This window comes from Schistocerca americana, chromosome 11 (genome assembly GCF_021461395.2).
Source record: "Schistocerca americana isolate TAMUIC-IGC-003095 chromosome 11, iqSchAmer2.1, whole genome shotgun sequence".
Classification (NCBI taxonomy): Eukaryota; Metazoa; Arthropoda; class Insecta; order Orthoptera; family Acrididae; genus Schistocerca; species Schistocerca americana.
In genome coordinates, this window is record NC_060129.1 from 170,173,444 (window position 1) to 170,317,622 (window position 144,179).

At 42.9% G+C, this 144,179-nt stretch overlaps 2 protein-coding genes and 1 long non-coding RNA gene across 3 annotated transcripts; all 3 read right to left on the reverse strand.

The window, feature by feature from the left end:
• Nucleotides 1-20,539: 20,539 nt before the first annotated feature.
• Nucleotides 20,540-34,371, reverse strand: LOC124553870 (poly [ADP-ribose] polymerase tankyrase-1-like). The gene is made up of 3 exons (XM_047127870.1): nucleotides 33,657-34,371; nucleotides 26,680-26,823; nucleotides 20,540-21,056 (listed from the first exon to the last, which is right to left on the reverse strand). The coding sequence occupies exons 1-3, from the start codon at nucleotides 34,049-34,051 to the stop codon at nucleotides 20,579-20,581; spliced, it is 1,017 nt and encodes a 338-aa protein (XP_046983826.1). The 5' UTR covers nucleotides 34,052-34,371; the 3' UTR covers nucleotides 20,540-20,578.
• Nucleotides 34,372-38,276: 3,905 nt separating this feature from the next.
• Nucleotides 38,277-40,309, reverse strand: LOC124553200. Its single transcript, XR_006968015.1, has 3 exons — nucleotides 40,278-40,309; nucleotides 38,437-38,606; nucleotides 38,277-38,321 (listed from the first exon to the last, which is right to left on the reverse strand). It is a non-coding gene; the product is annotated as an uncharacterized LOC124553200 (long non-coding RNA).
• A 30,781-nt stretch (nucleotides 40,310-71,090) lies between these two features.
• LOC124553476 (ankyrin-2-like) lies at nucleotides 71,091-94,917 on the reverse strand. Its single transcript, XM_047127333.1, has 3 exons — nucleotides 94,352-94,917; nucleotides 87,716-87,856; nucleotides 71,091-71,595 (listed from the first exon to the last, which is right to left on the reverse strand). Exons 1-3 carry the CDS (start codon nucleotides 94,915-94,917, stop codon nucleotides 71,091-71,093), a joined length of 1,212 nt encoding a protein of 403 aa, XP_046983289.1.
• Nucleotides 94,918-144,179: the final 49,262 nt, after the last annotated feature.

Here is a 144,179-nt window from a genome sequence, read left to right on the forward strand (position 1 = left end):
TTGACAGATGTGAAAATTACCGAACTATCAGTTTAATAAGTCACGGCTACAAAATACTAACGCGAATTCCTTACAGACAAATGGAAAAACTAATAGAAGCTGACCTTGGGGAAGATCAGTTTGGATTCCGTAGAAATATTGGAACACGTGAGGCAATACTGACCCTACGGCTTATCTTAGAAGCTAGATTAAGGAAAGGCAAACCTACAATTCTAGCATTTGTAGACTTAGAGAGAGCTTTTGACAATGTTGACTGGAATACTCTCTTTCAAATTCTGAAGATGGCAGGGGTAAAATACAGGGAGCGAAAGGCTATTTACATTTCACCAGAAAGCAGATGGCAGTTATATGAGTCGAGGGACACGAAAGGGAAGCAGTGGTTGGGAAGGGAGTGAGAAGGGGTTGTAGGCTCTCCCCGATGCTATTCAATCTGTATATTGAGCAAGCAGTAAAGGAAACAAAAGAAAAGTTCCGAGTAGGTATTAAAACCCATGGAGAAGAAATAAAAACTTTGAGGTTCGCCGATGACATCGTAATTCTGTCAGAGACAGCAAAGGACCTGCAAGAGCAGTTGAACGGAATGGATAGTGTCTTGAAGGGAGGGTATAAGATGAACATCAACAAAAGCAAAACGAGGATAATGGAATGTAGTCAAAGTAAGTCAGGCGATGTTGAGGGTAATTAGATTACATCTACATCTACATCTACATTGATACTCCGCAAGCCACCCAACGGTGTGTGGCGGAGGGCACTTTACGTGCCACTGTCATTACCTCCCTTTCCTGTTCCAGTCGCGTATGGTTCGCGGGAAGAACGACTGTCTGAAAGCCTCCGTGCGCGCTCTAATCTAAGATTAGGAAATGAGACACTTAAAGGAGTTTTGCTGTTTGGGGAGCAAAATAACTGATGAGGTCGAAGTAGAGAGGATATAAAATGTAGACTGGCAATGGGAAGGAAAGCGTTTCTTAACAAGAGAAATTTGTTCCCATCGAGTATTGATTTAAATGTCAGGAAGTCGTTTTTGAAAGTATTTGTATGGAGTGTAGCCATGTATGGAAGTGAAGCATGGACGATAAATAGTTTAGACAAGAAGAGAATAGAAGCTTTCGATATGTGGTACTACAGAAGAATGCTGAATATTAGATGGGTAGAGCACATAACTAATGAGGAGGTGTTGAATAGGATTGGGGAGAAGAGAAGTTTGTGGCACAACTTGACTAGAAGAAGGGATCAGTTGGTAGGACATGTTCTGAGGCATCAGGGGATCACAAATTTAGCATTGGAGGGCAACGTGGAGCGTAAAAATCGTAGAGGGAGACCAAGAGACGAATACACGAAGCAGATTCAGAAGGATGTAGGTTGCAGTAAGTACTGGGAGATTAAAGAGCTTGCACAGGATAGAGTAGCATGGAGAGCTGCATCAAACCAGTCTCAGGACTGAAGACCACAACAACAACAACAACAACATGTTAATGGTAGTAGTGGTAGCTTTATTCATCCGTAGATCTCTTTTTACAAGGATATTTTAAATGTCAGAGTATTTACAGGTTTAGACCAATTTAAAATAAGCTAATTTGGATACACATACATTTGCAGGCTTTTACTAGAGACAATCATTAGATTTACTTGTGGTGTACAATACTTCTTCTACAAATAACTTATTAAATAATGTAATGCCACGCTATTCACTCGGATCTCACTATCAGTCACTGGACACACTATACACACATTGTTTCATAACACTTAACTCATTACACACACACACAAACACTGGTGATATCTGGGCCATTTTCTGTACCACATCTTCCAATTTGCTACCATGAAAAATTGAGTCAGCGTCCCTCTATAATGAGGGAGATCTTGAGTTCAGAAAGAGGAAGAGGTGTTAGTATTGTTCTATACATAGCTGGGGCGTAAGTTTTTCTAGAAGAGGAAAAAAGAAGGAAAAAACACAGTGTGAAGGTGTTATGTGAAATGTTGGGTGTTATATAATCATTTATTATTTATTATACAAATTTTTATAATCATTTTTACTGTTATTTATTTGTATAACATTGTTTTTACCAAACCCCAACTCTGTTCTATCTAAGTACTCCTTTGATGTATAAAATTTATTACGTAACAGGTACTTTTTAGCTGCCTATTTAAGTAAGTGTATTTTTGCAATTTCTTTAATCTCTTTTGGTATTTTATTGTAGAGTGTGTTATTCCTTGGTAGAAAATGCTGTATTGGGTTTTATGTCTATTTTTTCTTGGTAAACGTAAGTTGAGTCTAGCTCTCATTCGATGGTCGTGACAAAGCTGTTTGTGGAGTGTTATTTTTGACGTGTGCAACTGCTTGGTAAATGTATTAACATGGAGCAGCTAAAATCCCCAGTGTTTTGAACAGATCTTTACAATGAGCTCGACTACTATTTTTGGTTATTATTCTTATGGCTCTTTTCTGGAGTTTAAAAATTGTGTTCATATTTTGTGCACTTGTTCACCATAAAACAATGCCATAGCTAGGAACTGAGGGTACATATGAATAGCATGTAACTAAAAGACACTGCTTGTTACACACTGATGATAGGATTCTAAGGGCATAAAACATGCTGATGACATTCTGTTTGTAAGTACCTTTGTGTGTTCACACCACTTCGACTGAGAATCAATATTCATTCCTAGAAATTTTGCAGTTGTTACACTGTCTTTAGAGGTGCCACCTACATTTAATTTAACATTGTAATTTTCCCTCTTCAAACTGAAATTCATAGCCTTAGTTTTATTTATGTTCAATGTCACTTTTTTTCAACTTGTGCTTCAATAATTCCTGAACGTACTGTTGACTCTCCTTTACAAACAGGTGCAAGTAGCTGATTTTAAAACTTATTTTGCATTAATGCTTTTATTGTCTGCTCCACATAAGTTTATAGCACTTTCAGTATCAGCTACCTGTAAATTTTTATCACAGTGGTCACTACTAAAATCTATTTTGTTCAATACTTGTGTATTTATCAGTATCGAAAGATTTGTTTTCGATTGGCTGATCGTTGTAATGAAAAGTTTGCCACTTGTGGTTAGTAAGTATTACCTGTTCTTGTAAGATTGGCCTCTGGGGTAAGTAACTAACTTTTTTAATTATTTCATTTCCGCTCAGCATCTTACTACTGCTAGGTCCTAGCTCCCTACCAGTTCAGTGGTGGCGGAGAGTGGATCTAATTGACTGGCAGTGTTCTGATCCTGTGTATTGGTAGGGAGGAGTGTTTTATTTTGGCGAAGTGTGCTTGTAATTGGTGGATTCAGCCATGTGCCAGCGATCAGTCTCCGGCATATCATACCTAACTGAAAATCAATTGCATTATGCAGAAGTCTGCATGGTGCATCGGACCATCAGATCAACATTACTCCTGGTATCATTGGTGAGGTGGGTGATGCCTGCGCCTTATATGGTAGCTTGCTGTCTGGTATCCAAACGAGTATAGAACTTTTACAAAGTGGTGCGGATTTGCTGTCGTAGCGTTTTAGGATTAAGGACTGTATAAATTATTTGACTCACTGTATTCAGGACCGATCAAGCTCCTCTTCTTGAGGAGCTGCTTGGTACAATCATTCATTTACAGCTTGATGACAGTTTGTTAAGTTGGCAAGATGCTTGATACTTAAGGAGTGGGAGATGGGGGAAGTGTCCTAAGAGAGAGGGTCCTCTGGCTGAACCAGCTGCTGGAGGTGAGGGGGTTGGAACTTCAAATAGGAATAGCAAAGACGAGTGGAAATTGTGTAACAAACTACTTAATAAAGCTTTTGCCAATAACGCAGAGCATTGACAATTTATCAATTGATACAGTCGATCAGATTATAAATCTTTTATGGTCAACCATTCGTTTTCAAGATCAAGCTGAAGTTTTGCCAGTTGGTCATTCTATCATTTTACAGGGTATTTACCTGTTGACTGGTGCTAAATTAGAGGTGAGGCTATTCATAAGAGCAAGTAGTTGGTTGACTGCTGAGAATCTTGGTAGAGGATAACTGACCAAGTGCAATTAGGAATGAGTTAGTCTGACAACACTTCTATCATGATCAGAATTACAGTGTACTACTCGCTCGCTATACTGAGGATGTTAAGACAGCTATGTTGGCTCTTTTTCTTAGCGTTATCGAGCTGGAAGCTGTAAACAATATTTCGGAAGATATACGTTGGGAAGATCGGCCGTATCTTCTCTTCACTAATAAGCCTGAAAACTTTCCTGAGCTGGATAGATTGGTAGCGAGTATAGGACACATTCGATTTAGTGAGGAACGCTGTGGATTCCTGGAATGTAGACCAGAAAACTTTACACTACAAGCCACATGTTACGACTGCAAACCTAAGCATGTGTCCGCTGGTAAAGCATGTTTTTGGTGCAATCATTCGGCTCATTCAGTGCGGGATTGTCTTTCATCCCAAGAAAGTGTAAAATGGTGCTAACGGCACTGGGTGATGGTTCATTGTAGGAAGTGCTGGGGACAGGATAATGGTCAACTCCTCCAGTGTGGGCCTGGAGAACACCAGATGATATAACTATCATACACAGTATGCGAACGGAACAACATATGGTGCTTGTGTTCTCGGCACACATCGGTGAAGTTACCCCTTCTAACATGGTGTGTTGCATGGGGAGTTTCCTATTATATTTTGTGAGGCACAGAGAAAGAGAGCATAGAATACCCCACCAAAGCACACACATCAAAAAAAAGTTTTGCATCACCCCAGTTCCCAGAACTCCTGAATACAGACGTTCGCTATGGACATTGTATCACAGACACAGTGCCTTTGACTGTTCGGAGATGTCACTAAACCCGCCCAAAAACGTAAACAACCATGCATGAGCAGCACCTATTAGAGGGAGGGGTTCCGACAACTGATCAGTTCCAGTCTTTGCACCAGGAAAGAGGTACACGGCTCATGTTGTCTGTAGTTCAACCATGCCTAGAGCGTCAATACCGTGGTTCGATCGCGTCCGCATTGTTACTTTGTGCCAGGAAGGGCTCTCAACAACGGAAGTGTCCCAAGCATCTCTGAGTGAACCAAAGCAATGTTGTTCGGACATGGAGGAGATACAGAGAGATAGAAAATGTTGATGACATGCCTCGCTCAGGCCGCCCAAGGGCTATTACTGCAGTGCATGACCGCTACCTACAGAATATGTCTCGGAGAAACTCTGACAGCAACGCCACCGTGTTGAATAATGCTTTTCATGCAGCCACAGGACATCGTGTTATGACTCCAACTATGCGCAATAGGCTTCATGATGTGCACCCGACGTCCATGGCGAGGTCCATCTTTGCAACCACATCACCATGCAGTGCGGTACAGATGGGCCCAACAACATGCCGAATGAACTGCTCAGGATTGGCATCACATTCTCTTCACCGATGAGTGTTGCGTATGCCTTCAGCGGTGGTCGTGGAAGGTGCCGTAATGGCTGTATGATATGTGAATGCCAACCTCCAACTGATAGTGCAACCATAGTGGCAGCATATTGGCGAGGCATTAGTTTTCATGAATGACAATTCGCACCCCCATCGTGCACATCTTGCAAATGACTTCCTTCAGGATAACGACATCGCTCGACCAGAATGGCCAGCATGTTCTCCAGACAGGAACCCTATCGGAGATGCGTGGGATTGATTGAAAAGGGCTGTTTATGGATGATTGACCCACCAACCACTCTGAGGGATCCACGCCGAATCGCCGTTGAGGAGTGGGACAATCTGGACCAACAGTGCCTTGATGAACTTGTGGATAGTATGCCACAACGAATACAGCCATGCATCAATGCAAGAGGACGTGCTACTGGGTATTAGAGGTACTGGTGTGTACAGCAATCTGGACCACCACCTCTGAAGCTCTCATTGTATGGTGGTACAACATACAGTGTGTGGGTTTGATGAGCAATAAAAAAGGCGCGACAGATGTTTATGTTGATCTCTATTCTAATTTTCTGTGCAGGTTCCGGAACTCTCGGAACCAAGGTGATGCAAAACTTTTTTGATGTGTGTATTTACATAAGTTACTTTCATTCTCTGTATTAGTGTTTTAGGCGATTGAAGTCTTCGAGCACCTCAGAATGAGTAAAATATCAACGAGAACCTCAGTACTGAAGGTAATGTATGAATGCATTATTTCTCAGGATGGCAACATCAAAGTCATTCATGAAAGTCATTAACAGATCACAAGCGGAAAAGTGTAGTGAATGATCCTGCTTATTTCCAACTTGATAAGTAGAGCACAACAGATATAGATGAATTTATACTAACTGATTCCACATGTAAAATTACATCAGAAAGTAGTAGTAATGAACCAGATGAAGAATCATGTAATATGTAAAGTTACATCAGAAAGTAGTTGTGAAGAACCAGATGAAGAAGCGTGTAAAGTGCCTTTGGCTGACAAATATTGTTTTGGCGAAAAACAGTGCTACACGTGATCAAGTGAAGCATCTCGTATACGTGGCCACAATGTAGACATGAATCATAAACGCTTGAGTCAACTGACATATTACTGATTGGGCATTGCTCATTACTGAAGATTTAATACAAATAATACTCACCTATACAAACGTCAAGACACATGTCATTGCAAACAAATAGATTTCCTAGACCAGCATTAATCAAACCCCTGCATACAAAAGAATGGTGAGAATTTCTAGATCTGCTTTGTTTATCTGAACTCTGGGCTAATTAAAATGTTCGACTTTTTGATAGTGGTGGATCTGGTCGTGATGTGTTTCGTGCTTCCTATGTCCACCAAAGCAACGTTTGTTATTATCAGAGCTGCCTTCTTATAACTCGATCTATGACAGTCCCTCCGAAATATATACTAAACTACACTGAAGCACCAAAGAAACTGGTATAGGTGTGCATATTCAAATACAGAGATATGTAACAGGCAGAATATGGCGCTGTGATCGGCAACATCTATATAAGACAACAAGTGTCTGGCGCAGTTGTTATATCAGTTACTGATGCTGCAATGGCAGATTATCAAGAGTTAAGTGAGTTTGAAGGTGGTGTTATAGTCGGTGCACGAGTGATGCTACACAGCATCTCCGAGCTAGTGAAGAAGGGGGGGGGGGGGGGGTTTCCTGTACGACCATTACATGTGTGTGCTCTGAATATCAGGAATCCAGTAAAACATAAAATATCTGACAAAACTGCGGCCAGAAGAAGATCCTGAATGAACAGAACCAACAACAAGAGTATCATCCAGTGTGACAGAAGAACAACCCTTTTGCAAATTCCTGCAGATTTCAATGCTGGACCATCAATAAGTATCATCGGTCTTGTCTTTCAGAAATGAAGGATCACTCGTGTATCCTTGATGACTATTCGACACAAAGCTTTATGTCTCGCCTGGACAAAACTAAAATAAATTTTCAAAGGCAGAAGGCCCAAAGCTTTATCCAGAAAAAAAAACTTAAATGAGGCTGAAAGCCGAAACAGTGCAAGACTTCACAAGTAAGAAATTTTCAATTTTAAAACGGCTGAAGGCCCATTGTTTAAAGCCCAACTAAAATCATACAAATTCAAACTATCGGCTATGAGCCATTAAAGTACACAATCAAACACCAGTAAGAAAAGGCAGAGCAGCCAGTGGCACTCAGAAGTTTCCGGGAGTTGGTGTGCACTTGAAATATTAACGTTCACTTAGGGTAGACAGGTAGTTGGCCCAACTATATCCAATCTGCTGGCAATCCAACCAAGAGACAGTCAACGGGCCACCGATAAGACGACTTGTTTTCCACCCAAACCGTACACAAGGAACTCCAAAGCCAAAACGTAAAAGGCATAGCTGCCCACGACCAAGTATGCATAAGCTGTCAAAATTACACACACGTGTTGGACAGCAACAACATGGCGAGGAAAGAACTCTACCTGAATTTTATGTCAGCAGTCAGGGCAGGTAACTGGTATGCTAACAGCCAGAAGGCAGAAAATTCCGCTGATGCCCTTGGACTTCAAATAACCAAAATACAGTTAAACTCTGCTGGATGGTGGCCAAACTTTCGCCAACTTGAACAATCGCTGTTGCTCACAGGAATACCCCCCAACAGCGAACCATGAAAATCAAGTGCCCAATGCCAACAGACTGGCTTCAGTAAGTAAATCACCACTCAACTTTGATGTCCTGGGTCGGTAAGCCGTGAACCCTGTAGCAATCTGAACAGCTCCCACACACTCTGGCACTGTGTAGAGACCGCCAGTGGGTCTGGCCCAGTGTGCTGTGCAGAGATTTCCTGGCTGATCCACACTAACCGACCGACTGCCGCACACCGGCTAGCCGGGAACTATAAGCATCAGACCAGTAAAAGATGCGAATATTAATACACACTGCTGCTGCCACACATAGAAAGAGGACAAACCGTGGCATAACCGCAATAACTGTGGGAAACCAAACGCGGAGTAATGGTTAAGGTTTAAATCAACTCATAAGCCGGGGCCAGCATGGCTCAATCCTGTCTGATCACCTGCATCGGTTCATGCCCATTGTGCATTCCGACGGACTTGGGGAATTCCAGCAGAACACTGCAGCACCCCACACATCCAGAATTGCTACAGAGTGGCCCCAGGAACTCTCTTCTGAGTTTAAACACTTCTGCTGGCCACCAAACTCCCCAGACATGAGCATTATTGATCATATCTGGGATGTCTTGCAGCATGCTGTTCAGAATAGATCTCCACCCCCCTCATACTCTTACAGATTTATGGACAGCCCTGTAGGATTCATGGTGTCAATTCCTCCAGCAGTATTTCAGATATTAGTCGAATCCTTGCCACATCGCGTTGCGGTATTTCTACGTGCCCGCGGGGGCCCTACGCGATATTAGGCAGGTGTACCAGTTTTTTTCCGTATTCAGTGTAGAAATGCAGTCACCAAGCTCTGAAGGAGCTAAATTTTATTTATTGCGTCCAAAATTTACTGAATAACTTTGAAGCAGTTTTTTCAGTGTTGTTTCTGACGTAGCACTTTGGCTACCACGTTTCAAGTTTGAGACTGAATAATTCCTGAAAATTATTTATCTGAACTTGACATTAATTTGAAACGAAAATATCGCTGGCATTTGAAAAGTTCACCAATATGGTATATTAACACTCAGTTTTGACTGAAGTAGTCTGTAAACACTTTGTTGGTTTTTCGACTGTGAGGCATGTGTGGACGGTTGATAAGTGCGCCGTAGTTTGCGAACGGCTAAAGACACTTACGGCCGCAGTCAGCTGTTTGTAGGCTGCTGCCTTGGAGTGTGGCAGCAGTGGAGATATCGGCGCGCACACGAGACACCTCAGGCACCGCCGGTTTCGCCTACAGGGATCTGCTATCAAGGAAACTTCCAGCTTACCCAAGCCGGGGCTGTGCACAGTCCAAACAAGAACATGGGAGGAGGGGCTTGCTAGTTATTAGAAGCTGAAATGTTGTCGTTCGGGGTTGTAAATAAATCCACTCAGTGCATCTGCGGGTGTGCCTCACCTGGGATGTGGAGGTGCTCCTGCCTCCATATCTTAGGGTGCAGTGTGCGGTAGGCTACAAGATGTGGCATTTGCGCCGCCAGGGGATTCTGAGGCCATGCTCGTTTCTCATGAGTGCCTGGTGGAAGTGGTGAAGACTGCTCGCCTCACTTGTGGTGTGCAAGTAGAGCTCACAATTGGGAAAATCCTACCGGAAGTCGATTGGGGTTCTTTGATTTGCAACCAAGTGGGGGGTACCAACAAAAGACTTTGTCGATATTGTGATGGTCAATAACTGCAGATTTCTGGACCTGTGTTATGTGGTGGAGAATTATGGAACTCCTCTTGATAGGTCTGGGGTGCACTAGACAATGGAAGCAGCTACTCAGATAGCAGAGTACGTGTAGAGTGGACATGGGGTTTTTGTAGGCTAGAGGGCTGACTGAGCTTCTCTGAGGAGGAACACTCAGTAGTCAATATGCACATAGCGAAATTGGATTGCGTACAAAGTCAAGACAGAATGAGATTTTCACTCTGCAGTGGAATGTGCACTGATATGAAACTTCTTGACAGATGAAAACTGTGTGCCGGACCGAGACACGAGCTCAGGACCTTTGCCCTACACAGGCAAGTGCTCTACCATCTGAGCTAAGCAAGCACGACTCATGACCCGTCCTCACAGCTTCAATTCTGCCAGTACCTCGTCTTCTACCTTCCAAACTTCAGAGAAGCTCTCCTACGAAGCTTGCAGAACTAGCACTCTTAGAAGAAGGGATATTGTGGAGACATGGCTTTGCCACAACGTGGGGGATGTTTCCAGATTGAAATTTCCACTCAGCAGTGGAGCGTAGATGGGAGACAAAGTGCTGGCGGAAGTATAGCTGTGAGGAGGGATCGTGAGTCGTGCTTGGGTAGCTCAATTCGTAGAACACAAGCTCGCAAAAGGCAAAGATCCCATTCTGTAGGGACTCCCCTACAGATATTTATTGGGGGTGTCAGTTGGCCATTAACAGCCACTGAAGCCGAAATACCCGTAAACAGATTTGAGAGCACACACCGTGTGTCAACAGTGAGACCAACGCCCTCCAGAATCCGAAGCAGAAAGTCGTGATTGACACATTCAAATCCCTTATCGAAGTCTACAAAAGGAAACGCACAAGGGACGGCAGCAACCAAAACCATCTCACGGCACTCGACTATAGGGGTAAGAATGGTACGACCAGGTATGCAGCTTTATGTTTTGCAACAATCGTCTCCATCAGAGCCTCAAGGAAGCCGACTTTCAATGATTTTGTTTGTGTTGTTTTTGAAGCCCCTACTTCGGTTGCTAGCATCCCAGCTGACAGGTTGGATGCTTTCCAGCAGGACTACAGTTGTTGGTGCCTAAGCGGATGGCGTGATGGTTCTACTTCACAATCCTGCTGTAATCGATGATTTTTATCAGAGTTCGGTTGCAAAGCTTAAATACAAGCTTCTTCCCTTATGAGGTTTTGATGACGCGGTTGTTCCGTGGGCTACTGCGGTTGATCAGCATATGTCTCTTGGTATCATCATTGATCGTTGTCGACTCAAAATGGCGGCGCTCAACTCGAAGTCTGTTCCGGAAAAAATTCAGGTAGTGATACTAGAGCATGAAAGGTGTTCTCTTACTCTGTTCCAGAAAGTCTGAATACTGGATACTTATGTCTTATACAAAGCTTATTACGTGACTCAAGTTTATCCACTTCCCTCGATGGTGGCGAAGAAACTACAAAAATCAAAAATTGTCTGGTCATTTCTTATGGAAAAGACTTATATTTTGCTTACGGTATGACGTGATTACGAAGCCCGGAGGGGTGGGGGCTGAACTTGACTGATATACGAAGGAAGACGCAGATGCTATATGTGCGCTGGACTATTTTGACGATGACGCAAGAAATTCACACATTCATCTCATTTATTTTTCTGTATCCGTCCTGCTAGTCTTGAACCCCCTATTGATGTTGGTCGCATAAATTGTAAATTAAAACACATTCGTGACTTACATCTTGCAGTGAGCTATTTAGGGGCTGACATCTTATGGACACCTATCCTCACCATGAAATTCCTAAAGACTCGTTGGGAAACAGTCCCTTGCCCGAACCTCGTTGAACGAGAATTGCCACAAACAACCTAGACGACAGTTTGGTTCAATATCAGTCTTCCGATTTTGCCGATGCGCGTAGCGTCCTCGTGGTGCAAGGTAGTAAATAACTTGATTCCAACGAACGAGCGGCTTTTCCGTATTGGGCTTCATGACATGGATTTATGTAGTCGTTGTATGTCTAAAGATGCAATACGACATCGCTTTACTTGTGGAGGTCATATGGCAAACTGGTCTTGCAGAAGGACACAATTGGCCTTCCTTAATCGATCTTCTGAGATTGCATACACTACGAACACCATATTGCGCCCAGATTCTTCTTTCTTTCCACGGTCGAAAACCCATTACCGTTATGTGGTTGCTGGGACACTTCGTTCATTATGTTGTAGAAGGCGAGGGAGGAGATCATGTGAACTTCATGCAGTACATGGTCACTGCCTATTGGGCGTGCTTGCGAATGCCTCGATATCGAGACCACTTGGCCAACATGTTAAATCTTGTTTTCCGCCGGCAAGGTGTTGGTTAATTTAATGTTACTGATGATTAGTGCTTCTCTTTGTTATGTATGTTCCCATCTGATTTGCATCGTATCGATGAAGTATAGATACACATGAGTGTATACAATCCTTGCAATCAAATTGGGATATTTCTTGCTTTGCTTTCGTTTTACTTCTATTTTTAGATTATATTACAAACTATAAAAATGTTTAAAAAACACAAAATAAAATTAAAAAATACTAAAAGACCGTACAAAAATAATTGTTGATAGATATCATGTGAGCTTGGTGGTGGTTTGTCGGCTACGTTCTCGTTTTTTTTTTCCTTTTCTCCTTTTATTTATTATTTTGTTATCATAATTAATTTGTTCTCCCATTCGCAGCTTATATTACATGGCGATTTGAGTATGGTCTACTGAAGCGTCGTGATAGTACCATTCTGATAATAAAAAAAATATTGTAAAGCACTTTCCTGCGAAAGGCAAAGGTCCCGAGTTCGTGTCTCAGTCCGGCACACATTTTTAACCTGCCAGGAAGTTTCATTTCAGGCAACTAACAGGCAACACTACGCAGTTTTCGGGCAAAAATATTTGTGTAGGTATTTCTACATTATTTCGCGTTACATTCCTTGTAGCACAAGCAGAGAAAGGTTAAGTCAGCCCGCTTTGACAATTTTCGATATGAACAATATTATCAGTGATCAATATTATCAGTGATTAATGTTATCACAGGGCTGTCGGCCTGCAAGTTGATGTCAGACTCTCAGTTAACTAGTTTGTCGGCATCTACAAAGCATGAGGCACTTAATTTGTTATGATGATTCACTGGAGGTGAGGTCCATCTGAGCAGTAATTCGCATACAACAGAATATAGCAACCTGTTTTATAGCATTGCCGCAGTAGTGGCAATCCTTATCAGGTAGACGTGATGACAGCCTTCAAACGAGTTTTAAAAGTGTGTTGCAATGACCTTAAGAGCACAGCATTCCGTAGAGGGAAGGATTCTTCGGACGATCATGGAAATTAAATGGGACATTTTCGAAGAAAGACAACCTTTCTAATGAAACGCTACTCAGTAAACATAGAAAACTAGCACTCAAGGTAAGAGGTGGAATGATGCTGCAGGTTGCTTTCTTTATCAATGCACAGACCTTCGGACTGATGTATGGGAAATTATACCTCATATGAATGTACTGAAGAAAATCTTTTTCCTTGGCCCAATCTTCTAAGGAATTAATCAATAATATCACAGAGTCCTGTCTCCTATTTACTGTACGCTGTGCAGGTGGGATTCTGAACATTTCTACATCAACATCCATAGTCTGCAAACCACTTAAGTGAATGGCAGAGCACACTCCACATACTTTGCCACAGTAGCGACTCTGCCTGTTCCATTCGCGTATGGATCACAGGAAGAATAACTTTCCAGTTACCTCCGGTAATTAGTCTGCTCTTATCTCTTCTGACCCTTACACAGTGATTTGATCAAATACATCTGGTGCCTTTTATAACTACACTTAACATGACATCTTAGTTGCAGTTTCTGTGGGTACAACATACTTGAGGAATCTTCAGATATATATTGTACATTGTTTACAATCTCCTTTGTACACGGCATTTTCTCAGCAGCCTACAAAAGAACCAAAGCCTGCCAGCTGCTTTACCGACAACTTAACCCATGCGATTGTTATGTTTGCAGCCGTGCAAACTATTACCGTCAAATACATGAGTTTGCTGATTCTAGTTTTGGCTTAGCGATATAGAAATCGCGGAATACTGGTTTTGTATTTTCTGAAAACCACAGTTTCATATATCTGATGATTCGAAGCAAGTTGCCAATCCTTGCACTTTTTTACTGTTAGATCATGGCAGGCCATTAAAATACACGGTGAGTCACTAACTATTGCCACCAAGAATAACTCCGAAAGTATGATAGGAGCTGAAAAGTTTGTGGGACAAAAGTTGCATGGGATAACAGTAGCAAGAATATGACGTCGGTTTTTTGTTGCTAGGTGGTATCGCTTCAGAGATATGAAGGTAAACTTTGCTTTTTTTCAAATGGGATGATATACTTTGGTACCTATTTTCTGATAGCGGTGATTGAGACGAATCCAATTAAGTGTAACAGTAAGGTCTTTGAAGGTCACAAAGGTGGCATGAAGTCCATCTACAGAAGTTGTTCCAAGTGATGACCATTGGTATCAGTGCAGTGCTGCAATCTTCTTATCATGGATTGAGTGGCATTGCTTATCACTTCGGCACTTATCGAAGCACATGTTCTCTCGTATATCGTGCAAATAGTAACTAGTCGTCGAATACGGCGTATCAATCTAACGTGCCGTTGACGTGACGTGACGCTTCAGAGATATGAAGGTCAACTTTGCTTTTTTTCAAATGGGATGATATACTTTGGTACCTATTTTCTGATAGCGGTGATTGAGACGAATCCAATTATGTGTAACAGTAAGGTCTTTGAAGGTCAGCGAAGGTCACAAAGGTGGCATGAAGTCCATCTACAGAAGTTGTTCCAAGTGATGACCATTGGTATCAGTGCAGTGCTGCAATCTTCTTATCATGGATTGAGTGGCATTCCTTATCACTTCGGCACTTATCGAAGCACATGTTCTCTCGTATATCGTGCAAATAGTAACTAGTCGTCGAATACGGCGTATCAATCTAACGTGCCGTTGACGTGTAAACACCATTCGACAGTTTCGCAATACAACACTAACAGGAACAGTGCGACTTGTATCGTCGAATCAAACGAATGTGAATGATGTATTCCTTCCAAGAACAAGTCGATATGCTTCTCATTTACGGAGAATGCCAACGAAATTAACTGACAGCTAGAGACTTATACACTGAAAGATATCCTCAAAGAAATTTCAATGTACTCACCCTACACGTCGTACATTTCAATATGTGTAAGATAAATTGATAACAACTGGATCTTTAACACATCGGAAACATATCCGCCAAAGGAAACTTACTAATGAGGAAATGGATGTTGGTACTCATGCCACTGTGGTTGGAGATCCTTGTGTTAGTTCGCGTCAAATCGCAAGGGAATCTTGTATGAGAGTTCGAGTTCTGCATCGCCATAAATATCATCCTTATCAGTCTCCACCCAGAATTAACTGGTATGGATTGTAAATGTATCATTAAATTCTCCCGATGGGCTCAACTTCACATTCAGAGGGCTGACACACTTAGTAATTTGATTTTATTTACTGAAGAGGCCACATTCACTAACCATAGAAATGTTAATTTGCGTAACATGCATTATTGGGCAACTGAAAATGAGTGAATGATGTATTCCTTCCAAGAACAAGTCGATATACTTCTCATTTACGGAGAATGCCAACGAAATTAATTGAGAGCTAGAGACTTATACACTGAAAGATACCCTCAACGTACTCACCCTACACTCACGGCAAGTTGCACACCACAAACCATGGTCAGTGAACGTATGGTGTGGGATTTTGGAGGACAGAATTATAGGCCCCTGTTTCATCGAAGCAAATCTCAATGGTAGGAAGTACACCACATTACTGCAAGAAACAGGTCTGTTATGGGAAGAAATACCTTTGTGAACAAGGAACAGAATGTGATATCAACACAATGGGTCTCTGGCACATTTTTCGCTGATGGCTAGAAATTGGTTGCAGAGACATTTCCCAAATCGTTGGATTGGACGCGGAGGAGATGTGTCGTGGCTGGCTCGTTCACCACACTTGATGCCTCTGGATCTTTTCTTGTGGCGATTCGTAAAAGGCATTGTTTATAAAGACGATCCAACTACACCTGAAGATATGCGAGAGACAATTGTCAGATTATGTGCGCTTCGATAAGTGCCAATGAAATAAGGAATACCACTCAATCCACGATAAGAAGATTGCAGCACTACATTGATACCAATAGTGATCACTTCGAACACATTCTGTAAATGAACGTTCATGCCACCTTTGTGACCTTCGTTGACCTTCAAAGACCTTACATTTACATGTTATTGTATTCGTCTCGATAGCCAGTATCAGAAAATAAGTACCAAACTGTAGCATCCCATTAAAAAAAAACCAAGTTGACCTTCATATCTCTGAAGCGACCGCACCTAACAACAAAGTACGAACGTCATATTCTGGCTCCCGTTTTCCCATGCAACTTTTGTCCCACAAACTTTTCAGCTCCAATCATATTTTCGGAGTTATTCTCTGTGGAAATAGTTAGTGACTCATCCTGTAGAACATGAACATCGAGGATTATAATGCACTTTGCTGAAGAAAAGCTGAAGTTACTTCTATTTATGCCGATTACTCTCCATGCAAGGGAAAAAACCCTTCTAAGAAACCATTCATCGGATGCAAATTTCAGTTGGGGTCCCATAAAGTCATACTTTACCTGACAAGCGTTTTTTAAGGTACCTACTCAGATACTTTCCGGAACTCAAGATATGCTGGACACACGTATCTCACTTGATTAAATGCTTTCAGGCTGTAAATCGAAGAAAATGGAGATGCATTACAAGTGATCAGCGTTTGCGAAATCTGTGCCGGTTGGCATTTACTAGGTTATTCTTTTGTAGATACTCGTTCAGTGAATATATTACGCCACTGCAAAGTCATGTTTGCTGTCCTAGCGACACAGTAGCTATACGTTGCATGCACAAAATGGTGGTAATCTGCATCAGAACGACTTTGAACCATCTTTCAAGCTCCTCATTTCCTATGCATCATGTATGCCTCTTCATGTTTTATATTTTTTTTCTGCATCAGGAAGTAAACTAAACTGGTTACAGCAGATGTTTGCACCACGTGTGACAGTGTTTGCTTGAAGGAAGGTGTTTACCACTGTGTCAGTATGACGGAGAAATGGGGGAAATTTCTGTTTCTTCTTAGCAGTAACTCTGAACTGAAATATGTTTATAATATCCTGTAATATGCTAATGTACTTCACACTATCAAGTAAGTGATTTTTTCTTTCAACTCAGCAATAAAATCTATTTTTTTTTTCGTGTGGCACTGGGTCTACATTCAGCAGTGCCCTGTGGTTTCCCACTCCACTGCCATTGTTTTCATAATTTTTAGATGTTTAACACGTACTGCAAAAATGTCATTTGTTTTCTAGCATAAATAAAATTGTCTTTGAACACATTCTAAAATACTGGAGAAGCTACACAGCTTCTTAAACTGAGAATTTTTGACTTAGTCTGTCTTAGAATAATGCAGTGACCAGCAATATATGGTACTCATTTATAAAATATTAGCTCCAAACACTGGAGGTTAATCGAAAAGTTACTATCAAGGTTTGAACCTGTGAATGATGACTCCCTAAGAGAATGACAGTATGGTTCCATCGAGGTACTGAAATGTGGAAGGCTCTTTTTCTAGAGCTGTTGTTACTTTCATCGACATGAGATAGCTTGACTTTTAGAAAAATTCAGAAGAATTATTCCATTTTATTGTTTAATGGAAGTCTGAGTAACTGTATAACTTGCATCAATGGAGATATGAACAACTCAGTTATTCATATTTACAGCAACATAATTAGAATTGCTAACATCATTTATGGGCCAATGTCTAGAATTCTACTTTGTGTAGATTTGTTATTTTAATTACCACCTCAACTATACCATTCTGCTGGATGTATTTCACAGTTCGTGTTTAGTGTTGTGCAATATGTCTCACTGTGTCGCATTGATGGTTGACAATCTGTCTTGTGCCTGAAGGGCAATTACATTTATTTGACTATTGAAGTCTGATGCCGAAAAGTAGGCATAATAATATGAAGATTATATTAACGTTCTTTTTGCCTGTGCTGTGTACCATTTGTGACTGTGTTATGACGTCTGGTGGCTGCTTCAACCTCTTTTGCCACAAGCAAAATACATACTTGTTTCATGGATTAGCACTTGGTTTTTGAGAAGGAGGAGGAGGAGATTAGTGTTTAACGTCCCGTTGACAACGAGGTCATTAGAGACGGAGCGCAAGCTCGGGTGAGGGAAGGATATGGAAGGAAATCGGCCGTGCCCTGTCAAAGGAACCATCCCGGCATTTGCCTGAAGCGATTTAGGGAAATCACGGAAAACCTAAATCAGGATGGCCGGAGACGGAATTGAACCGTCGTCCTCCCGAATGCGAGTCCAGTGTGCTAACCACTGCGCCACCTCGCTCGGTCTTGGTTTTTGAATCTCTGTTGGGCTATATTACATTCTCGTTATATCACGGCTTGTAAGATACACTTGCTGCTTGCTGGTTGTCAGTGGAAATAACCTGTTTGATAATGGAGATTGATCACCATAATTATTAATCATTCTGACAAATTGCCAAGTATCCATTTTTCGAACTATCAAGAACACAATTGCCTTTCATTCATTGGGAGTGGTGTACAGTTTACGAGCTGTGTGACTTGCTAAGTGTACTGACGGGATTCGCCAGTTCTCATTTCCAGTTACCACAAGCCGTAGCTCAGCAGACTAACAGCCGAGGTTCGGCTTGTTGTGTTGCAGCCTCTGCAGGTGCTCTGCAGACATGGGGCTGGGCTGAAAAAAATTCACTGAAGTTGGACAGAATGGTGGGAAGGTGGAACATTTGCTGCTGCACCCTGTGATGTGGCTGTGATGACCCATGTTACCTGACACGTGGTAACATGTCTTGTAACTGCAGCATCACAGCTGTGTGGAAATGTTTGGAGGTTGTTATACCATTCTTAATAATTGACAATAGACTGATAATATGACTTCTCATGATCAGCAAATAATGTGGTGTGTATATTGGTACCAGCGGCTGAATGTAATTTAACACAGTAGTAGCTACTGAACTATGGTTACTGCAGACACGTGTGTAAATTTACTCTGAGATCAGGGCGAAAGTGGTATGAATATTTTTATAAAATGTCAGACTGTAACTACAGTTGCCCGTTTTTGCACTATCTGCACAGCAAGCAGAGAGGTTAATTTATTCTTAGATCTGAACTGAAATTGCATTTTGATTACAGACCATACAAAGCAAAAATTTGTCCATGGATAAATTTACAGTGGTTTTAGATAGTACCAAACATGCTTCTATCAAGCATTTTTCAGTAATTGGAAACAATATGACATCAAAAGTATCCGGACACCCCCCCCCCCCCAAAAACATACATTTTTATATTAGGTGCATTGTGCTGCCGCCTACTGCCAGGTACTCCATACCAGCGACCTAGGCAGTCATTAGACATCGTGAGAGAGCAGAATGGGGTGGTCTGCGGATCTTATGGACTTTGCAGGTGGTTGGGTGTCACTTGTCTCATACATCAGTTTGCGAAATTTCCACACTCCTAAACATCCCTAGGTCCACTTTCTCAGATGTGATAGTGAAGTGGAAACGTGAAGAGACACGTACAGCATAAAAGCGTACAGGCTGACCGCGTCTGTTGACTGACAGAGGCTGCCGACAGTTGAAGAGGGTCTAATGTGTAATACGCAGACATCTATCCAGACCATCACACAGGAATTCCAAACTGCATCAGGATTCACTGCAAGTACTATGACAGTTAGGCGGGAGTTGGTTGAGCGGCTGCTCATAAGCCATACATCACGCCGTTAAATGACAAACGACGCCTCGCTTGGTGTAAGAAGCGTAAAAAATGGACGATTTAACAGTGAAAAAACGTTGTGTGGAGTGACGATCATGGTACACAATGTGGCGATCCAATGGCAGGGTGTGGGTGTGGCGAATGCCCGGTGAACGTCATATGCCAGCGTGTGTAGTGCCAACAGTAAAATTCGGAGGCGGTGGTGTTGTGGTGTGGTCGTGTTTTTCATAAAGGGGGAGGGGTGGGCACTATCACAGCACAGTGCTACATTGATGGTTTAAGCACCTTCTCGCTTCTCACCGTTGAAAAGCAATTTGGGGATGCCAATTGCATCTTACAAAGCGATTGAGCACCTGCTAGTAATGCACGGCCTGTGGCGAAGTGGTTACACGACAATGACGTCCCTGTAGTGGAATGGCGACTTCGTGCCAGGCCTCACTGACACAGATCAATATCTCTCCTCAGTGCAGCAATCTGTCAAAAATGGGCTGCCATTCCCCAAGAAACCTTCCAGCACCTAATTAAACTTATGCCTGGGAGAGTGGAAGCTATCATCAAGGCTAAGGGTGGGCCAACACAATATTGAATTCCACTATTACCGCTAGAGGACTTCACGAACATGTATGTCATTTTCAGTCTTGTCTCCAGATACTTCTGATCACATAATGTGTTGCAGATACCTAGTGTGTATTGTTAATGGAACATTTCTCTATTTTTACCTAGTTTTCAAGAATGGAAGCTCGAGTCTTTTTTACTTTTCATTATACCTCTGCTTTTATCGTTGTGGTATCCATCTGGTGTTACTACAGGAGTTTTACTCACAGTGTAAGAATGGGTACAAAGACAGGTTTCTTCGTATGCTTTTTTCTGAAAACAACGAAAAGTACTGTAAAAAGATTTATTTATTTTAGTCCACAGGTTGATCATAGCACGTCTATCACCTGCTGCTGGTTGTACTGTCTGGCGATGTCCAGCGGGGTTCTCCCATTGTTGTCTATGGCCCCCCTGTCAGCCCCTGCCTCCAGCAGCGCCGTCGCTGCTTCTGTCTCGTCATTGAATGCTGCAGAGTGCAACGGCGTCCACCCGTCCACATCCCTGGCGTTTGGGTCGGCAGAGGACGCCGACAGCAGCCTGACGACAGCTGGGCGGCCGCCCCATGCAGCCAAGTGCAGCGGCGTCTGCTGGAACTTGTCCCTCGCCCCCACGTCCGCACCTGCCGCCAGCAGACGCCTCACCATCTCCTCGTATCCCCTGCCAGCTGCCCAATGCATGGGGGTCCACTCATTCATGTCCCTCGCCCCCACGTTCACTCCAGCCGCCAGCAGGGCCTGCAATTCCTCCATTGAGCCCTGAATAGCTGCCTGGATCAGCCTCCTTCCCTTCTCCTCTCCAGATAATGTCCTGCAAAAAACCACAGATGTTCTAACAATTTCTTCCAAACACACACACACACAAAAGAACGTGAAGTCTTGTGGCTGTAATGTGTCTGAAGGCAACAGTGAAACCTGCAGGATATGACAGTGAATTAATGACACATGCACTTGTCTGGTTTATCGTGATAAATTTGGCTCCAAGTAAATCTTGACTTCCTGAGCACACAGTAGAACTCTAGCCACTGATGTGTGTCCTCAGAAATGCACCATATCTTTTGCATTTAACAGCCTCACTGCAGTGAGCATAGCGCCAAAATTCTGATACTAAAATCGGTGTTAATCAGTAAAATGTAGCGAACTATTTTTAAGCTAGGGACAATTTAGAACAGTTTCATGTTATTATCCTGCCAAATGTGATATCATTCCTGGTTAATCCAAAATCCATCAATCAATTAAGTACTCACTTTCTTCCTCTATAAATGTCACATGCACATGGAGTTGCTAATGTCACCCTTCCGACTGAAAATCAATTTCATATTTTAAGAATGGATTTTAGAATTCTGATAACTGTGGGAAACGATTCTTGATCTTTTCTATGGAAAGGTGAGACAGGAAAATGTGAATTATGAACGACTGTACAGTGGCCAACAGGCTGTAAGTTCTTTTGACCCCCATGCTACTTTTCAAGGCGTGGTCTCGTTAGAGACATGGCGCCTTCGCCTGTCTTTGGTGTGTGCACTGGTTGACAAGGACTCACAATTACACAGTAAAGACTAGCAACGGTGCTAGTTAGTTTTGAGATGCACGGAGCAGTAACAGAGGTCAGTGTCACATCTACAGATTCAAACAATACTAAAAATGTGAGTGAAAGTCTGAGCTGTGGAATCAGGCACTTTTGCACAGAGCAGTCGACATGGTTCAGGTCCAGGTATTTTTCTATCTACTGCTGTTGCAACCTAAACCACATGCGGATTGATATGACCAGTGGTGTTGTAACTAACAAGTACAGTCACCATTGTTGTGCATTTTTCGGAATGTTCCACTGCCACAAACCTCCTGCTCCCGCGTAACAAGTATTCTGGATGGCCCACATACTGGAAGTGTAAGTTCTGACAATTATGTGCGCTCTTATATGCCTCAACGTTTAGGCTGTTAAAGGATAGGGAACTCTGCACTCCGAATCTGATTTTGAAGCACCCATAAACGTATTCTATGATGGGAGGAGTTTCTGCTTTGCCTGCCTGTGTATGCTTATAGGGCCAGCAGGGGTGTCAACCCATAGCAGTATGTCCGAGGTGCGAACACAGGGCAGCCTCCTCCCACATTCAGGTGAGCAGTGACAGGACACAGCTCACCAGACACTTTTGTGAGTGGCATTCCTGGCATCGAATGACCTTACCACAGAGGTAACACCAGTTCCCATCAAAACACTGACGAGCTTGGCTAACACCTCGATGGATGACCACCTGTGTCTGCCTCGCATTGTTGGCAGGCATGGCGCACTCTCCTGATACATGTGGATCACTGTGATATAATTTTGCAGGTACATTCACTGATAAACAAGGTGTCATCAAAACGTCATGGGAATTTTTCTCTTTCTTGAAGAACCTTTATTTATTCGTCAACATCAGCTTTATTCTCTTCAGAGTAATCTCCGTCAGATATAGCACTCCTGTGCCACCACCTCCTTTTAGAAGCTTGGAAGCACTTCTGGAACTCACTTTTCGTTATTGTTATCAGCTCCTTTGGCGGTCCTTTTTTTCTCGCAGCAGTGTTGGCAAAACGACGTAATCTCATGGTTCTCTTCAGCGTCGGAAATAGAAGTCGCAGAGGTCCACGTCCGAAGAATAGGTTGGCCACGTGAACACAATGGCTTTGTTTCTTGCCAAAACCTCACGAACAAGCATTGTGGTGTGATGCGATATCCACGAACGGTTTTGTTACAATTCTGGTCGTTTCTTTTTCGGATATCCTCATGCAAACGGCGCGTTACTTCCAGGTAGTATACCTTAGTGAGCGGACGACCGTAAGACAGGAACTCATGCCGCACTATCCCACTGTAATAGAAGAAAACAGTGAGATAAACCTTCACACATGATCGAACTTGTCGAACCTTTTCGGTCTTCGTTCTTCAGGCAGTTACCATTAGGACGACTGGGCATTAGTTTTGACGTCATATCCATACACTCATTTTTCGTCACATGTTGTAAACTTCTTTAGAAGTTCTGGACAGTTGTCCACTTCATTCAGTAGTTTCTGGGTGAAGTCTACGTGGCGTCGGTTTTCGTCGAAGTTCCATAATCTTGGAACAAACATTGCTGCTACACATTTCATGCCCAAATCGTCTGAAAAATTGCTTGGAATGAGCCAAAGGACATGGCAAATTCATGAGCAACCTCTCTGATGGTGATTCGACAATTTTCGAAAACTGTTACCTATACTTCTTAGACATTACCGTCAGTAACTGATATGCTACCGCTTTCAGAGCGGTCAACGTCTTCAACATCTCGACCCTCTTTGAAACTCCTGTCTTACTTATAGTAGATTCGCCAAAGACCACGATCAAAATGTATAACGCGTTCCTGCACGTTATTCCATCTTTCAAACAAAATTTATTGCAAATTCTTTGATCCATCTTTTTCGACGACAAAAATTCGCCGAAAACTTAAAAAACATGTAACCTTTTCGAACGTCAACAGTAAACTAAATATTCAAAACAACTGGAAGTGCAAACACACATCGGATACATGTGTACAGCATGATAAAAAAATTTCAAAATCGAATGTATAAAGAACGCGAAAATAAAATTTTCGACTAATTTTTGAACACATCTGGTGCATGGGTACAGTCTTCAAAATGTGTTGAGAATTGAGTTAGTAATAAAGACGTAACCGGGAGCGGTTGATTTTTGCGTATGCCAGTATTTATAACATCTATCCTGAACTATGTGTCGTACAATGATATGATTTTTCAACCACGGTTTCTGTTATGCATGGATACAGTGTACAAAATGCGTTAAGAACAGCGTTTGTAGTGACGAATTAATAAAGGAAAACGTCTTGCCTGAAACGGCAGTTTTACTGCATGAGGAGCGAAAATTTTGAAAGCAAAAAACATTTTTGCCTTCCTGAAATGTATTTTCATTTGCGGATACGGACTACCATCAGCTGTAGAATGGAATGACGAAAGTGAAAATTTGTGCCACACCGCGACTTGAACCCGGATTTCCCCACATATAACGAGTGGTCGCTTCACCTTTTTTCCTTCTTCTTCTTCTTCTACCATCTCGTGTTGTTCGTTCTTTTTCTTCCATGTGGACGTCCCACATCGCTTGTTCAAGTTCATCATTGATCCATTTACTCAGTTTTATTTATTACAGAGGGCAGCTAACCCTATGACCGAACACGCTCGGCTACTGTGCCGGCATGCCATTAGGCTCTCTGAGCACGACTAATGGCCAGGCACGAAGTTCCATATGCCACCCACCATGTGCCTACAAACTGTACATACATTATGTATATTCCCATACAGGGGAGACATTTTATTTGAAAGTCGTTTGCCTGGTGCCGAGGAATAAATACGATATTGCAATGATGGCTTTATTCCGAATTACAATGTCTTATTCTCCCAGACATGAATGCATGTCCCAAGGTACATTGCATTGTAATTTGGAATAACACTGAAATATCCTTCGATTATTTCGTAGGGGTCAGTTGCGAGTCACTAAGTGCTCTGTCTCAAATACTGGTTGAATACAAGTTGGGTATATGCATACATGGCGATGTACTTACATTACTGGCCATTAAAATTGCTACACCACGAAGATGATGTGCTACAGGCGCGAAATTTAACCGACCGGAAGAAGATGCTGTGATATGCAAATGCTTAGCTTTTCAGAGCATTCACACAAGGTTGGCGCCGGTGGCGACACCTACAACGTGCTGACATGAGGAAAGTTTCCAACCGATTTCTCATACACGAACAGCAGTTGACAGGTGTTGCCTGGTGAAACGTTGTTGTGATGCCTCGTGTAAGGAGGAGAACTGTGTACCATCACATTTCCGACTTTGATAAAGGTGGGATTGTAGCCTATCGCGATTGCGGTTTATCATATCGTGACATTGCTGCTCGCGTTGGTCGAGATCCAATGACTTTTAGCAGAATATGGAATCGGTGGTTTCAGGAGGATAATACAGAACGTCGTGCTGGATCCCAACGGCCTCGCATCACTAGCAGTCGAGATGACAGGCATGTTATCCGCATGGCTGTAACGGATCCTGCAGCCACGTCTCGATCCCTGAGTCAACAGGTGACGTTTGCAAGACAACAACCATCTGCACGAACAGTTCGATGACGTTAGCAGCAGCACGGACTATCAGCTCGGAGACCGTGGCTGCGGTTACCCTTGACGCTGCATCACAGACAGGAGCGCCTGCGATGCTGTACTGGACGACGAACCTGGGTCCACGAATGGCAAAACGTCATTTTTTCGGATGAATCCAGGTTCTGTTTACAGCATCGTGATGGTTGCATCCGTGTTTGGCGACATCACGGTGAACGCACAATGGTATGGGGTGCCATTGGTTACATGTCACAGTCACCTCTTGTTCGCATTGGCGGCACTTTGAACAGTGAACGTTACATTTCACATGTGTTACAACCCGTGGCTCTACCCTTCATTCGATTCCTGTGAAACCCTACATTTCAGTAGGATAATCCATGACCGCATGTTGCAGGTCCTGTATGGGCCTTTCTGGATACAGAAAATGTTCGACTGCTGCCCTGGCCAGCGCATTCTCCAGATCTCTCACCAACTGAAAACGTCTGGTCAATGGTGGCCGAGCAACTGGCTCGTCACAATACGCCATTCACTACTCTTGATGAACTGTGGTATCGTGCATGGGCAGCTGTACCTGAACACGCCATCCAAGCTCTGTTTGACTCAATGTTCAGGCATATCAAGGCCGTTATTGTGGCCAGAGGTGGTTGTTCTGGGTACTGATTTCTCAGGATCTATGCACCCAAATTGCGTGAAAATGTAATCACATGTCAGTTCTAGTATAATATATTTGTCCAATGAATACCCGTTTACTATCTGAATTTGGTGTAGCAATTTTAATGGCGAGTAGTGTAGTTTGCTAGAACATTTCTGACGCAGCTCTGACGAGCATGGTGCTCGTGAATGACCATTACTTATGCTTGGCTGCCATTTCACAGTGTGCATTTCGCACGCGCTTGTCTGTGCTTAATGATGCCATAACGCTTCAGAGAATGGACATAAATCACCGTAATTCAGTTGCTCGGCTGTGCGCCCTACTCCGTGCCGAATGACTACAGTGAATTTCTTCTTGGTGAAGCAATTTTAATGGCCAGTGGTGTATATAACTTTCTCATCCTCACCCCTTCGAAATTTAGATGTATGTTACTTCCGCACTGTTTCATTCCAGACAGTTACATGTGCTTGAAATCACTCCAGTACTTTAGAATGTGATGTTGAACAAACATACACATTTAAAATACATACAAGTATAAGATGAAGACAGGAGACACGGTAAAGTGACATTCTGTTTCATAACTATAAAACTTGGTGAAATCCCAAATAACGTGTGTTGTGAATGTGGAAGAGAGACACGTGTAGTGATGCAACTCACCTCAGGAGAGTGATGGCAACGCTGTCAGGTGGGGGAGTGTCGTGGGTAGACATGGTGGTCGGTGCAGCTGCGTCGCGACTCCAGCTGTGGTCACTGAGTGGCTGAGTGGAGGGGGTCGTCCGGCTGTCTGCAGTAGCTGGCGAGCTGCACACAGAGACACTGCATGGCAAAGTGTGTTCACATGGAGGCCAGAGGACAGCTTACAGTGGACAGTATTCCTGAGGGTCTGTCCACACACTGACAACAGAACACACGCTGCCAAAGAAAGTAGCGGATTCGCTAACATGAACAACCAGCCACACACACACGCACACAGAGAGAGAGAGAGAGAGAAGAGCCAAAGAAACTGGTGCACTTGCCTAATATAGTATAGGGCCCTGGCGAGCATACAGAAGTGCCCCATCATATGTGGGATGGACTCGACTAATGTATGAAGTAGTTTTGGAGGGAACTGACACCATGAATCCTGCAGGGATGTCCATAAATTCCTAAGAGTACGAGGGGGTGGAGATCTCTTCTCAACAGCACTTTGCAAGGCAACCCAGATATGCTCAGTAATGTTCATGTCTGGGAAGATTGATGGCCATTAGAAGTGTACCCCTGGAGCCACTCTATAGCAGTGCTGGATGTGTGGGGTGTACATTGTCCTGCTGGAATTGCTCAAGTGCGTCGGAATGCACAATGGACATGAATGGATGCAGATGATCAGACAGGATGTTTACGTATGTGTCACCTGTTAGTCGTATCTAGACGTATCAGGGGTCCCGTATCACTCCAACTACACACCATTACAGAGCCTCCACCAACTTGAAACACATCTCTGTTGACAATTAACATACTTTGAACGCGAAATGGCAGTTGGTGCAACATGCATGAGATATACCATTCTGGAAATCATTAGGAAATTCAGTATTCTGGGATGTACAGTGTCAAGAGTGTGCCCTGGATGCCAAATTTCAGGTATTGCCTCTCACCAGGGACTATGCAGTGGCTGACAACCTTCACTTAATGACCAAAAGCAGCAACAGTTCAGTAGATTTGTCAGTGCTAACAGACAAGGAACATAGCTTGAAATAGCTGCAGAAACCAGTGTTGGATTTACGACGAACGGATCCAACAGGACAGTGTGGTGACGTGAGACATTTCAAAATCTTAACATGGGTCTGAAACAGCAACTGTGAAAATCTGGACAGGTTGAAAAAAATCAGCCAACCAGTTCCAAAACAAAGGTTTATTAGCCTTTTACCTGGGTTCCCATATTTCTAAAAATATCTTCCATCGTGTGATGTAACAGGACTCATTCCTTCTGAAAAGGATATTTTTAGAAACATGGAAACCTAGGTCAAGGGCTAATGCACCTGGTTGGCTGATTTTTTCAACCTCTTTAAATCTGGCATTAATGGGCTGTGGCAGCAGACGACCAACACGGGTGCCTTTGATAACTGCACGTCAGCTGAAGGGTCTCTCCTGGGCTCGTTACCACATCAGTTGGACTCCAGACGACTGGAAAACCGTGCCCCAGTCAGATGAGTTCTGATTTCAGTTGGTAAGAGCTCATAGTAAAGTTTGAGTGTGGCGCAGGCCTCATGGAGCTATGGAGCCAAGTTCTCAACAAGTCACTGCAAGCTGGTGGTGGCTTCATAATGGTGTGGGCGGTTTTTACATGGAACAGACTGGCCTTTCTGGTCCAACTAAACATTGACTGTAAATGGTCGTGTTCAGCTACTGGGACTTCATGGTGCCAATCAATGATATGATGTTATTGGATCATAACTGTTCTCGACTAGTTTGAAGAACACCCTGGATAACTTGAGCAAATTATTTGGCCACCCAGACCACTCAACATGAATCCCCTTTCTCCTAGCATCTTCGGTTCTCCAATTTAATACTTGCTTAGAAGTCAACCATTTTGTTAGTTAAATACTACACCAGTGCTACTTTTTACACACGAAGTAGCTATACTTTGAATAGATGAAGTTTTTGATATCTCACGTTCCTAGCCTCTGATGTTCTCGAAAGAACCTAAATGTATAACGTGATTCGAAGGAAGCGTTTTTAATAGTCAAATAGCACAACAATTAACTATATTTGTGGAAAATGTTAGGACTTGAAGGGATTAAGCTTTTGACACTTTATTTACATAGCTAGTAGCATTTATTAATGAAATATTTCAGTTTCCCATGAAATGATTAATTAAGTTTTTCTTAACTGTCCTGATTTTTTTCATTAAGTAATTACATCTTTTTTTTGCAAACCGGCACGTAACGGTGGTATATTTGATACCCCAATTGTCTATCTTTGTCAGATTATTCAGGGCCAAACTAGGCTATGAAAATTCAGAATAAAGTTTTCCCCAGTTCTCTTAAAAGTTTACTTAATTATCCTGATTGTCATAGGAAACGAACAATTTCTTCGCTAAACCAGACCCCATTTGCCCATTTCCCACTCTTCATTAGAATATAAAAATTAATACAAAACTCATTGTATAAGTTGTAGGGACTATTGTTCTTGTTAGAATAAAATCTTCGATAAGTCATTGAAAATAGTAGTAAAAAGACTGCATAATTCAGTAGAAAAAGTATATTTTTTTGTAAATAATCACGAATTTATGATTGCATACAGAAATTGATTAAAAATGTGATTTTGGCCAGAAAGGAGAAGACAGTACAAGAAAATGTCTGGAAACTGAATTGTGTGTGTGTGTGTGTGTGTGTGTGTGTGTGTGTGTAATAATTATATACCTGTGGTTAGTAATTTAAATTTACTGCTGTGTTTAGGATAACACATTATGAAATATATGACAGTAATTTATTATCTCAGTGCAATCCAGAAACATAGTTGGAATTATTTCAGAAAGGAGCAGAGCAAAGTTAGTGTCTTCACAGAAATTTGTGCGTAATGTGTTGACAAATGAAAACAACTGTGGTAGGAGTGAAACTAGACATGAAATTTACGAATGCAGCCAATGATCGAGGAGATGTAGTCAAATGAGTATTATGTTCAATGTATTGTAATTACCAGATTCGACAGTTTTCTTGTGGTTGCGTGTTAATGTGTGTTCTGGTTATTTAATCTAGCAAACTCGTCTACGAATTTACCACTGACATAAAATAAAGGTCTTTGTAGACATACAGGTGATGTGAATGAAAAACTATCTTTGAAGTTGATGTTTTGATAAGAAAACATGCAATTACCATATACTATAGAGCAACGTGTGGCAATGAAGAAGATAATGGGTGGGAATTAGAACATTATCCGGTTTAGGTTATCAAGAGCATTTACGAAATATACATTTGAGTACTGCAGATAGAATTACGTTTAAATATATGTATTATCATAGGATATCTTGAAAAGACCGTTGGTGATACGTATTTTGTTTCGAATATTCGTTTTCGTGTTACATTACAATGAACAGGAGAGATAAGCTTTTAGTGGTTTGCGAGACAAGATACAACTATATGAGAAATGAGTCAGACAATGCAGACAACATTATCTCGAAGGCAGGAATTCTAGTTTATCAGGCAGTCAGTTACGAGCTGTGTAAACATTTAAATATAGCTGAAAATTAAAGGAAAGTTGTGAGTAATACTACACACTAGACATGTAAGGAGGACTTTTACTGTATTTACCTGAGGACAGTTCTATCTGGAGATCATATCAACTTTGAGGATGTTACAGACTGATCAGTAACTGCAGTGGATGGACTAGTGAACTCCTGGTAGAATGAAGCACTGGAATTCACTAGACAGCATTTAGTATCGCTATGGATAGCTATATGCAAGACAACCAAGATGATATTTGACAGTGGCTCTTCTAGGAAGCAAGTACAGCGCCCTTGTCCAAGAAATACCTCCCTGCTTGAGTTATAGAAAGGAGTGGACTAAAGTCCTGTACATATCATGAGAATCAACTGACAAGAAAGGTGGAAGGGCCAGCACCATATGGAACCACCCTAAGTTGCTCTGCTCTTGTGCAGTCTGGCTCGTTGTCTTGTCAGGTGTTGTATGCGGAATAACCAGCTAACCCATCCTGCCCATGTACTTATGAGACTTTCTGTAATAGATGTCTTCCATACCTGCTCTGATGGAGAACCAAAATCTTATTTTTGAAGACCAGTATACTCCATAAAAATTCCAATTCCCCTGCACTGTTTGGAGAGAATAAGTTGATCCTATTATGGAGATTGTACACATGTACCTAGAAAGAGAAAAGGTATACATAGCACATCAAATAGTAGTGCTAATGTGGGAATTGCAATTACTGTGACCTTTGGCCTTACGACAACTAACGTTTGCATAGGTCAACATTTAGAGAATGACAGCACAAGAAATGAGAAATTTTAAATACGTGGCTACCATCCTTCAACCACACAGCAGCATACTGCAGCGTTCTTGGTGCAGGTATTGAACGAGAGACCGATATATTCCCTTTATGCAGAGCTCACTGCTAGTAACAGAAAAGAAAGCAAACAATAAATGCTGCTCTGCATAAACATCTTTACAGTGGCCTCAACAGCACAAGCACATACAATAAAGCCCGCTTTCTGCTTTTTTTTCTGAGCAGCACATCACTGTGTCCACCACTAGAATGGCTGCTGTTTTCTTCATAGGCAGTGAACCTTTTGTTCGGAGGATTGATGTCAGAACCAAATTAAGAGCTTTTTCGCTTAAGCAGTTTAACAGAACTAATAACATCAAATAAACTCAGTTTGTGAAGCTACGAAATCTTGTCTCTTCCATGAATTTTGTTAGCATGTCTGTGCGCTAGTAGACATAGTTCAATTTAGAGATTCCATGTACCTCTCATGACAAGTCAATGACAACTTTATGAGCTATCAGAAAATGCTGTATTTTACAGCACAGACGAATCTACGGAAACTCAGAGGCAAAGATTGTTGGCTTGGGAATATACAGAACGATTCTAATTAAAGTCAAACTTTCAAACCGCTGTAGAAATAACACGACTGGTCAGAATGATGTAAAATTGTAACAGAATATTATTGGAGAAGGAGGAAAACGTATGGCAGAAGAAAAATAAATAGTTACAAAATGTAGCAAGAGATGGCGCTGTAAGCATCATAATTTAATAGTGGTCAACTGCAAATGACAGGTGAATCATACAACAATGCCTGAGGTGTACATTTGACGATAAACAGACTGCACTAATCAGTCTGCATGGGTGTACAGGTGTAATACTGTTATTCACCGTGGCCATGTCGTGTCATATCATATCGGACGGAAAAAATCGGTTTTCAACCATCATGAGGCCAAAAACCGCATAAAAAGTATCAATCACATAGGTTTTTAATAATCCTGCGGACAATAGCGCATGAAAAGCATCAATCACATTGGTTTTGTCCTGATGCCAAAAACCGCATAAAAAGCATTAATCAAAATCATATCGGATTATTAAGTTCCGTGTGACTGGCGCAACACATGTTCAATATGCTGTCCACCGTTTCCTGCAACATGTTGAAACCGAGAAACAGCATGTTCCACAACTGATAGAAGTGTTTCCAGGGTTACATTCAGAATGTGTTGTGCAATGCGTACCTTCAATGCAGCTAAGTTTGCAATCGGAACACTGAACACAAGATCTTTCAGGTAACCCCACAGCCAGAAGTCACACGGATTAATATCAGGTGATCGGGATGGCCAGGCTGTAGGGAAATGGCGACTGATAATTCTAGCATTTCCGAAATGGCGCTTCAGCAGCTGCTTAAATTTATTTGCAGTGTGTGGAGGTGCTCCATCTTGCATAAAAATGATCTCCATCCACACATCCACGCTCTTGCAGAGCTGGAATGACGTGGTAGCGCGAAAGACGCTCATAATGCTTACCAGTATGGTACAGGTAGCAGGAATCGAAACACCTGCCTCTTCGAAAGAATATTGACCTATGATAAATTATGCCGTAAACCCACACCGCACAGTGACATTTTCAGGGTGAAGTAGTGGTACTGGTTGATTGTGTGTGTGGATTTTCCGTTGCCGATATTCGACAATTCTGTGTATTGACATATCCTGTCAGATGGAAGTATGCTTCGTCTGTCCACAGCCAATCATTGTCCACTTCCATGCCTCAAGATATTCTAAAGCCAAGGTCTCGTACTGGCAGGTCAACAGGAAGCAACTCGTGCACATGGGTAATTTTTAATGCCTTGCAAAGAAGGATGTTTCATAGGATTTTATGCACCATGCTCATGGGTATGTCCAATGTTTGCACACCACCACTCGTCTCCTCCCGCATTGTGGTGACCACTGCTTCTACTGACGTCGAATCAGTTCGTTTCCTCCTCCTCCTCCTACCAGGTTGCACACCAAAAGATCCCGTCCTTTAGAATTTCCGAATAATTTTCTACAGACCCATGGCAGTCTTTTTTTCAAACCCTTCAATGTCCATAACTTCTGCAGAGTGACGTGTGCACAGTCACCATTTGTGTAATACAGCTTTACAAGCAGAGCGTGATCCCGCATTGAGACAGTCAAGGCGAACATCGTAGACACGAAAGGAGGAAAAGATGTATACTTGGCATGTTTATGCCAACTTCAGTGGGTCGTGTGCATGACAAGTGTTTTCATTGACATATTCAAATGGCTCTGAGCACTATGGGACTTAACCTCTGAGGTCATCAGTCCCCTAGAACTTAGAACTACTTAAACCTAACTAACCTAGGGATATCACAAACGTCCATGCTCGAGGCAGGATTCGAACCTGCTACCGTAGCAGTCGCGTGGTTCCGGACTGAAGCGCCTAGGACCGCTCAGCCACTGTGGCCGGCACTGGCGTATTCCCACACATAAAGCGCTATCTATTGATCAATTTTCACAATATTTTTTTTGTGCCACACGCTATCCCCCTTGTCCTATAATATTCTGTTGCAATTTGACGTTATTTCTACAGCGTTTTGAAAGTTTATAATCACCTGGTATATGTAGAATTCGACAACATGTACAAGTGAGTTGTGTCACACTTACCTGGCTTTTGATGGTGGAACAGACAGCTGGCGGCTCACTTCCACCTGATCTTCACGCTGGCTGTGCAGGGTCTGTCCCATCACGTGGAGCAGGTGAGCCTTTATGAAGTCAACCACGGCCTGCCTCAGGCTGTTAGAGGAGCGCCTGACTTCGAGGACGGCTGTGGCCGCCGCACTCCCCCCAGACACTCGTGCAGCTACCAGCTGCTCACACTCTGCCTTCAGGGCAGACAGTCCATATCTTTCAGCAGCGGCCAGCAGCTGCGGGGCCATGCTGTGCAGCTGGGGGGCCTGGAGTGTGTACATGTAGGCTAGCAGGTGGCGCAGCACTGGAGCCTCCACATCTGAGATGGCAACGTGGCCGCTGCTGGCCTCCAGCGTGTTGTTGCGCAACATGGCGGCGAACACAGTGCTCCTGGCAATCAGGACGGCCCTGTGCGCCACCAGATGTGTGTCGCCTGCCACCAGCGTTACCACTGCGCTGTCCCCAGCGTCCAGAAGGGCGGCCAGATCCACAGCTGCGGTCTCCTTAACCCTCTGAACTGGTTCCACTGTCAACGATTCGAAAGCATAGTGTCACTAGAGTCACTATGCAGCCCTTTGCCTCTATACAAAAGTCATGGGGTAGAGGCATGGTCATATACAGTTAACGATAGTGTCTCAAACGCAAGGTATAAAAGAACAGTGCATTAACGTACACTATGTGATCCAAAGTATCGAGACAGCCCCAAAAACATACATTTATCGTACTAGGTGCATTGTGCTGCTACCTACTGGCAGATCCTCCATATCAGTGACCTCAGCAATCATTAGACATCGTGAGAGCAGACTGGGACACGCTGCGGAACTCATAGACTTCGAATGTGGTCGGGTGATTGGGTGTCACTTGTGTTATACGACTGTATGCAAGATTTACACACTCCTAAACGTCCCTAGGTCCACTGTTTCCTACGTGATAGTGAACTGGAAACGTGAAGGGACACATACAGCACAAAAGCGTACAGGTCGGCCTCGTCTGTTGACTGACAGAGACTGCTGGCAGTTGAAGGGGCAGCCATCTATCCATACCATCACATGGGAATTCCAGACTGCATCAGGATCCACTGCAGTACTATGAGAGCTAGGGAAGAGGTGGGAAAATTTTGATTCCATGGTCGAGCGGCTGTTCATAAGCCACACATCACGCCGGTAACTGCCAAACGACGTCTCGCTTGGTGTAAGGAGCGTAAACATTGGACGATTGAACAGTGGAAAAACGTTGTGTGGAGTGATGAATCACAGTACACAACGTGGCGAACCGATGGCAGGGTGTGGGTACGGCGAATGGGTGGTGAACGCCATCTGCCAGCAGTGTAGTGCCAACAGCAAACTTCGGAAGCAGTGCTGTTATAGTGTAGTGCTGTTTTCCATGGAGGGGGCTTGCACCCCTTGTGGCTTTGCGTGGCAATAACGCAGCACAGGTCTACACTGATGTTTTAAGCACTTTCTTGCTTCCTCTGTTAAAGGGCAGTTCAGGGATGGCGATTGCAATTGCATCTTTCAACACCATCTAGCACCTGTTCATAACCCACAGCCTATGGCGGAGTGATTGCACGACAGTAACATCCCTATAATGGACTGGCCTTCACAGAGTCCTGACTTGAAACCTATAGAAACACCTTTGGGATGTTTTGGAACGTCGACTTCGTGCCAGGTCTCACTGACCGACATCAATGCCTCTCCTCAGTGCAGCACTTCGTGATGAATGGGTAGCCATTCCCCAAGAAATCTTCCAGCACCTGATTGTACGTATGCCTTCGAGAGTGGAAGCTGTCATCAAGGCTAAGGGTGGAACTATGCCACATTGAATTCCAGCATTACGAATGGAGAGCGCCACGAACTTGTAAATCATTTTCAGCCAAATGTCTGGATAGTTTCGGTCCATAGTGTAGCTGTCATTTGTACTCAGGTCTTTTATGTTTAAAGGTGATTATGGCTGCACATCCAGAATTAACAGGCTTTGAAGGCGAAATGGAAGTTGGAGCTAGACACATTTCAGAAACCGTTATGGGATTCAATATTCCTAGATCCACAGTGTGAAGACTGTACCAAGAATACTACAGTTTCGGCATTACCTCTCACCAAGTTAATCGCAGTGGCTGACGGCCTTCACGTAACGACCAAGACCGTTGGTGTAGAGTTGTTAGTGCTATAAGACGAGCAACACTACGTAAATAACAGCAGAAATCTGTGTGGGACATATGACGAAAATCCCTTAGGACGGTGCAGCTAAATTTGGCGTTAATGGGCTATGGCAGCAGACGACAGACATGAGTGTCTTTGCTAACAGCACAACATCGATTGAAGCACCTCTCCTGCGCTCCTGACCATATCCATTGGACACTAGACCTATGGAAAACTGTAGCCTGGTCAGATCAGTCCAGATTTCAGTTGATAAGAGCCGATGATAGATTTCGAATGTGGTGCAGATCCCATGAAGTCAGAGACCCAAGTTGTCAAGAGGGCACAGTAAAAGCTGGTGGCCTGACATGAGTCCCACCAAACATTTATTGGAGGTAATCGAGAGGGCAGCTTGTGCACAAAATGCTGCATCAACAATACTTCCACAATTACTGTTGGCGATAGAGGCCGTATGGCCCAATTTTTCTGCAAAGTACTTCCAACAACTTGTTGAGTACTTTACATGTCGAACTGTGTCACTACGCGGTGCAAAAGAAGGTCTGATATTTATATTAGGGGTATCCCATGACTTTTGTCTTCTATGTGTATATCCTAAAATTGATGATACAAAAAACAGTAAATTTTTAACATCAGTGGTTTCAGAATGTTGTGTGAGAAAAGTGCGAGCTGTGTTTTACATGATCGGTGTTTCTGAAATCCGTGCTAGAAGACATGGAGGAGGTCAGTCGTTCACATTAGAGATATCTCACTAAGTTCATGCTCTTAACATTATCTAAGGTTCTACAACAAATGGTTATTAAGGATATTGGAGGTAGTTTTGTACATCACTTCTAGTAGCTTCTCGTAGGCTGGTGTGACTGGGATGGTTCCCTAATCCGATGGAACTAGTGACCTCTGCTGTCTTGTCCCGTCCCCTAAATCAACCAAGCAACCAACCAACAACGAGGCGTTCCTTTCCATCCGTTGTTGCAGTTCTCTAAGGGGTTACTGTTATTCATCACACGTGTCAAATGCCAGTGGTTAATGGACTCAGCCCTTTTGCATTTGCCTCCTCTTGACATGGGACACAGGACTTTTCTGAACATGTGAGTCTGTCTCACCGGCTCGTTTTCGGTGTCAGTGGAAAACGTCTCGACCTTGTTGTTAGGAGGATGGGTATAATGTTCCTGCAGCTTCCAATCACTTAACAGTAGTCAGAGCGAATTCCATCTGCTTACAAACGTTAACTACCTCATCACGTGCTCAAGAACCACGTTAAGTTACGTTTACGTAATAGTAAAAAAGGATACACTAAAATAAGCCTTTTGATTCTTTTTTAATTTCTCAATCAGTGCAGCTGACACTACCGCTAATTCCCAGTAAGAACTGAAGCAATCAGAGCGCAAAACGAGATTTATGTTAACGCCGCAGAAACACCTGGGATAACCTTTCCTGATTTTATTTAAAATTTTTGAGATTTTGATCGCTGTCAACCTCAAAAATAACGTTAATTTGCGATAAATGTAGACAGCATACATTCTTGTTGAAGGGGAGAGCTGAGTGCAACACGGTCTATTAGTTACAGTTTTTTCCAGAGTAACTACGTCACAAACGCCGAATTTTTTCGAAATTTATTGTGCAAAACATTCGTAGCTTCCGAAAATTCACAAAAATGTACGTTTATACAGATTGATTTACATTTAAATTCGGGATTAGCGATTCTTTGAACGAGGACACCACTGCCAGAAAGGTATAAAGTACAAATGTTGGTTTCAGCTGATGCTGCAGCACAAAATACGTTTCACGCGGCATGCAACATAACAAAATACATGCTATATCACGACACAAGCAGAAGTTATGGTACAATCAACAAGAAAAAGGTGAAGTTTCTGGACCTAAGTTTTAAAGGCAAGTTTATCTGACATATCTCACTTAAAAGATATCAAGGAAAAACCGGAAGTAGGATTATATATGCAAATATCAGTAAATAACCATCCGAGTTAATCGAATTTAGCAGTTTTGTGTCACCTTTTGTTCTAGCGTTTCTAAGGTGAACATTACAGCGTCAGTGTATCTCACAAAATCGATGCAAGACATTGAGCACAAGACAACATTTCTTCTACTTGAGATGCCTAATGATGCGTTACGTTACTGAAACATTTCGTGAAAATAGAACTGATGCTTTCCTCAGCCAGGCTACGGTGTCACTGTAAGGATCTATAGAACATATATACGACAGATAAATAAATAGCATTCCAAATAGCAAACTATAATACCAAAAGCAAAAGTTATGAATGTTGGTGATTATGAGTACTGTGGCAGTAGACTCACATGATAACACTGTGACTCAAAGCAGTTCTTAATCACTAAATAAGACTACCACAATGAGATAAACTGGCATCAGATGAAGTTCTTGAACCATGAAACGTGTTCGGGAATAATGGAAAAAAATACTCACCTCCCTTGTCGGTTCTTAAACGATTGTCTGCGACTTCAGAATCAGATCCTGCAAATGGAATTGGTGGATACCTTAGTGAAATAACTGAACACACTTAATACAAAATCGTTATTCATAATTCTACCCGAACTTGTACGATCTGAAAAAAGAACAAATATTTCACCTGTATTGGAGACCGGGTCACTGAGGCTGGCATCTGTGACTATCGCCACAAAAATGCAGATGAACCACCAAACGCTTCTGCCGCACATAATGCCAGGAAGAAGTTATCAGGCCAGGTAAACAACTTTTTCCTCTAAATACCTTCAAAAAATTTGTACCCTGTAGAACAACCTGTGATAAATATAGTTACAAGTAATTTTTAGTCAGCAAGATTTAATGTAAATTAGCTAGTGTAGATTAATATTTCACACTATTTATGATTCAGTTTCTTACAAGATATATATCACATTGTTCCGCCCAATAGACACCGCCTAATTCAGCTAAGCAGTATCTGAAACAGTTTACGACACTAATTCTTGCTTACGCCAAATTAATTGTGGAAAAGTGTTGTCTAAATGACGCGTAGTCTTTTTTCATAGCCATATTAGTTGCTGTCATATTGATATCAACTTGGGTTTATTTTTATTTTTTTCAAGAGGAACTGTTGTATGTGACATTACGAGCTGATGATTCGCCGAAAGGGAGCGAGGGATGGGGGTGTGCTTGCCTGTAACAGCGGCATTTTTCTGTACTTATGCTACTACAAATAATTGTTATAGTATTCAGATGCATTTAACTATTTGTTTTATAGTAGCCAACAGAGATGCTGTTACTAATGATATCTCCAGAAATATACTCTGTTTCAGTGTCTAATTACGTTGGGAAGCGATTGGTTTGGTGATGTGTCCATCTGGGCACATCTACATGCCATCGTGTGCATATTTGTACTTTATACATATCGAGTCTCGGAGACTAAAATTTCTTGTCACCAAGTCCAATCACACGAATTGTGTGAAAACAGCACTAAACTACGGCGGCTAAAGTGACTGCAGAGCTCAATGGCCATATTCGACACCCCGTATCTATCGAAACTGTCCACTGAGAACTCCATAAAGCGAATATTCGTGGACGAGCTGCTATACCGAAACCATTAGTGGCGACAACCAACGCAAAGAAGCGTAAAACATGGTGCCGGGAGCGTAAATCGTGGATGGCTGATCAGTGGAAACACGTCATGTGTTCCGACGAGTCAGCGTTCTCTTTATTTCCAACATCGGGAGGGGTTTACGCCAAATGAAGCCCAGAATCCTGATTGCTTCATTCCAGCGGTTAAGCATGGAGGTGGAAGTGTGATGGTGTGGGCAGCCATATCACAGTATTTTGCTGGTCCCATCGTTACTCTCAAAAGCCGTGTTACAGCCAAAGATTATGTGAACATTTTACGTGATCATGTGCACCCCATGATCCAAACAGTGATGCACCCATTCACACAGCCAGGACAGTACAGTCGTGGTATGAGGAGCATGTAGCTGAACTGCAGCGTCTTCCCTGGCCAGCACAGTCCCCGGACTTGAACATTATCGAACTCTTGTGGGCGGTATTGATGGCCAGACTCCGGAGCAGATTTGCGCCTCCCTCGTCACTACAGGAGTTAGGAGAGGTACTGATCGAAGGGTGGATTCGAACAAGTAGGTTTTGAGAAAAGTCCGACGTTAGTATGGACAGCCAAAGGAAATTCGGCCAGACCGGGTCGCGTTAAGTTACGCTTTGAGCAGCAGTAGCGTGCTTAAGTGGCGTAACTGACTCGTACCGGTGCAGGATGCATCAGAATTGTTGTAGTGCTGCGGCTCGTGGGGAAAAATCGAGAAAAAGAGAAAAGAAAACAGGTTTTTTTTTTTCTTTGGTTTCCTCGATTCGCAGCCATCAAGTGTGGGTGACACAGAGAACGAGGGACTGTCAATGTGAGTGGGGTGACAGACGCAGCATACGGCGCACTGACGGAAGGAAAGCGCAGAGACTCACCAGCCACGGCCACTCCGCCCCGCGCCGCACCAGCCGCTGCAGTGGCGGCCGCTGGCGGGTCCCGCCTTTTATCCGCGGCCGGCCTCTCGGGCGGACCGCCGCCCCCCGCCTGGACCTTCCGCAGCCTCCCCTCTGCCCCGGGCCACCGCCCACCGCGAACCATATCCTCCCCACATGTCCGACGTCACGCGCAGTGGCCGCGCGGGATTAGCCGAGCGGTCTGGGGCGCTGCAATCATGGACTGTACGGCTGGTCCCGGCGGAGGTTCGAGTCCTCCCGCGGGCATGGGTGTGTGTGTTTGTCCTTAGGATAATTTATTTTAAGCAGTGTGTAAGCTTAGGGACTGATGGTCCAAATAGCTCTGAGCCAGTGTGCGATTTGTGCTTTTACCAGGGGGGGAGGGGGGGAGTCTTAGGGGGTTAGTACAATTATACAGGGTGTCCCAGCTATCTTGTCCACCCAAAATATCTCTGGAACAATAACAGCTATTGGAAAACGACTTTCACCGTTATCAATGTAGGGCTGGGGCCCATGAATGTACATATTTGGAAACATTCTAAAACGAAAGAATATGTGTTTTTTGTCACAAACTTATGTTTTTTTTAAATGGACCTCCTATATTTTTTTTTCTTCAGCAATCCATAGCATGACAAAGCACATACACAATGGCGTTGATTGCATCGCAATATTCCCATTACATCCCGAGATATTGAGACGCGAAGTTGGCCCTTGAAACACCCGCCAGCGCTGCTAGCGCACGTCCTGAGGCTCAGGCGTGAACCCCATGCTGCCCGTAATAGCGCAGCAGACCTTATTATTCGTTTCGGACCTCTTGATAAGTATGGAGGTGTGATTACACATGTCAATCACATCGCGATTACGGGCGGCATGGGGTTCACGCCTGAGCCTCAGGACGTGCGCTAGCAGCGCATGTCGGGTGTTCCAAGCATCAACTTCGCGTCTCAATATCTCGGGATGTAATGGGAATATTGCGATGCGATCAACGCCATTGTGTATGTGCTTTGTCATGCTATGGATTACTGAAGAAAAAATGTAGGAGGTCCATTTAAAAAAACATAAGTTTGTGTTAAAAAACACATATGCTTTCGTTTTAGAATGTTTCCAAATATGTACATTCATGGGCCCCAGCCCTACATTGATACCGGTGAAAGTCGTTTCCCAATAGCTGTTATTGTTCCAGAGATATTTTGGGTGGCCAAGATAGCTGGGACACCCTGTATATGTTACTAGCTTTGACCGTGGCGTTACCCATGGTTAAACAGTTATTTATAAATAGATGTTAAGCCGAAACTCACTATTCACGCGACGCGTATGCACTATCAGAAAAGCCATCCCTTGTTATATCTTTAAAAGTACAAAATCATCTACATACAGGTATACGAGAGGAATTCAAAAAGTAAAGGCACATTTGTGAAAAGCTGTACTTATTCTGATGATAGAAAACTGAAACATGCGTTATTTTTCTACCTAACATCCCTGGACTTCAATGCAGTTTTCCCGACGTTTTACGAGTTTTTGTATTTCATCACAAAATACGTTCATCGGTTGCATCTATAACCAATTTTGCACCGCAGCAAAGACGTCTTCATCACTTTCAAATCTTCTTCCCTGTAGTGCTTCCGTTAAGGGTCCAAACATGTGAAAATCGCTTGGAGCCAGGTCTGGACTGTATGGTGGATGTTCCAGCACCTCGATACTCAACTCCTTTATTGCGTCGGCTGTCCGTTTGGCAGAATGTGGGCGAGCGTTATCTTGCTGCAGGATGACACCTCTTCACAGTTTTCCACGACGTTTGGATCTGATTGCAGGTTTTAGTTTCGTACGCAACACATCACATCCACCATACAATACAGACCTGGCTCGAAAGCCTCGTTTACGCTGGGGCGACGTCTTGCAACATTGTGGCATGCTACGGAAATGAGGCGTGCATCGTCTTGTCATTTAGTTCTAAATGTTTTGAAATGCTTACCTACTACATAACACTTTTTCAAAATTAATAAGCATACATATTAATAGTAAGACTGTATTAAAAACTTTCAGTGTTCGGCTCCACAAATTTAAATTATATGTAAAGTTTTACTCCAGTACATGGGAAATAAACATCCCAGGTTGGGATGCATAAACTAAAACCAGAGGAGGGGATGGTCTGATGCAGAGGGGGGGGGGGGGGGAACCCCCCCATCCCCCCCCCTGCAAATTGCACACTGCTCTGAGCACTATGGGACTTAACTTCCGTCATCAGTCCTCTAGAACTTAGAACTACTTAAACCTAACTAAACTAAGGTCATCACACACATCCAATCCCGAGACAGGATTCGAACCTGCGACCGTAGCGGTCGCGCGGTTCCAGACTGTAGCGACTAGAACCGCTCGGCCACATCGGCCGGCTAGTGCCTGATGACCTGAGCAGTTAATTCCCATAAGATTTCACACACATTTGAACATTTTGAACATGCGCAATGTCTCTCAACACGGACACTTTCCTTTCTCTTCCTTGAACTCCTACAACTGCAGTCTGGTTCCTGTAAAATTTGTGAATAACCTTTCACTATTCATATTTTATCTCTGCTACCTTCAAACTCGAAGAGTGCATGTCAATTAGCATCGTCAGAATCTTTCTGTAAGCCTACACCTCGGTGACGAAAGCCACCAGACGCCTCCTCGAATCGTGTCGCACCACCTTCTGCCTGGTGTGGTGCGGCACGGACTCACCGAGTCGTTGGAAGCCCCTGTAGCAGTCCATAACTACGAAAGTTTCGCCAGCGCAACGTTTTGTGTACGAACTCACTTCTCGATTCCATCCCATAAATGTACGATAGGTGGCCAAACCCAGTAGCGCTAACTGTCCACGATGTTTATTATTTTTTATTTATTTACACTTCGACTTCCGTAGGACCAAATTGAGGAGCAAATCTCCAAGTTTCATGGGACGTGTCAGTACACGAAATTACATCATAAAAGTAATAACAGAAAAAATAAAATATTTATGAGGCCAAAGAAAGTCAAGTCATAAGTTTAAGTAAACGCAGTCAACAATATAAGCTTAATTTATCAAGGAAGTCCCCCACAGGCTCAAATGGTTCAAATGGCTCTGAGCACTACGGGACTTAACATCTGAGGTCATCAGTCCCCTAGAACTGAAAACTAATTAAATCTAAGTAACTTAATGACGTCACACACATCCCTGCCCGAGGCAGGATTCGAACCTGCGACCGTAGCAGTCGCGCGGTTCCGGACTGAAGCGCCTAGAACCGCTCGGCCACCGCGGCTGGCGAAGTGCTCGTCAGAATAGGAGGAGTGACCCATGAGGAAACTCTTCAGATTCGATTTGAAAGCGCGTGCATTACTGCTAAGACTTTTGAATTCTTACGGCAGATCACTGAAAATGGATGCCGCAGTATACTGCACAAGTGTCTGCACAAGAGTTAAGGAAGTGCGAGCCAAATGGAGATTGGATTTCTGCTTGGTATTAACTGGCTGAAAGCTGCTAATTCTTGTGAATAAGCTGGTACTGTTAACAAGAAATGACAGTAAAAAATACATATATTGTATAATATATAAGAATAAATCTGATCTAAACAAACACAATCGCGATTATTGGTCAGAGGCCGTTGCACACGTACACTGGTGTTGCGCTCTTTGGAAGTAGGTTCTACTTACGTATTAGATATATTATTACTAAGTTACGTTAAATGAAACTTAAAGATATTCAAATGCAGTAACAGACATCAACGTCTTTCTTGATCGCGCTTTGGCTACGTTACTTTTATTTCAAAAATCGTGTACAGTCGCCGGCCTTTGTGGCCGAGTGGTTCTAGGCGCTTCAGTCCGGAACCACGCTGCTGCTACGGTCAAATGGTTCAAATGGCTCTGAGTACTGTGGGACTTAACATCTATGGTCATCAGTCCCCTAGAACTTAGAACTACTTAAACCTAACTAACGTAAGGACATCACACAACACCCAGTCATCACGAGGCAGAGAAAATCCCTGACCCCGCCGGGAATCGAACCCGGGCGTGGGAAGCGAGAACGCTACAGCACGACCACGAGCTGCGGACGCTGCTACGGTCGCAGGTTCGAATCCTGCCTCGGGCATGGTTGTGTGTGATGGCCTTTGGCTAGTTAGGTTTAAGTAGTTCTAAGTTTTAGGGGACTGATGACCTTAGATGTAAAGTCCCATAGTGCTTAGAGCCATCTGATACATTTTTTTCGTGTACAGTCACAGCCTCTGCAGCGTTGTGCTCTGCTTGTCGCGCTGTTTACGCGCAGTATGGAAATGGCTGAGGCTTCTCTCTGTTCCGTAGTGAAACACGCGTGTGGAAATCCGTTAAAAAGTGCCGAGAAATAGGCTGTTCTTAAGGTTTGTCATAAATTTACAGAGATAATCAGCTTTGAAGTTTTCCCAGCGAGTGTGTGTAATACAGTTGATACGTTTACCAATAATATAAGTGTAGCGCATGGAATGTTATCCAAGTACAGTTTAAGGTTCGTTGGTTCGAATCTCACCAGTAACATTTTTTTTCTCGTTTAGTTTGAAATACCTACATCTCGTAATTATAAAACACATCATCATTTTTTTATGAATAATGCACATCTTCTTGTTTCTAATAACATATTGGACGTGAAATTCCTGTTTTCATTTCAAATACAAATTCTTAACTATCGATGTTTTATGAAATACTGTTCATAAAAGTTGCTTAAATTACGAAAACATAAAAATTTTTAAGGCAAAAATGAAAAATCAAAAATCCTACGTCCATCGTTTTATACCACAGAGGTAGATAAGCATCGTAGAAACATGAAAAAAGAATCATTTTCACAGCATCGAACACATCATACAAATGCTGCATTTTTACGTTTGCTGCTGTACCATTCCAATATAAACCCAACAGAATTGATCTGGAGCCAAGTTGCGGGATTTGGCCCGAGAAGTTAACAAGACTGTTAAGCCGCCAGCCGTACTGGAACTAACGCACGAAGCTTTTTCACACGTCACTGCCGAACGCTGCGGGATATAGAACGGCTCGTCATAGAAGAAGAGGAGAAAATGCGGCGCCTGGGTGGCTTCGTGGATTCTGTTGCTGATAGGCTGGTTATCAACGTAGCAGGTGACACTTACAAATTTGAAATGTATTCCTCGGATTCGGATAAGGAAGGAGCTAAGAAATTACCAGACGACTGACTGCAATTAATAACTTCAGTGGCAGCATTATTCAACAGTACGGTGAAATCCCTGCAGTATGCTCTTGCATCACTCTTGTTTGTAATTATAATGTTACGTCTGGTGAGAACGAGTGCATTTTATGCTTTCCGTGCTGGAGTTCTCCGAATATTATTTCATTCTCTTTAAAAATTAAATGACGTTCGGAAGCTATATTGTCTCTTTGCTCGTCGCTTTTTACGTCTGAACTGCAACTGCTCACATCATTGCAGGTTAGTTGGACCGCTGGCTGGACAGTGCTGTCCAAGTGTAATGCGTCGGTGAAGCTTTTGTCCCGCATTATCGCAGTCTATGTGCGTGTAGCACAGCATAAAACCTATCCTCATGATTGTACTGGTCACAGTTTGGCGTCCGCTCCACGTGAAACGAAATGCAATGACAATCAAGCAAACGCGGAAGAATACAAGGAGTAATGCTTACATTATGTTTCCAGAATGATATTTTCACTCTGCAGCGGAGTGTACACTGATATGAAACTTCCTGGCAGATTAAAACTGTGTGCCAGACCGAGACTCGAACTCGGGACCTTTGCCTTTCGCCAGCAAGTGCTCTACCAACTGAGCTACCGAAGCACGGCTCACGACCCGTCCTCACACCTTTACTTCTGCCAGTACCTCATCTCCTAAGAGGTCCCGAGTTCGAGTCTCCGTCCGGGACACAGTTTTAATGTTCCGGGAAATTTCATTTGTTTTCTTGTTTGATCGTATTACTCTTCACCAGCTGTCTCGGCTAATCATTGCGTACATTAGACTTGATTTTGTAATAACAGAAGTAAAATCTCGTGATGGCCGTATGCATGAACTTACATCACTTCGGGATGCGGAAGATTCTACAGGAAATGTCGGCTTCCACTTGTTCTATTCTCATGCATTAGCTCTTTGTGGTCTAGCGGAAATCATTGCGCAGTGCGAAATCAAAGCTAAGATACTGAGCCGACTACTTCCGTGAATTTGTCTGTCTGCTAAAAGTAACAGTCCGCTCGAGGTTCAGAGATAAATTCCTCCAGTTTCTAACACGCCAGTAATACCGGAACCAAGTATAAACATTTCTGCGAAAAATCTCGCAAATGCCTGTCCTGATCAGATCATTTCCTGCTCGCGCACAGCCTGATGTGAGGAATGTAATCTAGCATTATGGACCGAATTCACCCCAAATGGCTCATTTTAAAAATTTTTGGAAAACTGGTAAGTTCCTATGGGACGAAACTGCTAAGGTGACCGGTCCCTAGGCTTACACACTACTTAATCTAACTTAAACTAACTTACGCCGAGGACAAAACACACACACACACACACCCGTGGTCGAGGGAGGACTCGAACCTCGGACACGGGGGAGCCTCCCGAACCGTGGCAAGGCGCCCAAGACCGCGTGGCTGGCTGGTTAGTAGATAGGTTGATAACGCTGTGTTTAGCTTGATGTTTGTAAGCTACCCCTTAGTTTCAAGTCAAATTTTATTTTCTTATATTTTGCAGTTTTACCAGTTCGTATCGCGTCTGCAGATCTCATGCAGCATTCAGTGAGCAAAGCAGTACTGTAGAATACACTCAGTTGGGAGTATAATTTCAGTACCCACGATGGTGAAGGAACCGGCGGACCGGATGTGGTTGCTAGTTGACTATGGTTTGAATTGCTGTGGCTAGATACGAGTACGCCAGTTACGTCAGCAGAGAGATAAGAAAGCACAGTAATTCTGCCTCGAATAATACATTTGCCGATACACGTCGCTTTTTCCAGTTCAGGTATTAAAAGAAGCCTGTAAGTCCTAAGTACTTTCTTCCAATAATATTACAACGGCGCAAGTCGATTATCTCAACAAATAGACTGAAGCGTGCGGGCCGTTGTGGTCGAGCGGTTCTAGGCGCTTCAGTCTGGAACCGCGCGATCGCTACGGTCGCAGGTTGGAATCCTGCCTCGGACATGGATGTGTGTGATGTCCTTAAATTAGTTAGGTTTAAGTAGTTCTAAGTTCTAGGGGACTGATGACCTCAGATTTTAAGTCCCATAGTGCTCGGAGCCATTTGAACCATTTTTTTTGACTGAAGCGCCAAAGGAACTGGTATAGGCATGCGTATTCAAACACAGAGATATGTAAACGGGCAGACTAAAGGGCTGCAGTCCGCAATGCCTACATATAACAAGTGTCTGGCGCAGTTGTCAGATCGGTTACTGCTGCTACAATGGCACATTAACAAGATTTAAGTGGGTTTGAACGTGGTATTGTAGTCGAGATTTTCTCGTACGACCATTTCACGAGTCGGTTTAAGACAGTTGAATGGTATGAGTGAAATGGAGGAAATGGCGTCAGGACATAGTTTTCTCGGACGAAGTACGATCATTTTGACGTGAATTATCTGCCACATTTGGTGTGACCAAAGAATTATGATAAAGGACGTATTTACGGTTTACCACTATGGTACACGACACTGTACCGAATAAATGGCAAATCTGATGACCACTTAACCTACGTGCAACACGTCCCCATTTGTAACATTATTTTTAATACATCCCACCTGGCGCTTGTGAGGCGCAAAAGGCAGGCCTTATATTTGTAGACATTTGTCTGATTACCTTATTCTTTTTATTGAGGCTCAAGCTCCTGCTTGCTCTGAACTATTTGATTTAACGTTTGTACTTAAATTGTTCCCATATGCTCAGTCCATATATTCACCTCGATCTTTTTATTAAAATGTTAGTTGCGGCAACCAATTCAGTGATTAATTCATTTCTTATGTCAAATTGGGTGGCGACCCAGAAAAATTTTGTGGCACACGAGACTTACAGTAGACTGGAGAGCTCCACATTGGCTACCTTCCCGCAGTTTCTTTTTGCAAATCACTTTCTAGATAACCATTGACCCGTTAATAACCATTTATTAGTTCACCACAAATCAAATTTTGTCAGCGTGCTACTCTTTAGAATGTATGAAGTGCTGCGATGTGTTCGTAAGTAGTTTCAAGGCATCTGTCGATAACTTTATTGATTTTATACTGAGCTTTGTGTATGCCGTAAATGATACTCAGCCAGGACCCAGACAACGAAGCCAAAATCCATACAGTTAGCGAGTCCCAGAAAAGCCCTAATGTCACTTAGTGGCAGTTTTCAACAATTAAGTAAACAAAACAGGAAGGATTGAGACGTAGCCAGTTGCTGGTACTAGAGAGTGAAATTGTGCGAAATGTCAGGAAAATGGTCACGTCGCCGTATTTACGCCTTGCAGATGTGGACGACGCACCCGTTCTTTCTAGGATACCGTGCATTGAAGGCAATATACACTATGTCATCAAAAGTATCCGGACACATGGCTGAAAATGACTCACAAGTTCGTGGTGCTGTCCATCGGTAATGCTGGCATTCAGTATGGTGTTGGGCCATCCTTAGCCTTGATGACAGCTTCTACTCACGCACGCATACTTTAAATCAGGTGCTTGAAGGTTTCTTGGGGAATGGCAGCCCATTCTTCACGGAGTGCTGCACTGAGGAGAGGTATCGATGTCGGTCAGTGAGGCCTGGCACGAAGTCGGAGTACCAAAACATCCCAAAGGTGTTTTATAGGGTTCACGTCAGTACTCTGTGCAGGCCAGTCCATTACAGGGATGTTACTGTCGTGTAACTACTCCGCCACAGGCCGTGCATTATGAACAGGTGTTCGATCGTGTTGAAAGATGCAGCCGCCATCCTATAATTGCTCTTCAACACTGGGAAGCGAGAAGTTGCTTAAATCATCAATGTAGGCCTGTGCTGTGATAGATGCAGCCGCCATCCTATAGTTGCTCTTCAACACTGGGAAGCGAGAAGTTGCTTAAATCATCAATGTAGGCCTGTGCTGTGATAGTGCCACGCAAAGCCACATGGGTTCAAGCCCCATCAATGAAAACACGGCCACACCGTAACACGACCGCCTCCGAATTTTACTGTTCGCTCTACACATGCTGGCAGATGACGTTCACTGGGCATTCGCCATACCCACACCCTGCCATCGTATCGCCACATGGTATAACGTGATCCGTCAGTCCACACAACGTTTTTCCACTGTTTAATCGACAAATGTTTACGCTTCTTACACCAAGCGAGGCGTCGTTTGGCATTTACCGGCGCGATGTGTGGCTTATGAACAGCCGCTTGACCATGAAGTCCAAGTTTTCTCCCCTATCGCCTAACTCTCATAGTACTTGCAGTGGATCCTGATACAAATTCCTATGTGATGGTCTGGACAGATGTCTGCCTATCGCACATTACGACCCTCTTCAACTGTCTGCGGTCTCTGTCAGTCAAGAGACGAGGTCGGCCTGTACGCTTTTGTGCTGTGCGTGTCCCTTCAAGTTACCACTTCACTGTCACCAGTTGACCTAGGGGTGTTTAGGAGTGTGGAAATATCGCGTACAGACGTTGACACAAGTGACACCCAATCACCTGGCACGTTCGAAGTCGGAGAGTTCCGCGGAGCGCCCCATTCTGCTCTCTCACGATGTCTAATGACTACTGAGGTCGCTGATATGGAGTACCTGGCAGTAGGTGGCAGCACAATGCACCTAATATGAAAGAGGTATGTTTTTGGGGGTGTCTGGATACTTTTGATCACATGGTGTAGTATTTTTCATCGCCGTGTTCTTTCTGTGTTGGCCCACATTGTAGCCTCAGTATGTCGCAACAGTGACGCGGCTGTCCTCCCACGCCTCGCAGCTGCTCCCGCCCACAGCCGGGCTGTCGCAAGAGGGAAGCGGCGGACGGCGCAGGCAGGCTGCTATCTGCCGGCCGCCGGCAGCCTCTGGCCACAGCGGAGATACGACGCCAGCACTCGCGGCTGCGCTTCCGCCGTAAACACGCACTCACACAGAAGCGCGTGGGGCAGCTGCACAAGGTCAGATACCGCGAATACGACTTGAGAGGTGAGAATACGCGATACTGGTATACCAGCTTCCCAATAAAGGCGCCCCTCCTAGTACCACTGGGTTCAATGTGACCCCATAAGCACATTTGAAATATACAGGGTGATTCAAAAAGAATACCACAACTTTAGGAATTTAAAACTCTGCAACGACAAAAGGCAGAGCTAAGCACTATCTGTCGGCGACTTAAGGGAGCTATAAAGTTTCATTTGGTTGTACATTTGACTAGGCGTCAGCGTCAGTTGATGCTAAGATGGCGACCGCTCAACAGAAAGCTTTTTGTGTTATTGAGTACGGCAGAAGTGAATCGACGACAGTTGTTCAGCGTGCATTTCGAACCAAGTGTGGTGTTAAACCTCCTGATAGGCGGTGTATTAAACGTTGGTATAAACAGTTTACAGAGAATGGGTGTTTGTGCAAAGGGAAAAGTTCTGGACGGCCGAGAACGAGTGATGAAAATGTAGCACGCATCCAGCAAGCATTTGTTCGTAGCCCAGGAAAATCGACTCGCAGAGCTAGCAGAGAGCTGCAAATTCCACAATCAACTGTATGGAGAGTCCTACGAAAAAGGTTAGTTATGAAACCTTATCGGCCGCCAGGCAGCCCGTGACAGAGCACTTCATCACTGGCCTCCAAGAAGCCCTGATCTTACCCCCTGCGATTTTTTCTTATGGGGGTATGTTAAGGATATGGTGTTTCGGCCACTTCTCCCAGCCACCATTGATGATTTGAAACGAGAAATAACAGCAGCTATCCAAACTGTTACGCCTGACATGCTACAGAGAGTGTGGAACGAGTTGTAGTATCGGGTTGATATTGCTCGAGTGTCTGGAGGGGTCCATATTGAACATCTCTGAACTTGTTTTTGAGTGAAAAAAAACCTTTTTAAATACTCTTTGTAATGATGTATAACAGAAGGTTATATTATGTTTCTTTCATTAAATACACATTTTTAAAGTTGTGATATTCTTTTTGTATCACCCTGTATATATCTCCCTTGTTTTCAAAATGATTATTCTCAAAATTTACATTTACAACATATTAAATTTTAATCATGGGCTATGCACTGAGTACCACTGGGGTCAGCATGGCCTCAATCTAAATTTTGTTTTGTTTTCTGAATGCAACATTATGAAGACAGAATGACGAATGTTACGTTGAACAGATGTTATTCGAAACACCTGCAACAACGAAACTAACGTTTCCCACTTATTATTTACACCCATCGTTGCCGTTTCGTGCCTCATCCATTGTTGTGTATTGCCTCACTTGTTGCTAGTGTTTTGGCTCAGCGTGTGCAAGAACTACATCATGACTAGAAAACTTTTGAGTAGTGCTGAAGTACAAGCAATTTTGAATGAAGAAGAGTAATTAGGAGATATACCATCTGATGCCGATGAAGAGATTGATGCTATTTTTTCTGGAGGTAGTCAGTCAACTGAAGATTCTGATGAAGCTGTTTGAGATTTGCAAACTGTACTCTCTGAAGTTGTTGACGTCTCTAATCAGAATGTTTTCGAGTAACTATATATACTCTACCATATGTTTGCAAAAGCCTTGATGATAGTACTAATAATAATAATTTGTAAGTACCTATGTATATACCGAAGGTTAAATAATGAACTGCGAAGAGAAACAGAGCAGGCTAGGAGAAAATGGCTAAAAGAGGAATGTGATGAAATTGAAGAACTGGACAGGAAAGGAAGATACGACTTACTATACAAAAGAGTAAAGACTATGACATGGGAACCAAACAGAACAGCAAATGCTACTATGGAAATTTTGAGTAAAGACAAAGAGGTAGTGTACAAAGATCGGGACGATGTCCTGCAGAGATGGGAAGAATATCTAAAACAGCTATATGACACAATTAGCAAAACCAGAAACTATGGAACTTGAATCACACAACAGTATAAGTGATGACGAGAAAGGACCAACCATCATAATCGAAGAAGTAAACTCTGCCATAACTGCAATGAAAAATGGCAAAGCGGTAGGTACAGATCCGATACCGGGAGAAATATTAAAATGCCTGAACCAAGATGGGATAAGAGAAATATTGAGATTATGTAATAAAATATATGACAGTGGTGAATGGCCTGAGGACTTTCTGACAACAGTAATGATTCCATTACCGAAAAAACAAGGAACCAAGAAATGCAGTGAGCACAGGACTATTAGCCTCATTTCACATGCAGCCAAAGTGATATTAAGAATGATTAATAAACGACTTCCAAAAGTAATGGAGGAGAATCTTGGCGAGGAGCAGTTTGGCTTTAGACGGAATACGGGCACCAGTGATGCAATAAAGCTCCTATGAATCTTGGGAGAAAGGTTTATTGAAAAAGGAATAGATCTATATATGTGCTTCATCGATCTAGAAAAGGCATTTGACAATGTGGTTTGGGACAAGCTGGCGACTATAATGAGGGAAAATAGAGTGGACTGGAAAACCAGAAGACTTGTAAACTCATTATATCTTAATCAAAAAGTTTCAATTAAAGTGAGAGGAGAAAGTACAAGCTGGATCGGACTAGGGAAAGAAGTAAAAAAAAGGATGATGTCTGTCACCTACACTTTTCAACCTCCACTTGGAAAACATGGTTGACCAGTGCTCATTAGATGAGAAAGGCGTCGAAATTGGAGGAAGAAGAGTAGGGTGTTTGAGGTTTGCTGATGACATGGTCCTTCTAGCCACAGGGGAAAAAGAATTGCAGGATTTGGTGGACACCATTGAAACTAATGGAAAAAAATATGTAATGAAAATTAACACAAATAAAAGTATTGGCACTAGGAGGAAATAAGGAAATAAAAATTATGCTGAATGGAGAAACACTAGAATAGGTGCAAAATTTTAAGTATCTTGGAAGCAGGATAGACACTGACTGGAAGTGCACCACAGAAATTAAAACAAGGATAGCAATGGCAAAAGAGGCGTTTTATAAGAAAAGAAGAATTTTCTGCAGCGGTCTGGACAGAGAACTCAGATAGAGGCTCATAAAATGTCTTGTATGGAGTGTTCTTCTATGTGGCGTTGAAACTTGGACTATGAGGAAGAAAGACAGAGAAAGGCTGGAGGCTTTTGAGATGTGGACATGGCGGAGGATGGAAAGAATAAGTTGGATGGACAGAGTAAAAAATGAAGAGATACTGAGAAGATTGGGAGGGAAAAGACAGTTACTAGATGTAATAAAGAGAAGAAAAAGAAATTGGATTGGGCATATATTAAGAAAGAATGACGGACTGATAAAAACAGTTTCAGAAGGTTATGTAGAATGGAAAAGGAAGCGAGGAAGGAAGAGATTCCAGATACTGGATGACATGATGGACGGTACAACATACAGTAGCCTTAAGAAGGAAGCAATGCATCGCAGAAAATGGAGAGGCAAAGGACCTGCTAATATAGCAGATAACTAATGATGATGATTACGTATGTAAAAATAAGACGGCTCCAGGTCCCACAAGGCATACTGTAAGGAACGTAAATACAATGCAGTAAACATTTGAATTATTTATGAAGCCCAGCATTTTTCAGATTATTTTGAAGCGGACCAACAAAGAAGGTAACATTCCTTTCGGCAACAAACGGACACATCTTGATAGTCAAGGATTAGAATGCTTTCTTGGCCTGATTATTCTTGCAGGAGTGTACAAAGGTCACAATGAGGGCATAGCGAATTTATGAAACGAAGAGCATGGTCGACCTGTTTTCAATAGTTCTATGGCTAGGAACCGCTTTAATGAAATATCATCAGTTTGATGATGCTCAGCACCGGCGACAGAATCATAGCCCTGATAAATTGGCTCCTGTAAGGGATTTATTTGAACAGGGGGTAAGCACATTATATGATACATACGAACCACATGAGAATATTACAGTTGATGAAGAACTGGTAACTTTTAGAGGGAGGTGTTCATTTCAGCAGTACAGCCCCTCAAAACCAGGACAGTATGTTATAAAGATATGGGCAGCATGTGACAGCAGTAATTGTTATGTCACACACCTGCAGGTGTACACAGGAAAGGGCGAAACCTAGAGAAATCAATCAGGGCAAAAGAGTAGTGTTAGAATTGACAGGACATCTATCTGGGAGTAGTGGAAATATCACAACAGATAATATATTTACAAGTTTGGAGTTGGCAAAGGAACTAGAATGAGAACAAATAACTCTGCTAGGAACGCTAAGAAAAAGTCGTCGTGATGTACCTGCGGAATTTATCGAAGGAAGGGGAAGAACTGCAGCTTCATGTCTCTTCGGATTCCAGGAATCAGCTACAATAGTCAACTATTGCCCAAAAAAGAGTAAGATAGTGACATTGCTAATTACTATGCATTTCAGAGAGGAAATAGTTGAAGGCGAAGCAGCAAAACCTGTTATAATCCTAGACTATAATGCAACTAAATCAGGTGTAGACACAATGGACAAGTTAGTCAGGACCTGCACCACAAACCGTATGACAAGAAGATGCCCATGTTATTTCTTATAATATTTTGGGTATTAGTGCCCTAAATGCTTTCATAATTTGACTGGACTTAAATCCTGACTGGAATTAAAAAAAAAAAAAACTACAAAAGAAGAGAATTTCTTCTGGAACTGCGAACAAGTCTAGCACAGAAAAAGAGAAGTCGTCGCAGCAAAGCCTCCTCCCACAGCAGAGGTGCATACGGGGACAAGACGTGGGCGGTGCTCCCTGTGCGAACGTTCAGTGGACATAAAACATCTAGAAACGTACAGAAGATGCTTTCTTTTCCTCTGTAAACAACATTCAGAGATTCTTTGTATTAAATGTAAAGAGTTGCTTTGTTTTAAATGAAAGATCAAGGATTAAGACAAGATCTGTAAGTGCTTGTATACATAGTTTACCTGGTTTCAACCAGTAATGTGTGCTTTTATGTCAATCCATTAAAATAAATAAAATACTGACAATATATCCCGTGTTAATTACTTGGGGTCATACTGACCCTAGTGGTATTCAGTGTACCAAAAAAATTCTGGTAGTAGGAGAGTTAATACTGGCTGGAGGTGAGAGGGGAGGGGACTGGAGGCCTGCCTTCGATGGACTAGTCGACACGACCTAAACAAACCAAACTCATATCCGAGGCCGACAAATGGTCAGATGTTTCGGTTCAATACCACCCCCATGAACCATGGACCTTGCCGTTGGTGGGGAGGCTTGCGTGCCTCAGCGATACAGATAGCCGTATTGTAGGTACAACCACAACGGAGGGGTTTCTGTTGAGAGGCCAGACAAACGTGTGGTTCCTGAAGAGGGGCAGCAGCCTTTTCAGTAGTTGCAAGGGCAACAGTCTGGATGATTGACTGATCTGGCCTTGTAACAATAATCAAAACGGCCTTGCTGTGCTGGTACTGCGAACGGCTGAAAGCAAGGGGAAACTACGGCCGTAATTTTTCCCCAAGGCATGCAGCTTTACTGTATGATTAAATGATGATGGCGTCCTCTTGGGTAAAATATTCCGGAGGTAAAATAGTCCCCCATTTGGATCTCCGGGCGGGGACTACTCAAGAGGATGTCGTTATCAGGAGAAAGAAAACTGGCGTTCTACAGATCGGAGCGTGGAATGTCAGATCCATTAATCGGGCAGGTAGGTTAGAAAATTTAAAAAGAGAAATGGATAGGTTAAAGTTAGATATAGTGGGAATTAGTGAAGTTCGGTGGCAGGAGGAACAAGACTTCTGGTCAGGTGACTACAGGGTTATAAACACAAAGTCAAATAGGGGTAATGCAGGAGTAGGTTTAATAATGAACAGGAAAATAGGAATGCGGGTAAGCTACTACAAACAGCATAGTGAACGCATTATTGTGGCCAAGATAGATACGAAGCTCACACCTACTACAGTAGTTCAAGTTTATATGCCAACTAGCTCTGCAGATGAGGAAGAAATTGAAGAAATGTATGATGAAATAAAAGAAATTATTCAGATAGTGAAGGGAGACGAAAATTTAATAGTCATGGGTGACTGGAATTCGAGTGTAGGAAAAGGGGGAGAAGGAAACGTAGTAGGTGAATATGGATTGGGGCTAAGAAATGAAAGAGGAAGCCGCCTGGTAGAATTTTGCACAGAGCACAACTTAATCATAGCTAACACTTGGTTTAAGAATCATGATAGAAGGTTGTATACATGGAAGAACCCTGGAGATACTAAAAGGTATCAGATAGATTATATAATGGTAAGACAGAGATTTAGGAACCAGGTTTTAAATTGTAAGACATTTCCAGGGGCAGATGTGGACTCTGACCACAATCTATTGGTTATGACCTGTAGATTAAAACTGAAGAAACTGCAAAAAGGTGGAATTTAAGGAGATGGGACCTGGATAAACTGAAAGAACCAGAGGTTGTACAGAGATTCAGGGAGAGCATAAGGGAACAATTGACAGGAATGGGGGAAAGAAATACAGTAGAAGAAGAATGGATAGCTTTGAGGGATGAAATAGTGAAGGCAGCAGAGGATCAAGTAGGTAAAAAGACAAGGGCTAGTAGAAATCCTTGGGTAACAGAAGAAATATTGAATTTAATTGATGAAAGGAGAAAATATAAAAATGCAGTAAATGAAGCAGGCAAAAAGGATTACAAACGTCTCAAAAATGAGATCGACAGGAAGTGCAAAATGGCTAAGCAGGGATGGCTAGAGGACAAATGTAAGGATGTAGAGGCTGATCTCACTAGGAGTAAGATAGATACTGCTTACAGGAAAATTAAAGAGACCTTTGGAGATAAGAGAACCATTTGTATGAACATCAAGAGCTCAGATGGAAACACAGTTCTAAGCAAAGAAGGGAAAGCAGAAAGGTGGAAGGAGTATATAGAGGGTCTATACAAGAGCGATGTACTTGAGGATAATATTATGGAAATGGAACAGGATGTAGATGAAGATGAAATGGGAGATACGATACTGCGTGAAGAGTTTGACAGAGCACTGAAAGACCTGAGTCGAAACAAGGCCCCCGGAGTAGACAACATTCCATTGGAATTACTGACGGCCTTGGGAGAGCCAGTCCTGACAAAACTCTACCATCTGGTGAGCAAGATGTATGAAACAGGCGAAATACCCTCAGACTTCAAGAAGAATATAATAATTCCAATCCCAAAGAAAGCAGGTGCTGACAGACGTGAAAATTACCGAGCAATCAGTTTAATAAGCCACAGCTGCAAAATACTAACACGAATTCTTTACAGACGAATGGAAAAACTAGCAGAAGCCGACCTTGGGGAAGATGAGTTTGGATTCCGTAGAAATACTGGAACACGTGAGGCAATACTGACCTTACGACTTATCTTAGAAGAAAGATTAAGGAAAGGCAAACCTACGTTTCTAGCATTTGTAGACTTAGCGAAAGGTTTTGACAATGTTGACTGGAATACTCTCTTTCAAATTCTAAAGGTGGCAGGGGTAAAATACAGGGAGCGAAATGCTATTTACAATTTGTGCAGAAACCAGATGGCAGTTATAAGAGTCGAGGGACATGAAAGGGAAGCAGTGGTTGGGAAGGGAGTAAGACAGGGTTGTAGCCTCTCCCCAATGTTATTCAATCTGTATATTGAGCAAGCAGTAAAGGAAACAAAAGAAAAGTTCGGAGTAGGTATTAAAATCCATGGAGAAGAAAAAAAACTTTGAGGTTTGCCGATGACATTGTAATTCTGTCAGAGACAGCAAAGGACTTGCAAGAGCAGTTGAACGGAATGGATGGTGTCTTGAAGGGAGGATATAAGATGAACATCAACAAAAACAAAACGAGGATAATGGAATGTAGTCAAATTAAATCGAGTGATGCTGAGGGAATTAGATTAGGAAATGAGACACATAAAGTAGTAAAGGAGTTTTGCTATTTAGGGAGTAAAATAACTGATGATGGTCGAAGTAGAGAGGATATAAAATGTAGACTGGCAATGGCAAGGAAAGCGTTTCTGAAGAAGAGAAATTTGTTAACATCCGAGTATAGATTTAAGTGTCAGGAAGTCATTTCTGAAAGTATTTGTATGGAGTGTAGCCATGTATGGATGTGAAACATGGTCGGTAAATAGTTTGGACAAGAAGAGAATAGAAGCTTTCGAAATGTGGTGCTACAGAAGAATGCTGAAGATTAGATGGGTAGATCACATAACTAATGAGGAAGTATTGAATAGGATTGGGGAGAAGAGAAGTTTGTGGCACAACTTGACCAGAAGAAGGGATCGGTTGGTAGGACATGTTCTGAGGCATCAAGGGATCACCAATTTAGTATTGGAGGGCAGTGTGGAGGGTAAAAATCGTAGGGGGAGTCCAAGAGATGAATACACTAAGCAGATTCAGAAGGATGTAGGTTGCAGTAGGTACTGGGAGATGAAGAAGCTTGCACAGGATAGAGTAGCATGGAGAGCTGCATCAAACCAGTCTCAGGACTGAAGACCACAACAACAACAACAACAACCACACCATGCAACGGATATTCACTTAGAAGGAAGTGCACTCAGAACTATTTGTCAAAAACTCTCAAATCTACTCCGGTATTTCTCCGTCCCTTCTCCCCTCCACCGCCAACGCACGTGTTGCTGTTGTTGTCGTTATAGTGGTCTTTTGTACGAAGAGTGGTTTGACACAGATCTATAATGTGCGACCCTCTTCATCTCCGAATAACTACTGCAGCCTACGTCCTGCTGACTGTATTCGTGTGTTAGCCCCTCTGTAACATTCGCCACTCACGCTTCCATCCAGTACTGCACTCTGTCCATCACAAGCATAAACCTAATGCAAACATTACACCATGTATTCTTCCGCGTTTCCTTGATTCCCATTGGATTTCGTTTCATATGAAGCGGAAGCCAAGTTGTGTTCAGTACAGTCAATTACGATGATGTGGATACGTTTTATGCTGTGTTACAGTCATATAGACTGAGCGGTAATGCTGGACACCAGCTCTACCACCGCATTTAACTTGGACAGCACTGTCCAGCCAGCGGTCCAACTTACCTGCAATGGAGACGTGAAAAGAGACGAGGGGGAAACACTATACCTTCGAATGTCATTTAATTTTTAAAGAGAATGGAATAATATTCGGGAAAACTCCAGCACTACAGCACGGTTCTTAGGTGACTAGCGGGAAAGCATGTAACGAAAGTTCCTAACTTAAACACAGTGCAATTTTTCTGGACCAGCTGTGTGCACTGCAAAAGCATACTTCAGGGATTTCACCGTATTGTTGAATACTGAAGCCACTGGAGGTATTAATTACTAAGTCCTCTGGTAATCGCTTAGCTCCTTTCTTGTCCGAATCCGAGAAATGCATTTCAGTTTTGGAAGTGTCATCTGGTACATTGATAACGAGCCTATCAACAACAGAATCCACAAAGTCACCCACGCCCTCCATTTTCTCCTCTTCTTTCATTACATGCCGTTCTATATCCCGCTAACGTTCGGCGGTAGCATCTGAAGAAGGTGCGTGCGTTAGTTCCAGTACGTCTGGCGGCTTAAAATGGTGTTATTTCTCGCGACAAATCCCGGAACGTGGCTCCAGATAAGTTCTATTGGGTTCGTATTGTAATGATACAGTGGCAAATGTAAAAATGCAACATACGTATGGTGTGCTCGATGCTGTGAAAGTGATTGTGTTTCTACGACACTTACCACTCTGGTTCGTGTGAGGCTACATCTATGGTATAAAACAACGGACACAGTCTAACTAAGGATAGTTTTATTTTTCAGTTTTGTCCTAAAAATTAAAGTTACGTTTCTCTTAATTTAAAGCAATCGTTATTAACAATCTTTCATGAAATATCATAAATTAAGAATTTATATTTGAAATGAAAACACGAATTTTGCGTGCAATATATAATTAGAAACAAGAAGACGAACATTATTCATAAAAAATGACGATGAATTTTACAATGACGAGATGTTGGCATTTCAAATTGAACGAAAAAAAGGATAACCAAGGCGAAACTTGAACCAACGATCCATGAACTGGATTAGGTTATCGATCAACTGAGCTACCTATTCCGCTATACATCCATCGTGTATTTCAATCTCAGTTGTGTTAAATACAGCCCCTTGGAAAACTTCAAAGCTGATTTTTTCCGTAAATTTGTGAAAAACATTTCTCTGCACTTTTTAACCGTGTTCCACATGCGTGTTTTACTACGTAACATGAAGCAGCTTCAGCCATTATAAAGCGTAATGCGTATTAACGGCGCAACAATCACAGCACGACATCACAGAGACTGTGACTGTACACGATTTTTTAAATAAAAATTATACCCGGGCTGCTGAAACATTGCACTCGACGTTTGCGTATGAAGTTGGCAGCGTAACAGATTAACAAGTGAAGAACGATAGGCGCTAGGCGTTCAGCGTGGGGCGCCAGCCAATCACAGCGCAGTGAGCACTGCTGTTACGTCCTGTGACGTCGTAGATATCTAAAACATAAGTAGGACCTACTTCCAAGAGTGTAACAACACCAGTGTATCCTGCGCTTCGGCTTCTGATCAATCATTGCGTTTGTGTTTGTTTGCATCAGGTTTATTCTTATGATGAAAGGAGTATAAATTGGCTATCCTTTGACTTCTCAGAGTTTGTTTTATCAATCGATCTCTTCTTTTAGTCAAGTTATACCACAAATTTCTTTTCTCTCCATTTTATTCAGTATTTCCTAATGTGTTATGTAATCTATCCACCTAATCTTCAGCATCCATTTCTATCAACATATTTCAGAAGCCCCTAATCCCTTCATGTCTGAAACGCCCATCGTCCACATTTCGCTTCCACACAGGACCACACATCAGACAAGTATCTTCAGAAGAGACTTCCCAACACTTAGATCTATATTTGATGGTAAAAATTCTTCACACTCGCTATTCTCCCCATTTCCCTCGCCGCCAGTTTTGGGAAGACCTCGTCGCTACTGCTGTGGAGGCCAAGTTGCTACGGATGTGAAGCCAGGCTGTGTTTGTGAGTTCGTGAAATGGCATTTGGTGCAGTACACCGCTAAGACAATTTCTCCCCGCCGCTATTACACAGCTATCCCCCTCGGTCAGGTAACAGGATAGATATCACACAAACGAGTTAAAATGTTTACTTACCTTTGTGACTAGTTGAATCATCAAGTCTGCAACACTGCATGTAATACAACACAAAAAAGGCCCTCAATGCCTAAGTACAAATAATCGCAGCTAAACTTCACAGTGCATACCAGACGCAATTTTCAAAAACTGTCTGTTCACTTCTAAGAGTTCACTAAAGGACTTTCCCTGTCTAAGTCAGCCCTGGATGATGATCTATAACCGAGTGGGCGAGAGCTGCTCTTCTGTCTTCCGAGTAGGCTTGTGTCCGTTGTCGTCCCGTCATTGGCGGACTGTACTACGCCAGCAATTGGGCAAGGGGAAGTCGATATCTTCATCCTCAGCGCCGCCCGTGGGGATGGTGGAACTGGGGCAAGCGGCGAGTCTCTGTGGCACTGGTATCAGCTCGTACCTTTGTTCCCGTGGTGCTTTCGTCCTGTGTGGGTCCTCTTCCTGCCCAAACAGGAAAACTTATATGTTCCATCTTGTATCTCGTTCCCTAATCTAATACCCTCAGCATCACCTGATTTAATTCGGCGAGATTCCATTACGCTTACTTTGCCTTTGTTGGTGTTCATCTTATACTCTTCTTACAAGACGCTATCGATTCGTTCAATTGCCCACAGTCCTTCGCTGCGTATGACAGAATTACAGTGTCATTGGCAAACATCAAAGTTTTCATTTATTCTCCCTGTACATCACTTTCTTCTCCGAATCTGTCTTTGTATTACTTTGCTGCTTGCTCGATGTAAAGATTGCATAACATGGGAGTTAGGCTACAACCGTAATTCACTCTCTTCTGAAACACAGTTTCCGTTTATAAATTACAGAGCGCAGTGATCAGTCGTCCTTTTTCTTGCAGGTTTTATTACGGAAATCAAGATTTCGGCTAGTGCATAGACATTATCAATGCACTATTTTTTAATCTCGACGCATGTCAGTTCCCTGTTGTTCGGGCGTCAGTCACAGTTCTTTGAATACTACTGTGTAAAGAGGGTAGGCTGTGTGACATACACGAATGATGTCAGACACAGATAACCTGCCCCATGAGCTGTGCAACCAAAGCAAAGTCTTCCGGAACGACGGCTACAGCGTCCATCAAATAAATGAAGTGATTTCCAGCAGGACTAGAATAAGACAACCGACGAGGAGCTGGAACAGAAACTTGCTTTATTGCCGTTCTGTCGCTCCATGTCGGGCAGAATAAGCCACCAGCTGGAACGACAAGAGATGAAATCGATCTTCAGGCCTCCGACAAAAATCTGTCAGTTACTGAGACCAGTCGAAGATGCAGCGAATCTCAGAACACCTGGGGTCTTCAAGATACCTTGCGAGAGTGGCCAGTCTTACGTCGGACAAATAGTACGCACTGTGTAACAATGCAGGAAGGAGCACGAAAGGTTTTATCGCCTAAGCTATGCGGGGAAATCTATTAGCTAAGCATACTTCAGAAAACGCACACCAGAATAAATTTGTTGAAACGTCCGCGGTAGCTCGCACTAACGATTTCTGCTATTGTGTAATTAAGGAAGCCAGCCATTGAAATAAAAATTACTGATAGCACCCTAAATAGAGACGGCTGAAGCGGGCGCATCGAATGTCGAGTGAACGTATGCCCGTGTATCGCCATGCTGTGAGCACCAGTGATGTCACAGCTGGCAGCTAGTGTGTATAAGGGGCGTGCCAGCATCCCAGTGGCAGTCATGCCACCCGACAGTGGCCAAACATTGGTTAGCCGAAAGTTTGTGTAACTTGAACCACTTGACGTGGCTGGAAACCCGAGAACATTTTACCCGCACAAATTCTATTTGTATGTAAAGTATGTCACTTGCAAGACACCATAGTACCCTCAATGCGCAATGATGATGATTGTACCGACGACATTCCTTAATAACTTGACAAAATAAGAAAAATAAGTATTCCACTATCATAATCGAGAACAGCTGCAAAAACACGAGTAACTTGAAGGTAGATTTCATCGGTGTAGCGAAGCAGCTTAATTCACGTAATAAAGGCAATTCTTTTGGTCCAAACTGCATACCAGTTAGCTTCCTTTGAGAGTATGCTGATACACTGAAACGCCAAAGAAACTGGTATAGGCATGCATATTTAAATACAGAGATATGTAAACAGTCAGAATACGGCACTGCAGTCGGCAACGTCTATATAAGACAACAAGCGTCTGGTGCAGTCGTTATATCAATTACTGCTGCTATAAAGCTGGGTTATCAAGATTTGAACGTGGTGTTATAGTCAGCACACGAGCGAATGGACACATAATCTTAGAGGTAGTGATGAAATGGGGATTTTCCCATACAACCATTTCACGAATGTACTGTGAATATAAGAGTCGGGTAGAACATCTAATTTCCGTCATGGCTGCGGCCGGAAAAAGATCCTGCAAGAACAGGACCTACGATGACTGAAGAGAATCGTCCTACGTGACAGAAGGGCAGCCCTTCACAAAATGCTGCAGATTTCAATTCTGGGCCCTCAAGAAGTGTCAGCATGCGAACCATTCAACGAAACATCATCGATATGGGCTTTCGGAGCCAAAGGCCCACTCGTGTACCCATGATGACGGCACGACACAAAGCTTTACGCCTCGCCTGGGCCCATGAACACCGACACCGTTTCAAATTGTATCGAACGGATGGGCGTTTACGGGTATGAAGACAACCTGATGAATCCATGGGCCCTGCATGTCAGCAGGGGCTGTTCAAGCTGGTGGAGGCTCTGCAGTGGTGTGGGGCGTGTGCAGTTGGAGTGATACGGGACCTGTAATACGTCTAGATATGACTCTGACAGGTGACACATATGTAAGCTGATCAGCTGCATCCATTCATGTCCATTGTGAATTTCGACGGACTTGGGAAATTCTAGCAGGACAAACGTCCAGAATTGCTGCGGAATGGCTCAAGGAATACGCTTCTGAGTTCAAACACTTCCAATGGACAACAAACTCTATAGGCGTGAACATTTTTGACCATATCTGGGATGCCTTGCAACGTGCTGTCCGGAAGAGATCTCCACCCCCTCGTATTCTTACAGATTTATGGACAGCCCTGCAGGATTCATGGTGTCAATTCCCTCAAGCACTACTACGGACATTAGTCATTTTGCGGCACTTCTGTGTGGTTGCAGTGGCCCTACACTACATTAGGCAGGTGTACTGGTTTCTTCATCTCTTCAGTGTGCAATAACTTCACACTCGGCAGTCATATACAACCGATCCCTGAACAGAACATGCGTTCTTAAAGACACGATAGTTGCATAGGTAACACGAATGCTCATGAAAGGAAATAGAAGCAATCAGCTGAGTCAACGACATCAATCCATAGTAGGATTTGGACCATGTAATGTGTTTTAATCTTATGAATTACCGCGAAGAAGGCGGACTATTCACACAGTCACCACCGATTCAGAAAATTTCTTGTGGAACACAACTAGCTCTTTATTCGAACGGTGTAGAGTGCTGTCAACAGGGGAACTGAAATTTATTTAATATTTTTACATTGCCAGAAGACCTTCGATACAAGTCCTGATAAGTGATTTCAAATTACATATCCAGGGAGTATCGTTTCAGTTAGACGACTGGATTTGTGAATTTCTGTCGAAGGGTCACAGTTTGTAGTAACTGACTGAGAGCTGCCAAGTATAACAGAAGTGATAGCTGACATTCTCCAAGAAAGTGTTACAGACACTCTACTGTTCCTCGTCTATATAAACGATTTATGAGACTATCCGAGGTGAGTTTGTACATTGTTTGCAGTTGATGCTCTTGTTCACCGTCCAGTAAAGTCGTCAGAAGGTGAAAACTAATAGCAAAATGATGCTGACAGGACATCTGTATGGTGGGAAATATAGGAACTGACTCCAAGTAATGAGATTGTGAGGTCATCCACATGAATACAAATTTAGGTTAAACGAAAAATCACATATATCTAAAGACACTCTGAGCTCCGTGTAGTGGTTAATAAAAAAGAAAAGGAAGAGAAGAAAATAAAAGGTTGAAAATGGTGGGAAGAAATGGTGAATGAAAAGGGGTTTTTAAAATCGTTAATGAGCGTGAAAAAGGGAAAGAATGAAAAGCAAATCGGACTTCGTGTTACAGAAAAGCTATCGGACTTCGTGATTTGAAAAAGCTATTGTTGGAATGGTCCTTGTGGGGTTTTTGAGCAAAAGTTAAACCAATTTCCACTACAAAAATTATTGAAGAAGAACAGAGAATAACAAAATGTAACTGACAGGGGGAAATGGCGTAGCTTAGAGTTAATTCTTTACCATGTTAACATGTCTTCTTGTTTCGTGCGGCGTCCAGGTCTTCAAAAATCTCCTACTTCATTTGTGCGTGAAAAGTCTGCTCCGAAGTTTTGCAATAAGTTCCATTGTCCAGGAATTTCTAATGTACACAAAACCGTATTGATATTAAATGCAATTTATTTTACGTTGCTTCCCTCCTCCAAATTTCATAACAACTTCCTCAATATGTCTACACATTAAAATCAGATCAAGACTAGCTATTAAGTTTTTTACATCAGCATCAGATCACGTCTGCATTAAGCTTCCGCTCTCGAGAGACAATAAAGAAACGGATAGAAAAGCAAAAAAGAGTTACAATTTTAGTATTTTCTCTGCCGTCGAGTGCTCATACCGCTGCGACAGTATAATTTTTATCTGAGGGAACGAGTGTAGCGCGGCGAAATTCAAAGTCCCGCTACATCGCCCCCTCGACTGTCACGCTAAAACATTTAGCGTGGCAGGCTAGTAAACAATATAATAGATACACCTAAATGTCAATATATACATATTTTCATAGGAAAGGCCACGTGCATCCATAGGGGATAATCTTTGTCAACACTTACTTTCTAAACCTATATACTGAATACAATTATTACAGTTTGGATCCCTTTTACAAAATTAATATACATATATTTACATAGTGTGTGTTTGAGCAAGCTGCTCGCCAGTGCAGTTAATGTTATGCGCTTCCAGCGTTGGCTTCCCAATGCATCTCGGGCAGCACGTAGTCTTTAAGCATGCGCAATAGCATGACTGAATTTCGCACGTGCGTCTCACGGGCCCCGAGGACTCGCTTCATGACGTCATCAGAAAGGCTGAAAGCGTGACAGCGCTGCCTGGTGACTAGATCTGTAAACAACTCTGTTGACGTAAAAAACGTCATACGTTGGCCACAGCGTTTACACAGACTTGCCTTCAGCTGTTGTTTTGGAATGTCAAATCAATCCAGATTGTTTGAATGAACCTTCCGTTAACAGAATTAAATGTAGAAAGAAGGTTTGAATGCGAATAATCTGGATTATGGTGACATAATAATCTGCAGCGTAGTCAAAGTTACATATGAGAGTCTTACGTGATTGATTGAAGCCAACTGATTACAAATTATTGGTCGAAAGGCAGAGTGATTTATAGCATAACACATATTACGCATTGAGGACAAAGTGTCTAAATGTTTTTAACGCATTAACTTCAGCTTACTAATGTAGGCTAAATACCACTGAGACGTTTGCAGCACGAATTTGTATTTGAACCCATACCAGCAGTAGCAAATGCGGAAAAAAAAAATCAAATATGGTAAAGGATACGTAGTGGAACGCCCATTGCATTTTCCCAGTTTGTGTACGATAGCTGTACGTAATATGCATCAAAACACGTCGGATGCTTGTTCATTTTTTAATATATGTTTTTTGGGGATGACCTAGTAGTTCAATTTATGAGTAATGCTTTAAATGTGGTAAAGTGCATTTAAATATGCCACAAACAAATATTAGGCAAAGCCACACGCCTGTCTGTTACCACGACCTTTGTTACTCATTCGCTGTGTTCCACAACTGTCAACGAAATTATCGCTTTTCAACCTAATGTAGACCTCAGACTATGCTACAAATAAACTTATTACTCGAGCCAAGGTTTCTAGGGAAGGGGCTGAAATCCAGTATAGTGCTCTAGCCCAGATATGCGCTCTTGCTTAGTGTGTGTTACCGGTATGCTTAAATTTTGTTTTTCTGTAAACAAACAGCTATATTCCAATCGCATCTTCCTGTATGTAGTTTCTCAAAAATCCAGTTTACGTGATCTTTCGATAAAAAGACCTCAATGAGGGAATATTAATAGATCTAAGCAATACTGTCATCTCCAAATTGTAAGACTGCTATAGATGCAAGTCACTGATTGCCAGAGTGTATCAGTGGGACAAAAGATTTCAAGTAAATTGAAGAAAATTTGAAGTAAATCACGAAGCTTTAGGTTAGTTCAACTATTACTTCGTAATGTAGTAGGCAGTCACAATTTTCTTCCGTATTTTGATGTATATACATACTACACAAGCAACCAAATGGTACCTTGTACCACTACAAATCATTTTCTTTTCTGTTCCACTTGCAAATAGAGAGAGGGAAGAAAGGCTATCTACCATACGAGCCCTGATTTCTCATGCCTTCTAAATTTTCTCAACAGTTGTATACAAAAAGAACATTCTTTTCCCTCCAGGGTTTCTCACATGTGTTTGCCAAGCAACTTCATAATACTCGCACATAGTTTGAAACTACTGGTAACCTATCTAGCATCCAACCTCTGAGTTGCTTCAGTGTGTTGCTTAAATCTGACCTCCATCTCAAACATTGGAGCAGTACTCATGAATGTGTCACATACGTCTTCTATACGGGTGGTCTAAGTGATCTTCCCCTCATTTCCAGTCACAAAACATATTCATCTTCCCAGAGGAAGGAAGTAATGACCCTGAAAGCTAGAAATGGTTTTTTTATTCAAGTGCTGTTTCATACTTTATAGAAAGCATTTCATAATTTTACAATGAGTATTGTCAGCTCTACATATAATGGCAACATTAAAATCCTGTTAATTTGAACCTTAGTGTTAACCAGCATATGCATCCTTAAGTCGAAACATTACGTTTCATTATAATTATAGGAGGAGAGGCTAATAAAATAATTTTTTGACTTTGTATTTTTTGCACATTTTTTTAATATCTTAGGATTTTCAGTGTTCTGCCTGATGTCTAGCAGCAACCTGTTAAAGACTTTCGATCAGAATGTGAAATTCCATTCTGAATCGCAGGCAGGGATGTATAATCTACGTGGACATTGTTTTTACTTCCAGTATTTTGCAAGTTCATTTCACTGAACAGAGTAAAATTTCCCCTATTACGAGCAACACATACTATTAGGGAGTAAATATGTTGACATGTAAGTGAAAGAGTCCGAAGGGCCCTGAAGAGTCTTCTGTAAGAAGCTGCGTTATCGATTTTACACAATAATTTTACTCACATGGATCAAAAGTTCTGTTAACTTGCCACATCACATCTGAATAAAATCACAAGCTTTTCACAACAGCCTCCATCACCGTCACCAGTAATGGTACCGGTACGTAATGGTATGGTGTACTGTAGCAGCACATTAAAAGTGTTTCAGTTGAATTGATTCTGCATTATTTCTCTTCCCCGTGTCCTTGAAATTAAAACTAAATGTATGCAATGTAGCGCAGTCATAGGAAACTCGTCTATGCTGTCGTAGACAACATGGCCACATTTGGATTGCTCTGGAACTACACAAGTGAACATAGTTCTCCACTACCTGAGCACACAGAAAATACCAAATTCTTCTACAGTGTGGACGTTAATAAGCAGGTTCTGAAAGGAGAAATTTGCTGTTAATAAAGATTCATGCAACTAATTTTCGGTCGGAGCCACTACTTCTGCACCTCCTCAATGCTCTTCCTAAGTGCAATTTTAATTACGTACTGCAAAACACAATGACAGCCTTACAGATTTTTCCGCACTTTGCCCATTGCTATTGCACAAGCAGAGTGGCCACTGGGCATTGCTGCAAGAGTTAAGAACTGTTACAGAACGATAGTGGGGCAAGAGCGGCTTGTTGGACTGGCTACAATGGCAATAAGCTTAGAGTTCGTTCACTGATTATGTTGTATCAGATTTATGAAACAGCTAATTCCTAAAAAGCTAGAGAGAAAGAAAATTTTGGTCAAGTATCGAATTTATGTAAACTGAGAGTTAAAATTTCTTAAAAAGTATCTTATACGTTTCTTTGCGTTAACACTTTGATGTTATCCAAATTAACAAACTTTAAAATAAAACAATTGGAGCATGGGCCTAGAAACATTTACCTGGGGCTCAGAATGTCTAATGTCGACCCTGGCAGTTGGTACCTGTATCGATATGGAATAGCTGCTCTTTTAAGTTAATGCAGTTTTATTACCTGTAGTTGCATTGTGACTGATGAGTGACAAGACTCTTGTGTGATGCGAAATTTGTTTTGCTTTTATGTGCTGAAATCTGGCCATGTGTATTCTGCCTCAAATACAACTACAATTACTTTGGTTGGTGCAATCTTTTACGCCAAGTACAGACAACAATACTATAAGGGCAGGATTTCCTTTACATTCTGCGTGTGACATCACCAATTTCCGATTATTTTACAACTTGTAGTGACTTTCGCATGTCTTGATAAACCAAGTTGTCTGCAATGAACCACCTGTAAATTTTGCAGCTAATTTCTGCCAGGTTTACGTTACATTGCCGGTAAACAATAGTTTTGATGATACGCTGTAGGTGCTGTTTGGTTCTCAGCTATAATTCAGTGTTTAACCACTGGGACTGCTGCTGTTGTCTTATTTTTGCAACCTGCAAAATTCTTTCAGTGTGCATAGTCATTTCGTAGCATATTACCAGTGCCATTGGTTTTAGTTCTTTGCTAGTGGAATAGACGTTGCATTCCGGTGTCGGTCGCAGAGCTGGTGAGAGCCGTAGTTCGACAGACCGCTGTCTGCACCAGTGAGGCTGCTGCCGGCAGTGGCATGGCAGGTAGCATGGCGACCCCTGCCGGTGCCTGGCTGAGGGACTGACGGGGGGGGGGGGGGGATATGGAAGAAAGTGGGGAAGTTTACCACCTTACCATGTAGTATGAGTGTAAAGGTCCAAATCGTCTGACATGGCGATCGGTGTTGCAAGGGCAGCATTACAGCTGTATGGAATGCAAGATATGAGATTATTCTTTGATTCTCTTAAGTTAAATGTGGACTGGCTGTATAGTTCCAGATGATAACCCCATTAAGTGGTGTGAATATTGCTTTTAATATCAAATTGTAATTAAACACAGGAAATATGGTACTGTAAAATGTTTGCTGAATGTACAGAACTAAACTGAGAGGCGAAAATTCTGATGACAGAACTCTTATCTCAGTGATCTCGGCAAGCTGCATATTACAACATTCTGGTCTAGCAGCTTGTAGGGTGGTGCAAAATACTGTGATCAGATATTAGAATAATTGTGTTTATTCAAAATTAACTGAGCTATTTTTCAGTTTATGTTGACATTTGCGAATTTTAGTCTGCAAGAGTACTCGAGCCATTCTTCTTGAGAGAAAAGTTGCCTGTTGTTACCTTCATTACTTTACTCTTATTTGGCGTTGTCGCAATTTAGCTGCAGTGTTGCTGGATTTTGTGTGTTAATTTTGGTACTTGAGGAGGGTAAAATTAGTGAGTGACAGTGGCATTTAATTTTTGCATTCTTAATTTAAAAACATTAAAAATGGATGTGGGGCAGTTATTTAAGTTTTATTGTACAGGAGTTTGTTAGGCTGGCTGCCTCAAAGACAGCATCGCCATGAGCCTCCTATTGTTGTTCTCACTGGCGAAATCTAGGGCTGTGCGCCCATCGACATTTCTGGTCCCTCTCTCGGCCCCTGCTGCGAGCAGCAAAGCTGCCACATCTGCGTGGTCCCTCGCTGCCGCCCAGAGCAGCGGTGTCCACCCAGTGAGATCCGTGGCATTGGGGTCAGCGGAGGCCGCTAGCAACACCTCCACCACAGCTGCGTGGCCGTTCTCTGCAGCGAAATGCATAGGCGTCCTCTGGTCGACGTCCCTGGCATCCACTGCCGCACCGGCACCCACGAGAAACCTCGCCGCCTCCACATGTCCGTGCTGTGCTGCACAGTGTAGGGCGGTCCCATCCCACCCACACCGCCCGTCCTTTGCCAGCACGTCGGCCCCTGCGGCGACCAGCGCCCTCAGCTCCCCCACTGCCCCCTGCCAAGCCGCCTCGAACAGCTTCCAGTTTCTCTCCTTTGTAGAGAGGCTCCTGCACAGAACACAGAAATTCCCACTCTCTGGTACAAGTACACAACACACACATAATGAAGAAAACTGCCATACCAGAAAACAGAACTGTTCTGAATACAAATCTGTCCTGCATAAACCTACCATATCCCTTCTACAATACAAAACAGTGGGCAACTCTGCGTGTATGAAGGTACAGCGCAATTGTTCTATCCCTCTTATAATATCTTCATTCATTGACCATTCAAAATTGCTTTATATAACCTCTGAAGGAATTATGTTCTCACAATTTGCCACATTGATTCCTGGAAGTCACCTTCTTTGATCTCAGAACGGTATGGCTAACCAGTCACCTCCACAACAATACATGCTTCTTACAGCTAATACTAGTTCTCTGCCTCACTCACAAGAGGAATCCCATCTCCAGGTTTTCAAAGAGGCACTTTCCTAATATGCAGCCAAAAAAATGTCAGTCTGGTTATTGGCCAATTTCTTGACACAGCCTCATCAAATACTGAAAGTTTATGACAGAGAGAAAACGATTTGGTCAAATCATTTCTGACATAACAGAGAGTGAGGTGACAACACTTGCATGCATGCATGCGTGTGTGTGTGTTTTTCTGTGCCTGCTATCATATGCACATATCTTGTTATGTACTATTATGCTCAAACCTAAACCAATGACCTGAATTGTGCTTCACCTGATTTCTATGCAATCCACTTAACTGAACTGTCTTGCAGGTCCTCTGCCCTCTTTTCAGTACAGTCATTTGACCACACAAAATGGTTACTGCAAGAGGCCACAAGAGACAACTTCTCTGTATGGCTGTCAGTCTAAATGCAAAGTAATACCACGATAATGCAAATATCAGGAAACATTTTACTAGAGATCACACTTGTAAACACAAATGTATTACGATAAATGACATTTGAAAAAGCAACATTCACCATGAAATTATATGACTAAAATATTTTTACTGCACTAGGATCTGGAATACAACTTGCAGCTATTGTTCCTGTTAAGTAAACACGAAATATCTTAAATATGGTTTCAGTCACAAGTAACAAAGAATGCGCATGTTTAAACTTGAAGTGACATGGTATAAACTTATCTGGTGACCAGAGATTCGAACCCAGTACTTAATAGGATGGTTAAGTTAAAGCACAATCAAATGTTATAAATCCCTAATTTTTAACCATAGCGAGATGAAAAACTGAAATGAAGGGAGCAAAATGTTTTACCTAGTCAGGATTTGAACCCAGCATCTATTGACATTGAGTTCTAGTCACGAGTATATTGGTTAATTTGACCAGCACTGAAAAGTGCACATGTTGAACTGGAAATAACATGGCAAAAATTTTGGTACCGACTAGGAATCGAACCCTACACACATCATTATTGACTACATACAAAGAGGTGACTATCAAATTCTTTTTCATCAGTACCTAGGAGTGGCATGTTTGAACCTGACATATGACGAAAAGTTGTGTGTCTGGCTTGGAGGCGAAAACAATACCCATCATCATTTGTTGACAAACCACAGAGAGATATTAAAAATCATAATTTGTCACATGTAGTTTGGTGTGAGCATGCCACAACTTGAAAAGACAAACCGGAATTTGAACTCAGACATGCACCTGTCGTGGAGATCTTCAGCACTTTGAAATCGTGGGGAAATTAGAATTCATGGAGTGACAGGATTCGAACACACTACATGCAGATTAGAAACTAGCTGCCTTAGCGATTTTTTTCCTCATTTTATTTTTTAACCACTACACCATCCTTTTCTTTTCACACGACGTCCTCTGTGCCAAAGCTTTTAATTTTTGGTGTATCAATGCCAGGCAGGTGGCGACAAAGAGGGCAGTGGTCTAGAATTCGAAGGCCTTGCCACCGTGCAATACCTATACCTGTCACCTATATGCTCTTTTGTGATGCACTTACTTTTTATTTTTAATTCGCTGTCTACTAGAAGACCCCGAGATGCCACAGTGCTAAGCCTTCCTTGAAGATTTCGTCTTCTTGTGCTTCACAACTAACAGCACTGCCCGACATTAGGTCAGCAAGATTCTCACGGATTTCCTTTTTAATGCTGTTCTCTGTTGTGAGGACAGCCCTGCCAGTTCTTTCAAGTTCTGTGATAATTATTCTGCATCCTGTCTTCTGTTCACGTATGACACAAAATACTGAAGTTTGTTAATCGAAAATAGCCCCCTTTGTTCTCGCACACATTTGGAGTCCAAGCTGTTTTTGCCTCAGAACCAAAACTTTGGATTTGATTTGCTTGATCGCATTTCCAATGACAGAGGTGTCGAGACTGTACAGGTCCTGCAGGCACTGGAAATGAAACTTAGCTGTTTTTCTGTTCCAGAAACTGCCCTCCCTGCACCCCCTCCCCCACGACTTGCTGAGCAGTCAGTAATTAACGCAAACCCAAGCTTGTCACTGTCTGTGCTCCCACTAATTCAGCAGCTGAGTTAAAATTGCTGATTATATTGGAATGTAGGACAGCCAAAATCTCCTACTAAAATGATACCATCATAATGAACTCCAAAGAGGGGACAATTTAAATTTTATATTTAAAAAACTCTGCTCGCTTGCGTCGTTTGCTGCTGGCAGATGGAACATGTATTAGTTACCTGGGTGTTGTACTCAGTTCTTCAACATGACTATTACACCCTCTTTCAAGAGTATCGCTGTCCCCAATTCATTTCCAGTTCCAGCATTAATTACAGTGCAATACCCTAAGATATTATGTAGTGCAGTGTCCGTTACTTTTTTGAGTAGAATAATAGCAATGTCTGCCACATTCATAAAGTCTTTCAAGCTACTTAATTGTAGGAAGCTGCATATGCTGTTGACATTCAAAGTTGTAATCATGTAGATTTGAGACACGTCCATAACATACCACATTTTATAAATTCAACTCTTTCACCACAAACAATCAATATTAAAGCTATGAATAAGTGTCGCATATGTATCTGCCTTCTCTAACTTAGTCCTGCTCATCAGTAGCTGTTTTAACTATTTCTGATTTTAGTGTCTTACATGTACTGCAGACAAGAGGCTCATTCATCGTGATTCACTTTTTTAGCACCGCCTGCAACCAGTAACATTATGAGTAAATAACATTATTATTATTTCTCTCCTATCTCAGATGTTATGTCTGGTTAAAAATGGAAAGTGACACAGACCTTCATCAAGCGTGACTTCCTTTTAACTGTACGGTTTATCTGTTGTGGTATTGGGGTTCTTTAATAATATGCTTGCTGTAATATCTGGTGTTTATTGTTTGATCCTGTATTGCAATCATGAACCCTTCCATCTCACTGTATATATTGCCTTTTCTTAGCCTTGTGTCGGATGCGTCTTGATCGATGTGTGGCTGTGTTAGATGATACGGGTGCTTGCCACATAGTGTTTTCTTTTTCCAATTTACTTTCTTCGTATCTGTTGATGTTATGTGATCTAAAGGGTTGTAGAAGTGATTATGAAATTGCAGTGGTGTAGCCGATGTATTTATATGAGTGATTGCTTTGTGAATTTTGATAGTTTCTACTCGTTCTATAAAGAATTTTCTTAAATTGTCTACCTGTCCATAATGTAGGTTTTTTATGTTGATGAATCCCCTTCCTCCTTCCTTTCTGCTTAATGTGAATCTTTCTGTTGCTGAATGTGTGTGATGTATTCTATATTTGTGGCATTGTGAACGTGTAAGTGTATTGAGTGCTTCTAGGTCTATGTTACTCCATTTCACTACTCCAAATGAGTAGGTCAATATTGGTGTAGCATAAGTATTTATAGCTTTTGTCTTGCTTCTTGCTGTCAATTCTGTTTTCAGTATTTTTGTTAGTCTTTGTCTATATTTTTCTTTTAGTTCTTCTTTAATATTTGTATTATCTATTCCTATTTTTTGTCTGTATCCTAGATATTTATAGGCATCTGTTTTTTTCCATCGCTTCTATGGAGTCACTGTGGTTATTCAATATGTAATCTTCTTGTTTAGTGTGTTTTCCCTTGACTATGCTATTTTTCTTCAATTGTCTGTTCCAAAAGCCATATTTATATCATTGCTGAATACTTCTGTTATCTTTAGTAATTGGTTGAGTTGTTGATTGGTTGCTGCCAGTAGTTTTAGATCATCCATGTATAGCAAATGTGTGATTTTGTGTGGGTATGTTCCAGTAATATTATATCCATAATTTGTATTATTTAGCACGTTGGATAGTGGGTTCAGAGCAAGGCAGAACCAGAAAGGACTTAATGAGTCTCCTTGGTATATTCCACGCTTAATCTGTATTGGCTGTGATGTGATATTATTTGAATTTGTTTGGATATTAAGTGTGGTTTCCAATTTTTCATTACTATGTTTAGGAACTGCATCAATTTAGGATCTACTTTGTATATTTCCAATATCTGTAGCAACCATGAGTGGGGGTACACTATCAAAAGCTGTTTGGTAATCAATGTATGTGACCTTTGTTTAGTTTTAGCTTGATATGTCACCTCTGTATCTATTATCAGTTGCTCTTTACATCCTTGTGCTCCTTTGCAGCAGCCTTTTTGTTCTTCATTTATAATTTTGTTCTGTGTTGTATGTGTCATTAATTTCTGTGTAATGACTGAAGTTAATATTTTGTATATTGTTGGTAGGCATGTTATGGGGCGATATTTAGCTGGGTTTGCTGAGTCTGCTTGATCTTTAGGTTTCGGATAAGTTATTCCATGTGTAAGTGTATCAGGGAATGTGTATGGGTCTGCAATGTAACTGTTAAATAATTCAGTTGTATGTGAATGTGTTGAGGTGAACTTCTTTAGCCAGAAATTTGCTATTTTGTCTTTTCCAAGGGCTTTCCAATTGTGCGTAGAATTAATTGCTCGGGTGACTTCACGTTGCAAAATTATCACTTCAGGCATTTGTGGTATCATCTTGTATGTGTGTTTCTGCTTGTATCCACCATGCATGTCTGTTATGCTGTACCGGGTTTGACCATATGTTGCTCCATAAGTGTTCCATGTCTGATATGTTTGGTGGATTGTCTATTTTAATGTGTGTGTTATCTATTGTCTGGTAAAATCTCTTTTGGTTTGTGTTGAATGTTTGGTTTTGTTTCCCTCTATTTTCACTTTTTTCGTACCTTCTAAGTCGTTTGGCCAATGCTTGTAATTCCTGCTTCTTTTCATCTAATTGGTCTATTGCTTCTTGTTGTGAGATTTTTACCTAACCTTTTTCGTTTTTTTTCTGACATTTCATTTCTTATAAATTGTGTTAGCTGTCCGATGTCTTTTCTCAGTTTTTCTATTCTGATCTGTAGCCTGTGTTGCCATGCTGGTTTTGTGGGTTTCTTCTGTGTGTGTTGGTTGGTTCTGATCTCTGCCTAGTGTGTATATTTAGTGTAGTGAGTGCTCCTATATAAACCAGTAGTTGTAACTCTTCCATAGTTGCATTTTCATTTATTTTGTTGTGTATGATTGTGTTGATAGTTGTTATTGTTGTATGACTTGTGGGTTATTTGGTGGTCTACGCAAGAACGGTCTAATGTCTGTATTTGTGTCTTTGTATTCTATATATGCCAGCTGAAATTTTTCTTATACATCTAACATGTGTGTCACTTCGTGTTCTATTTGTGCTTGTTCTGGTGGCTGTCTTAAGATGTCGTTTTCCTCTGATTGTTTAATTGATGCGTTTTGTTCTTCGTTTGTTTGCTCCGGGATGTTTGAGTTCATTACTGTATTTTCTTCTTCTTCTGATTGGACATTATTTTGTTCCAGTATTTGATGTACTTGTTGTTTGATATTTTCTTATTCTGACTGGGGTGTCCTGTTATTTTTGATTACTACACGGATATGATCAGCTAGTCATTGTTCTGTTAGAAATTTTAATTCTGGGTATCTGGTAATAAATGTTTTGTATACTTGTGATCTGTATCCAGTTGGTTTTTTTTTTTTTTTTTTTTCTTTGTGGTTTAAGGGGGCTCAACTACTGAGGTCATTAGCGCCCAGTCACAATTGTTAGAGCACATATAATGTAGTAAAACTCAAGGGGGGGGGGGGGAGACCAGAAAGTTCTTACAAAGAGGCAGATAAAATAAGTGAAAGAGTTAGATGTCTTTGGACAACCCCGTCAAAGTAATGAAACGAAGAACACGAGCAGCTGCTCGAGCGTCATCCGCTAAAATATCCTGTAAAGTAGATGGCAGAGACAGGACAACACGAGATTGACTAAAACGGGGACACGACAATAAAACATGGCGCACTGTTAATGCATGACCACAAGGGCACTGCGGGGCTGGGTCACCGGAGAGCAGGTAGCGGTGGCTAAACCGGCAATGCCCAATCCGCAACCTGGTCAGAAGGACCTCTTCTCGCCGAGATGGTCGGGAGGAGGTTGTCCAAGCAGTTGGGAACGGTTTGACTGCCCGGAGCTTGTTTCCTTGAAGTGAGGACCAAGTATCCCACCACAAGGACACAAGCCTCTTACAAACAACCCCACTAACGTCAGATGACGGGACACAACGGGAGGCTGGCCGAGGCAGGAGGACTGCAGCCTTGGCTGCAGCATCAGCAGCCTCATTCCCAGGCACTCCTACATGTCCGGGAACCCACAGAAGGCTGACAGGAGAGCCACCCTCAGCGAAAGAATGGAGGGACTGCTGGAGCTGTTGCACCAAGGGATGGACCAGATATGGAGCTCCAAGGCTCTGAAGAGCACTGAGTGAATCAGAGCAGAGTACATACGATGAATGGCGGTGGCGGCAGGCATACTGAACGGCCTGATGGAGAGCAAAAAGCTCGGCCGTAAAGCTGGAACATTGGTCAAGGAGCCGGTATTTAAAGGTGACGGCCCCGACGACAAAGGCACAGCCGACACCATCGTCAGTTTTGGAGCCATCAGTGCAAATAAAGGTGTGACTGGCAAGTCGCGCACGAAGTTCGACAAACCGTGAGCAATACACTGCAGTCGGAGTACCCTCCTTCAGGAGCGAGCTGAGGTCGAGATAAACATGAACCGGAGGCTGGAGCCAAGGTGGTGTCGGGCTCTCACCCTCTCTGAAGGTGGTAGGGAGCGCAAAATCCAATTGTCGAAGCAGGCGACGAAAGCGGACTCCAGGGGGCAGCAGGGCAGACACATACAACCCATACTGACGGTCGAGAGAATCAGCGAAGAAGGACTGATAAGAGGGGTGGTCGGGCATTGACAACAGCCGGCAGGCATACCGACAAAGCAGTATGTCGCGCCGGTAGGTCAATGGTAATTCGGCAGCTTCAGCATAAAGACTCTCGACGGGACTAGTGTAGAAAGCTCCGGTCGCAAGACGTAACCCCCTATGGTGGATGCAGTTGAGACGGCGTAAGAGGGATGGCCGAGCAGACGAGTAGACGAGGCTCCCATAATCCAGCTTTGATCGGACTATGGACCGATACAAGGGAAGCAGGACAGTGCGATCCGCTCCCCAAGATGAACCACTAAGAACTGAGGACATTAAGGGAACGTGTACAACGAGCAGCCAAATAAGAGACGTGCAGAGACCAACAAAGTTTCCTGTCCAGTGTGAGCCCTAGAAACTTAGTTGTTTCCACGAATGGGAGAACAACGCGACGGAGATGTAAGGATGGCGGAAGGAACGCTTTGTATCGCCAAAAGTTGATGCAAACCGTCTTCTCTTCAGAGAACCGGAAGCCATTTGCCACACTCCATGAGTATAGGCTGTCAAGACAACGCTGAAGGCAGCGCTCCAGGAGGCATGTTCTCTGGGCACTGCAGTAGATCGCGAAGTCATCGACAAAAAGAGAGCCTGAGACATTAGGTGGAATGCAATCCATAATGGGATTCATCGCTACGGCAAAAAAGGGCTACGCTCAAGACGGAGCCCTGAGGCACTCCGTTCTCCTGGAGGAAGACGTCGGACAATACGGAACCCACACGTACCCTAAACTTTCGATCTGTTAAAAAGGAATCAATAAAAAGGGGCAGGCGACCGCGTAGACCCCACCTGTGCATAGTGCGGAGGATACCTCCTCTCCAACAGGTATCATAAGCCTTCTCCAAATCGAAGAACACGGCGACCATTTGGCGCTTTCGCAAAAAGTTGTTCATGATGAATGTCGACAAGGTCACAAGGTGGTCAACAGCGGAGCGGTGGCGACGAAAGCCGCATTGAACATTGGTAAGTAGCCGTCGAGATTCAAGAATCCAAACTAACTGAGCGTTAACCATGCGCTCCATCACCTTACAGACACAGCTTGTAAGAGAAATGGGGCGGTAACTAGAAGGAAGGTGTCTATCCTTCCCGGGTTTGGGTATAGGAACAACGACGGCGTCACGCCAACGCATGGGGACTTGACCTTCGGTCCAGACGCGATTGTAGGTACGAAGAAGGAAGCTTTTGCCTGCCGGAGAAAGGTGTGCCAGCATCTGAACGTGAATGGCATCTGGCCCCGGAGCAGAGGACTGGGACAGTGCAAGTGCACATTCGAGTTCCCGCTTAGTAAAGGGGGCATTATAATTTTCCAGATTCAGCGAGTGGAAGGAAGGTTGTTAAGCCTCTTCTGCCTCTTTCCTGGGAAGGAAGGCAGGGTGGTAATGGGCGGAGCTTGAAACCTCCGCGAAAAAGCGGCCGAAGGCGTTGGAGATATCCACAGGATCAACAAGGACCTCATCACCTGAAGTCAGGCCAGGTACCAAGGAGTGGGCCTTAGTGCCAGATAGCCGGCGCAGGCCACCCCAGACGACGGAAGAGGGAGTAAAACTGTTAAAGGAGCTGGTGAAAGAGGCCCAACAAGTTTTTTGGTTTTTTGATGACTCTACGGCATTGCGCTCGGAGTCGTTTGTATCCAATACAATTCGCCAACGTAGGATGGCGTCGAAAGATGCGTAAAGCACGTCGTCGAGCACGGATAGCGTCTCTACAAGCCTCATTCCACCAGGGGACGGAAACGCGACGTGAAGAAGAGGTAGTACGAGGAATGGAACGTTCGGCAGCATTGATGATAACAGCCGTGAGGTATTCGACCTGACTGTCACAACTGAGAAAATCGTGGTCCGGAAAGGTCGCCAGGGAGGAGTAAAGTCCCCAGTCAGCTTTCAGTATGTTCCAGCGCGAAGGACGTGGGGATGGGGTGTGGTGCAGGAGACGAACGACACAGGGGAAGTGGTTGCTCGAATAGGTGTCAGAAAGGACATAACACTCAAACTGACGGGCAAGAGTGGTAGAACAGATTGAGAGGTCCAAGTGGGAGTAGGTATGAGTAGAGTCCGAGAGGAAAGTCGGGGTGCCAGTATTGAGGCAGACAAGATTGAGATGGTTGAAGACATCTGCCAAGAGGGAGCCTCTCTGACAGGATGCAGGAGAGCCCCAAAGGGGATGATGGGCATTGAAGTCGCCAAACAATAAAAACGGCGGAGGAAGCTGAACAATCAGGTGCATCATGTCAGCGGATGACGATGAAGTATAGACGGTACAAACAGAAAAAGTAAAGGCAGAAAGAGTAATACGGACAGCTATTGCTTGGAGTGGGGTGGTCAATGGGAGGGGATGGTAATATACATTGTCCCGAACGAGCAACATGACCCCACCATGAGCTGGAATACCGTCCACAGGGGGGAGGTCAGACCGCTCCGAGGTATAGTGGGTAAAAGCAATACGGTCAGTTGGACGCAACTTGGTTTCCTGGAGACCAAGGACGAGCGGACAGTGCAGGCGGAGGAGCAGTTGTAATTCCTCCCGATTAGATCGAATACCTCTTACGTTCCAATGTAACAAAGCCATCGCTAGTCAGAAAAGAGGGGGAACGAGACGGGGGAAGAGCTGGTCACCTTGACGGCCGCGGAGGGCCAGGTGTCGAGGGAACAACGCTACAACCGGCGGGAGGCGGATCCTGTTCCATCGAGTCATCGCCAGCGGCGGCCGCTGTCCCTGGTTGCGTAGGAGGGGCAGCATCATTTGCAGATGAGAGGCCAGCAGAGCGCCTGGCAGCAGAGAAACTGAGGACAGCCGGGAGCAGCGACTCACGGATGGAGCGTCAGACGAAATGCGCCGGGGTCGAGAGGGGGATAAAGATTTCTTCTTGGAGGCCTTCTTGGAAGGCCGATGAGGCACGGGGATGGTGGGCTGGACCCGAAGAAGGTCCTCATGTGCGAGGTTTGTTTTGGAACGCCGGACCTCGGAAGCCGGAGGCGGAGGCATAGACCCCGGATGGGGTGTGGAGGGGGGACAGGATAGGGGTGAGGATACTGTGGAAGGAGTGGACACGACTGAGGCAACCGAAGTTGTCAACATCACGGGATGGAGGCGGTCATACTTCTTCCTGGCCTCAGAATAAGAGAGACGATCCAAAGTTTTTAATTCTTGAACCTTCTTCTCCTTCTGATACGTGGGGCAGTCTAAAGATCTAGGCGAGTGGATGCCAGGACAATTGACGCACCGAGGTGGTGGGGTGCATGTATGTTCCTCGCGAAGAGGACGTCCGCAATCGCCACAAAGGAGCTCAGCCTCACACCGTGACGACATGTGCCCAAAGCACAAACACCGAAAGCAGCGCATAGAAGGCGGGACGTAAGGTCGCACGTCGCACCGGTAGCACATCACCTTTACCTCCGCTGGGAGTACGTCCCCCTCGAAGGCGAGGATAAAGGTTCCGGTGTCGATGCGACAGTCTTTGGGGTCGCGCTGAACTCGCCGGACGAAATGCACACCTCGGCGCTCCAGGTTGGCCCGGAGCTCCTTATCAGATTGCAGCAGGAGGTCCCAATGAAAAATAACCCCCTGCGTCCTATTCAGTGCCAGATGCGGGACAATGGACACTGGGATGTCCCCTAGGCGGTCGCACGCCTGGAGCGCCGCCGACTGTGTGGCAGAGGTGGTCTTGATAAGAACGGACCCCGAACGCATCTTGCTGAGAGCCTCGATTTCCCCGAAGATGCCCTCGATGTGCTGGACAAAGAACATAGGCTTGGAGGTGGCGAACGTCCCCCCATCGGTCCGAGAACAGACTAAATAGCGGGGCAAGTACTTCGCCCCAAGCCGGCGGGCCTGTCCTTCCTCCCAGGGAGTGGCCAAGGGGGAAAGGGCAGGAGAACCAGAACCAGAGACAGTACCTTTCTTTCTAAAAGACTCTGCTGCAGAGCGACCTGATACATGTTGACATTTCATCTGCGAAACGTCCGCCCCGATACCACCCACTCCGACCAGGGGCTCTCCCCACGGGCGCCACCCAGCCTCAGCAAGGGCCACCTGGCAGGATGACCGTTGCCGGGAGTCCCGATGCCCCAAGGAGACGGGCATCTACTCCTTGGCCGACGTGGGGAGGGTGCAACTCAGGTATCGGCAGTACGATCCCTGTGTTGTCAGAGGGCTACAACCTAGAGGGTACATGACGACCCCACCACAACGGGCTGGCTACCGTGCTGGATTTCGGGTGCCATGGAAAGTCCATCATGATCGTAGGTGGAGATGGGGACGCACTATGGGCGTAACTTGTGCAACCCATCAGTCGTTTAGGCCCAATTTGAGGAATAATGGGTGTGGTTACAACGCCGTTACAATGCTGAGTGCCAAGGTCTTAGTGCACTGAGGACCAGTGATACACCACGTAAGGCGTCCTTCCCCAAAAGGCTCGTACTTCTGTAGAATTTTGAAAAAAGGAGGTCAAACCCCAAGGGGGACCATCACATGGAAGGCCGAAATGGTTGAAACTCCTTTTAGTCGCCGTACGATTTCCGGTTCAGTACAGAAATTTTCTGTTATAATTTCAAGGAGAAAGTTGCTTTTAGAAATGTCATTTATCGTAATAAATTTGAATTAACAAGCATGAAGGCTGTGTAATCTCTTAAGGTGTTTCCTAGTATTTGCATTATGATTGTATTAATTTCCATCTGGACTTATAGCCATACGGAGCAGTCATCCATTGTGGCCTCTGGCAGTAACCATTTTGTGTAGTCAAAACACTGTACCAGAATGAGTTATGTGCGTTGCATACAAACCAGGCAAAACAATTCCGGTCGTTTGGGTACTTTTGAGCGTGATACCACACACTCACTCTGAAGCCGATAATAGTGTTCACTAATCCTTGCTCGCTCACTTGCTCGCTCGTGCGTGAGCGCACACACACACACACACGCACACACACACGCACACACACACACACACACACACACACACACACACACACACACACACACACACACACACACACACTCCTCACAACATTATTGTTGCTTCCGGATGTCTGCTCGCTTCTGCAAAACCTGTAGTCTGCCACAGTAAATGAATGTTTTATGTTTTTTCCATCAGCATTAGAAATCATCCTGTGAACAAACATGGGCTTGCTGAAGACACTCCCTACCTCATGCCACTGATCTCCATACTGAGAAATGCTCCGTGTCACTTATATCTGGCAGCCTCACTAGAATCACCCAGCAGAGAATACGTACATTCTAATACTGCAAACTACGTGTCACATGTGCTAAGAACTAAAATGTGTCCACTTCTCTGCCAATGTAGAACAAATACAAAGTATTTATTTCATTCCAGCAGAGCTTTTACAGCTGATCAACTTAACATTCATGCCCCAAATACTCTGAGACATTCTCTACAAATATTACACACGAAGATGATAATGCAACTGTTCCAGCTGAAAATTAATCCCTCCAAAGAAATCAAAAATTAATGAAAAAACACTTCCCCTTCTTTTTTCCTGTCAACTGATGATACAGAAAATGTAAATCATAAACAACTCAAGTTTTAACAGCTGGGATCTGATTTTGAAACCCACTGGGATCTGCTAGCTGTGGCCATAGTGGAGGTGGTGAACCTCCACCTGGCTCTGGTGTGTCCATACAGTTTCACAGCGAACACTAGCAATGGCAAGACTTTGTTCAAAATCACAGACTGCACTATCATCCGAAGGTCAGATTAGAGTGTCCCAGGACTCAATCACTCCTTCACATGAGGCATCAGACTGGCGTGGACCAACCAACATGCTTCAAGTACTAGCATTTGTATGTGCATTTATTTTTATAGCTGTTACAATGCTAAAAGACAGTCAAATGTTAAGGATCAATGGCATTTCAAGAGTAAAAAACATCATGATTACCACATCAAGCTTCTGACAAAACTCCTTATTTAACAATCAGTTTTCAAATATTTACAAGATGGGGGGCAGCACCACTTGGAGACATTTCAAGAAATTTGGCTTACCACATACAATGATCACTAAAGTACATTTTCCAGAAAGTGATCTTTACCAGATGGTTCTCCCCACACCAATATTGTGGAAGAGCCTCCTTGCCCTATTGAAACACGTTTTGCATAGTGTAGTTACTGCAAGTCTTCACCCTGTATTCTGCGACATTCGGATGGCTGCTTCTGTGCCTGAGTGTTTTTGGCTTTTAAGGAGGGAGGCGGAGGTATAGTCGGTGAAAGAGATTCCAGCTGGAGTGCATCACAACCAGACAGACATTGCAAAATCAGATATTGAATTGTAAAGTGTACCCAGGAACAGATGGAGAGCCAGATCAAAAGTAGTTATGATGATGAGTGAAGTGAAGCTTAAGAGAATTGTCATGAGGAATAAATGTGTAAATAGATGGGATACAGAAGTACTGATGAATAGAATGGGAATTTTAACTTCTTTGATTCTGTAGATAATGCGATAACGAATGCCACAGTTGGAAGTTCAGCTAAACAGCTGTTTGTGTCTGTGAAAATGCCAATAGCCAAAGTTTGACAAAAAAATGTAGGTAGAAGGAAAGGAACTCTGAAGAAACCTTGGCAAACTGAAAAATACACTGAAATTGTTAGATGAAAAGAAAAAATACAACAATATTCAGGGAAAGATAGGAACGCAGCATTACAGGTCACTAAGGAATGAAATCAAACTGAAGTTTGAGGGAAGTAAAAGTAGAATGACTGCCGGAAGAATTAGAAGAAACTGGAACAAATTATAGAAAGGACTAATTCAGTACAAAGAAAAGTCTTAACAGTTTTTGGTGAAATTAAGTGCAAAGGTATCAACAAGAGTTCAAAAGAAATTCTACTGGTAAATGTGGAGGAGAGTGTAAATGGCAGATAGAAGTACATTAAAGACCTGTACAAGTTGGAGGAACTATCACAATGTGTTATAGAAGTAGAAATGGAAGTCAAATTGGGAAACTTAGGGACTATTAGACTGAGAATTTATCAAATCTTCCACACAAACAAGGCAGAATGGTTTGACAACATTCCTTCAGAACTTACATGATTGTTGGGGAAGGTGGCAACCTAATGGCTATTCAAATTGGGCTGTACAGTCCATGAGACAGGAGTCATAACAGACTGCTAGAAAAATATCATCTACACACTACAGAAGTGAGTAAGAGCTGATAAGTGCAATAAATTTTGCACAATGAGCTGAACAGCTCATGAATCCACCTTATTGACAATAATAATAATAATAATAATAATAATAATAATAAAATGCAGCGGAATGGAAGACAAAACTAAGTGTCTGATAGAGGACACCAAGTTTAGATTTAGCTCCAGGGAGGCCGATCTGACCTGACGTGATAATGGAAGAAATATGTAAGAAAATTAAAAAAGATATCCTTATTGTATTTGTCAATCTTTAAATGGCATTTGACAATATGACACAGTGACAACATACGAAATTTTAAAAATAGGTGTAAGGCATATGGAACAGCAGGTAACATATAATATATACAATAATTAACAAAATGTTCAGACTGAACCCTGATGAATCATTGGTGAAACTGAAGAAACTTCCCGAAATGTAATTAAAATTGAAGGTGAAAAGGATTTCATTGATAAAATTCACTGGTGACATTGGTTTGTATACTGAAAGTGAGAAAGAATTACCATAGTTGCTGCATGTAATCAGTCAAATGAGCATCAAATTACGATTTATGAACAGAAGAAAGAGGAAAGTATTGGAGAGTAGCAGAAACAACATTGGTGACAAATTTACCATCAAAAGTAAGGACCACAAAGTAGACAAATTGTACAGATTCTGCAACCCGTAAAGCCAATTTACACGGAGGGACAAAGCAAGGTTGTGATGTAGCACAGGAAAAAAAAAGACATTCCTCACAAAACAAGGCTTCATTTGGGTAAGAAATATCTGAATGTATGATAGGAGCACAGTACTGTATGAAAATGGATCATGTACTACGGGAAAAACAGGAAGAGTATCAGAGCATTCTAAAAGGGGTGGTATAGAAGGATGTTGAAATTAGGTAAAGTTGGAGAGAGAGGAACTGTGAGAGATCTCTGCAGAATAGTTGACAACAGCAATATATGGAAAACTGTGGCAAGAAGAAGGGCACCATAATAGGGTATATGTGAAGGCAACAGGAAATAATTGCCATGGTAATAGAGAAAGCTGTAGAGGGTTGAAAGTGTAGGGCAAGACAGGGATAGGAATACATATCATAAATAACTGAGGACTTTGGGTGCTCATGGTACTCAATCTGTTGTTCACACAGACCCATCATCTACAGAAGGTGAAGTTTCTGATCTTTGATTACTGGGGCTGGCTGTCACACCTAAGTATCGTGGTGCAACCTAGGTGGTCCACACCGTGGTGAGCTACCGACATTTGCTTCTGTTTTGATTGTTGATGATTGTATTTATTGTTACTAGCAGAAATTTTTTGGTCAACTGTAGGTTTCTTTCTCCTCTGTGATTCCTAATAACCACCCCCAAATGGTCTCATGAACATGTGTTTATCTGTCCCCTTACCAAACCATTCCAACACCCCACGACTGTTAGATGTTCATCTCTTTACATGGAGGGTTACAAATTCAGTCGAGTCATTCTCTCTCCCTGTCACTAGATTTCCTCCATATGATGTCACTTACATGCCATAATTATTGTTGTCATTGGTTTGCTGATTCTGAGAATAAGTCACTATTTTCCCCACCAACCGATTCTTAAGTAATCTCTCATTATACAACTTCCTCATCCTCTAGATACTGCCCCATTGTTCTTCTGACAATATGCTCTGATTTTCTTTCCACTTCACTTTAGTTACCCTCATTAAATCTAGGCTGAGCCTTTACATTTCCTTTTTCAGTTTTTCCATCTCCTTTACAACATAATCGTAGTTTGTGTACATGCAGCACATGTATAGTGAGAGAACTTACCGCATCTGAGAGACAGTGGCTTCGTCAGGTGGAGGATATGTGGGCAGCACAACTGTGGCACGAGTCTGACAAGGTGCACCAGCAGTAGCAGTAGCAGTAGCAGTGGTGATGGCGGGCCTCAGCGATGTAGCAGCTGGTGCACTGTGCACACACAGAGAGGGGAATAGTGTCAGCAAGAGTGACCATGGGGGGACCTGGGGGTGGCTCACTGCATCCAGCATTGCTGAGTGACTGTCCAAACACAAACAACACGTGAAACGAACAGTGACAATGAGAGTAGCAGTCCTGCTAATACAAATGACTTACCAGTGAGCTAATTGTATTCAGTTGAACCACCCGAGTTTCCTCTCAGCAAGTGCACTTGTAAACTCAAATTTATTGCATTAAATGACATTTCTAAAACCAAGTTTCAACATGAAATTATGAGACTAAAACTTTACTAGACTGGCATCCAGGACTCCAATCTAACAACTAGTGTCTCTATTAACTACATACTAAAGATCTTAAATATCATTTCAAAAATGTGTAAACAAGTGTGCTTGTGTTTTCATGTTGAAATGATGGTAAAGTATGGTGTTGGATGAGGATTCGATCCCAGAAAATATTAGGCTTGTTAATTATGCACAATAATGTGTTAGGTACCCAAATATTTCACCAGCAGTGAGATGAAAAACTGAAATGATGAGACAGTAGTTTGTTACCTCACTTTGAGTTGAACCCAGCACCTATAATTGATTTCTAGCCACAAATAAATGTTAAATATTGGCGTACTTCACATGTAGTGAAATGTGCACATGTTGTGACTGGAAATAATGCAATGAAAAGTTCTGTGCTGAGTGGGAGTCAAACCCTGCACATAACATCATTATTGACTGCACACAAAGAGAAGTTGACTATCGAATTCTTTTTCACCAGTTGCTAGGAGTGGCATGTTTGAAACTGAAATGATGCCTTGAAAAGTTTTGTATGTGGAAGTCTAAACCATCACCAACTGCCATTGTTGACAAGATACACCAAATAAAAAAATCATAATTATTCTTCTTTTTTGATTTTATGTGCACATTACAGCTTGACATGACATGAAAATTATTGCATCCGACCACTATTTCAACAGATGCCAACGGCTCAGGACACGCCTCTGAGAAGCATTTCTTAGCAAAAAACATCATTCCAGCAGGTACGTAATGTTACATTCTGAGCACACACATTGGCCTTTGCTTGGATGTTTTTTTGTCAGGGACAAACATTTTCTTTCTATGAAATTATGACCCAGTGGTTCAAACCTCCACCTCACCATCCTGATTTCTTTTCCATCACTTCCTTAAATCATTTAACACAAATTCTGAAACATTTCCTTTGACAGGGCACTACTGATTTCCTTCCCCACACTTGGCAATATGTAGCTTCTGCTTGTCTCTAAAGGTCTTGCAGTCAATGGCACATTTGACCCTAAATTACTTCTTTCTTCCTTCCTCAACACAGTCCACAGCCCATCAAATGCAAATGTCTCACAAAGGCTTAAACTATCAGACTGCATCACATTTGCCAGTAACTGATTGGACCATACTGGTGTGCCCATCACAACAACTTAATATGAGTAAACTATTTTCTGACATGATTTCTTCAATGCACTCACCACGGACATTTCATGCACCACTTTCTGATGCTTACACAATAATCCTCACTACTTTCAAATGTACAACATCCGGTAAGTCACTGAAAGAACAATTTAGAATCTCAAATAAAAACTGACAAATGATAAATCTGAATTATCTTATGTATGAACCTACTTGTTTAAATTAATTTTGCTCTGGTATAATAGTGATATATAAATACAGAGATATGTAACCAGGCAGAATGTGGCAACACCTACATATAACAAGTATCTGGTGCAGTTGTTAGATCAGATACTGCTGCAACAATGGCAGGTTATCAAGATTTAATAGAGTTTGAAAATGGTGTTACAGCCAGCACACAAGTGATGAGAGACAGCATCTTCGAGATAACGATGAAGTGGGGGTTTTCCTGTATGACCCTTTTGTGAATGTACCATGAATATCAGGAATCTGATAAAACTTCACATCTCTGACATCACTGCAGCCAGAAACAGATCCTGCAAGAATGGGACCAACAACGACTGAAGAGAGTTGTTCAGTGTGATTAGAGTGCAATCCTTCCACAAATTGCTGCAGATTTCAATGCTGGGCTATCAAGTGTCAGCGTGTGAAGAGCTTCAACAAAACATCATCGATAGGGGCTTCTGCACGACAAAAAGCTTTACACCTCGCCTGGGCCCATAAACAACAAAACGTGATATAATTGCATAGGCTTTCACAGCCAGAGTCAGTTGACATAAAAGTTTTCTGGGTATGGTACCACATAATGTATGAAACTACTGCTGCTGGACAAAAACAAACATTTTGGCCATGGTTGCAGCAGTCTTCTTCTGGGTCTACTGGTAGAAGAAGGCCACTGCAACCGTGGCCGAAACGTTGGTTTGTGTCCAGCAGCAGTAGTTTTATATATTATGACGTGGTACCAGACCCAGAAAACTTCTATGTTGAATGACATTGGACTGTTGATGACTGGAAATACGTTGCCTGGTTGTAAGAGTCGTTTCAAAGTGTATTGAGTGGATGAACGTGTACAGGTATGGAGACAACCTCATGAATTCATGGACCCTGTATGTCAGCAGGGGATTGTTCAAGCTGGTGGAGGCTCTGTAATGATTTAGGACACATGCAGTTGGAGTTATATGGAATTCCTGATACATCTAGATATGACTGACAGGTAACATGTACCCTATGTGATCACCTGCATCCATTCATGTCCATTTTGCATTCCGATGGGCTTGGGCAATTCCAGCAGGATTACGTGACAACCCACATGTACAGAATTGCTACAGTGGCGCTCCAGAACAGTTCTGAGTTTAACCACTTTGACTGGCCACAAAACTCCCCAGACATTAACCTTATTGGGCATATCTGGAATGCCTTGCCACATGCTGTTCAGAAGAGATCTCCACCCCCTCGTACTCTTACAGATTTATTGACAGCCCTGCAGGAATCATGGTGTCACTGCCCTCCACCACCACTACAGACATTACTCAAGTCCATGCCACACTGTATTGCAACACTTCTGAATGCTTGCAAGGTCACTACATGATATTAGGCAGGTGTACCACTTTGTCTCTTTAGTGTATTATGTTGGATACATAAAGCCTCTTTGCAACTTAATAACATTTGATGGTAAAAAATAAATTCCTCTTTAAACTACAATAAAAGAACACTTCAAGAACAATAATGGACCCATTCTCAGAATAGAGTAGTGACTACCAATGACTGACGTCCTTATAAATCAAATGCATCTCTTCTTTTAGTAAATTAACAAATCTCTAGCACAAAAATAAAGAACTAGAAAACAATTAACTCCTCTGGACAATGACACACTATCTCAATTACAAATGTACATGAAACCATAGGTGAAAAGCAATTACCATTTTTAACATTTCTGCACGCATTGTCAAAAATAACGATTGGCACAGGTTTTTACTCTCACGCACAGAACCTTTTATCATAATCAATTCCACTTCTAGCTATCGGTGAAAGAGCATTTGATAGTCAACATCTATTTGTATGTAGTAAATAGCAATTGTATGTACATAGTTAAAGAGTCCTAGTCAGCACAGAACTTTTCATTGCATAATTCCTAGATGAGACACTAACATATCTCACTAGTGTTGAAATAAACTGACATTCTATAGCTGTTCATGGCCTGAAAATTATGGTCTATAGTGGGTTTCAAACATGGTAGGGCGAAATTTTGTTGTCAAGTTATTTCAGTTTGATTATCCCTCTAGTGGTGAAATGTTTCGTTATGTAACATTTTATTGAGCTTCACTAACAACCCTATTAGGTGCTGGAGTTGAATCCCTGCCCAAAACAAAACTTTACGCCACATCACATTAAGTTTAAACATGCACACACATTGTTACTTGTGGTTAAAATGATAGTTAAGATATCTTGTGGTTAGTTAGCAGAAACAGTAATGGCAGGATTGGAGTCCTCGGTCCCAGCCCAACACAACAGTAAGTAATTTAAATTTGAATCTTGCTTTTCGAAATACCATTGTAATAAATTTGAGTTCTCAAGCATTGAGCACTGTTATCTCCAGTAATGAGATTTTACATTATTGTCGTATTGGTTTTTACCTTGACTGATAGCCATAGAGAACAGTTCTCTCTGTTGGTTTCTTGTAGTAATAACTTTGTATATGTGACAACTGTACTGGAAATAGCAGACGAATTTCAAGACAGTTACACTATGTGGTTGCATACAAACCAGACCGAATACAATTTAAGTAATTTGGCTACTTTTGAGCATGTCAGTTCACAGAATCAACAAATGCCTTTGAATTGGACAGGCACTCATCTGGCTGTAAAAAAAAAGAAAAAAGTATTAACGTGACACTATGATCAGATGGTGTTCAAAGCATGTATTAAAGACTGGGCTTTGAAAGCTACAGATAATGGAAAGGTCGACAGCGAGTTTTGAACTGAGCTGGAGAAGTCATTCAGAGCAGTGAACAGGGGAGCAAGATGAAAATCATGATTTAATGACAGAAAGAGGCGATGGTACTGCAGAATTTATTTGGTAGGAAAAATCACATATAAATCAAAATTTCATACAATAACTATAGTTGACATAAATTTAAGAATTTTTCAAATGAGCATTCTCATTTTGTAAGCATCCATGGGACCATGAAGTGGGTGGTTAAAGTAAGCTGTGATATCTTCCTGTCTGGAGAAGACACAGTCTTGACTGACTGACTGACTGACTGACTATTGTAAATTCCATAAGAAATCGATGTTAAGAAAGTCTGGCATGGACACAAGGTGAGGAAAATTAATCATGGAGTCACAAGAAGCCCTCTCCAGAAAATGCAAAAGAACAGTGTCAGCCAATGCAGTAAAACAATATGCTGCTTACATGCAATATATCTTATTGTAATTATTAAAATTCTAGGCATCTGTAGCATATAAAATGTGTGATGTTAAGTGTCATTATGAGGAAGAGAGAGGGAGAAGGGGGGAGTCTGACAACTGAACACCCTGGCAGCTCCAGAACCAAACAGTGTGTACGTACCTGCAGCAACTACTACCCAGTGGTCTAAAGTATGAGACAGTGAAGAAGGTGAAGGTCAGGAATTGCAACAAGAATCTTATGTATGTCACCAAGAAAATTTGTGAAATGTACACAGAGATTGCAATTACTAAATTTTTTTTTTCAAATGTAAGAACTAGTGTTTTTTCCCACAGCAATGGAGTAATACAGAGAATAATTTAGGTGTGATGTGCTTTTCTCTCCTTTTTTTTCCAGGAACATACATAGCAACTGTAATAAGTTTGTTGATTCAGAGTTAAATTTTCTTGTTACTCTTTACTGAATAAAAGAGAAACACACTGAATGATTTCCAATACATGCTATGAGTTCATCACAATTGCTTGAAGGAATGCAAGGAGTGTCATCTCATGCACAAGGTTTCCAGTATGACAAGTAGCTCATAATGTACTGCATAAATATTAAAAATCTAGCTGAAAAATAAAGACAATTTATCAGTGTCAATGGCTACTAGACTTTTAGGTGCATACATAACTAATGTGGTGCAGAAAAAATGTTCGTATTACCAGAGATGGAACAGCAACAGCAATAAATGGGATAGATGTCATAAGGAGTGCCACAGTAGAATGAAATTCTGAGGTATTCACTGAGTGAATAGCACAGATCATAGTGCAATTGAGATAGGCAGCTGGAGGTTTGATGCCCATTCATTGAGGACACAGCTAAGCATGTTGTTCTGTGTGTCACATAGGGGAATGTGTGAGCTTTATGTAATTGCTGAAAAGAGTGGAACAAAATTAGATGGGAAGTTTCAGAATTTTGTGGAACAGCCAAGTTTGTGGTCCCATGAGGTGGTCTCATGCTGCGTGAGGTGTGAGCAGCCACATATTTGAGTACAGGTGCTTACTTTATCTGGTTTCTGCCCATCTTCCATACAAGCCCTGACAGAGAAACATGTTATTCTTTCGTATAATGTGCCTTTAATGTAATCCATGATCTTACATGTACTGTTTGGATTTGGAGAGAACAAAGAATTATTTTGAGAAAGTTACAGGCACATGGCATGCACGTAGGAAAAAGTGAACGACAACTATGCCACAGACAAGGCTGTAGTACTGAGGTGTGAATAGTGATTACTGTGCTGGGCAAGACAACTCTGTGTCCACTGCAGAATGGTTCATACTGTATTCACACAGTGAGTGAACTTTTTATTCACTTTATGCCAAAACCTAAAAACAACTTTTGTACGCACGTAGCTTAAGAAAGTTAATGTCTACAAATTGGCTCTTTCATGATTTTTGTTAGCTATTTATCTGGTAATGGACTGGGTTCAGATTAGAGATTCAGTGAGCCTGTTACAAGGAGGATATGATAGCATCATGAGCTATCAGGGATCGTCTATGATAGTGTATTTTACAGTAGAGACACATCTAAGGAAACTCAGTAGCAAAAATTGTGGGCTTGGAAATACACCCACATGTAGAAATGAGAAAGAAGTGAGGTCTCTCATGCTTACCTGGTTTGTGGTGGTGGATCATTAAGCAATTGACTGACTTGAATCAAGTCTTTAGGCTGATTGAGCATTGCATCTGCCCAGCCTCGAGTGGCCATCACCTCGAACGGACAGGTCTTAATGAACGCCAGTGCGGCGCGCCTGAGGTCACTGCAGGAGTGGCGGACTGCGAGGACGGCTGCAGCTGCCGCGGTCTCCACAGTCAGCTCAGCGGCCACCTGCCGCTCGCACTCTGCCTTCAGCCTCGACACGCCGTACTTGTCTGCTGCAGCCAGCAGCTGCTGGGCCATGCCGGGCAGCTGGGGGGCCTGCAGCGTGTACAGGTACGAGACCAGCTCGCGCAGCACTGGCCCCCCCACGTCCTCAATGTTCACCTCACCACTGCTGGCCTCCAGCGTGTCATGCCTGAACATTGCGGCGAACACGGGGCTCCTGTTCGCCAGGACTGCCCTGTGCACCACCAGCCGCGTGTCTCCCGCCACCAAGATCACCATGGCGCAGTCCCCGGCGTCGAGAAAGGCACCGATGCCCACAGCCGTTGTCTCCTTAGTGCCCTTAACTGCTTCCATTGTGGACGATTCTGAAACACGACATCAGTGTGTAGCCCACTGTCTTTACAGTCACCCTCAGGAGTTCTATGAGCTACAAGCAGATCCATCTCCAGCAACGGTTGATAAATGTGACTCATCACCAATCAGTTCCAATACCATAGCTATCCTTGCTGTGTCAAACTGATGCCATTATTGAATAGCTGCAGATATTTAATAATACCATTTTAAAGAGCTACCTTTTTATTTCTGCACATTTCGTTTGCACAACAAGCCTCAGAAAAGATGAAGATTTGATTTTGATAATGTCTTTCTACACTGCAATCATACTTGGCCTGGAAATCTTTTGAAATGCACATTTGCCATAATACTAACAAGGTCATTAGGACCTATAGCAGTACTTTATCCGAAGAGTTGTTCTATTTACTTCTCCAATTATTTAGAGAAACAATAATATTTTCTGACTGGAATTTGTATTATTCTACTCCTAACCAGTGGCCATACTTGTAGCCATGCAGAAGTTGCTTCACACAGGGGATCAGACATCTACTAAGCCTGGGTCATATTTCTGGGAAACATTACCTATTCAGCCTTTAACTAATTCTCAAATAGCCCGACATGGCAACATAAAGGAACCACGCACAGCACAATACGTCACAGCCAGTCACAGAGAATATCCTTTCCCTTCAACTAGCATATACAGGGTGTTACAAAAAGGTACCGCCAAACTTTCAGGAAACATTCCTCACACACAAATAAAGAAAAGATGTTATGTAGACATGTGTCCAGAAACGCTTAATTTCCATGTTAGAGCTCATTTTAGTTTCATCAGTATGTACTGTACTTCCTCGATTCACCGCCAGTTGGCCCAATTGAAGGAAGGTAATGTTGACTTCGGTGCTTGTGTTGACATGCGACTCATTGCTCTACAGTACTATCATCAAGCACATCAGTATGTAGCATCGACAGGTTAGTGTTCATCATGAACGTGGTTTTGCAGTCAGTGCAATGTTTACAAATGCGGAGTTGGCAGATGCCCATTTGATGTACGGATTAGCATGGGGCAATAGCCGTGGTGCGGTATGTTTGTATCGAGACAGGTATCCAGAACAAAGGTGTCCCAACAGGAAAACGTTCGAAGCAATTGGTCGGCGTCTTAGGGAGCACGGAACATTCCAGCCTATGACTCGTGACTGGGGAAGACCTAGAACGACAAGGACACCTGCAATGGACGAGGCAATTCTTCGTGCAGTTGACGATAACCCTAATGTCAGCGTCAGTGAAGCTGCTGCTGTACGAGGTAACGTTGACCACGTCACTGTATGGAGAGTGCTACGGGACAACCAGTTGTTTCCGTACCGTGTACAGTGTGTGCAGGCACTATAAGCAGCTGATTGGCCTCCACGGGTACACTTCTGCGAATGGTTCATCCAACAATGTGCCAATCTTCATTTCAGTGCAAATGTTCTCTTTACGGATGAGGCTTCATTCCAACGTGGTCAAATTGTAAATTTTCACAATCAACATGTGTGGGCTGACTAGAATCCGCATGCAATTGTGCAATCACGTCATCAACACAGATTTTCTATGAACGTTTGGGCAGGCATTGTTGGTGACGTCTTGATTAGGCCCCATGTTCTTCCACCTACGCTCAATGGAGCACGTTATCATGATTTCATACAGGATACTCTACCTGTGCTGCTAGAACATGTGCCTTTACAAGTACGACACAACATGTGGTTCGTGCACGATGGAGCTCCTGCACATTTCAATCGAAGTGTTCGTACGCTTCTCAACAACAGATTCGGTGACCAATGGATTGGTAGAGGCGGACCAATTCCGTGGCCTCCACGCTCTCCTGATCTCAACCCTCTTGACTTTCATTTATTGGGGCATTATTGCAGTGGCCGAACTCGTTTGGCACGATAGCACAGTCATGTGTGTGGTATACGTAAACACTGCCAATCCTGAAAATTTCTCGTTTTGTCTTTTTTAAGCCAAAGTAAGTTTTTGAGAATGTGGCTTCACTGTTTTGAGGAAATGAAGTTACTATTTCTGGTGGATAGACAAATAGCTTAATTGTCTAGTAGTTTTTTCCCTTTTAAAGTCTTTGTTCCTGTAGGGATGGAAATTAAGATTTTTCTCAAGATCTGTGCATAGTCTTTCTTGTTTATTTATGTAACACACAATAGCTTGTAGCCAGATTTTCATTTTGATTTCTCCCTCATCAAGATGTTCTGCAGACATATGGTCTGTACTTGGGGCTTTGGTAATTCCCAACTTATTCAGAGCTGTTGTGAATATGTTTTAAAAAGGATTCACAAACAACTGTTGCTTATGAAGAACAGTAAATTCAGTAAATGAATTGTGATTTGCTGTCTCCTTCAAAGTACCAATCTGGGCATCTAATACAGGCCTTCTACACACTCTGTATTTAGGAGGACTGAGAATTAGATAACCTAAGAAATTACATCAGCGAGCTCCATGTACTATTAAGAGTACCAATGCTGTTGTGCCATGAAATCACTTACAAAACAATACTATACAGGGTGTTATAAAAAGGTACAGCCAAACTTTCAGGAAACATTCCTCACACACAAAGAAAGAAAATATGTTATGTGGACATGTGTCCGGAAACGCTTACTTTCCATGTTACAGCTCATTTTACTACTTCCCTTCAAATCACGTTAATCATGGAATGGAAACACACAGCAACAGAACGTACCAGCGTGACTTCAAACACTTTGTTACAGGAAATGTTCAAAATGTCCTCCGTTAGCGAGGATACGTGCATCCACCCTCCGTCGCATGGAATCCCTGATGCGCTGATGCAGCCCTGGAGAATGGCGTATTGTATCACAGCCGTCCACAATACGAGCACGAAGAGTCTCTACATTTGGTACCGGGGTTGCGTAGACAAGAGCTTTCAAATGCCATCATAAATGAAAGTCGAGAGGGTTGAGGTCAGGAGAGCGTGGAGGCCATGGAATTGGTGCGCCTCTACCAATCCATCGGTCACCAAATCTGTTGTCGAGAAGCGTACGAACACTTCGACTGAAATGTGCAGGAGCTCCATCGTGCACGAACCACATGTTGTGTCGTACTTGTAAAGGCACATGTTCTAGCAGCACAGGTAGAGTACCCCGTATGAAATCGTGATAACGTGCTCCATTGAGCGTAGGTGGAAGAACATGGGGCCCAATCGAGACATCACCAACAATGCCTGGCCGAACGTTCACAGAAAATCTGTGTCAATGACGTGATTGCACAATTGCATACGGATTCTCGTCAGCCCACACGTGTCGATTGCGACAATTTACAATTTGATCACGTCGGAATGAAGCCTCATCCGTAAAGAGAACATTTGCACTGAAATGAGGATTGACACATTGTTGGATGAACCATTTGCAGAAGTGTACCCGTGGAGGCCAATCAGCTGCTGATAGTGTCTGCACACGCTATACATGGTACGGAAACAACTGGTTCTCCCGTAGCACTCTCCATACAGTGACGTGGTCAACGTTACCTTGTACAGCAGCAACTTCTCTGACGCCGACATTAGGGTTATCGTCAACTGCACGAAGAATTGCCTCGTCCATTGCAGGTGTCCTCGTCGTTCTAGGACTTCCCCAGTCGCGAGTCATAGGCTGGAATGTTCCGTGCTCCCTAAGACGCCAATCTATTGCTTCGAACGTCTTCCTGTCGGGACACCTTCGTTCTGGAAATCTGTCTCGATACAAACGTACCGCGCCATGGCTATTGCCCCGTGCTAATCCGTACATCAAATGGGCATCTGCCAACTCCGCATTTGTGAACACTGCACTGACTGCAAAACCACGTTCGTAATGAACACTAACCTGTTGATGCTACGTACTGATGTGCTTGATGCTAGTACTGTAGAGCAATGAGTCGCATGTCAACACAAGCACCGAAGTCAACATTACCTTCCTTCAATTGGGCCTACTGGCGGTGAATCGAAGAAGTACAGTACATACTGACGGAACTAAAATGAGCTCTAACATGGTAATTAAGCATTTCCGGACACATGTCCACATAACATCTTTTCTTTCTTTGTGTGTGAGGAATGTTTCCTGAAAGTTTTGCCGTACCTTTTTGTAACACCCTGTATAGAGCAATGGTTAAATCGGTAACAGGACGCTTTTGCGTAGCCAGAACACTGAGAAACCGATCACGGACCGGACACCCTTGCGCACTTACTATGAACACGTCAGGTTTAGCATCAGAGAAATCCAGATAAATCTTACAATCTTTCTGTGTAGTTGATGGGCAAGAAAGTATGTGCCAACACAGTCAAATATACCTGCAAGACCTTCGCATATAATGGATGCATACCTAGCAAGAAATTTTGGGACAGTCAAAATCTAAAGAAATGTTTTTATTTTACCCTTGAACATGGATTCAAGAATGTAGTCTTCTGGATAGTTGTATTTTCTGATAAAGTAAATATACCGCATTGTGAGCGAATGGTGTGGCGTAATAGGAACACAGATAGGCTGCCGCCGAAGCTTGTGCCCACTGGGAAACACGGTGGAGAAATGTAAGCTAACATGCCACCAAAATGTACCATTTCAATGTCGGTGACTCATTTATGGCCGAAACCCAGGTCTAAAACAATCTAATTCTAATAAGCCTGCATAAGTAAAAGAACGATCAAGAACATAAAAGTGCTCCAAATACATGTAAACAGAGTGTTGTCAGTCAGAACCGTTCGTCACATGTGTAAAATACTTGTAGTTCCTCTACTAACTAATTACAAAAGTAGAGTGCACAGTAAGATATAGAAAGTATAACTCTCGTATTGTTATCCGTAATCTAGCCAAGGGTTGACAAAAGTCAATAACAATCATTGGGCCGGCCAGAGTGGCCGTGCGGTTCTAGGCGCTTCAGTCTGGAACCGCGAGACCACTATGATCGCAGGTTCGAATTCTGCCTCGAGCATGGATGTGTGTGCTGTCCTCAGGTTAGTTAGGTTTAAGTAGTTCTAAGTTCTAGGGGACTGATGACATGTCAAGTCCCATAGTGCTCAGAGCCATTTGAACCTTTTTTTTTAACAATCATTGAAACGGCTAATCACCCACTTACTTGGACGACTTAAGTCTAACATTTACATCACCACTACACCATAAGTACTCACTCATTTCTCCTATCCTTATAAACCTCTTCTTGCATATATGAGTCAGTGCTACAATCCAGAGTTATCCTAATCATTTGATGGGCCTTTTATTCAGAATAATTTTACCCTCACTTTCATCATCGTTCTCGTAAATGTGTGGATAGTCAAAACAGAGTGTTACAAAAAGGTACAGCCAAACTTTCAGGAAACATCCCTCGCACACCAAGAAAGCAAATATGTTATGGGGACATGTGTCCGGAAACGCTTACTTTCCATGTTAGAGCTCATTTTATTACTTCTCTTCAAATCACATTCATCATAAAATGGAAATACATAGCAACAGAACGTACCAACGTGACTTCAAACACTTTGTTACAGGAAATGTTCAAAATGTCCTCCGTTAGCGAGGATACATGCATTCACCCCCCGTCGCACGGAATCCCTGATGCGCTGATGCAGCCCTGGAGAATGGCGTATTGTATCACAGCCGTCCACAATACGAGCACGAAGAGTCTCTACATTTGGTACCGGCGTTGCGTAGTCGAGAGCTTTCAAATGCCCCCATTAATGAAAGTCAAGAGGGTTGAGGTCAGGAGAGCGTGGAGGCCACGGAATTGGTCGGCCTCTACCAATCCGTCGGTCACCGAATCTGAGGTTGAGAAGCATACGAACACTTCGACTGAAATGTGCAGGAGCTCCATCGTGCATGAACCACATGTTGTGTCGTACTTGTAAAGGCACATGTTCTAGCAGCACAGGTAGAGTACCCCGTATGAAATCATGATAACGTGCTCCATTGAGCGTAGGTGGAAGAACATGGGGACCAATCGAGACATCACCAACAATGCCTGCCCAAACGTTCACATAAAATCTGTGTCGATGACGCGATTGCACAATTGCGTGCGGATTCTCGTCAGCCCGCACATGTTGATTGTGAAAATTTACAATTTGACCACGTTGGAATGAAGCCTCATCCGTAAAGAGAACATTTGCACTGAAATGAGGATTGACACATTGTTGGATGAACCATTCGCAGAAGTGTACCCGTGGAGGCTAATCAGCTGCTGATAGTGCCTGCACACGCTGTACACGGTACGGAAACAACTGGTTCTCCCGTAGCAGTCTCCGTACAGTGACGTGGTCAACGTTACCTTGTACAGCACCAACTTCTCTGACGCTGACATTAGGGTTATCGTCAACTGCCCGAAGAATTGCCTCGTCCATTGCAGGTGTCCTCGTCGTTCTAGGTCTTCCCCAGTCGCGAGTCATAGGCTGGAATGTTCCGTGCTCCCTAAGACGCCGATCAATTGCTTCGAATGTCTTCCTATCGGGACACCTTCGTTCTGGAAATCTGTCTCGATACAAACGTACCGCGCCACGGCTATTTCCCCGTGCTAATCCGTACATCAAATGGGCATCAGCCAACTCCGCATTTGTAAACATTGCACTGACTGCAAAACCACGTCCGTGATGAACACTAACCTGTTGATGCTACGTACTGATGTGCTTGATGCTATTACTGTAGAGCAATGAGTCGCATGTCAACACAAGCACCGATTTCAACATTACCTTCCTTCAATTGGAAGTACAGTCCATACTGACGAAACTAAAATGAGCTCTAACATGGAAATTAAGCGTTTTCGGACACATGTCCACATAACATCTTTTCTTTATTTGTGTGTGAGGAATGTTTCCTGAAAGTTTGGCCGTACCTTTTTGTAAGATGGTTCAAATGGCTCTGAGCACTATGGGACTTAACATCTATGGTCATCAGTCCCCTAGAACTTAGAACTACTTAAACCTAACTAACCTAAGGACAGCACACAACACCCAGCCATCACGAGGCAGAGAAAATCCCTGACCCCGCCGGGAATCGAACCCGGGAACCCGGGCGTTGGAAGCGAGAACGCTACCGCACGACCACGAGATGCGGGCTTTTTGTAAGACCCTGTATATTTAAACTAGTAATTTTATACAAGAACAGGTTTATAAGGATAGGAGAAATGAGGGAGAACTTGTGATGTAGTGATGATATAAATGTTAGAGGTCGTCCAAGTAAGTGGGCGGTTAGGCGTTTCAATAATTGTTGCTGACTTTTGTCTATCCTTGGCTAGATTACGTATAACAATACGAGAATTATACCTTGTACATCTTACTGTGAACTCTTCTTTAGTAATTAGTTATCAGAGGAACTTCAAGTATTTTACATATATGACGAACGAAATGGTTGAAATGGCTCTGAGCACTATGGGACTTGACATCTGAGGTCATCAGTCCCCTAGAACTTAGAACTACTTAAACCTAACTAACCTAAGGACAGCACACAACACCCAGTCATCACGATGCAGAGAAAATCCCTGACCCCGCCGGGAATCGAACCCGGGAACCCGGGCGTGGGAAGCGAGAACGTATATGACGAACGATTTTGACTGACAACACCCTGTTTACATGTATTTGGAGCACTTTTATGTTCTTGATCGTTCTTTTACTTATGCAGGCTTATTAGAATTAGATTGTTTTAGACCTGGGTTTCGGTCATAAATGAGTCACCGACATTGAAATGGTACATTTTGGTGGCATGTTAGCTTACATTTCTCTTGTTGGAATGAGTAGATTCAAGAAGTGACTCATGTGCATTTATTTTACACCATTGACTACCTTTTAATACATTAACTGGGTTTCTTACCATTCTTCCACTTCCTCCCCACTTGTGTTTCGTATTGTTATGAATGATGTTTAAGTAACCTATTTCACTTCGTTACTTTGTAGTGAGCCGGTCGCGGTGGCCGTGCGGTTCTGGCGCTGCAGTCAGGAACCGCGGGACTGCTACGGTCGCAGGTTCGAATCCTGCCTCGGGCATGGGTGTGTGTGATGTCCTTAGGTTAGTTAGGTTTAAGTAGTTCTAAGTTCTAGGGGACTTATGACCTAAGATGTTGAGTCCCATAGTGCTCAGAGCCATTTTTTGAACTTTGTAGTGATGACGATACAGTGTTATGCAAACGTAATTCCTTTCCACCTTTCCCACCTTTCACTATTTATAAACATGGAATCGTACCTTACATATGTCTGATTGGCAATGCATATTTTCGTTCCTGTTAATTAAATAGTGCACACAAAGAAGGGTTTAGGCTATCATTATTCGCTTTTAACACAATTTTAATACTGTTTCACGCCTATGTTATTATCTCTAAGAGTAACAGTTTGTCACCTAGACTTATATATACCCCTACTTTAGTCAAACGTCTGGTATTGATCTGTAATGGATATTACAGTGTATATATAACCCCATTTGTACTTACTTACACCATATAAATTGCTAATGTCAAGGTAAATTGCATCTTGGTGAAAATGAACGAAATGTAACTACTTTTAATGAAGTTATCCTTTGTATAATATGTTCATATTTAATTTGTACAATAGCTCACAGACTACTGATGTCTCACATTGTCTGTTTTATGTTGTTGTTGTTGTGGTCTTCAGTCCTGAGACTGGTTTGATGCAGCTCTCCATGCTACTCTATCCTGTGCAAGCTTTTTCATCTCCCAGTACCTACTGCAACCTACATCCTTCTGAATCTGCTTAGTGTATTCATCTCTTGGTCTCCCTCTACGATTTTTACCCTCCACACTGCCCTCCAATACTAAACTGGTGATCCCTTGATGCCTCAGAACATGTCCTACCAACCGATCCCTTCTTCTGGTCAAGTTGTGCCACAAACTTCTCTTCTCCCCAATCCTATTCAATACTTCCTCATTAGTTATGTGATCTACCCATCTAATCTTCAGCATTCTTCTGTAGCACCACATTTCGAAAGCTTCTATTCTCTTCTTGTCCAAACTATTTATCGTCCATGTTTCACTTCCATACATGGCTACACTCCATACGAATACTTTCAGAAATGACTTCCTGACACTTAAATCAATACAGGATGTTAACAAATTTCTCTTCTTCAGAAACGCTTTCCTTGCCATTGCCAGCCTACATTTTATATCCTCTCTACTTCGACCATCATCAGTTATTTTGCTCCCCAAATAGCAAAACTCCTTTACTACTTTAAGTGCCTCATTTCCTAATCTAATTCCCTCAGCATCACCCGACTTAATTAGACTACATTCCATTATCCTTGTTTTGCTTTTGTTGATGTTCATCTTATATCCTCCTTTCAAGACACTATCCATTCCATTCAACTGCTCTTCCAAGTCCTTTGCTGTCTCTGACAGAATTACAATGTCATCGGCGAACCTCAAAGTTTTTATTTCTTCTCCATGAATTTTAATACCTACTCCAAATTTTTCTTTTGTTTCCTTTACTGCTTGCTCAATATACAGATTGAACAACATCGGGGAGAGGCTACAACCCTGTCTTACTCCCTTCCCAACCACTGCTTCCCTTTCATGTCCCTCGACTCTTATAACTGCCATCTGGTTTCTGTACAAATTGTAAATAGCCTTTCGCTCCCTGTATTTTACCCCTGACACCTTTAGAATTTGAAGGAGAGTATTCCAGTCAACATTGTCAAAAGCTTTCTCTAAGTCTACAAATGCTAGAAACGTAGGTTTGCCTTTCCTTAATCTTTCTTCTAAGTCGTAAGGTCAGTGTTGCCTCACGTGTTCCAGTGTTTCTACGGAATCCAAACTGATCTTCCCCGAGGTTGGTTTGTACTAGTTTTTCCACTCGTCTGTAAAGAATTCGTGCTAGTATTTTGCAGCTGTGACTTATTAAGCTGATTGCTCGGTAATTTTCACATCTGTCAACACCTGCTTTCTTTGGGATTGGAATTATTATATTCTTCTTGAAGTCTGAGGGTATTTCGCCTGTTTCATACATCTTGCTCACAAGATGGTAGAGTTTTGTCAGGACTGGCTCTCCCACGGCCGTCAGAAGTTCCAATGGAATATTGTCTACTCCGGGGGCCTTGTTTCGACTCAGGTCTTTCAGTGCTCTGTCAAACTCTTCACGCAGTTTCGTATCTCCCATTTCATCTTCATCTACATCCTCTTCCATTTCCATAATACTGTCCTCAAGTACATCGCCCTTGTATAGACCCTCTATATACTCCTTCCACCTTTCTGCTTTCCCTTCTTTGCTTAGAACTGGGTTTCCATCTGAGCTCTTGATATTCATACAAGTCGTTCTCTTATCTCCAAAGGTCTCTTTAATTTTCCTGTAGGCGGTATCTATCTTACCCCTAGTGAGATAGGCCTCTACATCCTTACATTTGTCCTCTAGCCATCCCTGCTTAGCCATTTTGCACTTCCTGTCGATCTCATTTTTGAGACGTTTGTATTCCTTTTTGCCTGTTTCACTTACTGCATTTTTATATTTTCTCCTTTCATCAATCAAATTCAATATTTCTTCTGTTACCCAAGGATTTCTACTAGCCCTCGTCTTTTTACCTACTTGATCGTCTGCTGCCTTCACTACTTCATCCCTCAAAGCTACCCATTCTTCTTCTACTGTATTTCTTTCCCCCATTCCTGTCAATTGCTCCCTTATGCTCTCCCTGAATCTCTGTACAAGCTCTGGTTCTTTTAGTTTATCCAGGTCCCATCTCCTTAAATTCCCACCTTTTTGCAGTTTCTTCAGTTTTAATCTACAGGTCATAACCAATAGATTGTGGTCAGAGTCCAGATCTGCCCCTGGAAATGTCTTACAATTTAAAACCTGGTTCCTAAATCTCTGTCTTACCATTATATACCTCCCCCCATGAACCATGGACCTTGCCGTTGGTGGGGAGGCTTGCGTGCCTCAGCGATACAGATAGCCGTACCGTAGGTGCAACCACAACGGAGGGGTATCTGTTGAGAGGCCAGACAAACGTGTGGTTCCTGAAGAGGGGCAGCAGCCTTTTCAGTAGTTGCAAGGGCAACAGTCTGGATGATTGACTGATCTGGCCTTGTAACAATAACCAAAACGGCCTTGCTGTGCTGGTACTGCGAACGGCTGAAAGCAAGGGGAAACTACAGCCGTAATTTTTCCCGAGGCATGCAGCTTTACTGTATGATTACATGATGATGGCGTCCTCTTGGGTAAAATATTCCGGAGGTAAAATAGTCCCCCATTCGGATCTCCGGGCGGGGACTACTCAAGAGGATGTCGTTATCAGGAGAAAGAAAACTGGCGTTCTACGGATCGGAGCGTGGAATGTCAGATCCCTTAATCGGGCAGGTAGGTTAGAAAATTTAAAAAGGGAAATGGATAGGTTGAAGTTAGATATAGTGGGAATTAGTGAAGTTCGGTGGCAGGAGGAACAAGACTTCTGGTCAGGTGACTACAGGGTTATAAACACAAAATCAAATAGGGGTAATGCAGGAGTAGGTTTAATAATGAATAGGAAAATAGGAATGCGGGTAAGCTACTACAAACACCATAGTGAACGCATTATTGTGGCCAAGATAGATACGAAGCCCACACCTACTACAGTAGTTCAAGTTTATATGCCGACTAGCTCTGCAGATGACGAAGAAATTGAAGAAATGTATGATGAAATAAAAGAAATTATCCAGATTGTGAAGGGAGACGAAAATTTAATAGTCATGGGTGACTGGAATTCGTGTGTAGGAAAAGGGAGACAAGGAAACATAGTAGGTGAATATGGATTGGGGGACAGAAATGAAAGAGGAAGCCGCCTGGTAGAATTTTGCACAGAGCACAACATAATCATAACTAACACTTGGTTTAAGAATCATGAAAGAAGGTTGTATACCTGGAAGAACCCTGGAGATACTAAAAGGTATCAGATAGATTATATAATGGTAAGACAGAGATTTAGGAACCAGGTTTTAAATTGTAAGACATTTCCAGGGGCAGATGTGGACTCTGACCACAATCTATTGGTTATGACCTGTAGATTAAAACTGAAGAAACTGCAAAAAGGTGGGAATTTAAGGAGATGGGACCTGGATAAACTAAATGAACCAGAGCTTGTACAGAGATTCAGGGAGAGCATAAGGGAGCAATTGACAGGAATGGGGGAAAGAAATACAGTAGAAGAAGAATGGGTAGCTTTGAGGGATGAAGTAGTGAAGGCAGCAGACGATCAAGTAGGTAAAAAGACGAGGGCTAGTAGAAATCCTTGGGTAACAGAAGAAATATTGAATTTAATTGATGAAAGGAGAAAATATAAAAATGCAGTAAGTGAAACAGGCAAAAAGGAATACAAACGTCTCAAAAATGAGATCGACAGGAAGTGCAAAATGGCTAAGCAGGGATGGCTAGAGGACAAATGTAAGGATGTAGAGGCCTATCTCACTAGGGGTAAGATAGATACCGCCTACAGGAAAATTAAAGAGACCTTTGGAGATAAGAGAACGACTTGTATGAATATCAAGAGCTCAGATGGAAACCCAGTTCTAAGCAAAGAAGGGAAAGCAGAAAGGTGGAAGGAGTATATAGAGGGTCTATACAAGGGCGATGTACTTGAGGACAATATTATGGAAATGGAAGAGGATGTAGATGAAGATGAAATGGGAGATACGATATTGCGTGAAGAGTTTGACAGAGCACTGAAAGACCTGAGTCGAAACAAGGCCCCCGGAGTAGACAATATTCCATTGGAACTTCTGACGGCCGTGGGAGAGCCAGTCCTGACAAAACTCTACCATCTTGTGAGCAAGATGTATGAAACAGGCGAAATACCCTCAGACTTCAAGAAGAATATAATAATTCCAATCCCAAAGAAAGCAGGTGTTGACAGATGTGAAAATTACCGAACTATCAGCTTAATAAGTCACAGCTGCAAAATACTAACACGAATTCTTTACAGACGAATGGAAAAACTAGTAGAAGCCAACCTCGGGGAAGATCAGTTTGGATTCCGTAGAAACACTGGAACACGTGAGGCAATACTGACCTTACGACTTATCTTAGAAGAAAGATTAAGGAAAGGCAAACCTACGTTTCTAGGATTTGTAGACTTAGAGAAAGCTTTTCACAATGTTGACTGGAATACTCTCTTTCAAATTCTAAAGGTGGCAGGGGTAAAATACAGGGAGCGAAAGGCTATTTACAATTTGTACAGAAACCAGATGGCAGTTATAAGAGTCGAGGGACATGAAAGGGAAGCAGTGGTTGGGAAGGGAGTAAGACAGGGTTGTAGCCTCTCCCCGATGTTGTTCAATCTGTATATTGAGCAAGCAGTAAAGGAAACAAAAGAAAAATTCGGAGTAGGTATTAAAATTCATGGAGAAGAAATAAAAACTTTGAGGTTCGCCGATGACATTGTAATTCTGTCAGAGACAGCAAAGGACTTGGAAGAGCAGTTGAATGGAATGGACAGTGTCTTGAAGGGAGGATATAAGATGAACATCAACAAAAGCAAAACAAGGATAATGGAATGTAGTCTAATTAAGTCGGGTGATGCTGAGGGAATTAGATTAGGAAATGAGACACTTAAAGTAGTAAAGGAGTTTTGCTATTTGGGGAGCAAAATAACTGATGATGGTCGAAGTAGAGAGGATATAAAATGTAGGCTGGCAATGGCAAGGAAAGCGTTTCTGAAGAAGAGAAATTTGTTAACATCCAGTATTGATTTAAGTGTCAGGAAGTCATTTCTGAAAGTATTCGTATGGAGTGTAGCCATGTATGGAAGTGAAACATGGACGATAAATAGTTTGGACAAGAAGAGAATAGAAGCTTTCGAAATGTGGTGCTACAGAAGAATGCTGAAGATTAGATGGGTAGATCACATAACTAATGAGGAAGTATTGAATAGGATTGGGGAGAAGAGAAGTTTGTGGCACAACTTGACCAGAAGAAGGGATAGGTTGGTAGGACATGTTCTGAGGCATCAAGGGATCACCAATTTAGTATTGGAGGGCAGCGTGGAGGGTAAAAATCGTAGAGGGAGACCAAGAGATGAATACACTAAACAGATTCAGAAGGATGCAGGTTGCAGTAGGTACTGGGAGATGAAAAAGCTTGCACAGGATAGAGTAGCATGGAGAGCTGCATCAAACCAGTCTCAGGACTGAAGACCACAACAACAACAACAACCATTATATAATCTATCTGATACCTTTTAGTATCTCCAGGGTTCTTCCAGGTATACAACCTTCTTTCATGATTCTTAAACCAAGTGTTAGTTATGATTTCAAGATTTTAAACATGGCTGCAGCAGCAGCTGTTAAAATTCTTCCAGTGTTAGTTATGATTATGTTGTGCTCTGTGCAAAATTCTACCAGGCGGCTTCCTCTTTCATTTCTGTCCCCCAATCCATATTCACCTACTATGTTTCCTTCTCTCCCTTTTCCTACACTCGAATTCCAGTCACCCATGACTATTAAATTTTCGTCTCCCTTCACAATCTGGATAATGTCTTTTATTTCATCATACATTTCTTCAATTTCTTCATCATCTGCAGAGCTAGTTGGCATATAAACTTGTACTACTGTAGTAGGTGTGGGCTTCGTATCTATCTTGGCCACAATAATGCGTTCACTATGCTGTTTGTAGTAGCTTACCCGCATTCCTATTTTCCTATTCATTATTAAACCTACTCCCGCATTACCCCTATTTGATTTTGTGTTTATAACGCTGTAGTCACCTGACCAGAAGTCTTGTTCCTCCTGCCACCGAACTTCACTAATTCCCACTATATCTAACTTCAACCTATCCATTTCCCTTTTTAAATTTTCTAACCTACCTGCCCGATTAAGGGATCTGACATTCCACGCTCCGATCCGTAGAACGCCAGTTTTCTTTCTCCTGTTTTATGTATGGTATGTTATATAGGGTCTGAAGATGGCGTTGATGGAACGTCGAAACTAGTAGCCAAATAAATATAAAATCTTAAGAACAGCTGGAGGAGCTTGATTTTTAATAAAAACCACAATATTAGCAGCTAATGGCAACAGGGGGCGGAACTGGAGGTACTCAATTATGAGGACAGCATAACGCTACGGAGCATAGTTGAGCTGCTTAGTCGACGAGGAACTCACAACAGTGCTACGGTGCTACTGGTGTTGATACAAAGCAGAGCAATGGAAACGATAATCAAAGCAAACATCATATTATACCTACATTTCGTCAAGAAGAAACCCAAGAAATTTCTGAGAGTCACGAAGGAGTGGCAGATGAAATATTAACGCTGAGTCATTGGAATGTCGTATGGTGGAGTACTGAGCTTCCACACGAGAAGAGTTTGCAACAGTTGGTACCAGAAGTGCCGTAAACGTCCGTCCGCTGCAGGAAAATCGGTTCGCGCAAACCAGTGACGCTGCCCTGTAGAATCACCAGGAAGACAGGAACGCGCTGAAGTAACCGTGCACGAGCAGAAGTCGTCAGCTGCAGGTTGCAAGTCAGCCAGCGTCTTGCCAGGGAGTTCCTGCACAACATTCGCCGTGTCCTCAAGTCACCAAGTGAGACAGAGGCAGTGGCCGATAGAATGGCGGAATACAATGTGTGTGTGTGTGCTGCCCTAGAACCCATGCGCCCGTCCCACCAGGACCCCATTTTTGTCCTTTTCAGCTATAGTGAGATTTCCATCGAACTGTCACACCCCCATTCGACAATAGCATACGTTCGGCTATGCAGACAACTACATGGAGAGTGCAGCGATGACGACAGCGAGTGAAAGTGACGACGAAACATGTGTCGAGCCACGTAGTTCATCATTGTTAAAGGATAGAGAGCCTCAAATCTGGTCTGCAATGAAATGTAGTAAAGGACAAGAATTCTCCAAGGAGTGGGCATTATACATTATTACGTACATGCAAGATCGCCCTCAACATAGTAAAAACAATTATGAACAGATTTCGAATAAGTCCACAGCAATATGACTTTGCAGTGCGTTAGAGAAACTATGGATATTCAAGCTAGGGCGAGGCCGAATCGTTACAAAACCTGGTGTCTGCGGGTTTCAAGGATGCTCAATACAATTGACAGGATGTGCATGAAAGTGATCTGCTACGATATGCACATCAAATTGCGTGCGACATAAATTACAGTGATCTCAAGGAAAGCAGTGGATGGGTCCATAACTGCAAACAGTTCTAGAGAATTTGAAGACGTAAGATAACGAAATTTGAAATGAAGAGTCAACAGGACGATGCATGAGAAACTGCGGAATCGGCCCGAAAATTATTAGATGAGGTAAACAAATTTATCCCCTCGTTCAGTAAGGAATTTGTTTTCAGCTGCGACCAGACACGATTTGAAGAGGATATGCATGTGAAAGGAACATGGGAAACAGAGGTACTATAACGGTACTTTGCGGGAAGGCGTGTCAATTAGCATCATATTAATTAAAATCGGGGATAAATAGACTTTATTTTGGAAGAATTAAAAGGGGGAAAGTAATACGAAACTTTAATAACTGCACAGTATTACTAACAAGGGAACGTCCCCATCGCACCCCCCTCAGATTTAGTTATAAGTTGGCACAGTGGATAGGCCTTGAAAAACTGAACACAGATCAATCGAGAAAACAAGAAGAAGTTGTGTGGAACTATGAAAAAATAAGCAAAATATACAAACTGAGTAGTCCATGAGTAAGATACGCAACATCAAGGATAATCTGAGCTCAGGAGGCCGTGGTCTCGTGGTTAGCGTGAGCAGCTGCGGAACGAGAGGTCCTTGGTTCAAGTCTTCCTCCGAGTGAAAAGTTTGATGTTTTATTTTCAATTATCAAGGTTCAGGCACTCACACATAATCAACTTCGCTCTCCAAAATTCCAGGACATGTTCAGATTTGCTTGGACATATGCAGGATTTGACGGTCTACACACGGAAAAATTTGAAAACGTTAAAAACGTATGTTTTGACAGAGTACAGGGAAAACTGCGTGACTGTGAAACTGTTGCATTCATTTGTTTCAGTTTATGTGACAAACTCTTATGTTTTCATCACTTTTTTGGGAGTGATTATCAGATCCACAAGAAAACCTAAATCGGGTAAGTGTACAAGTTAGGTGGGGCGACAACGTATTCCTGTCACGTGACACACATGCCGTCACCAGTGTCGTATAGAATGTACCAGACGTGTTTTCCTGTGGAGAAATCGGTTGACCTATGACCTTGCGATCAAATGTTTTCGGTTCCCATTGGAGACCCACGTCCTTTCGCCTACAAATCGCACGGTTTTGCGGTGCGGTCGCAAAACATAGACACTAAACTTATTACAGTGAACAGAGACGTCAATGAGCGAACGGACAGATCATAACTTTGCGAAAATAAAGAAAGTAAACTTTTCACTCTAGGGAAGACTTGAACCAAGGACCTCTCGTTCCGCAGCTGCTCACGCTGACCACGGGACCACGGCGCTATTAAGCCCACACTATTCTTGATGTTGCATACCTTGCGCATGGACTACTCAGTTTGTGTATTTTGCTTATTTTTTTCTTAGCTCTACACAACTTCTTCCTGTTTTCTCGATTGATCTGTGTTCAGTTTTTCAAGGCCTATCCACTGTGCCAACTTATAACTAAATCTGAGGGGGGTGCGATGGGGAGGTTCCCTTGTAAGAAGCAATATAATGAAAAGCAATAAAAAGCGAAGTAGCAAAGACCAAGCGGGACAGAAAGATATAGGGGTGCGTTTGTTTTTTAATACATATAAAGGAACATGTAACACATTATTGAGCTCTCTGCCTTCAGTTATCGCGATCGGGCTAGTCGATGAAAAAGTGGTACGCGACTGCGAAATTCGTTAAGGAGATTATTTAAAGACTCTTCAAACACGATTAAAATACATTACGTGTGACGAAGTGATCAGAGACGTTTATTGTCGGGTGAAGTGAAAATGTTTCCGACAATATAATTCGAACTTTGTGTTAGCTGGGAAAAATACTCTTGGGAAACTATTATGGTTGTGGAACCCACGAAAGTTGTACGCAACGGAAAGCTATAGTTTACGTAATTCTGCATTTTATAAAATGGTGAAACGCGTGTGCGCGGAACATTAAGAGGATCTTCTCCTTGGACGGTTGCGGGGGTAACAAATACAAACAACGCGTCAGCATAAAAATAGTTATCTTGTTAACTACCATATATTAATTAACGGGGACCTAAAATACTAAAAACAGTCCATACACCGTTAAATTGAACCCTGCGTGTGAAAGACAATCACATCGAACATTTCGAGAGCGAAGAATAGGTATTTAAGTGCCGAATTGATAGCCTGGGTCGTGTCGATATTTGGACATTATATGACACGCGTTATTCAAAACACGATATCGACCATTTTAATACTGAAAAGAAGGATAGGATCATCACCCCCAATCCCGATTCATATTTCATATTTAGTTAGTGAAAAGAAAAGTGTTAATAAACAAACTACTTTTCAATTTTATCCACGATTTTGGCTTCATTACGTAGTCTTGACTACATGATAAACAATATCTGTGGTAGTTGTATATAACGTATCGTCATAATACTTAGCCAACCAATGTTGTGGGACACCAAAAATGTAAATGCATGAAATGGTCCTTACAGCGGATGTATAATGTGTGAGTGCGACGAGCTATATTGAGAAACTGAACATCCATTACGTACTTGCATGTTTAGCTGCGAAAATGGTCCTTGTCGGTACATCAGCACAGAGTTCGAATAGAATCGCTGGAACATTGCAAACCATTCAGATTAATCGAACATCTAAATACGCATAATGCTGGTATCACCAGGATGTGTTCTTTCTCCTCACCCCCGTAGCAGTAATTGAATTAAGAGTCAGCCGGGAATAACATTTAAATCAACTGACGCCCATTGAGCTGGCGTCACGAATTTTCAAGCGTCCACTGCCATGTATGAATGCGAGTGACACCACGAGTGATAAAGTCGATCGAGGGGTGTCGTCGTGATCGTATTGAATGACACTGAGCGGTCACAGTACCAAGAGGATTTCAGAAGTAGAAACCAATGGTCTACAGGAAGCAGTTAGTGGTATGTGTATGAGTCAGGAAGGCATCAGACATTAGCAAAACTTGGACACCATGACTGCAAATCTGCCGAAAGAAGAAGTCTGGTGGAAGCCATCGCACAATGTTCCTGTGCCAAGTACAGAGCTGCCACATACATACTTAATTCAGTGCAGAACTGGGAGAGGAATTAACGAATGATAGCACGTGTTCAGCACACCAAAAAACGCGAGAGATTAAACAGGAGTAGCAGAGCATCCACTCACCTTAAAAGTCAGCAGCGGAGGCTGTCGTCAGGCACGGAAACCCTCTGTCAGCTGGCGGACTACCAGTGTAGGTAGGAGCAGCCCGTTCACACGCTCCTTATATAAACAAGTCAGAGGACGCTGCGGCCACGTGACGTCACCTGGCCTGCAGGTGTCGCCTGCCTGCTCACCGCTTATCTGTACTGATTACCGTCAGGTGTGACAGTCTGACATCACGTGTGCGCCTCGTGAGTACAACTTGCGTAATGCATCTATCGACTCCCATACCGATATTTGATTTCCAGGAGTCCAAAATTTGATAAGGCCTCCAGTATGCTATCTTGGCGCTGCATGACAGAATATTCTGTCCCAAACTCAGTCTGAATCATACGAGGTGCATTCAAGTTCTAAGGCCTCCGATTTTTTTTCTAATTAACTACTCACCCGAAATCGATGAAACTGGCGTTACTTCTCGACGTAATCGCCCTGCAGACGTACACATTTTTCACAACGCTGACGCCATGATTCCATGGCAGCGGCGAAGGCTTCTTTAGGAGTCTGTTTTGACCACTGGAAAATCGCTGAGGCAATAGCAGCACGGCTGGTGAATGTGCGGCCACGGATAGTGTCTTTCATTGTTGGAAAAAGCCAAAAGTCACTAGGAGCCAGGTCAGGTGAGTAGGGAGCATGAGGAATCACTTCAAAGTTGTTATCACGAAGAAACTGTTGCGTAACGTTAGCTCGATGTGCGGGTGCGTTGTCTTGGTGAAACAGCACACGCGCAGCCCTTCCCGGACGTTTTTGTTGCAGTGCAGGAAGGAATGTGTTCCTCAAAAGATTTTCGTAGGATGCACCTGTTACCGTAGTGCCGTTTGGAACGCAGTCGGTAAGGATTACGCCCTCGCTGTCCCAGAACATGGACACCATCATTTTCTCAGCACTGGCGGTTACGCGAAATTTTTTTGGTGGCGGTGAATCTGTGTGCTTCCATTGAGCTGACTGGCGCTTTGTTTCGCGATTGAAAAATGGCATCCACGTCTCATCCATTGTCACAACCGACGAAAAGAAAGTCCCATTCGTGCTGTCGTCGCGCGTCAACATTGTTCGGCAACATGCCACACGGGCAGCCGTGTGGTCGTCCGTCAGCATTCGTGGCACCCACCTGGATGACACTTTTCGCATTTTCAGGTCGTCATGCAGGATTGTGTGCACAGAAGCCACAGAAATGCCAACTCTGGAGGCGATCTGTTCAACAGTCATTCGGCGATCCCCCAAAACAGTTCTCTCCACTTTCTCGATCGTGTCGTCAGACCGGCTTGTGCGAGCCCGAGGTTGTTTCGGTTTGTTGTCACACGATGTTCTGCCTTCATTAAACTGTTGCACCCACGAACGCACTTTCGACGCATCCGTAACTCCATCACCACATGTCTCCTTCAACTGTCGATGAATTTCAGTTGGTTTCGCACCACGCAAATTCAGAAAACGAATGATTGCACACTGTTCAAGTAAGGAAAAGTCGCCATTTTAAGTATTTAAAACAGTTCTCATTCTCGCTGCTGGTGGTAAAATTCCATCTCCTGTATGGTGCTGCCATCTCTGGGACGTATTGACAACGAACGCGGCCTCATTTTAAAACAATGCGCATGTTTCTATCTCTTTCCAGTCCGGAGAAAAAAAATCGGTGACCTTAGAACTTGAATGCACCTCATATTATACAATGAAGGTGAAAGGATGTCAATGATACGATTCACTGAGTGAAAGTGAAGAAGAATTATGGTACTGCTGAATGGAGCGGACCGTCTAACAAGAACAGAATATGGATTGAGAGTAAATCGAAGAAAGACGAAAGTAATGAGAAGTAGCAGAAATGAGAACAGCGAGAAACTTAACATCAGGATTGATGGTCACAAAGTAGATGAAGTTAGGAAATTCTTCTACCTAGTTAGTAAAATAGCCAAAGACAGATGGAGCAAGGAGGACGTAAAAAGCAGACTAGTACATGCAAAAAGGGCATTCCTGGCCAAGAGAAGTCTGCTAGTGTCGAACGTAGACCTTAATTTGAGGGAGAAATTTCTGAGAATGTACGTTAGGCGCACAGGATTGTATAGTGGTGAAACATTGATTGTAGTCTTGACATCACGTGTGCGCCTCGTGAGTACAACTTGTGTAATCCGTGTATCAACTCACACATGGATATTTGATTTCCAGAAATCCGAAATATGATGAGGGCTGCATGACTGAACATTCTGTCCCAAACTCAGTCTGAATCATATAAAACAATGAAGGTGAAAGGATGTCAATGATACGATTCGCTGAGTGAAAGTGAAGAAGAATTATGGTACTGCTGAATGGAGCTGACCGTCTAACAAGAACAGAATATGGATTGAGAGTAAATCGAAGAAAGACGAAAGTAATGAGAAGTAGCAGAAATGAGAACAGCGAGAAACTTAACATCAGGATTGATGGTCACAAAGTAGATGAAGTTAGGAAATTCTTCTACCTAGTTAGTAAAATAGCCAAAGACAGATGGAGCAAGGTGGACGTAAAAAGCAGGGAAAAAGGGCATTCCTGGCCAAGAGAAGTCTGCTAGTATCAAATGTAGACCTTAATTTGAGGGAGAAATTTCTGAGAATGTACGTTTGGAGCACAGGATTGTATGGTGGTGAAACATTGGTTGTAGGAAAACGAGAACAGAAGAGAATCTAAAAGTTTGAATTGTGAAGCTACAGACGAATATTGAAAATTAGGTGGACTGATACGGTAAGGAATGAGGAGGTTCTGTGCAGAGTCATAGAGGAAAGGAATATGTGGAAAACACTGACGAGGAGAACGGACAAGATGATAGGACAACTGTTAAGACGTCAGAGAATGAATTCTACGGTATTAGAAGGAGCTGTAGAGGGCAAAGACTGTAGAGGAAGACAGAGATTGGAATACATCCAGCAAATAACCGAGGACGCAGGTTGCGAGTGCTACTTTGATAGGAAGAGGTCGGCAGAGGAGAGGAATTTGTGATAGGCTGCATCAAACCAGGCAGAAGTCCGATGGATCAAAAAAAAAAAAGTGTTTTCGAATTATCCGTATATGGACGAGGCTGTATTGTAGATATTTGTTGGTCAGTTCTGTTTGGCTCGACTGAGTAGTGAGTACTCTGATGTGAAACAGAGAAAATAGGACATGTATTGCTAAATAATTTAATATTTTTTCCATAAAATGAAATTTTTTGACACTCTTGTCCAAAAACTCCACATCAGGAATGTCACAAGATAAGGAAAATTAACATATTGTGATTGTAAATTATAGTAGAGAGCATATATGATGAGATTTTTAGTTGAATTTGGGCTGTACGTGTTGCAAAATTCAGCAGACAGCGCTGGCACCTCTGACTCTACCCTGATTGGATAACAAAATGTGCCAACACGTGAGAAGTCTTCATTGGTCGTGCAGGACTTTCGACAATACATGACCAAATGATTTGAGTGGTTCAGGAATTTCGACACGGACTGTCCAGGGCAGTACCCAAATACCCTCTGTACTGAGGAAGGTGAAAAATGCATTAGCAACATCTGGTATTGCCCTATCTTGTTGAAAGACAGCATTACAGATGGCTCAAAAGTTGAAGACAGTCACAGATCTTAAAAGTTCACAAATGCGGCACCTGCTATCCAATTTACAGACTATGCGAACCAGAGCTGGTCGTGTTGTCTACTACGTAAATGTACCCCATACCAGCTCGCCAGGTGCTGTATCCGTATGATGGTGTTTGTTTCCCTCAGAGAGCCCAGACAGCGATACGTCCATCGTGGTGTTATGTGCAGAACCGGGATCCGTCTGAAAACATAATGTGTGCCGGCTAGGCAACTCTCTTTGCTGCTTCGTAAACGACAGCTGTGACAACGCTAGCTGTGACAACATCAGTGGTGCTGCTGACGTCGTCGCTTTGGTCATGCTAATACGCGTCATGCTGCAAACAGGTCCACCCGTGACACAACGTAAGTGAGATGGCTGCACGATGCCGCAAAACCAAGCGAATGCACCGACGTTTCTCCTTTATATACGAGGCATATCGCAATCTTGTCACAAACAACAACATTCAACAGCGTTTTCTGAGTGATACATCTTGTGCATACCGTTCAGTGTACGCTGTCAGATCTAGTAGATACGGATCCCAAATGCTGGAGCAGTAGTCCAGTATGGGATACACCACAGTGCCACGCGTGGTGTTCGTAATAGAACCCTTTCAACACACGTGAGAGTTTCATGGTTTAAAAAAAAAAAGCACAGTCGGAACAGGCCTTGAATGTCCAACGCCACCGACCGGCCGCCGCTCATCCTCAGCCCTTAGGCATCACCAGATGGAGGTATGGTTGGGCGTGTGGTCAGCACACAAGTGGCCCATTGTTGTCAGTTTTCATGACCGGAGCCGCTACTTATCAGTCAATCAGCTCCCCAATTGGCCTCACAAGGGCTGAGTGCAGCCCACTTGCCAACAGCACTCGGCAGACCTGAACGGTGACCCATCCATGTGCTACCCAAGCCCGACAGGGTTTAACTTCGGTGATCTGACGCGAACTGAAGGTACTTCTGCAGCAAGGCTGTTGGTTTTCATTCGCCTCCCTTACTAGCAATCTGACGTTTCTTCTCTTTCACTGCGATTCGTTCGACTTATAAGTATTTTTGCAATGCGAGAATTTACAGTTACAGTTTGGAACTTCATAGAAGTTGTCCTACGAAGATAGTTTGGAAGGTAGGACACGAGGTACTGGCGGAAGTAAAGCTGTGAGGAGAGAACATGAGCCGTGCATGGGTGACTCAGTTGGTAGAGTACTTGCCTGCGAAAGGCAAAGGTCCCGAGTTCGACTTACAATCCGGCACACTGTTTTAATCTGCCAGGAAGTTTCAAGTTGTCAATTTTTACATGACTCACATTTTATGAAGAGGTAGTTGAATATTTATGCGGCTGTTTTCAGATAGTACTTCATTATACGCAACTATATTACTTGATAATACTTTCAATTTTCTGATAATATTGTATGTAACGTCATTAATGCACTACATGAACAGTAAGGGACCCACAACTCTTCCTTGAAACACACTTGAAGTTAATCCTACGCCTGTCAATGAGTCTCCATCTGAGATCACATGCTGCATCGCCCTACCAATAAATCCTAAATCCAATGACAAATTTCACTTGATACCCCATTATATCGAACTTATGATAATAAGCGTAATTGCGTTACCAAAATTCGTTGTCAAAGTCGAGAAGGACTCCATCTATCTACTGCCTTGAATCATGGCTCTAAGGATGTTGAAGAAGAACTACTTAAATATTCCTTTTTGTTATTTTTATTTATTGTCTTTTCTCTTTCCTGTAAACATTAGAATAATTTTCAAACATATTTATTTTCAAAGATGTATGTAAGCTGTAGGAAGGGATAACATGGAAAAACAAAGAACCGCTTCACCTTCAGTTTTTTTCTCAACTAAGAGTCGTCTTTAGTTACCGGTGAGTCGAATTGTAAAGACGTATGAGAATGTGTTGTGTGCAAAATGCTGAATAATTACCAAATAAAAACTTATCGACACTGTTTTTCATTAACAGTCCAACGAATCCAGAATATTGGAATCCCGTGAAGTTATTTCATGGAAATTCTCTTTTCAAAATCTCATATAAGATTGGGCGCCGGACTTTGATACCACGCTGCGTAACAACTGAGGTACGTGAATGCACTTATCCACTTCCCTTTCTGGCCACCATATTTAACTTTGCTCTTAGGTCATGGTAAGGCAACGGCTTTGCCGCAGTGGTTACACCGGTTCCCGTGAGATCACCGAAGTTAAGCGCTGTCGGGCGTGGTCGGCAATTGGATGGGTGACCATCCAGGCCGCCATGCGCTGTCGCCATTTTTCGGGGTGCACTCAGCCTCGTGAGGAGCTACTCGACCGAATAGTAGCGGCTTCGGTCAAGAATACCATCATAACGACCGCGAGAGCGGTGTGCTGACCCCATGCCCCTCCTATCTGCATCCTCCACGGAGGATGACACGGCGGTCGGATGGTCCCGGTAGGCCACTCGTGGCCTGAAGACGGAGTGTGTGTATCTTTGGTCATGGTAAGCCGCGCCCAGGAACCTGTAACTATTTTCCATTCACAAAGTCCGATCCAGTCTATTTTAAAGACAAAATGAATGTATTATATCCCGCAAAACCTATCTTTAGATAGGCCACAAGGGACAGGCCGTGCGTGCGTCTGAACGAAGTGTCTGTTCGCGAGTTTCACACAGGGGCACGTAACTAAACAGTGTAAATATTTGAGAAACATAGGATTATTTCTTATGTGTGGTCTCATTTTATCGCGAATGCACGTTCTCTCTTATTCTCACAGACAGTTCGGTGCCATATTTTAGTAACTTTTGTTCCATATTTTAATCGCACCGCCGCTTTGCGGCGGAATTTAAATGGTTCAAATAGCTCTGACCACTATGGGACTGAATTTCTGAGGTCATCAGTCACCTAGAACTTAGAACTACTTAAACCTAACTAACCTAAGGACATCACACACATCCATGCCCGAGGCAAGATTCGAACCTGCGATCGTAGCGGTCGCGCGGTTCCAGACTGTAGCGCCTAGAACCGCTCGGCCACTCCTGCCGGCGGCGGAATTTATTACGCTATTTGTCGGAAAGGTTTCTGTTCCAAAATTACCACGCCCGCTGGCCGAAATGTACACCAATAAACATAAGCACAGCTAAAGGGAGAACTAACAATGCCATGCGAGAAAAGTGTGAGTTGGATGTCATATGGGCCGCGCGGGATTAGCCGAGCGGTCTCAGGCGCTGCAGTCATGGACTGTGCGGCTGGTCCCGGCGGAAGTTCGAGTCCTCCCTCGGGAATGGGTGTGTGTGTTTGTCCTTAGGATAATTTAGGTTCAGTAGTGTGTAAGCTTAGGGACTGATGACCTTAGCAGTTAAGTCTCACAAGATTTCGCACACATTTTACATTTCAACATGTCATATGGTTTGTGTTTTCGGAATCCGTGGTGGTTGCACTACAGCGGGTCATTGTGTTCGAGATACCTCATTACGTTCGAGCCGAGAGTAAGTTATAAGGCACTACAAGACATGCCTGTCAAGGACAGTGGACGGTAGTTCTGTAGATCACTTCCGCTGCTGTCCTAGCAGACACGAGTTACCTGTGCTAACTCCAACTGCTGGGCACAGTTTTCTGTTCGGGCGATCTACGCTATGTTGTCAGTAAGAGAGCGGACAGCTCAGGTGCAAATTCGGTATTGAATCTGGTAGGGGTTCCATCCGGATCTGGAGCTTTGTACACTTTTGGGAATTTCAGCTGTTTGTTTGCACCAATGAGTCCAATATGTTCCAACCAACGTTTCATTGGTATGAGAATTAAAACGTGGCAATGCTCCTAGATTTTCGTTTGTAAAGGAACATTTGGGAATGGAGTGCAACATTTCTACTTTCGCTTTGGTAACCTTAATTTCACTTGCTGTCTTACCTGTGAGTGTCGGGAACCACATGAGGTACATATGACCAGAATTTTATCCAGTTTTGCGAAAAATCCTTCGATAGTATTCCGTTATAGTAGTCGTTCGAAGCTTCATGTACTGTGCTCTTGACAGAAAAATGCGTTTCTTTCAGCATCTCTGTGTCTGTAGTTCTGCCAACAGCTTTGCCGCAGTCGTAACACCGGTTGCCGTCACATCACCGAAGTTAAGCTGGGCTAACACTTGGATGTGTGACCGTCCGGTCTGCCGAGCGCTGTTGGCAAGCGGGGTGCACTCAGCCCTTGTGAGGCAAACTGAGGAGCTACGAGGGCAGTTCAATAAGTAATGCAACACATTTTTTTTCTGAAACAGGGGTTGTTTTATTCAGCATTGAAATACACCAGGTTATTCCCCAGTCTTTTAGCTACACAACACTATTTTTCAACGTAATCTCCATTCAATGCTACGGCCTTACGCCACCTTGAAATGAGGGCCTGTATGCCTGCACGGTACCATTCCACTGGTCGATGTCGGAGCCAACGTCGTACTGCATCAATAACTTCTTCATCATCCGCGTAGTGCCTCCCACGGATTGCGTCCTTCATTGGGCCAAACATATGGAAATCCGACGGTGCGAGATCGGGGCTGTAGGGTGCATGAGGAAGAACAGTCCACTGAAGTTTTGTGAGCTCCTCTCGGGTGCGAAGACTTGTGTGAGGTCTTGCGTTGTCATGAAGAAGGAGAAGTTCGTTCAGATTTTTGTGCCTACGAACACGCTGAAGTCGTTTGTTCAATTTCTGAAGAGTAGCACAATACACTTCAGAGTTGATCGTTTGACCATGGGGAAGGACATCGAACAGAATAACCCCTTCAGCGTCCCAGAAGACTGTAACCATGACTTTACCGGCTGAGGGTATGGCTTTAAACTTTTTCTCGGTAGGGGAGTGGGTGTGGCGCTACTCCATTGATTGCCGTTTTGTTTCAGGTTCGAAGTGATGAACCCATGTTTCATCGCCTGTAACAATCTTTGACAAGAAATTGTCACCCTCAGCCACATGACGAGCAAGCAATTCCGCACAGATGGTTCTCCTTTGCTCTCTATGGTGTTCGGTTAGAGAACGAGGGACCCAGCGGGAACAAACCTTTGAATATCCCAACTGGTGAACAATTGTGACAGCACTACCAACAGAGATGTCAAGTTGAGCACTGAGTTGTTTGATGGTGATCCGTCGCTCATCTCGAACGAGTGTGTTCGCACGCTCCGCCATTACAGGAGTCACAGCTGTGCACGGCCGGCCCGCACGCGGGAGATCAGACAGTCTTGCTTGACCTTGCGGCGATGATGACACACGCTTTGCCCAACGACTCACCGTGCTTTTGTCCACTGCCAGATCACCGTAGACATTCTGCGAGCGCCTATGAATATCTGAGAAGCCCTGGTTTTCCGCCAAAAGAAACTCGATCACTGCCCGTTGTTTGCAACGCACATCCGTTACAGACGCCTTTTTACAGCGCTGCCACCTGTCGGAAGTCAATGAAACTATAAGAGACGAAGCGGGAATGTTTGAAAATATTCCACAAGAAATTTCCGGTTTTTTCAACCAAAATTGGCCGAGAAAAAAAATGTGTTGCATTACTTATTGAACTGCCCTCGTACTTGACTGAGAAGTAGCGGCTCCGGTCTCGGAAATTGACATACGGCTGGGAGAGCGGTGTGCTGACCACATGCCCCTCCATAGCCGCACTACGGGACTTGAACATCTGAGGTCATCAGTCCCCTAGACTTAGAACTACTTAAACCTAACTAACCTAATGACATCACACAAATCCATACCCTAGGCAGGATTCGAACCTGCAACAGTAGCCGCAGCTCGGTTTCGGACTGAAGCGCCTAGAACCGCTCGGCCACAGCGGCCGGCTATGAAGAATTCAGAAAACTCAGAACATGAAATGAGTGTCACTTCACAGTCTACCAATCAAGCCGCGCTACGAGCAACCAAAGGAATGATGACTTTGATACGATTCTTGACGAAAAATAATAAACAGCACAGGCTATGTATTAAATAAAGAGAAACTGACAAACTGATTTGTGAAACGACTCCTCCAAAGTTCGTGAAGGATTGCAGCTTTCGACGCTTAATACAATGTCTAATACTATACTTGGCATACTATCAATTTAGAGAACACCACTCCTTTTTATTTTCAGTAATGTATACTGTAATCGTTAATTACATAAGAAGTTTACAATAAAACTAAGTTTTGTTTTCTAACTACATAGCCAGATCATTTTACATAATGCTGTTGTTATGTAGAAGCTTTAATTACGTAAACACCACTCCAGAAAAACTACTGACCAGCCTCCTGCTCCGACTTTTGCTCCGATACCGCAAAACTACGCCACATCTCTGTTGACCTGGTAGGGCAGCGCTTGTGAAATACGGTTCATGGAGGCTTCCCCGGTTTTAAACCACACGCCTTTCCTTACTGTTCTTTTTCACGATTCCTCCAGCTACATGCAGGTGACATTAACTTCAGAGTAGCAATATTGAAACTTCAGACATGTAATTCACTGTCTAGTTTTATGGCATTGCGGTTCTTCTTTTATTTTGCTTCAGACTTGCCTCCCTATGCACTCTTTTTAACCTCTTTTACTAAAAATAAGAACATAAAACTAGACATGGTATCAAAGGTTTGGAGTTTACATGTTGTGCAAGCTGCAGTTAATCTCAACTCGTACTGTTTTCCTTGTGACGCAAGTGAAATTGTCGAATGATAAAATATAACGTGCCTGGTACTTGAGATGCTTGATGGATTGTCTGATAAAGGTAACTGACTTGTTTGCTACAGCAATCTGATGCAAGTCACGTGCAAACGCTCTCCAAAGGCACCCTTATCTGATAAGCGACCTAAATTAGGCGAAACTACACAGTTTTTTTTGGTATGCTCGTTTTCTAATCTTTCCCACTTCATATGTCAGTAACTGATACTGCGTCATTCTTCTGTCTAAAATAGGGAATTTACAGAAAGAAACTTTGGAGCTGGAGCTGAGTGTGTGCACGCTCCGCTGAATAGAGAAAATTTTTGTTTTGGAAACATCCACCAGAATGTGGCTAAGCCATGTCCCCGCAGTATCCTTTCTCCCAGAAGTGCCAGTCTTCCAAATTTCGCAGGAGATCCGTGTTGTGTCTAGACAAGACAGCCAATCCACAGTGACGAGTAACCGAAAGGCACGCGCTTAAAGTCACGCAGGCTGGCGTGAGGTCTGAAACAGGATACGTAATGAATGCTATAAAGAAAAGTACGTAGCTCTTGGAATACTTAACTTTAATCCACATTTGTAGAACATCGCTCTTGATGATACATTAATAGAATCTCAATATCAATTGAATACGGCGCCTTGCTAGGTCGTAGCAAATGTAGCTGAAGGCTATGCTAACTATCGTCTCGGCAAATGAGAGCGTATCTGTCAGTGAACTGTACAACTGGGGCGAGTGCTAGGAAGTCTCTCTAGACCTGCCGTGTGGTGGCGCTCGGTCTGCTATCACTGACAGTGGCGACACGCGGGTCCGGCGTATACTAATGGACCTCGGCCGACTTAAAGGCTACCACCCAGCAAGTGTAGTGTCTGGCGGTGACACCACAATCCGTCGGTAGGTTGATTCGAGAGAAGGGGCCAAACAACGAGGTCATCGGTCCGATCGGATTAGGGAAGGATGGGGGAGAAACTCGGACGTGCTTTTTCACAGGAACCATCCCGGTGTTTACCTGAAGCGATTGAGGGAAGTCATGGAAAACCTAAGTAGGCATGGCCAGACGCGGGTTTGAACTATTGTCCTCCCGAGTACGAGTGCAGTGTCCTAACCATTGCGTCAAATCGCTCAGTTTCACAGGAGAGCTTCTGTGAAGTCTGGAAGGTGTGGGACGAGCTATTGCCGGAAGTAAGGCTGTGAAGGCGGGGCGCGAGTCGTGCTCGGATAGTTCAGTCGGCAGATCACTTGCCCGCGAAACGCAAACGTCCCGAGTTCGAGTCTCTCTTAGCGCACAATTTTAATCTACCAGGATGCTTCAACGAATTTATCCTGCAGTACGTGTTTTTCTTCTAGAAGCCGTCAGTAGCTTGGGGAGGGACGTGATGGTGGACAGTTCTAGGATACTGTGACTCGGTACCTGGCCTGCAGTATGCAGAGGGGAGTGGGGGAGTTGAGCACTGTGCAGGCAGATGCTGAGGTCCTCCCGCCGCCTCGCCTCGCTGAGGCCGGTGGCTGCTCAAGCAGGCGCGGCGCTCACTAGGGCTCTTCACAAAATATCGATATTTTGATATATTTTCCTAAAATGTATCGACATATATCCGCAAATATCTGCGCACAGATATCAATACATCGATACCGAACTGGCAATATCGAGTGCCGAAATTTTTCTTGAATATTATATTCTTTTCGCAATTTTGGCAGAAGACCCAAAGAGATTCTGGTCATACATAAAACACACCAGTGGCAAGACGCAACCAGTACCTTCACTGCGCGATAACAGCGGTGAAGTCACTGATGACAGCGTCACTAAAGCACAGTTATTAAACACGGTTTTCCGAAACTCCTTCACCAAAGAAGACGAAATAAATATTCCTGAATTCCAATCAAGAACAATTGCCAAGATGAGAAACATAGAAGTAGATATGTCTGGTGTAGCAAAGCAGCTTAAATCACATAATAAAGGCAAGGCCTCCGGTCCAGATTGTATACCAGTCGGGTTCCTCTCAGAGTATGCTGATACAATAGCTCCATATTTGGCAATTATATACAACCATTCGCTCACAGAAAGATCCGTACCTAAAGACTGGAAAATTGGTCAAGTCACACCAATACCCAAAAAGCGAAGAATGAGTAATCCGCTGAATTACAGGCCTATATCACTAACAACGATTTGCAGTAGGGTTTTGGAACAATCGAACATTACGAAGTACCTAGAAGAAAACGATTTATTGACGCATAGCATGGATTGAGAAAATACCGTTCTTGTAGAACACAACTAGCTGTTTATACTCCTGAAGTAACAAGTGCTATCGTCAGGGGATGTCGAATTGATTCCATATTTTTAGATTTCCAGAAGGCTTTCGACACCGTTCCTCAGAAGCGTCTTCTAACCAAACTGCGTGCCTACGGAGTATCGCCTCAGTTGTGCGACTGGATTCGTGATTTCCTGTCAGAAAGGTCACAGTTCGTAGTAATAGACGGAAAGTCATCGAGTAAAACAGAAGTAATATCCGGCGTTCCCCAAGGAAGTGTTATAGGCCCTCTATTGTTCCTGATCTATATTAACGACATAGGAGACAATCTGAGTAGCCGTCTTAGATTGTTTGGAGATGATGTTGTCATTTACCGTCTTCTAAAGTCATCAGATGATTAAAACAACTTGCAAAATGACTTGTATAAGATATCTGTATGGTGCGAAAAGTGGCAATTGGCCCTGAATAAAGAAAAGTGAGAAGTAATTCACAGGAGTACTATTGGCGTGCGGTGTGGGATCCGCATCAGGTGGAACTGACGGATGACATCGAAAAAGTGCAAATAAGGGCAGCTCGTTTTATATTATCGCGAAATAGGGGAGATAGTGTCACAGACATGATACGTGAATTGGAGTGGAAATCATTAAAACAAAGGCGTTTTTCGCTGCGACGGTATCTTCTCATGATATTTCAATTACCAGTTTTCTCCTCCGATTGCGAAAACATTCTGTGGGCACCCTCCTACATAGGGAGAAATGATCATCACGATAAAATAAGAGAAATCAGGTCTCGCACAGAAAAAATTAAGTGCTCATTTCTCCCGCGCGCCGTTCGAAAGTGGAAAGTTAGACAGCTTGAAGGTCGTTCATTGAACCCTCTGCCAGGCACTTTATTGTTAATAGCAGAGTAATCACGTGGATGTAGATATCTGAAACTGTTCTCTTGAAATCGTAGTAGAACATAATTTCACTTTCACTGTGTGAAGAAGTCTTACTGCTTTGTGAGCTTTCGTGACGTCCAGTCTTTCTCCTTAACAGGGTGAAGCAGGTGTACGTGGCTCAAAAAAGAAGTCCTTTGTAGGATGGGAGGTGAAGGCGTTAATGGAATAACAGGATTTCCGAGGCGAAGAAATAGCACACCAGTTGCGTTAGAAACCAATTTTTAGCGCATCTAGTGTGCTATTTCTTCACATCCGCATTCTCCAAAAACAACTGCTGAAAACCATAAATAAAAATCTAAACGACAAGACTGTTATTTGGAGACGTGTGGGGGGAAATGCTGACGTAATCGGCGCTACCAGCAGAAACTGCAACGTTTGACTTCACCAAGCAGTTTTGACTCTACAAACTGCTGGCTCGTTGGCAGAAATGAGAAAAACTGGGAAGTCGACATAAGTATTCCGGACAAAGCCGATACGTGACGAAACCCATCGGCCACCTTTCATTGTGCCACTTACGTGCACTTACCATCGATATGAACGTGGTTATCGCCAACTGCGAAAGTGCATCGTTTCCGTCTCAGTTCTAGCTCTAAGGGGGATAAGCAGGCTGCTAGCTTGTTGATGTACGGAATATCTTATAACAAATCAATAGTAAACGTACAGCTCTGGAACCGGCCGTATATTTACAAAGTGCAGCTGATTTTTCATAGACCGGCAAGTCGATATCCATTCCATCGATATAACGATACTTGCTCTCAATATATCGCTGGACGATAATAATACATTTTTTTTAAAAAAATAGCGATGTATCTGTTTCAGTACATTTAAAAAAAAAAGCGATGTATGAGCTTCACTACAGTTTGAAAAATATCAAAACTCCTAGTTCTGACAGCCGAGGAACACACTTCACTTTTCTGGAAGAGTCTGCACAGATACCAGATAGTGAACTGTTAGATTTTTGGAAAATTTCCGTATGCCAGCAATTCGCGGCATAAACATTTTCAAATTTTTTATTTCATATATTTTTAATTGCAATTTGTTAGTAAAAAGAAGATAGAATTCGCCACGGAGGAAATTGTGGCGTTCAGTTTAGTAATGTAAGACAAAGAAAAATTTACGTACTTTCGATGCACTTGTGGGCCAAGAAAAAGCTTTTCAGATTGTGAAACGATGCAGTGTTGCGCAACTCTCATAAGAAGAGGTGTGTGCTGTACGGAAAGGAGGTATTATACATATTTACACGAAACTAGTGGGAGAAAGGAGAAAAAAAAAAAACAGAAAGTTGTAACAGTTCCCATTACAGTACAACATAGATAAATAATTCATGTTTGCAAAGTGTTGCACTTCATGTCATCGTACACATTTCCAGTGCCTTTCCTTATCTTAAGGTTTGCCTCCATTCTCAAGTCCAACGTCACGTATCTGTCTGCTGCCTTTAGCTTTCCTCAGAGCAAGGCGACACAACTGTGATAAAACTAAATTTTGAACTGAAGTATGTGAAGAACACGCTACACGATGCGACTTCGAGGCTAGCAGGTAAATGAAACAATTCGATTACGAGAGAGCAGGCCTTTTTCAATCTAATGTACTTACGCTATTTGTCCGCAAAACAAACGATTCAAATTGAAATCTTGGCCCAGAATGCTCTTTATCTCTAGACTTCCAAACAATCACTGTACTAGGACTGTTATTTTAATTGTAGAGCAAATGAAAATAAAATTTAAATTCGTGTTAAAACTGCTTGAAAATTCACAAGATGACACCCGTATGAAGTCAGTTACCGATTTCAGACCACTGAAATGATGATATATTTTCACGGATACATTCTGATAATCATTCTACCTTACAGCGGACATCAACTTTGACTGTAATTAAATTTTTTGGCCTACCTGTGCAAACTGTACATTCGTCTTGTTCTGCAACATGTTACTATTAAGATAATGATGAAACTGTCAAAAATCAAATTTCATTTGTCATGTTTTCGGTGTGCAATTCCTGATGGTATCTCACCACTTTTCATAAAATTGTTATTCGGAGAGAGTCTGCAGGGAACTTTCCACAGGAAAGTATCATACTCAAGCTCTTTCAAAACGAAAAACACAGAATGCGGAGGAGTTCCCTTCCATGCATTCAGCATAAGAATGGCGACCGTTTAAAAACGGAGACCGCTGTATCTAAGCATGTCCGTGTATCTTTTCGCCCAGAGCCCGACTGACCCTTCTGCAGTGTCCTCCCCGTTGCTGCAGATTCAAACCTCACACATCTCGAAGAAACAAATCCTCAAACAATACGCAAACGACAAATCATCAGGCCTCGATGTGTTCCCCATCCAATTTTATCAGACGTATTGGGAAGATATTGGAAACGCTTTTACATAGAATGTGAATGAAGTTATTGCTGGTATCCAGATTGAAAATTTCTGCAAGGGGATGATTATACCCTACCGAAGGAAACATGTTGTCACTGAGTGGTCTACAAATCAATAAATGGCACTTCAGTAGAGACAACGAAAGTAACGGTCACGGCATACGTGGGTCTCCTTCTAAGAGACGAGTCTGACTGTAACCTGGTACAGACTTTATTCTCCATTTCACCGGGCGACTGGCGCGACGGTAAACTGGAGCAAAACGTTTGTACAGCCACTGCGTCCTCCACTCCGTACCGCCGCCAACACGTCCAGAGTGCTCGTCGCGCAGACGGGAGCTCACCACAGCCGCCTAGAGAGGCAACCAGTGCTGCCAACTTTGTAAAAAAAAACATCTCACGAGCGTTCTGGTGCGAGCAGTAACCACCACAATCGCCTTCTAAATTGGACGCTCGCGCAATGCGCGCGCTAGGAGGCTACATAGGTGGATCAATGTCCCTATATGTTGTTGTAGTTAAGGAATCAGGGAAAGGAGATAAGGAATCTACTTTTATTATCTATAATACAGCATAAAATCACAAATTTTACAAGTTCCATTGCCTACTTTGGCCCAAATAAAGAGGTGCTCATCAGCATTCAACTTGTTCTTCCTTCTTGCAGGTAGTACAAAGGGCTTGTCTGGAACCGAGTATCCAAGAAGTTTCTTTCGATAAGGCTGCAGATTTCTAGCCTAAATAACGTTGTTCGCACTGGTCTCTTTTATGTTCCTCAGGGAGCACAAGGAAAACTACCCAGTTACTTGTAGTCTTTAAATGGTGGAAAATGAGCTATACTATTACTATGGGAAATGGAAATACTACCCTTGTAAAAATCTTGACAATATTTTCTCACTCAGTAATAGAAAAACACGTAATTGAAATGTCTCAATTTTTTACTTCTGAGAAATATGGTTCCTAATTTCATGTTTCCCAATTATTGGTTGGAAAGAAACACCAAGATTTAATGAATTAATAGCATAGCCATTATTCCCACCAGACGCTAGTTTCAGAGGTAAAGACTGCTGCTTAATAGTTGGCTACTGAGCAGACGTTTCGTGCATAAGACGAAAAATGTCCAGTATTTCTTTTCAAAGTATACAGCGTCTCCTGATTTTACGAGTCCGAAGAGTAATAACAAAGTCGGTCGGTAATAGCTGGCGAAGTAGATTGCCTGGAGGGTTGGGGGAGTGATGGTTTCGCTTAAAAGAAAGAATAGATTGTTCAGCCAATAGGATAAGCACTTATAGGTTTCAACTGAAAACAAAGAGTGAGTAATTCAGACAATATGCAGAAGTAGAGCGGTTGCTCCCACAGGCTGGTTTCGCTCAAAAGAATGAATGAAAATTTCGATCGGTACGCATAACTGCAACCGCCGCCTCGCATAGTAGGACGCATAAAAGATGGAATACCCGCGTATGGCCAGTTCGTAAATTCGTTCATTTCAGCCAATATCAATTCCCCTCAACTGCTCTCTCTGGCAGTTTTCAGGCGCCGTCACGGCAGTCTGTCCGCCGCTCTCTGCCGTGGCGGATCAGCGATGGCGGCGTAATGGCGGCGGCTCTGCTCCCGGCCGGCTGCACGTAGTGTAGAGGAGCGCCGCCGGAGGGCAGCACCTGCATGCGCTGGCGAGCGGCCGCCACACGTAGTACGGACTGCCGCCGACAGAGGGCAGGCGCGAGCTGCAGAGCGGAGTCTTCGCAGCCTCCTGCAAATTCCCGTAACGCGTATGATTGCTGGACGATCCACAAGACACATGTGTGAAAAGTAACAACTTTTTTTTGAAATATAAATATATGTAACACAACTGAGGCGCAGGAACCAATAAAACCTGCAAAGCGCGCCATATTCGTAAGATAGTCCGTCTTTTTCTACTTGCCCTAACTCTAACAATTAGCACTAGTGTATTACGCAAAATCATCTGTAAAACTGCCATTAGCACAAAACCCAAAACGATGGGATATATATTCGGTTAAGTAGTAAAAGGGCATTTTCTGTCACCAGAGAGGTCGCAGAGATCTGTTGTAGTGTGCAGATGGTGAATGTCGGAAAAGAACGTTGTCCCCCGTACCCAGTCTACACTTTGTGAATTCCCAGTCATCATAACTGTTCGTGAATATCACGCTGTCGAATTACCACCGAATGAACTGAAAAGGAAGTGGTTTCTGTGATGATTTGATGAATGGTTTAGCTTTCAGCACGGGTAGAAATTGTAAATTTAGACAACATCGTTTTTCCTCGATTTTCCCGTACGGTTCCTGGTCTGGAAACCCAGAGACGCCAAATCGTGGCTGCGTCTGCGTAATACACGGCCCGTGCTTGCGGAGAAGAGCTTTTTCGGGTACCGCAGGGGCGCTGCGTTCTTGTGTGAGTTGAAAAGTGTGTCATCCGGTACGCAATCTGTGAAGAGTTCATAAGCCACTGTGTTGGCGGAATTCCTAAATTGGGCGAGTTGAGTGCGTCCCCATCTGCTATCCCATGCATCGTCTGGAGAGCCGTCACATGTCAGTCCGTCTGCTGTTGGAATTTGTCCTTTACAGTCTGGTCAGTCTAAGTAGTGTCGAGGTGATAAACGTGTCGTAAGCTTCGTGGGGATGATTTTATTTGAACGTGGGACAGTGTCGATAGAATTCGTTGCTGCAGTCTGACGTTAAAGATACGTTTAAAGCAGAGAGTGAATATCATAGCATCACACTCAAGAGCTGTACTGTTATACATAGTATAAAATAAATGAAGTAAATTGCAATCGCGTTTGGTAACAGAACTAAAAAGTACCTGCGTTCAGCAATATTTCCGAGCAAAATACAACAAACACAACGTTTACGTGATGCACAAAACTGGCAAGGTGAAAAATTTGAAAAACTTGTTAGACCCGCATCGGTTTTTTTATGATGGTGTTTCGAGCGTCTGTTAGTTTTACACGCTCGCTCTCTGAATGCTATCTATCCTGGTCGAATCGAACTCGGCTGTACTCTCGTAATAATGCTTTTTGCAGAGTTGGACGACAGTGGAATCTTGCGGGGGTGGAGCCCGCTGCAGAAGAAGGGGTGTCCAAAACTCAGAAATATATCGGGCGATGCCTTCGAAGCCGTTTTATTAACCCCTACACCACCACCGCACCCTGATTACGAGCGTTCTGTAAATAAGTGAACCGGTCTCCGGTGGAAGATTATTCGACACAAGGTTCCTGAGTCTAGCAATGGCTGCAAAAGCTCCGACTGGGGAGAGGCACGTAAACACCCCTGTACACTGGGCTGGCATCTGCGCAGTCGCCAGCCGCCGGCTGCGTACGAGGAGAGCCTCTGGCACTCAGCGCCAGCTCAGAAATCAGCCAGCGGTGGGCGGTTCAGGACCGCTACGTGTCACGTCGATTCCTGTGAGGCAGCATGGTTTCAGTATCTCCCAGTTTAATAAGAAATCAAGTGCAATGTTTTCAGTTAAATGCAATAAATAACTTCTCGCCCATTGCAGTATTCATACATCTTCACACTGCATGAAATAGCTTTCTCCAAAATTTTTGGAAGCATTTCTTAAAACGGTTGAGCGTCTCCGTGGGAGCGAATATCGATTGTGGAGCTGGAAGTTTTTCATCAATAACCGCATTTCCAGAATCGATGTAACAGTGTTAACGTGACCAGCCAGAAGCTGTTTTGTCAGATAGGTCCACGGAATCCGCCTTTGATGACCCCTCGTAGGACGCGCCAAACAAATCGTACTATAGTCCGTGAGACGAGTGGTTGGTAGTGACAGTTCCGGCGGGCAGACGGCGCTGTTGCCGAACGTGGCTCACAGCACGCGGCGCCCTGTCTGCTACACGCATTCTCTAGCAGCGGAAATAAAAGCGAGACAAAATACAAGTCGTATTGGTACGCGTGAATTTATTTAAAGTTGATGCTTGAAATATATTAACTCGAAAACTGATAAGAGCTATTTAGTACAAGTATCTAAGATGCTGAAACATAATAAAGTTATTTGTTAAACTTCACAACTGAAATGAAAACTATTTTCGCAAGTTGTTGAACATTAGCAGTTTTGGTTTCCATTGTTAAGTACTAGCATTATTAAATTGTTCTACTACAAGCTACAGAATAATTGGTCAGTGCATTAAGAGTTATAATCTGAAGAAAGTACTCATAATATGATGATCTGGTTGTAGATCGATAACAAACTCCCTCCTTACATTCCTGAATACGTTGTAGTTACTGTAATGGGGGGGGGGGGGGGGGTGGAGGCTGCCGGGCGTGTACAGAGAAGGGCAGAACCAACGGTCACGCGTCTCTCTGTTCCACGGCGTGGAGTGACGCAGACGTAGGAACATCTGGCGAGCAGACAGAACACCTGACAATACGGCGTCAAACAATAACAACTTTTCCTGCTCCGCTGTCATCACGACAGTTCCAACTCTCTTTCAATACGTGGCACGGATATGCAAAGAGCCACGCCAGTACTTCGCAATGGAAGATGCCGTAATATGGAAAAGATGTGAAGCAATCAGCTTATCGAAACATGAGTAGGGCTGGAGAATTATATGTATCCCTCAGAGTTCTAAAAGAACTTCTACGTGTATACCTTTGAGATATTTTTCAAGTGCATTGGATCGAGAGCCAAACGAAAAGGGCACGCATTAAATTCTTGAACTTCGCTGAACGACGGATCTTTTCGAGTGCTAAATGTATTCTCTTGGTGAGGCCAACAACAAGGCAAGCTCTGTCGTTGTGGAATACAAGTAAACTTTCACAAACAGCTCGCTGCTGGTTTAACAGCCACGAGTTTAGAGCACTGCTAATGATACATGTGCTTGTCGACGCCCACAAGCCCATGTGGCAAAACTGAAGGAATCACAGTACTTGAATATACCACGAATAATGTGAGGAAAACAGTAATAGATTTAAATAGTCGCTGTGGTGTTTTAGGCAGAATTTATTGCATTACAAGTATTCAAGCAAAACTGAGGGATATCAGTTGTGTCAAAAGACGGGCCGTAAATGTTGAGCAGTAACTTGTGCCGACACGTCGGCTACTGCCTTTGGCGCTGAGAGACTGCAGAGGATTTCCCCGACTTGGCTTTCGTTTCAAGCGCGAGGAAGCAGCGTCGCCGACATCGACGCCTCCTTTCGCAGCTCGGCTGCAGTCGGCTGGTGAATTTTCCCATCCAGATTTATCGCGGCAAGAAGGCCGAGAGAGTGTGTGACAAGAATGTCGCTGTGAGAAACTCCGTTCCCAGTTGTAGCGGAACGTTCGGCTCACACCCGCTTTCGCGGTATTTTATAAACTGCACGTCTCTGTAATTGTTCGCTTATGTTTTTGCCGAAGACCTGAGAACAGGGGAGAAACGTAATTACGATGACTGGTCGATGAAACATTTAGCTTCCGAGAGTGATCGATAATGGAAAATATTGTCACTTGGATCATTTTTCAGCGACGAATACGATTGCTACTTTCTGCACGGATGAACGACGACTTTTTCTATACGCTTTGCACGTCTGCGTGCAGGATATAGACACTTTTTCACGACAGTAAATCGTTGTCACTGCATATGAAGAAACCGATAGTCGACCGTCACATGACATATGTGAATGCAGACACGATGATTGTGAAGCCAGAAAGAGATATTTTTCTTATCTCCCCCGTTACAATTACTGAACTACTTTTACATGCAGACAGAGTGCGCAATGGAACACACATCATCTGATGTGGAAAAGTGCAAGTGTTTTGAAAACATGACGCCAGTAGTGGTTAGTGGTAGTTAGTATCGTTTTTCAGTGAAGAATACGATAAGTAATTTTGCTCCGGAAGGAAGATAATTTTTGCGACTTTGTCTGTGAAGGTGTAACTCTAAATGCGAGTTTATGTAGCCTAGCCCCAGTGAGGTTTTCCCCACCGACGTAATTTAGCGTTTACAAGTTTACTCGGTTATTACTGTGCTAAATCCAAAGTGTGGCTTGTGGTTGTGCATTTATTACGATTATTTGCCGTTTTCACTTACTTCACAGAACAGCCATTATTCGTGATAGAGTTAAACCGCCGACATTTCTGAGCACTGTGGAACTCTGGAGAGGGAGAAATAACGAAAAGATAGTCATATTCTACATTACTGCGATCTGAAGGTGCTATTAAACGTCTTCAGAACCAATACAGCGTCAATATGCGAAATGGAAAAGAATGGAAATAAACAAATCCTTTTTTTGTCTTAGTATCCAACACTACACGGAATATTGTTTTTTTTTTCTAGAGGGAGAAAAAAAAAATTATCTGAATATCACGTTCGAGCTTACTCCCTACGAAGTGTAGTTTTCAGCGACTTGAAATAATACGTTGTATTTTTTGTTTTATTTGGTACTTCTGAAAGCCCTTTCGTGGCATGGGGAAACTAGAAGGCATAAGCAATTAGATGTGACGCCGGAAGAAACGTTACCTGAACGGAGAGAGAGAGAAATTACCAGCCGGCTGCAGTCTACAGAGAAAGTGGCCGCGAATCACGGGCTGGCAGCGGCCGACCGTGGAGGCCAAGTCCGGACAAGTTCTGTTACGTACGAAGAGTGTCCAGTAATGTGTGGGCGGCGGTATGGCACTGTGTGAAGTCGGCGCAACTGACCAGCGATTGGGTCACAGTACTGGGAACGAACCCCGAACCCGGCAGGATACGTGAAATTGTGGTGTGGGCGGAGTTTCGAACATTAGTTCGCTGCCTCGAGCAGGGAGGGACTCCGGTGTTTCTCTACAACAGAAACGCGGATTGATCTTTGTCTTTTTAGTACAAGGTCATCTTTTGCGTGTAAATGACACAGACGTGTTATGCACCAAATGCTACCGTTGACGTAGCTTGTAAAGGCGGGCCAAAAAATGATTATATGCGGCAAAACACGTCACGCGTCGTTTACGGGGACAGGGGTACCGTGTGACGTCACACGTCTGTGTGTACTGCCGCTGTACGGTTTCTCTGTCTCTAAACGCGCCTCAGCCGCTGTGGTCAGCATTAGGATTTCACGAACGGCTTAGTTGTCATTACAGCCCTATGACGAAACACATTTGTACCTAAGTCTTTGTATTTTGTCCATGTTTATCGTTGTTTCCGCCAAAACTGCAGCATTCATTCACACCATGCAGTACGTAATTCGGTTCTCCCTTTTGCTAAATACAGATGACTTCCAGACAGGTAATTATAAAATCATTCCTGTGTTGCAACAGGAAATGCTCTGGATGGAGGAATTATTTCCTGGATGATTGGACGCTACACGCAAGACCTCCTATCTAATGTGAACATTTTGCTCGTTCTTTACCTAAGAAGGGTACAATGGTTGAGATACTAACAGTCACCTTCGTCATGAATTACAGGCGTAGTTATGTGTAGTTCATAAGGAACAGTCTAATTCGGTTGCGTGTAAAATGAAATGTGGCAAGGATGATAACTTTAGTGACTTTGTCTGTGGAGGACGTGGCTGTGGGTGTCAGTTTGTGTTATCATCGCATCAAACTACCGAAAACGTCAAGTTTCACTGCTAGCTGCCACGTTCGTTAGTTCTTTCTGTTTTTATTCATTTCGTAGAATCCCTCATACTCCGGAGAAACTCTGAATTTAACAGCCATCTTTTCGTGGCGCCAACAGCAACAATCGACCGTTGACGCACCGACAGAGCTCTGTGGTCTGCAGGAGACGGAGAATTAACGGAAAGATAAACTCGGCTTCTTCTACATCACTACGATCTGCATGTCTGAATGTGCTCACAATCAGAACAGCGTCACTATGAGGATCTGACGCTGCTTTCGTGATGTTGTGGATCGCGTGCTGGCTTTCCAGTGACGTGGCGGAATATGGGCGGACGACCGGGGTGGAAGTCATTCAGTCAGATATGTGTGACGTACGAAAAGGTGAATAATGTAAAAACAATGCTGGCTGGGCGAGGGTCGCCATCCAGCGCCGTTATTCAGGGCGTGGAGAAACAATCTGACGAAAAGTGCAGGGCGGAAAGAAAGCGTGACGTGGGGTTTTGTGGCAATTAAGGGTCGAAAATGCGTATTTTCAGCGCTAGAGGAACATAACTTAAATCTGATATATATGTATGTCTTTACTCAGAATGGTGGGTAATTTACAGAATAAATACGTATAACGAACCAATCGTCACCATGAGAACAAGATAAATTTAAAATATCACTTACATGTATATCGGACTTGAGCTGTACTTTTGAGAAATGAAGGCAATAACATGTTCGTGTTTCATTTTTAAATATTTCCTAAAAGGGCGAAAGTGAATGGAAAATGAGCCACCACTTAATTAATAAAATTATGTGTAGCAAATGTTCGAACTGACCAATGTTTTCATGCTGGCATAGCGCCTTAGGTATTCAATTGCGACCTCTAGCTTCTACACTCAGATTCCTTCATTGGATGCTGTCTTTGTGCCCTACACTTTTAGTCAGATTGTGTTTCCGCACCCTGTATATGGTAGACGAGGCGTGACAAAATGTTGGTCGACAGGCGTCCAGCACACTTAATCTTTGGTGGAAAGTGCTAAAAACGGCAAAATGAAGGAACGCGTTCGTAGTGATGTGCACCTTTAAAATTCAGTATGATACGTTTAAGAAAAGCACTAAAAAATAGATGTAAAATACGTTACTTGATTACAAAAAGTCCTCTAGTAAAGTAGTTAATGTGTAAGTGTCGTGACAAGAGTGTCAGTGATGTTATTATGGGGCAAATCATGAGACGCCACAGAATGGGTGTTATGGAAAGCAAAGAGTATAGACTGTTGGTCAATTGCCATAGCACTGAAAACGAAGCATAATTTTTAACTGCGTTAATCACATTCTTCCTATCACCATGAGTAATGACGGTACTCTTTTATATCGTCTGTGATTCGGTAGACTCAGAGACTGTTAAGTACGGTGACATTAACTTCTCTTTGTATCTCAATATATACCTGAAACATATGGGCTATGATATATGGAACCACGCCGCTGCCAACCAGAATTTAATAGTTGCTGTGATTTTCCATGAAGCCTATTTACTGAGCAGACAGTGTGAACGGCTCGAAAGATGAGACGTTTACAAGGGACGCAACATTCAGAAGACGAAAATTTCGGAAATCGCTTTTTTCTATTCATCGTTACGTATTAAACCTTAGTAGGTTTTGCTAGTCTCAAGAAGCCTCCATGTTGCGATCTTCATAATTTTTAGGCGTATGGTCTCTGCAGTGCAACTGCCCTTGTTACAGCGAACTTGTCGGTGTTTTTCTAATATGGAGAGGAAACGTTGACAAATGGTGGAGGGTATGGATTTCTTACGGACGCCTCTGAAAATATGAGGAGGAGGAGGAGGAGGAGGAGGAAATTGCACATAAAAGGATGTTCAAAAGTATCCACGTCCGTTAAAGCGTTCGAAGGTGTTTTATTGAGCCACCAAAGTTACGCCTGCTGGTGTACGGTCATGAATTAAGTGTAGGTATAGGTTGCGCACCTATTTCTTTTTCATTTTTGTGGCATCGACTATTCAAACACCATGGAGAATGGACGGCATACTTGACAAAGAGGTTACAAAAATGATAACTTTACGTATTTCCACATTCTCAACGAGACGAGTACGGGGCTGTTTTTATGCACGACCGGAATGTGGAGCAGACCACTGCACCATTTCGGGAAGGAAGACGTTACAGATGTGTACACATGCCGTCTACACGGCTCACGCGATTAATAATTATAGAGTTGGCAACTGTAACCGGGAGAGTTGAAACCAGTCGGAAATATGTCCGCCGTTTGCGTTTTCAAGGTGAATTATGTGTATACTAGAGCAAAAATGAGACACATTAAAATGGGAAAAAATTGTTTCTTCAGTGCTTTAGTAATAAGAATGTGAGGTCAGGGTCACTCGATTACAGGGGTGGCGTGTTTGGCAGTGCAGGTTCGTTCGTAGTGAATGAGCCGCGAGTGTCGATGTTGCGACGTCTCCGTAGTGAATCAGCAAGAGACGCCCTCCCCAGACCTGAATATGTGTAACACACCTGAAGCGAAGGGAACAGTCAATTCTGCGAAGCGCGCCATATTTATGACATTTTCCGTGGTATTCTACTTGCCTCATCTAAGTGTAATACTTCGCCAAGCGTTTTACGCAAAAAACTTTAGAGTACTGTTATCAACGAAAGATCGAGGAATACAGATATTCTTTTACATAACAAAAGCGCTTTACATTTATGTGTCATCAGAGAGGCCGCAAAGATCAGATTTCACAGAAATAATTTCAACCTGTACGGTGGCTGTTGTACAGAGCAGTTTGTCGAATCATTTGCGTCCCGGCGTGGGGAAACAGCGTCGCACATGTCGACACCTTCTCTGGCAGCACGATGACAATGATACGGTCACCAAAAGAAGAGCGATGGACATTTTCAAAATAATCTTGACCTGTTAAATAAAGCTTAAGGGGCTCCGGAAAGGCTCAAAATCATGAAAAGTTCAATTTTTACTTTTTTGCGTTTTCTGAATCTGCAGACTATTACCTTTTAATAGATATATAATTTATTCAATTCCGAAGACTACAACTATTTTTAAATTTTATTTTGAAATGTGTTCTACATGGGCGTGACCCACTGTGGCGCTGTTAAACTGCTGTCAAATGGTGTTATTATTAACGTCCGTGTTCATCAGGTACATTTTTGTGATGTGAGATAAAGTATGTGTTGTGGCTAACCTATTTTCAGAGACTTAGCAGCACCTGAACTGTTGAAAAAGTGTATTCACGGAAAAACTCAAAACCCCAATGAAAGTGTAAATAGTGTTATATGGTCGAGAATCCCCAAGATTGTATTTGTTGGAATAGAAACACTTCACTTTGGTGTGTATGGTACTGTTGCGACTTTCAATGATGGCAACATTGTAAGGTGCAAGGTATTTAGAAATATGGGAATGAAGATAGGTTCTAACATGGTACGAGCGATGCTTGCTTTTCAAACTTTGAGTAAATGTTACACAGTACCTTGTGCATAATTTAACACAGCCTTTTTCCAAAAAACTGTATATTTTTGAATATATAAATAAAAAATTGCAAAAAATGTTGTGAATTTTCATTACAATTGAAAAAAAAATCATCTTTAATAACTGAACTAAAATTTTGTAAAATCCCTGTGTTAAGTTGTAGCCCGTATTCCAATAAATAATCTGTAAAAAGTTCAACTTCCTACCTCAAATACTTTGTGAGGAAAGATGTAATTTATAAGCGTTATTTTAACATTGCAAGTATAGGACGTTCCGGAGACCCTTAACTCGGCGAGAACAGGGGCAGCGTCTGACGCAACAATGCCGTCCCTAGCGACTCCGTTCCCAGTTGTAACGGAATTGTCGGTCCAAAGCTGTTTTCGCGGTAATTTATAAACATATCGTCATCGTAATTGTCCATGTGTATAATACTGACGTATTACAGAGCGGTGAACTGGAAAGAATTGCTATTACGATGATGAGGTGAAGGCTTTCTTAGCTGTAGTTTCATCGTAAAAAAGTAACATTTGCTATCGTGTTTGCTGTGCATGTTGTTTCAGTCTATTCCTCTAAGCAATGGAACTATGAAAAAAAAACCAGAAGATTTACCCCGAGTTGGCAAATCACTTCATCGTCTGACCAGTAGGGAGACCTCCCTGTTGAAAACGGAGATTTATCCGTTGAGAAAAGTTTGTTACCATTACTAACTAGAGATGCTTCCTTAGTTCTGAGATAAAGAAGTACACATTGCGAGAGGTGAATGACATACACAGAGACGAATGAAGTCGTTAAATATACTGATACGAAGCGTCTCGTTTTGTTTCGTTGGTGTTGTGGATCCAGGAACGGTGAAGTATAATCTGTCGGAACAAAGAGGTGCTATAGTTTCTTCTGACCAGAAGACAACCCATCTTCAAATATTACCAATTCTGACTAAACTGGAAGCACCTAAATACTGCCTCCATAACCACATCTACACTGGTTCCAAATCTTTAAAAATAGCTGGAACTTTCGATGTTTACATCGAAGCATCGGCCTGAACGAAACAAAAGTCATAGTATGCATCATTCATAGAAATGTTCTGAGTACGGGAAACGCTTTACTACGTAAAAGTCAGTGTATCACTGACAAATTTAAAATTCTAACAGAACAGAATAACTCTTGTACAGCAACTGTGTTTCCCGTAATCGGGCCACAGTTTTCAAAGATTACGTACATGTACGATTCGCACCAATTTCTAGTAGAGTTTTCTAGCATGGACTATTTAACCGCACCAGAGAGTGCACAACACATTTGGTAAAAACAGATATTAATTATAAATTTCTTCCGTGTCGTCATGAAGGCAACTTTGATACTGATACGTGGCCGGAATGTGTAAGACATTGCAGCACTACTTCGCGGATGAAGGTGCAACTACAACGTCAACACTTTGGCTACAGAAGTTGCGCGATTCGATTGTCGTGGTAGAAAACGAAGCGATGGAAATTTGTGCCTTTGGCACTTGTAACCCGCCGTGTTCCAAACGACCGGCTAGTTATACGCCATTTAATTGTTATAAAAGTTTATTAAAGCTGTAACAGAACAAAAAGTACGCCTTATAAACACCTAAACTTGATAATAGGAGGAATCTTTCAAAACACTAAACGTATCATGTTAGTGAGAAAAGTATAAGGGCAAGCTGTGTCGATGGTATGGGCTGAACACGTGGGGTTTGAGAGTTGGTCGTAATAAACAGGAAGCGAGTGCCTATATTGTAACGTCCCGGTTGTCTGTTATGGAACGCGATGTGTATAGAAAACAAGTAAATTTTCGTAAGTATGTGGCTACACCTGCATACGCGTTTTCACGGCTGGGTTGACAGTGGTGAGTTGTCGGTACTGCTTAAGATGCAAGTGCTTGCCGACCACGACAGACACACGTGAAACAAAAGTCGTTGCAGTTTGCCCACTGACGGAGCGCTGAGGAATGTTTGGACAGTCTCTTTCCAAAGAGAGAATTTCAAGCCAAACGACCGCACACGCTACGCGGCCAACGTATTCCAAAATCCTTGGGTTGGATGAAAGTAGGGATGTAGGCTATGTCGGTCGTCACATCTAAAGCTCTACGAATGGCAAAGATATTTGACACGACAGAAAGTTAATCTCTGAACACTATTATGAATTTAATCTACAAGTAACGTTTTCTGGTACATCTCGCTTCTTATCTCGATGTCTGTACTGGATGAAACACAAGTCATAGCTCTTTATTCCGTGTAAAAATCGGAGATTACGGATGCTACTTCTTGAAGTATAATGCCACACGTGAGATGGCTATGTGCTTCCCGCCAAACCGATATTCAGTCTTCCGCGGAAGCGGCCAGCTAAATGAGGCGCAGTGCAGCAAGAGCAGGAATTCCTCGAATTGTTGCAGTTTTGTCGTTTGTTAAAATAAAAAGTTGTCAGGACAGTGTTTGAAAAGTTCGCTGTCGTTCCACCTGGCCAAACGTAATAAGGATAGTTATCGCATTAACATTGCGAATCTTGGGGAAATTAGGTTAATTCAAATACAACAAGAGGAGATGTTGAAATCAGTGTTTGATTGCAGGCATTGATAATGTAATTGTCTAGTCCACTGGGTTTCGAACATCAGCACAGCAGGGGTAGAGGCAGGCGCCGAGCATATGTGTGTCTATATGGTCGAACGTTAAACGTGGTGTGTGTCCACAGCTTCACACTCGCCAGCCAGGAGCGGACGGCGCAGTCGAGCACCGTAAAATGAAGCTTTCACTGTCTTCGGTCTCGCGATCGGCGCTGATCAGCGGCAAGACACAATAATATCGCTGACGCAAGCTTTTTCCCGTTTTCCGCCTCTTCGGTGGATTGATTGTTGACTTGAATGCGCTGTGTCTCCTCTCATGTGCAGTGTGTAAACGCCCTCAGCGGATCGTTTTCCATCTGTTACCATTTAACGAATGCAGTTTGTGGGAACAGAAGGTGAACAGCTGGACACATTGCGACGAAGTAACACAGATTCTCACACTGGGTTTAAATTTCACACTGATAAAAAACAAACGATGCTGTCAACTGTTTTATTACATGTTTACAAGCCAGTGGCTGGTAACATATCCGATTATTCTACGTACATGATTAAGAGTTCGCCTTGACTCTAGAGGAATTCTTCTAGGCATTATACGTCTTCAGAATCATGGAGTGTAGACACGTCCCACCCCTTTCCGCTACGCCTATTCCGCAAAACGCATACCCAGGTG

What these genes read in the sequence shown, in the direction of transcription:
- LOC124553870 (XM_047127870.1), bottom strand. Translation starts at nt 34,051, where the DNA reads ATGTTGCGCAACAACACGCTGGAGGCCAGCAGCGGCCACGTTGCCATC. An exon ending in GTTCCACCATCAAAAGCCAG is followed by an intron (nt 26,824 to 33,656) that starts GTAAGTGTGACA and finishes CTCTGTGTGCAG; the next exon opens with CTCGCCAGCTACTGCAGACA. An exon ending in GTTGCCATCACTCTCCTGAG is followed by an intron (nt 21,057 to 26,679) that starts GTGAGTTGCATC and finishes GGTTTTTTGCAG; the next exon opens with GACATTATCTGGAGAGGAGA.
- LOC124553476 (XM_047127333.1), bottom strand. Translation starts at nt 94,917, where the DNA reads ATGGAAGCAGTTAAGGGCACTAAGGAGACAACGGCTGTGGGCATCGGT. An exon ending in GATCCACCACCACAAACCAG is followed by an intron (nt 87,857 to 94,351) that starts GTAAGCATGAGA and finishes GTGTGTGCACAG; the next exon opens with TGCACCAGCTGCTACATCGC. An exon ending in GCCACTGTCTCTCAGATGCG is followed by an intron (nt 71,596 to 87,715) that starts GTAAGTTCTCTC and finishes TGTTCTGTGCAG; the next exon opens with GAGCCTCTCTACAAAGGAGA.